Consider the following 144,179-nt stretch of genomic DNA (forward strand, 5'->3'; position numbering starts at 1 on the left):
TTTATTGGTTCTATCCAAACATGTGATGCAAAAAAAAAAAAATTATTTCAGGTAGCTAGAACCAGACTTATGGATATATTATTGTTCCCATCAACTCTAACTAGGTAGCATTACAGTTTTCACAAGGACACAATGTAGATCTCATTGTGTCCTTGAGATCTGTCCTGTTGCATGTGCAACAGCAATTTAAAAATCATACAAAATATTTAAGGCGTAGGGATTGTTTACTAACTGAAGGCATCTGTGTTTGTAGTATACATTTCAAAGAAACAGTCAATCTCAAGCCAAATCTTTTATTTTAAGTTTTGGTTACTGTAGGGAATAATAGGAACCCCTGTTGGATTTTTTGCTGTCATTGTCCCTTAGTGTGGAACGATCCTTCACTTCCTGTTGAAGAGACACATCAAGTGAATTAAATGTCTTCAAAATGAGTAGTAATCCTTCTTAGACAGTCTTCTCCATTGAAAGATTTCTCCTCACCTTGTGTTCTAGTGAGAGCTGTAAGATGTTGGATTCCTCATCCCTCTATTTTTTGGTGAGAGCAGTTACCAGGACAAATGGAGGATGAGTCTCTCTCTCCAGACGTCCTATTTATGGTCTACCACTAAAAATGTTTTTGGCTACAGGGACACTTTAAAGCTGAACTGTATTTTTTGAGAACTCACAGTTTATTTTTTGGCGTACAACCCAGAGATAAAGGAAGCACCATTCCCTGCACCAGATATACACTCACCAACCAATTTATTATATACTATAACATGCACACCTGTGCAATTTGCTTGGTAACACAAATTGCTAATCAGCCAATCACATGGCAGCAACTCAATGCATTTGGGAATCTAGACATGGCAAAGACAGCTTGCTGAAGTTCAAACTGAGCATCCGAATGGGGAAGAAAGGGCATTTAAGTGACTTTGAACATGGCATGGTTGTTGGCGCCAGACGAGCTGGTCTGTGTATTTTAAAAACTGCTGATCTACTAGGATTTTCACACACAACCATCTCTAGGGTTTACAGAGAATGGTCCAAAAAAGACAAAGTATCCAGTGAGCGGCAGTTGTGTGGACGAAAATGCCTTGTTGATGTCAGAGGTCAGAGGAGAATGGGCAGACTGGTTTGAGATGATAGAAGCAGTAACTCAAATAACCACTCGTTACAACCAAGGTATGCAGAATACCATTTCTGAATGCACAACACATCGAACTTTGAAGCAGATGGGCTACAGCAGCAGAAGACCACACTGGGTACCACTCCTGCTAAGAAGAGGACACTCACCAAACTCACCAAAATTGGACAATAGAAGATTGTAAAAACGTTGTCTGGTCTGATGAGTCTCTATTTCAGCTGCAACATTCAGATGGTAGGGTCAGAATTTGGCGTAAACAACATGAAAGCATGGATCCATCCTGCCTTGTGTCAATGGCTCAGGCTAGTGGTGGTGTAATGATGTGGGGGATATTTTCTTGGCAGACTTTGGGCCCCTTAGTACCAATTGAGCATCGTTTAAATGCCACAGCCTACCTGAGTATTGTTGCTGACCATGTCCATCCCTTTATGACTACAGTGTACCCATCTTCTGATGGCTGCTTTCAGCAGGATAATGCACCATGTCACAAAGCTCAAATCATCTCACACTGGTTTCATTAACATGACAATGAGTTCACTGTACTCCAATGGCCCCTACAGTCACCAGATCTCAACCCAATAAAGCACCTTTGGGATGTGGTGGAAAGGGAGATTCACATCATGGATGTGCAGCCGACAAATCTGCAGAAACTGCCTGATGCTATCATGTCAATATAGACCAAAATCTCTGAGGAATGCTTCCAACACCTTGTTGAATCTATGCCACGAAGAATTAAGGCAATTCTGAAGACAAAAGGGAGTCCAACCGATACAAGCAAGGTTTACCTAATACAGTGGCCAGTGAGTGTATATGCAAATGAACAGCTCGCAGAACACTTTGGATCCCGTGAGTGAAATCTTCATCCTACTGGCCAGGCAGTGCAGTCAACCTCCATATACTTCAATAAGGCTGTATCCCTTTACAGGAGACACTTAGAAGACAACCCTATACAATTCTAAAGAAATTGAAAGCTCTAATGCAACAAGCACAAAGGAAGGCTTTGAAGATTCGTCTGATTCAGGTAAGTCAATGACTCATAAAGTATCAAAATCAGAAAATCAGAATAGCAGACTGATAACTAGCATTTTCAGAAATCAGCATGTCAGCAATGGCAGCCCTCATGAGTTTTTTTTTAAAGCTGAAACTCCAGATTTTATTATACGTTACATAGTTCATTTAGGCCAAGATGGCCCAAACAAATTATGTCCCTCACTGTCTCAGCCAATGAAGAGGCAGAGACCCAGGAGAGCAGCTGCTCTCGTGCACATCGCTTGATTGGAATTGGGCTCAGGTAAGTATTATGGGGGCTGCGGGGGGGGGGGGGCGGAGCTGCGTACTAACATTGTTTTTACCTCCATGCATAAAATACATGAGCAAAAAAGACCCTTTAGCCTTTAGAACCACTTTAACCCTGCACAAAACAGAGCTAAAAATGTAATGCCACGTACACACGAGTGGACTTTCCGACAGAAAGAGTCCAATGGGAGCTTCTCACCGTATATTCTGTGTATGCCCCATCTGACTTTTTCTGTCGAAAATTCAGACGGACTTAGATAGAGAACATGTTCTATATTTTCCCGACGGAACAAATTACTATCGGAAAAAACGCTTGTTTGTATGCTGTTCTGAAGCACCAAAAACGACGCATGCTCTGAAGCAAGTACCAGATGGAAGCTATTGGCTACTGGCTATTGAACTTCCGTTTTCTAGTCCCGTCATACGTGTTGTATGTCACCGCGTTCTGGATGGTCGAAATTTGGTGTGACCGTGTGTATGCAAGACAGCTTGAGCAGAATTCCATCGGATAAACCTTCAAAGTTTATTCCGACGGCAAAACCGGTAGTGTGTACAGGGCATTAGATATACTGAGTGAATATTTTGAACAGCTACAATGGTAACTTGAAGGTAAGGTCACTGTTGGATTTATGGTTGATCTCTAACACTGGTAATATAACTGGAAATATTATCCATTGTTTTTATATTCTTGTGATTAGAGGTAGAATAAAGTAAATCTTATGCTGTGCTTTCCAAAATGTATCTTTGCATCTTTTAACTCTAAATAACTTAAGGCAAATACTTTTTATGTGAAATTAGGGTTTATAGCTAGTGAATGCCAATAAACACTCAAACAGTGGAGATGAAAAAAAGTAACACAAATAAGGGAATGGAGCTATTGTGAGTTAGATTAGGCAAAGGCAACAGCCATATGGCAGACAATCTGCAAATTATTTCTAAGAATAGAATTTGACTGGCATAATTTTTCATCACAAACCAGTTTATTAAAATTGCAACATTTTATTAAATTCTATATGAGTAAAAAAGCCCCTAACTTAAGTTTTTGAATGAGTCTTCAGGAATGTAATGTTTATGTTGCACTTGCACGCATAGACAAAAAGCTTCTTTTTTTCAAATTATTATATTGTGTAAGTAATCAGTTCAGCAGTTTATGTGCATCTATAATTTACTGCTTTTATTTATTATTTGGTCATTGAACACGATTATTTGCTTTCTTCATGCATATGTACAGCTAACAATTGGAGCACATTTGTCCAAATACTTGTCTAAATGTGCTGTCTGAAGAAAAGCAGCTTGACACAACATGCTTTGACCATATAAAATTCTGAAATAAACTATACGTGTACACGTTTTATAGTTCATCTCCCGGAGAGCCAACAAAGAAAAGATCTGCTAAATAGTTTATAATAAAAGAGAAAAAACATTTAAGGAACTTGGAATGCTCGTAAGCATCTGTAAAGTTTTTTTTAAAGAAGGGTTTTTTTTTGTAGGTTGAATCGAGACATATTACGCAATACGGTCAGGTGCAAATGTGTGTTTTTTAAAGAGTGTGGTGGTTTTTCTTTGTCTGTGATGTGTTTGTGTAAAAACACACTATACCCATGGTACCCATTATGACATGTGTTTTATTGGCCATTAGGGAATTACAATAAAATTAATTTGGTTCTAGTAATGTTTCAGGATGTGCTCTGCTTATATTATCTTGGAGTAAATGGCAACAGAAGAAGAACTTGGAACCCACAGCTGTGTATTTTTGGATCTGCCCTTTAATTTCATTTAACAGGTTTAAGGGGAAAAAGAAACTACCCCAGTGACTGAATGAAATTAAGTACAAACTTTGATTAATGATGTGAACTACATGTTTACTATTAAATCATTAACCTTAGACCTATTTAATGTTAGTCTGCCCCAAAGAGGTATTTCACGGTTTGTTCGCTTCCGAAAAGTTAAACTATGTTTTTTGGTAAAAACTATTTTTCAATAAATGATATTATTTAATTTTATATGTGTCTGATTGTTGGTACAGTGCCCTGAAAGTCCCATATTTTCTTTTTTTTTCTCTTCAATGACATACAGGGATGAGGCACAGGATATCATTTTACGTCCTTGGTAGCCACTCCGGGTTGACATAGATAACTTATTTATATGTATAGTTAAACCACCTAGGAGTTTCTATCTCTTATAGATTCTGGTGGTGAGATGTCTGCATATAAGTTCTTCAGTCCAATTTTCCTGTTGGACATTACATAAATGTCATACTAAGGACTGTTATACATCTCTGTGAAGCAAGATGAGACATTAAGGTTGCTAGGAATAGGACTCAGAATTGGTATTTGAGTGATTTTGCTACTAAAGATCACTTTATTACTAGAGGTTTTAAAAGAAATAGACAGAATAAATTCCTCTTGTTTGGACACAACAAAAATGTACTGCACTGCAATCCAAATAAATCAATATAATATGTGACAAAAAAACAATTAGATAATATATAACAAAAATCAAATGAATACATAAAAAGTCCCAAACAGTCCAAAAAATAAAATAGTGTGAAGAAATGACAATCCTCCAAAGACACATCTCATAAAGTGCTTCACCGCCACCACACAGAGACTCAATCCAGCTTACTGGAACGATATGACTCTAATATCGAGTCACATCTCGCTTGTGTAAGTTATTCCTTCCATCAAGTAAACTGGTCTTCACAGAATGTTTTCATTCACTTCAGACAGAACACCAAACAACTACATCAGCTCTCCAACCAATGTCAACAGATATGTACCCAAAAAAGGAGATTCCCAACCTCCACATAGTGTGAAATGCAACTAAAATGCTTTAGTAATGACTATAATGGACTCACAAGAAATGTAAAACAATCACCGCTGTATAAAATCCATCAAACTGCAGTAAGTATCATGATATCACCACACTTCAGGAAAATGTGATGTTGTCACAGGCTCCACCCTATGCGTTTTGTCATAACTGACATCATCTGGTCAGAGTTGAATAGTTGAATTTCATGCTATGTGGAGCTTGCGATTCTCCTTTTTTTGTCACATATTATATTGATTCATGCTTTGCTGGGGTTTTTCACCTTCCTCTGGATCAACTGTGGGATTAGGATTGTGTATATGGGATTGTACAATATTATTTTTATTAATTTTTATGGTTGAACTGGATGGACTTTCGTCTTTTTTTCAACCTGATTAACTATGTAACTATGCAACTATGATTCATTTGGATTGCAGAGCAGCACATTTTTTGTCATTTACTTATTGCTGTGAAAAATAACTCATGAAGTGCTGGCAGCTCTTATAATCACTGTTCATGATTTGTTGTCTTTTACCACTAGCATGGTTTTATTTAACATATTTATCCTGTTTGGACTCATACTTCAGCTGAAGTCCTGTGAGTGCCTCTACTACTTTCTATTTATCTACTGACAGTGTGCACTGACTTCCAATGGATTTTATATATGGATTTAAATGTGAATTTATATATGAGAAATTTATACTTTGTCTCCCCGTGGATACCCTTGTTCAGGAAAGGTATTTTTTTTTTTTTGTGTAATACATGTGTAAATAATTGTGGCTTATCCTACTTGGAACATCCAGAAAAAAAGAATCTGTGATTTGCAAATGCTACAGTGCCTTGAAAAAGTATTCACGCCCATTGACATTTTCCACATTTTGTCATGTTACAACTAGGGATGGGCGAACGGTTCGGCCCGAGCATAAGTTCTTTTGAAGTTCGGGTGTTCTGCCCCGGGAAAGCCATGGGGAAGTCCTCGTGCGTCAGAGGGGGCAGGGTCACCCAGGAACATCACCCTTTGGCCTCGCCCTCAGTTATAAAAGTACTATCATCGGCAGAGCGAGAGAAGAAGATGAATGGACTTCGTGGGACTTTTTTTTTTTTAAAGGACTTGTCCCAAGTTGTGTCTTGTCTTTTGTATCATTTTACACTTTTTTCTGAAATAGTAGGGGTACATTTGTACCCCATTACCATTTCACACAGGGGAGGAGGCTGGGATCTGGGAGTCCCCTTGTTAAAGGGGGCTTCCAGATTCCGATAAGCCCCCCTGCCCACAGACCCCCACAACTACCGGGCAAGTGTTGTGGGGATGAGGCCCTTGTCCCCATCAACATGGGGACAAGGTGCTTTGGGGGCTACCCATGCCATTTTTTTCAATGATTTTTATCTGTATTGCCAGGACCGACAATTCATTATAGCCGCGAGTACTTTTAAATGACTTTTTTTGCATTGATACATGTCTCCTGGGGCAGGACCCAGGTCCCCAAACACTTTTTATGACAATAACTTGCATATAAGCCTTTAAAATGAACACTTTTGATTTTTCATGTTAATGTCCCATAGACTTTAACGGTGTTCCGGCGGCTTTCAAATTTTTTGCCTGTTCAGTATGTTCTGGTGCGAACCGAACCAGGGGGTGTTCGGCCCATCCCTAGTTACAACCAAAAAGGTAAATTTATTGTATTGGGATTTTATGTGATAGACCAACACAAAGTGGCACATAATTGGGAAGTGGAAGGAAAATGATGAATGGTTTTTAATTTTTTTTTTACAAATAAATATCTGAAAAGTGTGGCGTGCATTTATATTCAGCCCCCCTGAGTCAATACATTGTAGAACCACCTTTCACTGCAATTACAGGTGCAAGTCTTTTTGGGTATGTCTCTACCAGCTTTGCACATCTAGAGTGAAATTTTTGCTCATTATTCTTTGCAAAATAGCTCAACCACTGTCAGATTGGATAGAAAGCATTTGTTAACAGCAGTTTTCAAGTCTTGCCACATATTCTTAATTGGATTTAGGTCTGAACTTTGACTGGGCCATTCTAACACATGAATATGCTTTGATCTAAATCATTCTATTGTAGCTCTGGCTGTATTTTTAGGGTTGTTTTCCTGCTGGAAGGTGAACCTCCACCCCAGTCTCAAGTCTTTTGCAGACTCTAACAGGTTTTCTTCTAAGATTGCCTTGTATTTTGCTCCAACCATCTTCCCATCAACTCTGACCAGCTTCCCTGTCCCTGCTGAAGAAAAGCATCCCCACAACAGGATGCTACCATCACCATGTTTCATGGTGGGATGGTGCATTTGGGGTGATGTGCAGTGTTAGTTTTCCGCCACACATAGCATTTTGCTTTTAGGTCAAAAAGTTCAATTTTGGTCTCATCTGACCAGAGCACCTTCTTCCACATGTTTGCTGTGTCCCCTACATGGCTTCTCGCAAATTGCAAATGGGACTTCTTATGGCTTTCTTTCAACAATGCTTTCTTCTTGCCACTCTTCCATAAAGGCTAGATTTGTGGAGTGCATGACTAATAGTTGACCTGTGGACAGATTCTCCCACCTGAGCTGAGCTGTGGATCTTTGCAGCTCCTCTAGAGTTACCATGGGCCTCTTGGCTGCTACTCTGATTAATGCTCTCCTTGCCTGGCCTGTCAGTTTAGGTGAACGGCCATGTCTTGGTAGGTTTGCAGTTGTGCCATACTCTTTCCATTTTCTGATGATGGATTGAACAGTGCTCCATGAGATGTTCAAAGCTTGGGATATATTATATTTTTATAACTTAACCCTGCCTTAAACTTCTCCACAACGTTATCCTTGTCCTGTCTTGTATGTTCCTTGGCCTTCATGATGCTGTTTGTTCACTAAGATTCTCTAACAAACCTCTGGGGGCTTTACAGAACAGCTGTATTTATACTGAGATTAAATTACACATATGTGGACTCTATTTATTAATTAGGTGACTTGTGAAGGCATTTGGTTCCAATAGATTTTAGTTAGGGGTATCAGAGTAAAGAGGGCTGAAAACAAATGCACGTCACACTTTTCAGATATTTATTTGTAAAAAATTTGGAAAAACATTTATAATTTTCCTTCAACTTCATAATTATGTGCCACTTTGTGTTGGTCTATTACATAAAACGCCAATAAAATACATTTATGTTTTTGGTTGTAACTTGACAAAAGGTGGAATCTTTTAGGGGTGTGAATACTTTTTCAAGGCACTATCTAGGAAACATAGCAATTTGTTAGACATTATGTGCATGTATCTTTTATTCAATTACATTTTTAATGGCTTCAGATAGGACATCTGGGTCAGCTTACAGCAGATGCACTGCCTCTTGATTTACAGATACATTACCAAGCTTAGAAAAATTGATGCCAAAAGTGAATTGTGGGGCAGCAAAAAATAAATTGGGTCCTACCTTGAATTTTCTGAACACACTACTGAACTTGGCAAAGATATGAAATACCCACCCCCACACTTTTGAATCTAGCAAACAATGGTGTTCCCAGAATTCTAAAAGAATGGCATTGTTTAGCAGTTTAGTGGCCTAGAGCAGTGGTCATCAACCCTGTCCTCAGGGCCCACTAACAGGCCAGGTTTGCAAGTTAACTGAAATACATCACAGGTGATGTCATTTGTTGCTCAGTGATTTCAGTATTTTAGTCTGCATCTCACCAAGGTAATACTTAAAACCTGGCCTATTAGTGGGCCCTGAGGACAGGGTTGATGACCACTGGCCTAGAGAACTACAGCTTGTTTTGGTTTAAATGATCAGTGTCTTTAACCTAAAAAATAAAAAAATGTTACTAATGCAGATTTTTTCAACCAGTGTGCCCAGGCACCTTGGGGTGCCTCCATGATTCTCCGGGGGTGCCTTGGCAAAATTCCTAAAAATTGCCTATAAACTGTATACAAGCCAGCGGATGGATTCAGCCTGTCTTTTAGTTACACAAAGTCACAGGCTTTCCCCGTGCACCATTACAACCTTCTAGTCACCTGCATTGTAACAACCAATGAAGTCATTAGTTGACAAGGAGAACACCAGACACCTGCATAGCATCCTTGTTTGTCCCTTCCCTGCCCCTTTCCTTCAGCACTGGGCTCACATTATTCACATTAATGCCCTGTACACACGGTCGGACTTTCCAATGGAAAATGTGCGATTGGAGCTTGTTGTCGGAAATTCCGACCGTGTGTGGGCTCCATCGGACATTTTGCACCGGATTTCCCGACCCACAAAGTTTGAGAGCAGGCTATAAAATTTTCCGACAACAAAATCCGATCGCGTCAATTCCGACCGTGTGTGGCCAATTCCGACGCACAAAGTGCCACGCATGCTCAGAAGAAATTCAGAGACGGAACAGCTCGGTCTGGTAAAATTAGCGTTCGGAATGGATAGAGCACTTTCGTCAGTCTGCAATGTTTAAAATAGTTTAATACAGCGCACTCTCTTCTTCTTTATAATGTTAGAAGAATGAAGTAGTTTTGCTGCTCATATTCACACAGACTTCTCACAAACTTCTTTCTTTATTATTTATCGTGATTCCCTCAATATATTTTGATTTGTCACATCTGACAAAAAATATATATATTATTATTTTTTTGGTTTGTATTTTTTTCAAGGCTGATCTTTTTTTATTTATTTATTTTTTTTACTCCAGAATATTTTTGTGTGTGTTTTGTGTGTCAAGTTACCACAACACCGTTGTTATCTTGTATTATTTAATCTAAAGGAGATTGCTTGGTGTTGGTGTCCCTTGTTAATTTCACATTGTATTTCACATTGTATTTTTGAAATGTACCTGAATCCTCACAAACAAACTGTCCTTTTTGAAGAAAAACACACATAGGCGAGTATAATTGAAACAAAAATTCCTTTATTAAGGGCTCAGAACCAAACAAAGAGGGAGGCAACGCTGGAGAAACATCATAAATTGGCGAAGCCTTTGACCCCTAGGGCAGACATCAATTATTTTACAGCAAAATTGGTGGCCTGAGGAGTCCATATGTAAGGGAGTGCAGTCTGGTCCAGAAGTCCCAGAGATCATGAAAGCAGCAGATGACATGTATGTTCCCAGGCTGAGACTTCCCTGTATATGAAAAAGGGACATGGTTTTAGTTTTTGCTTCATCAATCACAATCATAAATTAGTACTCCAAACTAACATATATTTAACATCATTGATTGGACAACCAGCAATATTTAGAAGAATGCTATACCTGGCTCAAGCTGGGCTCCTCCACATGTTGCTGCCTGGAAGGCCCAGGTTGGGCGTCAGAAGCCTCAGCTGGGGGGGAGGAAGCATGGAAGGAAGAGTGGAGAGTACTGGCCTGGGTTCAGTCTGACCTGCCAGAAAATGCAGTCTGTCATAGTACCACAGCCTGGGGACATAAATGTCATCTGCAGCTCCTGATCTCTGGGAATCCTGGACCTTCTTGTGCTTCCTTAGATAAGTGCTCCTCATGCTACCAATTAGAAACTTCAAATAGGTGATGTCTGCTGTGGGGATCACCGACTTCACAAATTGCAGCAAATTATCCAGCGCTGCCTTCCTCTTTGTTTGGTTCTTATAATCAGGGTGGTTTATTTGCCACAGACAGGGCAGCTCCCTGAACATATCTATGAAGATTGGCATAAAGTCATGATCCTTCAAGATATCCATTTTAACTGCAAGACACAACACAAGACAAACCCTAATGTCAGCCTAAAGTCTTCTAAACTTGTCCAAATACAGGCTTCAATCTAGAAGCAGTATAGGCCCAATTTTAAATCTTACCTTCGTTATCACGATCGGCGCCTCTGTTACTCCTTCCTCCACTCACAGAACGTACGTACTACGCACGCGTGTTACGCTTTATAGACACTACGCATGTGTGAAACTCCGCCCGCCCCTGACATTCTTTCTAGTCTATTCCCCACCCCTTCTCGTTCGTCGCAGTGGGGAAGAGCACAAGAGACAGAGCAGGTGTCTGATAATTACACCAACAAGGAGGAGGAGGAGGAGGAGGAAAGCCCGGAGCCTGAAACATCCCGATCCAGAAGGCATCAAATATGTCCTTTGTGGAGATGGTGGAGATGGTCGACATCCTAAAGAAGGCCGACTATGATGGGAAGTATGGACCTTACCCCAACCCCAATGTCAGAAAGGCCAAGATAATGGTGAAAGTAGTCAAGAGTCTGCACTGGAATTTTGGGGTACGACGATCCAAGGATCAGCTCAGGAAGCGGTGGTCGGACCTCAAATCAGGGAGCACGAGCAGTACAGAAGGATCAGGAGAGTGCTGCAAAAAAGTAAGTAGTTGTGCTGTGTTCCTATTCTTTATTATTATTATGTTCGTGCTGCTCCATGTGCTTTTCTTAACTGTTGTACAGTTTAAAATGGCAACTTTCATGTTCATGGGCACATTGTTCATTCGTATGAAACATTGTTCGTTCGGCCTAGAAAGCACCATTGTTTTGGCCATATGCATTTGAATACATTTTTTATGGCCTACTTCTCTTAAAATAATTTGGTTGTGTAGATGGGTTTGTAACTAGAATGTAATGCAAACTAGATTAAGGAGAGGACACTCAGCAGCAGTTTTCACATCTGGATGCTGGAGCACTAGTGTGGGACACAAGAAAACCCTTTTTATTAGGGGGTCCCACACAGGTGCTCCAGTGTATACTATAGGGGTGACTCCATCTGTGAAGCTTGTACAAAACAGGTAAGTATTCAAGCTTGACAAAGGTCAAAATTTTTTCTTTATCTTGGAACTCTGCCAAAAGAGGCAATTGTACCCCACTTCCAAGCAATGTTTCATATTCTTATTACTGCCATCAAATATCTGTGTGCTAAGTATACCTATTTTTTTTTACATAGGGGAGAAAAGACTCGGAGGACACCCCTCATCCAAGGAGACAACAGACCCCCCACCTCAAGAAGAAGTGGAGACCCACCAAAGACAACATGAGGAGGAGGAGGAAGGAGATGTGGTGCAAATTGTCACCACAACAGGTGATTGTCTGCGACCACAGGCTCAGGTAAGAGATGGATGCCGGCATATTTATAATACTTGGTGTGTTTTTGATTCTATCTTTTTAGGTGATCGTGATGTTGTGGATCCAGGGCATTTCACCAGTGAAAGTGCACAGATTCTGATCGGGGAGATCATGGGGTGTAATAGGGACTTGCAAAACATCCAGAAAAACATCAATGATGTTCAAAAAAAGTGAAGAACATCATTGATGTTTTAGGGCGAGTTTGAAACACCTCTAAATCACTTCCCTCTTTGGTGCTTTTTGTAATCTCAAAATTTCTCTTCTTTTTTTGACAGATTTGAGAAAAGCCAGATTTTGAAGATGCACACAGTGTGTCAACATGTGCTATCTGCCATCACGGGAGATCAATGTATGCGTTTTGGGGGTGCAACCCCTTCCTCAATAATAAAGTAGCTGGGAGGAAGGGGCTGCACCCTCAAAACACATCCCTTGATCCCCCGTGATGGCAGGTAGCACATTGACATTTGGCAATTTGTGTGCATCTTCAAAATTTGGCTTTTCCAGGGATGACTTCACCCCATCTGAACGCAATATCAAACACAGTTTATAAATACTCATGTCTGATATTGCCTTCAATTTCTTTAAAAGTTGAACTTTGTAAGTTCAAGATTTGTGTCTTTCTTGTTGGTTTTAACCGGTTCAATACAGGACATTTTCACCCCCTTCCTTCCCAGACCAATTTTTAGTTTTCAGCGCTGTTGCACTTTAAACGACAATTGCGCGGTTGTGCGACGTTGTACCCAAACAAAACTGACGTCCTTTTTTCCCCATAAATAGAGCTTTCTTTTGGTGGTATTTGATCACCTCTGCGGTTTTTATTTTTTGCGCTATAAACAAAAGAAAAGTGACAATTTTGAAAAAAACACAATATGTTTTACTTTTTGCTATAATAAATATCCCAATTTAAAAAAAAAAAAAAAAAAAATTTTTCCTCAGTTTTGGCCGATACGTATTCTTCTACATATTTTTGGTAAAAAAAATCGCAATAAGCGTATATTGATTGGTTTGCGCAAAAGTTATAGCGTCTACAAAATACGGGATAGATTTATGGCATTTAAAAAAAAAAAATATTTATTTTTTTTTTTACTAGTAATAGCGGCGATCGCGATTTTTTTTCGTGACTGCGACATTATGGCAGACACATCTGACACTTTTGACACATTTTTGGGACCATTCACATTTAGCAACGCGGCGGGCGCGCGCACACCCCCGGCGGTGCGCGCGCGCCCCCTAGGCGGCCGGGAACCCGAGGCCGTCATATGACGTCCACCCAGGATGGGAGATCCCATCTGTGGACGTCATATGACTATAAGTGGGTAGGGAAGTGGTTAAACATGCCTGTTTTACCTTAAATGGACATTTCTACTTTTAGTAATGTGACCCAAAAAATTGTTATACAACAAACATGTTGGTTTGTTTTAAAAACCTTTTCTAAATGCACATGTGATTGTGCTGGTATTAAAAAGATTGATAATCAAGAATGTGTGGATTATTGTTTCAACGCTCCAAAACTTTTGTTGTGCTCAAATTGGTGTTTTCTGTGACAATGGGGGTTATTTCCTAAGGGAAAATCCACTTTGCACTACAAGTGCAGTTTCAACTGCACTTGTAGTGCAAAGTGTCTTCGCCTTTAGTAAATAACACCCAACAGTGCTTTGTAATGTTACACAATCACGCCATTTTCAGGACTCACCAAATTTCTGTCAGGGTCAGTTAAAAGAAACACAAGCAGTAAATGTCACCAAAGATTTTAGTAGTTAAAATGATTTTTTTATTTTAAAAATGTTTCAGACATTGTCTGGCATATTGATGGCCCCCCTACCCACAAAGTAATCAAGGTATCTAAGATGGACCTCACGGCACTCAGGGGGGGCAAGCCAGGACGGCCACTTTCAAGCGCCGTCAGGGTTGGTTCATTATTAATTCCGGCCTCAGGCCCAACTGAGGCAACATAGTTGGCAGAATTTTGCCTTAAAAAGTTGTGTAGAACACAGCACGCCAGGATGATATGATTCAGTTTGTACTCCGCCATGTGTATGGGTGTAAGAAATAGGCGGAACCGGCTGGCCATGATTCCAAATGTGTTCTCCATTACTCTTCTGGCTCTGGCCAGCCGGTAATTAAAAACCTTCTGGTCCGGGGTGAGGGTCTTCATAGGGAATGGCCGCATAAGATGGTCCCCCAGCGCAAACGCTTCATCCACAACGAAGACGAATGGGAGTCCTTCAACATCGTCTTCTGGAGGTGGCATGTCCAAGCTGCCATTCTGGAGATGCCTGTAGAACTCCGTCTGGGCGATGACTACACCATCGGACATCCGACCATTCTTCCCCACGTCCACATACAGGAACTCATATGTAGCCGACACCACCGCCAACATCACAATACTATTGAACCCCTTATAGTTGTAATAGTATGACCCGGAGTTGGGTGGTGGGACGATGTGGACGTGTTTCCCATCAATTGCCCCTCCGCAGTTAGGAAAGTCCCACCGCTGGGCAAAGTGGGAGGCCACAGTCTGCCATTCCTGTGGGTTGGAAGGAAACTGTGGAGTCAAACGAGAAAAAAAAATTAATCATTTTGCACCTAAACAGGGAAAGCAGATTAGACGCAAACATTCTTGGCCAACATCAGTATAACATTTATTTTAGGGAGTTTTGAAAGACCAAGGTATAAGGTCCACCTATCAGATTCCCCCCCCCCATGGGCCATTTCTAACATTTTAGGGGGGAGATGTTTTGGACAGGTAACCCTCTCCACTTCATTGAGAGATGAATGCCTAAATAATGTGTATTACTTTGGCCAGCCCCTCCTTACTTACACTATTGACAGCCCACTGGACAGGTAAGAAGTGTCATAATACAAAGATATAAATACACATTGTACACTTTTTTGCACATTTGGACATTCTGCTATTACCTATCAAGAATATAATAGTATACAAAAACTTTAAACAGTACCGTTTGAAAGTATACAGGCAGGCCTTTGCATTACATGCTTTGGGGAATTCATCCATACATCTGACCACAAAAGAGATGGGTATAGTGTGTATGGGTTTGGCAAAGTCAGCAGATAGATGATTGAGTATAGATAGAGAATTGGTATCAGCTGACTTAGCAGTTGGGGGGAGGGAGGGTTCCAAATGATTTGGGGACCCCCCAAAAAAAGCCTCTGGCACTCTGCCTGAATTTAAAGCACAAATCACATTTTTACACATTTTAGGGGTTTTTAGGGTAAAGCACTACTATGGAGCTGACAAAATACATTGTTAAGTGACTACATGAGGTGAATATTGGGCCAGGAGACCATGCTGGGGAGGTAAGTGAAGGCAAATATGTATGAAGGACAAAAAAAATACATAAAAGTACATAAAAATCCAACATGCATGAGGACAAAGGGGACATTCACAGCATATTACAATCATGGTAATTAGGGAATGAGGAAAGAAATACAATATATTATCAAACATTAAATGCAATAAAATGTGATATTAAAGGATACAAATCTTACCTTAATATAATCCTTCTGTAGGACCTGGACGATGGCAGAACAGGTCTCTGGGATAATGATCCCCAGAGCCTGGGGGGAGATGCCTGTCGAGAACTTCAAGTCCTGCAGGCTTCTCCCCGTCACCAAGTACCGCAGGGTGGCGATGAGCCTCTGATGGCTTGCCTCATGCAGGTATCCTGCCTGCTAATATAAGGGGTCAGCAAAGCCAACAAACGGTGAAATACGGGGTCCGTCATCTGTAGAAAGTTCCTGAAATCATCAGGATTATTCTCACGGATCTCATGGAGCAAAGGCATGTGACAGAACTGGTCACGCTGGAGCAACCAATTCTTGGTCCATGAACTCCTCCCCACCCTGTTCATGGACTGGACTTGTGTCAACGTAAGGACCCCAACACCAAGCCCCCGCACAGCACGAACTCTACGAGGAGTACGTATACGCAACATTACTGTGTGTCTTTTTGAGCTCTGTGAAATAGATGTGATTTATGCATATTTTTATCCTAACTTAAAAAATTTAAAAATTTCACTACTTTAAGAGCCCTTTCACACTGGGGCGGTTTGCAGGCGCTATTGCGCTAATAATAGCGCCTGCAAACCGACCCAAAAGTGCCGCTGCTTGCATTCCAGTGTGAAAGCCCCGAGGGCTTTCATACTGGAGCGATGCGCTGGCAGGACGGTAAAAAAAGTCCTGCCAGCAGCATCTTCGGAGCGGTGAAGGAGCGGTGTGTATACCGCTCCTTTACCGCTCCTGCCCATTGAAATCAATGGGACGGCGCGGCTATACCGCCGGCAAAGCGCCTCTGCAGAGGCGCTTTGCGGTGGTTTTAACCCTTTCTCGGCCGCTAGCAGGGGGGTAAAACCGCCCCGCTAGCGGCCGCATACCGACGGTAAAACGCCGCTAATAATAGCGGCGTTTTACCGCCGACGCCGCCCCCGCCCCAGTGTGAAAGGTCTCTAAATGTAAAATTGAGGATACATTTTCAATGAATGGCGTCAAGCCAGAATGTCAAACTTGTGGGCGTTGGTAAAGCAGTACTCTTGTTATTTAGAATAAAATACTGTTAATGAAAACTGTGTGTTTCTGATTGTTTATTTGCATCTTACCTTTAGGATCTATCTGCTTTCATCTACAGTTTTTTTTTAAAAAAACCTTTACATGACGTCAAAAGTTGTAAAAGGAATTTCCTTACTGAGAAGTAAGGAAATGTTTTTTTGTAATTGAATTTTAAATACTTTTAGCTCAGATGTTAATGAAGTAGTATCCTGAACGCTGATCTTTCTGAAAGTTAAAAACACAATTTATATCTAAAGTTTGCCTATTAGATATGTCAGCTTTGTGAGTTGTATTTGAAAATACAGTTTAATTGGTCTCAGCATTGGTGGAGATTTACTAAAACTGGAAAGTGCAAACCCTTGTGCAGATTGCATTGAAACCTTCAGTTTTTTTTTGCCAAAGCTTAATTGAACAAGCTAAAGTTAGAAGCTGATTGGTTTCTATGGCATGGTGCACCAGATTTTGCACTCTCCGGTTTTAGTAAATCAATCCCATTGTGTCAGCATGGACTATAAGGATATAAAGAATGGTAAAAGGAACATTAGATTGATTTCCTAACTCTACATAATACTTTGTTTATCTGAATAGTGATCATCATTTAAAGTGTATGTCCAGGTGAAAACGTTTTTCTTAGTTTTGAATAGAGTGGGAAACCCCTGCCAGGTTTTTTTCTTCTATTTGGAGTTCAGTTGAAGAGATTTCACCTCATGTTTGTTGTTCTGAGACCCAGATATCAATAAAAACAGAACAGGAATTTTATTCCACCCACATTATAGCCAAAACAAAAAAGGTTTTTGGCTTTTTATATACTTTAATGCATTTAAATCATTTTAATTTGTTTTGGAAGGCTTATGCTTTTTAAATATAAGAGATAATGATAAAGATGCACAAAGAGAGGCATACAGGAATACATTTGAAAAATTACAGTCAAACTAATCATATGATAGCTACATTTAAAACTTTATATTTTAAAATCAGGATTATAGAGAAATTGACAAGCCTGTTTGTTTTTTCTTATCTGTAGAATGAGGAAAGATTAAAAGTAGCAAGTTTTTTTTAAGGCTTGATGTATTGGTCCCCTTGGGGGAGATTTTCTTTCATTTCCTTTCCAGAAAGTTAGTGGAACGGAAGATTTAGCCTCCCCTCCATACTCTTTTAGCATAAATCACCAATAAGGATGCCCAGATGCAGATGATGGGACAAGGTGGAGGCAAACAGAGTTTTAAAAAGTTGAGATTTTTCAATTTATTTATCTATTACATGTTTCTGGCTTTGAATCTCCTATTTTAACATTTTTTTCCTTGTCAAAAGAAGTTTATTGAGTATACAATGTTATAAAGATACATAAAGTAAGTTTACAAGGATCTATAAAGTAAGCTCATTGTTTTACAGTAGGGTTTCTATAGGTAAATATAATGACATTTCAAATATTAAACATTGGGTTTACGTAAACCTAAATTAAAGATATATATAATTTCCTTAGTTACTTTTGTAGGTATTTAAATGATTTATACCTACTATACATATTGTTTACAAGTAGAGTGTATATAGGTCAAATAAATTCTGATAATGAGCTTTAATCGTAAGGTGGAGAAAAGGAAAGAAAAAGAAGAAAAAGGGTTGAAAGGTAGAGGTATGGTCCACAAGGTTGTCCCGCTCGTCAGTTTATTATTCTTTTTAGTTCTCTTTGAAGCCTTAGAATGGGTGTCTCTGTAAGTCATTTAATCTGTTACCATGGCAACAGGACAGAGTCATTGAAGTTTGACAGGAACTGTTGTTTTATCCAAGGATGCCAAAGTTTTTCAAATTTTGGAATTTGATTTTGATCGATGGCTACCATCTTAGCATGGGACATTGTATTATTCATTCTGTGAATTGTTTCTGCTAGTACCAATGTAGGAGATTTCCATGCCTTGGCCACTGTTTGTTTTGCAGCCGTTATTAGTTGGATCATAAGTTTGAATTGAGAGAGTGTTAACCATTCCGGTTTTAGATTAAGTAAAGTTAAATATGGATCTGGTTGTATTATTTTTTTAAATATTTTAGATGCAATCACGAAGACTTCCTTCCAGAAGGTTTGGATTACTGGGCACGTCCACCATATGTGTAAATATGTGCCTATTTCTGGGCATCCTCGAAAACAAAGAGCTGAGGTATTAGGTGAATATTTTGCCACTCTAGCGGGTACAAGGTACCAGCGAGTTAGGACTTTATAATTTGTCTCCAGTGCTAAGAAGTTGGGTGAAGATGACTTAGATGTGAGCCATATGTTAGACCAGTCCGTGTCTTCTAAAGTTCGTCCCAGGTCCTCCTCCCACCTCTGAACGTAAGAGGGTCTATTAAGATTTGCTACTCCATATAATTGATTATAAAGTGATGAAATTGTACCTTTAGCAAATGGATCTTTTGTACAGATTGATTCAAAAATGGATAATTGGGATAATGGTGTATCCCCCTTTAGGAATGGTGTATAGAAATTTTTGATTTGGAGATATCTAAATATCTCAGAGTTTAGTAGATCATATTTTTCTCTAAGCGATGGGAATGAAAGGAATGATTTAGATGCTATGAAGTCATTTAGTGTCTGAATGCCTGATGTTGTCCAAGCTTTAAAAGAATTTGGGTAGATCCATGCCGGATAAAAGGCCGGATTTCTGATAAAAGAAAGGAGAGGATTGTGTGGAGATTGTAACTGATATTTGTTTTTTAGTTTATCCCAGAGAGATAAGAAGTGTTTAGTTATGGGATTATGAATTTTAAAGCGGTCTTTAGGATCAAGCCATAATAAATTTGATATTAATAGTGGGTCATTTTCTGAAGCCTCTATAAATACCCATAATGGGATTTCCTGTTTTGCATGGTATTTGGACAGACTGGCCAAATGTGCTGCTCTGTAGTAGTTAGTAAAATTAGGGTATCCCAGGCCTCCTTTATTTTTGGGAAGATGTAGTGTGTGTATAGGTATACGTGGTTTAGAAGAGCCCCATATAAACGAAGTTGCTCTTTTTTGTACTATTCTCAAAAAATAGGAAGAAATTGGAATAGGGAGGACTCTGAATAGATAAAGCAATTTGGGTAGAATAGTCATTTTGATTGCATTAATCTTCCCTATCCAGGATAAAGGAAGTTGCGACCATTGTTTTATTAGATTTGTGATCTGTCTTAATACAGGAGGATAATTGGTTGAGAATAAGTCAGAATGAGATGCTGTTAAATGAATTCCAAGATATGGGATTGATTTTTCTGCCCATGTGAATGGGAGTGCAGCCCTAGCCGGGATCAATTCCATGTTTGTGAGTGAAATATTAAGCATTAGGCATTTCTTAGGATTAATCATAAGGCCGGATAGGGCTGCAAATCCATCAAGAGCTGGTATTAAGTTAGGACCAGAGACCTGTGGTGATGATAGAAAAAGTAATATATCGTCTGCAAATATACATAATTTGTGTGTAATACCTCCTACTTCAATGCCAGTTATAGTTTGGTTTGTTCTGATGTATTGGGCCATGGGTTCGAGTATAAGGGAAAATAATAAGGGAGATAATGGGCAACCCTGTCGGGTACCTCTTTCGATATTAAAGGCTTCAGATTTGTATCCAGCATATTTTATATAGGCTTTGGGTTTATTATATAATGCTTTGATCCATGTTAAAAAGTGGGGTCCAAAACCCCATTTTTGTAATGAATATTGCATATATTGCCAGGATACTGTGTCAAATGCCCTCTTAATATCGAGAGATAGAAAACATAAAGGGATTTTCCGTTTTTTAGCAATATGTGCCAATAACACTGCCCTGCGTATATTATCGCCTGCCTGTCTATTTGGCATGAAGCCTACTTGATCTCTATGTATTAATTTTCCTATAATGCTATTAAGGCGTTTTGCTATTATTTTTGCTAATAATTTAATATCGAGGTTTAACAGAGAGATAGGCCGATAATTCACACAGGAAGTATCATCAGAAAGGGGTTTTGGGATCATAAAAACAATTGCCATTAGTGTTTCTTGCCGAAAAGAATGTCCATCTAGAAGTTTGTTAAACGTTTCAGTGAGAATGGGAGAGAGTATTTCTGAGAATGTTTTATAGTATAAAGCCGAGTAGCCGTCTGGGCCTGGTCTTTTGTTAAGTTTTAGGTCTTTTATGGCGTTAGCAACTTCATCTATAGTTATAGGCTCATCCAAACTGCTTTTTTGATTCTGAGATAACTCAGGTAAGGTTATTTTTGAGAAGAATGATTCAGCCTCTGTAGGATTAAATTCATTGTTTGTCTTATATAAAGTTGCGAGATGTGAGTGAAATTTATGGACTATTTTAACTGGATTACAAGTGTAAACATTTTTTGATAATTTCAAACGTATTGGTTTGAAAGATTTGTTAGTTGAATTTAATGCCCGAGACAAATATGTACCTGGTTTGTTTGTATTCATGTAGAAATTGTGTTTGGAGCGTTTGAGGGATTTATCAACTGACTCAGTGAGAAATAGATCGTATTCCGATCTAGATTTTTCCAGATGAGATTTTGTACTCTGAGATGGATTATCTTGAAATGATATGTAGGCTGCATTAAAATTGAGTTCTAGTTTTTTTGCTAGATTTTTGCGTTCCCGTTTAAATAGTGCCATTTGTCTTTGTATTGTACCACGCAAGACAGGCTTATGAGCTTCCCACAGTGTTATTGGGGAGATGTCTGTTGTATTATTAATTGATATGTATTCCTTTAAAGCTTGTTCAATGGCCATCTGATGTAGTGGGTGTTTGAGCATTATGTCCGGTAAGTACCACGTTGGGTCACGCGCTTTTGGTATGGCTGAGGCTATAGTAGTGTATACTGCATTATGGTCAGACCACGGAATCGGAATTATATCTGATGCAATAATTTCTGGTATCATTCCTATTGTTAGAAAAATATGATCTATTCTGGTGAAGGTTTGATGAGGGTGCGAGAAATAAGTGAATTTCTTTTTCATTGGGTTACTTTCTCTCCACGAATCTACCAGATTGTATTTGGAAAGAAGTTGAGAAAAAGGTAATCTAGAGGTTATTTTGGATGGTGTAAAAGGTGATTTATCTAGAAATGGGAGGAGGACCTGGTTCGAATCCCCACACATTATCACTGTTCCTATTTTGTGTGTATTAATCACTTGTAATATATGTGAGAGGAATGGTGTAGGTTGTTTGTTAGGAGCGTAGTAGGAAATCACCGTGATTGCTGTATCCATTATATAACCCATGAGTATCAGGTATCTACCTTCTGGGTCTTTAATTTCTGATGATAAGGTGAATGGTGTGGATCGGTGAAATGCAATTAGAGTTCCCCTTTGCTTGGTACAGGCAGAAGCCGTGTAAATTTGTTGATAAAAAGGAGAAATATATTTTGGAGTAGAATCTTTGGTGAAGTGTGTTTCTTGGAGGCATACTATGTGAGCCTTCTTGTTATGGAAAGTACGGAAGGCTTTGGTCCTTTTTTGAGGGACATTTATTCCCTGAACATTCAGGGAAAGTATATTCAGTGTTGCCAAATAGTTTTGACTTACTTTTTGTTATGCAGAGCTGACTGCGCAGATCAACCTGTGTGGACTGAAGAGATGAATAGATAGAAAAGAAACCAGTGAATTCTGGAGTAAAGAGTAAACAAAAAACATATGAGATTAGTTGATACATTGTATAAATAATTTTTTGCAAGTAATCACAATTTACCCGTGAAAGAGAATAAATATCTCTCTCAGGGGAATAAGTGCCTTCGTCACACTCCCACATAATATGGTTGGGAGAATGAGGAGGGCTAATGGGGGTACACGGATCTTCCGCTTACAGGAGAGAAGTGCTATGTCAAAAGACATCAAAATGATGTTTCATTAATTGGAGTGCAGAATATAGTTTTTGTTGAAATTATTTATTCCAGGGTGGTTGTATATGGTTAGTCTTGCCCTAGGCTAAATAATTCAGTTAGAAAGGTACTGTTAATAACTTTGGTATTGATGAAGATAGTTTGAATTATTTTGGGATTTTAACCCTTTTAGAGTAAACAATTACATATTTTATTCATATGTAACTGTTTAGATATGTTAACTCATAAAATTGAGGTTGTATTGCTTCAGATTAGAATAAACAAAAACATAATTCTAGGAACTAGTTAGGTAATAATATATTTGTTTTAAGAAAAGAAAGAAAAAGCTTCCATTACTTCTGGATTATTGAACATATTTGTCCTAAAAAGTAATAAATCTATTGTTATTACCTGATAATATATAACTGAACAAGAATTTCCTTATTTCACTTATATATTCTAAGGCTATATGAATCAGAAGTAATAAGAAATATAACTGGAATGTAACATGATCCCACACAGTGTGTGACTATCAGAATGCAGTTACATTCAGTTATAAATATAGGTTTTTTATAGAGAACCATCTCTTAGTATAATAAATGAAGAGATATCAGGAATTAGGATGTCAGTCCATTGAATCTTCTTGGTCCATGGATGATGTGGCATAACGGCCTCTTTTGTGAGAATGATGATTCCCATTTTGTTCTGAAATTTTCTGGGTGCTGCCTGAAGGTGAAGATGATGCCATTCTTCTGCGTGTGGGAGTGTTGCTGCTTGTGGGTTCTGTCAGATTTAATTTTAAAAGGGTTTGTTGTAGTTCATCTGCTGATCTGCTTCTGTAAATTGTACCTTGGTAGTTAAATCTGACTTAAAAGGTTAAGCCCCATTGATACATAATGTTGTGGCGTTGCAGTTCCATTAGTTGGGGTTTCATGGATCGTCTTTTAGTAATAGTAAGTTGGGATAGGTCAGCAAAAATTTGATAATTGTGTCCTTGAAAATTAAGTTCTTTTTTTTCTCTTGCAGCAATTAGTATTTGTTCTTTCGTTCTGTAATAATGAAATTTTGTGATTATATCACGTGGGGGTCCATCTTTCTTTTTGGCTGTGAGGGCTCTGTGTACTCTGTCCAGTTCTAAATGTTCAATAGGGATATCTGGCTTTAGTTCTTGTAATAGAGCAGTAATAGTAGCTTGCAGGTCTGTCACAGTTTCAGGTATTCCCCTTATGCGCAAGTTTGAACGTCTGGCTCTATTTTCGTAATCTTCGAGCTTAGTTTGAAGTATTAAATTCTCTTTTTTTAATTGTTCCAATTCTGTTATATTTTCTTGGGTTGTAATTTCAATTTCATCCATTTTTATTTCTAGGGCTGCGGTGCGGTTTCCCAGCTCTCTTATTTCTTTGGTTAGGCTTTTTGTTATTTGGTCTGAGGTTTGTTTTAAAGGCTTATGAAGCATCTTTTCAAATTGTAATAATATTACTGGGGATGCTGAGGAGGCTTGTGGAGAAGTTTGTGAGAGGATTTGTTCTGTATCTGACTCAAATGGAGAGTCTTGCTGTGACATTTTCTGTCTGTGAGAGCGCCCTGATGCTGTATCTTGTGAGGTGACTGGAGCTGCTTCAGCTGCAGTGAGTGCCTGTGAGCTCTTTGTGAGGTGATTTTTATTTCTGCCACGGTTTCCTCCCAGTACCATATTTCCTGCCCAAACTTTCACAGTTTGTTCCCAGGGGCAAAAAGGTTCAAATGGATACCTTTTGAGCCTGCAGGCTCCGCTTTGTCCTTCTCTTCTCTCCTCAGCGGTGTGGAGCTCTAACAATGCATGTCTGCTCCGCTAGGCTCCGCCTCCTGCCCCCCATTTTAACATTTTTTTTTTCCAGGTTTGAAACAAGGCTACTTTATCCCCTTCCTGCCACTACCTCCTGGCCCTTTAAGAGGTTCTAAATGCCGGGAAGTGAAGGCAGGCTTTCCAATCATATGAGTACTGTGATTGGCTGTCACAGCGGTCACATGATTGGAACTCTCCTGATCGCAAGTAAACATCGGAAGCTTTCCGGTACCTGCCGATAACTGTGTGGGGAGCATGCAGGGCATGCGCTCTCAGCACAGAAATGTTTACATTTGGGATGCATATATGCAGCCTCTTGGCATTGAAGCCCACCCTTCGAGCAGACGCATATATGTGTATGGCCAGTGGGAAGAGGTTAACACTTATTAGTAAAATTATTTATATAAAAAAATCTTGAAAGTCTGTGGGTCCTCTTAAGGACCTGTACCCCATGGGGAAAACTGGGCTGTTTGTAATCAAAATAACATGGGCTATTCTATTGAATCACAGCACTAGAAAAAAATAATATCACTTTTTCCTCTTTATTATTGGAGACTCACATTGGATGGCTAAAACCCTAGATAAAGACATTTATTTGATCTCATACACTGCAGTTTAGGACTATGTCTATCTAATTCTTCTGAGTTTTCCTGCTTGCTGTACATCTGCTTATTATACAAGACAGAGCCTGTCTTATATTGCTTATACACGTTCTTACAGTTTACCAAACAAATGTTGTGAAAAATGTATTATGACTTATACATAATTGTTAATTTTCCAATTGTCAAGACATATTTTCAGTAGGAAGCAGAGAGCCCTACATGTCCCTTAAGCTAACACAAACTTTTACAAATGTTTTGAAAGTGTTAATAAACACAAGCCTAGACCGTGATGAAACTGGTTTTAGATGCCTTTTTTCCTAACATGGAATTTATGTTAAAGTGGTAGTAAACCCATTTTTTCAAATTGTACTTACAGGTAAGCCTATAATAATGCTTACCTATAGGTACTGTGAATATCTCCTAAACTTGCACAGCTTAGGAGGTACTCACACTGCATGCAGCCAGTGGTGTCAACAGCGCATGCACTCTGAAGGTCTGGCATACCATGCCGGACCTTCAGAGCCCATGCTGTAGCCTAGGGCTCCCACATGCATGCACGGGAGTGACTTCATGATGGCCCGGGCCCCTCATGTAGCTGGAGGCCACAAACCCAGAAGGAAGACCAGGTGAAGATATAAGCCCTGTCAGCGGTGACAGCGAGACGCTGGATAGGCTTCGTTTTAAAGTAAGTTTCACATAATGTGCTAGTATGTGATGCATACTAGCACATTATGCATTTTTCTTACAGGGGCCAGTTCTTTTTTTCCGGCAGTGGTTTACTACTGCTTTAATAGCCCATATGTAGTTTAGCTATTGAATCTTAATAATCAAATATCATTTTCCTGACAGACTCCATGGCATCCTACGTGTGGGTTAACCCCGACTCCTTTCCAATGCTATAGGACCCCATACCCATAAATTTTAAATCACCACTCGAGACTGCGTTCCTTTTTTGTCCTCCTCCATGGACCTACACTTCGTTTGTTTCTGCTTGGCATCCAGTCGGGATATTTTCTGGATTACGACATACCATCTATGCGGTGCAAGCTCAGAGCCCAGCCATGCGGGCGAGTGGCTGTTTTCAGGCACAAGATACCCCAGTGGTGGAGGGGAGGCTGTCTGTGTATGCCTGGGATTGATATCTGACAAGCGACTTGGCTGGCAAGGTCTGCTGTTTCTACTTTTTTTCTCCATGGCAGCTGTTTGTGTCTCTCTGTATTGTGTCTCTTCTACACCTCCCCTTGCTAGTTTTTTCTTTTGCCTTGTAAAAGAGCTCTCATGGCGTCTAGAGCACTTCTGCGTTCCAGGACGCCGCAGTACATCCTGGTTGCGGCCGCCGCTGACTTCCGCGCATGGGCGAGGCCTCCATGACATTGAGACTTGGCTCGCGCATGTGCAGAGCGGTGGTGTGCCCGGCTGTTGCACAGGCACCGTTCGGTGGCTCTCTACAGTGCAGGTGTGAGGTGGGGGGCGGTGGTGACGTCATTCGGACGGGGGATTTAAAGAGCTGTCAGCCTCTGCCAAGTGGGGATACCTAGAGGCAGTGAGCAGCAGCCTCCCTGAAGTCCAGTTTTTTGCATGGGACATGTTAAGCCACTGTGGGGGTGTTTGCGGTGTCTTAAAGGAGAAGTGTATAAAAAAAAGGGAAAACACAAATATATAATCTGTTCTTTTTAGCTACTTTTTTTTTAGCTTGGCAGCTTGTCCTAGAGATATCTGCATATCAACACAATCCTGTGCGATTCCTTCCTTTGGTTTGGACGTTCTGTCCAGGAGTCATGGACAGGTCACCACCTTCCTGAAGCCAGCCCTCACGCACAAAGTATGTGCAGATGAGGGGGAGGGACTGAAATTCTTTTCCGTTAGTTGGGAATGCATTTAACATCAGATCTCGTTCCCCCTTCCCCCCCTCTGTTTTTATCTTCCTTCAGCCCTTCCAGATCAGACTGCCAAATTGTGGTTCAGGACAACAGAGACCTTGCCAGGCCGCAGCATCACCACTCATCATTCAGGTCCCAACGTGATTCTCTGTCCAGGACCCAACAGCAGAGGAGATGTTCCCATTCCTCCTCCAACCAGAGGAGATGTCCGCATTCCTCCTTCAATCAGAGGAGATGTTCCCATTCCTCCTCCAGTCACCAGACCCACTGCCATGACAGCCACTCTGATCGCAGTGCCTGCTGGAGATGTGGAACATGATTTCCATAGGGCAAGTCACTATGTGACCCATGTTTTGCCCGGGTGGTTGGAGAAAAGAGACAGAAAACCAACAGATGGAGTCTCTTGTCAAGCATGTGGTCCAGCAGTTCCTAAAAGAGTGGAGTACAACCCGCATGCAGAGCCAGTCCACCACACTATCTGGCCCCCTGGCTGACGAGGCCCAGGAGGATCCAGGCCCATCTCAGCCCTACGATGCTTCTCCCAGATCTTCGGACACCGAGTAAGAAGGAGACGAGTTTGCCGGGTGTTTCGACTTTGCTCTTGTTTCTCCACTAGTCAAAGATGCCCTGAAGTGGGAAGACCCTTCTACTCCGCCGGCTAAACAAAGGAAGTTATTTAAAAACTTGGCAAAAGAATGTTCTAACATTCCACTCCTTTTGGAATTGAAGGATATCATTGACGAGGAGTGGAGCAAGATAGACAAGAAAGCTCCAGATTATATCTCTTCAAGGCAGAGGAAGTGAAACATCTGGAAAACGCTCCCCTCGTGGATGCAGCATTGATGCGTCTGGCAAAACATGACACTCTTCCCTTGGAGGATACGGTATCCTTCAAGGTCTTGAGAGAAGAATAGTCCAAGACCTCAGGAGAATGTACGGGCTAGCTGGTATGGCTTGCAAACCCGCTCTGGCCTTAGCGGCTATGTCCAAGACTATCGAAACCTGGACAGAGAATGTGGACTCTGTACTCACAGGGGTTTTAGAAGAATTAGCCAGAGGCGCAGCAGTCCAGGAACTGAAATTGGCAGCTGCCTTCCTGGGGGAAGCTTCTATTGATCTTAACCATTTGCTGGCCTGGACTATGCTGTCTTTGGTCACAGCCAAGCGGGCTTTGTGGTTACGGCCCTAGGTTGCCGATCCGGCATCCAAACAAGCCTGGTTTAGGATCCCCTTTGAGGGCTCCTCACTATTCGGTAACAGGATGGACAGCACTATAGCCCGGGCCACCAGTGGGAAGTCGGGTTTCCTACCTCAGGATCGGTCAGAAGAGACCCCAGCTTAGAAGACGCATTACCGAGCGTTCGAGGGAAGCACGCTCTTACAGGCCCAGTCAGGACTTCAGAAGAAATTGGAACAGAGGGCAGGCTCCCTTCTGGAAGACCACTAAAAGCCAGGCGCCCAGTGGACGTGAGCCGGATAAATCGTTTTGAGATTGGGCCCGCCCAGGCGGGTCGGGTAGGAGCTCGGTTGCTTCTCTTCCGGCACATCTGGGTGGCCTCAATCTCAGATTACTGGATAATAAAGATGGTATCCTCAGGCCACACATGGTCCTTCACCAGTGTTCCTCCCCCCAGATTTATTTCCACCCTGCTACCACGGTCAGAAGTAAAGTAACAGGTGTTACTGTCCTACGTGGATTCGCTGAGAACACAGGGAGCGGTGGTACCTTTCCCAAAGGACGAAGAGTTCCAGGGGTGTACTCCCCTCTCTTAGTTCAGAAAAAAAATGGTTCATGGCGTCCAGTGATAGATCGAACTTACCTCAACAAAACCATAAAGTACGAAAAGTTCAAAATGGAGACCCTGACTACTATTCAACAATAGTGAAAATGGAAAAAGCTGCGCTAACCAGTGAACCAAACCAAAAACAAAAGCTGCTAGCACACAACAAACCAAGTCGCAAATAGTGTCAAAATAAGAAAGTGCAGCGCTGATCTATAAGTGAAGATAAATGAATAAAACTCAAAATGATATGTGGTAAACACCCAAAAAAAATATAATGACATAACAGAAATATGCAAATAAATGTCTCTAGAAAAAATGGCAATCCCAAAAGTCTATATTTAATAAACCAGAAGATCCTCTCCCAAGCAGGGGAGTAACAGTGTCTTGAAGGGGCTGTGGATACTTGGAAGGAGGCGACCACAAATTAAATTGACACCCAATCTTCAAGAAACAAGGTGGGTACTCTTACCGGATCAGTAGGACGCATCTACCGTATATCAGTGCGTCAGTAAGGCAAAAAGGGGATGGTCATCCAGGATGTCCAACCAGGTAGTATCCTCCGGGTCCCGACCACCAATGGAGGGGTGGTGTCCTAGGCAAGCTGTGGATCTCCAATGCACCCGATCACCGATAACAGAGGCAGATGATTCATAATAGACCCATGGAGGAAAAGAAAAAGGGACTCCACATAGTGCAGATCAATGCGATTTAATACTCCAAAAGGTTGTACAAAAAATAAGTGATCACAAACAGATAAAAGGCATAAAAATGGCAATGTGGGAAGCTGAGGTAGCTGGCCCTACGCGTTTCGACCACACAGTCATCAACAGGGGCATAAAACAGCCTCCCCACATTGCACTCATATATATACTGTATCTAGTTTACAAATTCAACAAGCACCGCCCCCGTCATGGCGGAACCGCAAGTAGATGTGATAGGATAACATTAACAAGTCTAATGAATATACTTATCAAAAAAATACTATTGCATATATAAAAGAAGTTCTAACTTAATCCATAAGGCAAGGAAATGGGGCAGTGAAAACGCCGTATCCCACAGGGAACTGTAGGCATCGGCATCTCCGCTTCCCTGCGTCTCAACGTCGGAATAGCTTGCGTTCCAAGCCTCATAGGAATCTCACTGTGGGGGGATGACAGCCGCCGGCCAATCAGCAACCGGCATCACATCTCGCCTGAGTCCGGAGCATGCGCTCCACAACTCCTACATGCTAGAGGACGTGAACAGCCCCCTGACGTCATCGCAGCCGCTGACGGAAAGAGAACCAATCAGCGGCTGGTATCAAAACAGCTCGCAGAGCGGGAGCTTGTGCTCCAAACCTTCACAACGAGGGGGGCGGAAGACGGCCGAGATAACGGCTCAGTGATTGGCTGCTTGTGTTCATAAGGCAGAACCTACACTCCCTAGTCTGCGAAGGCAAAATCCGGGATCTGTAGTGTGCTGAGCTGTCATCAAAGGAAAATAAAGTCAATACTTCAAGAAACCTGGGGGGAAAGAAACACCCCAGTATAATATTCAATTTTAAATGCCAGATCCCATTCTGTCTCTCTGGTACGGCAAAGTCATACCTGTCCAGACCCCCCAGAGGGAAAGTAGGGCAATGCCACAATGCCGGCCAAGAGGGACAAGGGGACCGGAGAACCCAAATAATTCAAAAAGAACAACTAAAACCGATACTGGAGGTGTTTGAAAAATAAAATCACCTACCTGGCCACACCCCAACAGAATAACAAACTGTCAGGAGATATCTTAGTATTCTCTAAGAGTACCCATGGTGCCACATCAATATGGGTCGGCAGAGTCAAACGTTCCCCCCGCCTCATCAAAGAATGCTGAGCGACGCCACAACGCCAATCCCAAAGGACAGACACACAGGGGAAAAAATCAGAAATGCATAATCAGACTAGAAAGTTAAAATTGAATAATTAACTAGGGCATTTTCAACTAGAGTCAATGAGCATATTACAAAAATTAAAAAGGGCTGTATCAAGCACAGTGTGCCCCGGCACTATCGAGAATGTCATAATAGGGATCCTACAGGTACCTCTTTTTTGATTATCGACAAGTTTGTCCCTCACTGGAGGGGTGAATCTCGCCTAAGGGGTGTGTCACGGCTTGAAACTTATTGGATATACGAGCTGAGATGTTACTCACCGCACGGTATGAACGTGGAATGGGACATTAATTGTTTCATCAACCGTGCGTGAGATACACCTCCTCGTTATATCCGTGGCACACCCCTGCTTCTATAAACTTCTAAAACATCTTGGTTTGGGTAGAGGGGCTTAGTCCCATACTTGTTTGGGAGATCAGACTATTGATTATTGGTTTAGCTTTATTATGGGGTTTTATAATTATTTAATTTTAACTTTCTAGTCTGATTATGCATTTCTGATTTTTTCCCCTGTGTGTCTGTCCTTTGGGATTGGCGTTGTGGCGTCGCTCAGCATTCTTTGATGAGGCGGGTGCACGTTTGACTCTGCCGACCCATATTGATGTGGCACCATGGGTACTCTTAGAGAATACTAAGATATCTCCTGACAGTTTGTTATTCTGTTGGGGTTTGGCCAGGTAGGTGATTTTATTTTTCAAACACCTCCAGTATCGGTTTTAGTTGTTCTTTTTGAATTATTTGGGTTCTCTGGTCCCCTTGTCCCTCTTGGCCGGCATTGTGGCATTGCCCTACTTTCCCTCTGGGGGGTCTGGACAGGTATGACTTTGCCGTACCAGACTGACAGAATGGGATCTGGCATTTAAAATTGAATATTATACTGGGGTGTTTCTTTCCCCCCAGGTTTCTTGAAGTATTGACTTTATTTTCCTTTGATGACAGCTCAGCACACTACAGATCCCGGATTTTGCCCTCGCAGACTAGGGAGTGTAGGTTCTGCCTTATGAACACAAGCAGCCAATCACTGAGCCGTTATCTCAGCCGTCTTCCGCCCCCCTCGTTGTGAAGGTTTGGAGCGCAAGCTCCCGCTCTGCGAGCTGTTTTGATACCAGCCGCTGATTGGTTCTCTTTCCGTCAGTGGCTGCGATGACGTCAGGGGGCTGTTCACGTCCTCTGGCATGTAGGAGTTGTGGAGCGCATGCTCCAGACTCAGGCGAGATGTGATGCCGGTTGCTGATTGGCCGGCGGCTGTCATCCCCCCACAGTGAGATTCCTATGAGGCTTGGAACGCAAGCTATTCCGACGTTGAGACACAGGGAAGCGGAGATGCCGATGCCTACAGTTCCCTGTGGGATACGGCGTTTTCACTGCCCCATTTCCTTGCCTTATGGATTAAGTTAGAACTTCTTTTATATATGCAATAGTATTTTTATGATAAGTATATTCATTAGACTTGTTAATGTTATCCTATCACATCTACTTGCGGTTCCGCCATGACGGGGGCGGTGCTTGTTGAATTTGTAAACTAGATACAGTATATATATGAGTGCAATGTGGGGAGGCTGTTTTATGCCCTTGTTGATGACTGTGTGGTCGAAACGCGTAGGGCCAGCTACCTCAGCTTCCCACATTGCCATTTTTATGCCTTTTATCTGTTTGTGATCACTTATTTTTTGTACAACCTTTTGGAGTATTAAATCGCATTGATCTGCACTATGTGGAGTCCCTTTTTCTTTTCCTCCATGGGTCTATTATGAATCATCTGCCTCCGTTATCGGTGATCGGGTGCATTGGAGATCCACAGCTTGCCTAGGACACCACCCCTCCATTGGTGGTCGGGACCCGGAGGATACTACCTGGTTGGACATCCTGGATGACCATCCCCTTTTTGCCTTACTGATGCACTGCTATATGGTAGATGCGTCCTACTGATCTGGTAAGAGTACCCACCTTGTTTCTTGAAGATTGGAGTGTCAATTTAATTTGTGGTCGCCTCCTTCCAAGTGTCCACAGCCCCTTCAAGACACTGTTACTCCCTTACTATTCAACAAGCCATGCAGACAGGCGATTGCCTGATCTCAATTGACCTAAAAGATGCTTACTTCCATGTGCCTGTGACAGAGGAATTCCACAAATACCTACGGTTCCAAGTTGGGCAAGAACATCTGCAGTTTACCTTCCTCCCTTTCGGCTGACAACCTCACCCCGAGTCTTTTCAAAGGTTCTACTGGCCGTGGTGGCCCTCATCAGAACAGGAGTGATACGCTTGTACCATTACCGTGACAAACTCCTGTTGCTATCCCAGGACAAGAAGCAATTGTTGATCCACAAGGAGCAGGTTATCTCCACACTGATTGACTTTGGGTGGCTCCTAAACCTGGAGTAAAGCCGTCTAGTACCAGTCCAGCTCCTGATATACTTGGGGGCCCAGTTCGACACAGTGGAAAACATCATCTCTCTTCCTGTGGAGAAAATCCCAGTTATCCGAGAGAGAATTTCTCGGGCTCTGAACTCCTCACGCCTGAGGGCCTCACAGTGACTAAGGATTATCAGCACAATGGTCTCTACGACCCCCATGGTCAAGTGATCTCTGTGGAGGTTACGCCCCTTTCAGACAGGGTTTCTTCGGCAATGGAATTTGGGGGACATCAATCAGTCCATTCACATAACATCTGTGATGAGGAACAGCCTCTTCTGGTGGCTTCAGCGCAGAAATCTGCTCACTTGCCACTCCATTGGCCCGTCTCATGGGTCACAGTTACGACCGATGCCAGCCGTGCTGGATGGGGAGCCCTCTGCAGGTCGGAACTTGCACAAAGTGGGGTGCTCGTCTTCACAATCTGGGCTCAAACATCCTGGAACTTCAGGCAGCCCAATGTGCCTTTCAAACCTTCTCTCATCTCCTGAAAGGGGAGTCAGTGAAACTAAGGATAGACAACATCACAGTGGTCTCCTATGTGAGGGGGAAAGGGTGCACTCAGAACTCTGCCATCTCTGCAGCCTGAATAGTTCTCCTGAAGAAGTGGTCATCCGCGAAACTAGTAGAGAACCCAATCAATTTCGAGAATTGTTTCAATAGCAGATACTTTCTAGGAGTACCCTGAGTATTTGCTCTTTAAAAATCAATTTTTTCCTAATTGTTGGTTTAATATACCCTGTATGTTGTTTTTTTATGTAATAAATATTTTTTTATATTATTCATTTGTTTGTTATTAGTACCGAGATAGTCCATCACAATTTCTTGAGTTTTGGGTTTAGATTTATGGTCAGCCTCAGCAACTGCCCCATCTTCCCATTCTCATCCCCTTTTTTCTATATATCAATTTGGATGATGGTACTGTGCTAACTTTTGTATTAAAAATATCCTATATGAGGCTATACTCTCAATTTAATATAAGTTATGGGGATTATTCACTTAAAAAGTGCAAGTTCCCTTGTAAAGTGCCTTTAATAAATCAATCCCAATAGATTTTGCTTCAAACTTTTACCACTTTAGCCCCGGAAGAATGTACCCCCTTCCTGACCAGAGCACATTTTGCGATTCGGCACTGTGTTGCTTTAACTGACAATTGCGCAGTCGCGCGACGTGGCTCCCAAACAAAATTGACGTCCTTTTTTTCCCACAAATAGAGCTTTCTTTTGGTGGTATTTGATCACCCCTGCGCTTTTTATTTTTTGCGCTATAAACAAAAAAAGAGTGACAATTTTGAAAAAAACGCATTATTTTTTACTTTTTGCTATAATAAATATCCCCCAAAAATATATAAAAAAACAATTTTTTTCCTCAGTTTAGGCCAATACGTATTCTTCTACATATTTTTGGTAAAAAAAAAATCGCAATAAGCGTTTATTGATTGGTTTGTGCAAAAGTTATAGCGTTTACAAAATAGGGGATAGTTTTATGGCATTTTCATTAATAATTTTTTTTTTTAAATGGCGGCGATCAGCGATTTTTATTGTGACTGCGACATTATGGCAGACACATCAAACATTTTTGACACATTTTTGGGACCATTGTCATTTATACTGCAATCAGTGCTATACAAATGCACTGATTCCTGTGTAAATGACACTGGCAGTGAAGGGGTTAACCACTAGGTGGCAGTGTAGGGGTTAAGTGTGTCCTAGGGGCGTGTTTCTAACTGTGAGGGGCATGGCTGTGTGTGACATGTGACTGATCTCTGCTCCGATAACAGGGAGCAGAGATCCAATGACACTGTCACTAGGCAGAATGGGGAGATGCTTGTTTACATTAGCATCTCCCCGTTCTTCCTCCCCGTGAGGTGATCGCGGGTATCCCAGCGGCGATCGAGTCCGCAGGACCCGCGACCCGACTCACGGAGCTTGCCGCGGGCGTGTGAGTGCCCACTGGCTGCCTCTTAAAGGGGAACGTACAGGTATGTGGTTTTGCCTGTACGAGCCCTTCTGCTGCAGTATATCTGCGTGAGGCGGTCGGCAAGCGGTTAAAGTATGACAGAGCTGAATGATTTCATAAAAAGTGTCTTTATTCTTTACTATATTTTGTTCAGATCTGGCCTGAAAAGGGAGGTGATTAAATACTAAAAAAGTATTATTTCAATTGTTTGAAAATGTACTGGTAATTTGAAGTTGTTTTGTAGTGCCTATTGTCATTTTTTATTTGACCTTAAGGTTAATATGGTAATAGGCCAGATGGTTCAGATCCATGAGTGTGTTTGAAGTGTTTCTATGATTTAGATTTCTTCTATTTCAGCATCAGCTAAAATACATTCAGCTTTTATTCTATATGAAATGCATTTATTCAGCACACTGTTTAATGTTACTATTCAGATTACAAATCAATATCCAACGATTACTCTGGTCATTCTTCTGAAAAGGTCAAAAATCTATTTAAAAAGCAAAATATTTCAGGGAATACCAAAATGCCTGATTTGCGCCTTTCCATTTTATGTCACAGATAGCCCTTTGCATAAACCTCTGAAAATCTTTTATTTGGCAATTCAGGTACACTTAACCCCATAGGCAACCATCTTAAACTTGTTTTTCTAAAAGATATCTTCCGAATGTTAGTTTAGGCAACATATGGCTAAAAAATGAGAAAATAGGAGTATTAAGGTATTAAAACTACTTTTTTACAAAGTTTACAAAATTCTCTTTTAAATGATCAGGTAAGGGCCAGTATCTGCCAACATTTTGAGTACAGATTTTGTGTAATAATCTATGCTGTCTGACCACATTAAACTTGATTGCCTAGCTTAAACATGTCAACTGTGTTTATGTATGTTACACAAACCCTGCAAATGAAGTCTAGAAATTAAAACATATGGCAAGATAAACACTAACAAAATGGGTTAAAAAAGTTGCATAAAAATCTAATCTTACCTCTTGCAAACTCGTACATTTTTGGTCAGAAAAAGAAAAATATTTCCTAATTAGCCTTCCTAACAAGACAAGTTTAATTTCCTAATTATAATTATGGACACCATTAGTTTCATCTTTTTTATTTTAAACTTGATTATTTTTTGCCATTACTACATGATAAAAAAAGGCCATTGTACAGTGCACAGTGTTGAAAGGAATATATATACTGTATATGTTTTTGGTTAATTTAGCACAAGGGTAATATCTGGGCCAGGTGCTTCATCTAACTCAATGTTACTCAATTTCAAATGAATATTTTTTAACTGGTTATGGGATATAACAAATTGATCATTTGAGGATTCATGAGCTAGATGCGGAAAGATTTCCAAACTTTTTTTGAAGGTTCGGTATTATTAATGCTTGTGCCTTTCTTTCTTCTTGTTGTGATCTCCTCTAAATGTTAAGGTAGCCCACATCTTGTTCAGTCTACATTATGAGACCATGAAAAATGTAATAAACACTAAGCAAATGTTAACAAAAAATATGCAAACAACTATGCATTCTCTTTACACAGTTAGGTAGGGAGGATGGGATGCAGGCTCTATCAAGAAGCAAAACCTCAAAAGTCATGTAAAGCTGGATACACACTATACAACGTTTGTTCGATTTCCTTTAGATTTACTGTCAACTATGTAGTGCAAGGGCCTGCATGATTGCATAAAATTGAAAGTGTTTAGGTATGACCTCATATTATATAGTTTTGGTGAAACTAAAGGAAAAAATCTAAAGAAAATTGTATAGTGTGTATCCAGCTTTAGACACAAAAAGGTAGCAAAACTAAACAAGCTAAATAATTCCATATAGTACATATGGTACCTTAATCATTTTTTTTCTATTTCTGTGTCCCCAGTACCAATTACCAAATCTGTTATTTATTAGACACTGCTGTATTTATTAAGATCACTTGCTTCATAATTAGAAAAAAAAATAAATTTATAAAATGATTTATCTTATTTTTATACCCTTAGACAAATATCTGTTTTATCATACATAATACAACAAGACAAATGTTTGAGCCAAATTCAGTTTGTTTAGCAGCCATGCCATGGTGTTCCCACTGTCGGCTTGCTTTTGTTTTGAGTAAAGCATTAATTGTTTCCTTTCCCATAATTAAAAGTTCTAATGTGACTCTAAGGATAAGGAAGTGAAGCTAAGGATATTATTGTGCTTTTTGTCATTGACACTTAAATCACAGTGTTATTTTTGTAACATATAAACAATATCTGCATGTTCAATAGATTACTTTTGGCAACAATTTTTTTAATGAATTGTGTTGGAATTCTACCTATTTACAGATACAGTTATACGTGTACATTTCATTTCAGAGCTACATGACTACATGTTTCAATTCCTGCATATACTTCTCTGTCGTTTGATATATAAAAACATATTAAAGTAAATTAAAGTGGATATATTAAGGATCAGTATGTGAAACTGTTGAAACTGGCTAGCTAATGCTAAATTCAAAAAAGCAACCTGCCCATTTGAATGTACTGCCAATGCACCACAATACAAAAATGGAAATGCAGCCTTTTTCCAAAGCAGCTCACCACAATGGTATGTGCATTGGGGTGCATTGCAGTGCGGGCATGTTTTGCAAACGCACTTTACTGTAAGTTGTGGTTATAGCGGTTTTGCCATGTGTTACTCAAAGTATAGATCTGAATGATTTACTATCACTTTAGAGAGATTTCTTCCCTCTCAATATACAGTAGACCTGAAAGGAACCCCTAAACCTTTCTTTTGATCTGCCCCATCCCCTAATCCCCCTGCTAAACCTAAATTTACCTCTAAGTAAATAAATAGGGTTCATGCACATGGACATTATCTGAACTGATTTTCCCTGTGAAATAAAGGCCATTTTGCCTTCCCCATCCCCTAGTCTCTGTTTATAAACAGAACCAATTTGAAATTTTTATGCCAGCACGGGGTGGCTACCATGGACACAAATAGGTAAACTGTGCCACATCCCTAACAGACATGTAGAAAAAATAAAGGACCAAAAATGTAGGACTTTATAGGCACCATACTAATACTCAGATATATTAAAATATATAAAGTTTATTAATCGTTACATTGAAATCATTATATAAAACCATTACACGCCAAAGCTCCAAAAGACACTGATTTGCTGGTGGTATCACCACCACTCAGTATTAAGGTAGGGAGCCCCCAAAATACTACATAGAATTTTTCAAGAATACTATGGAACCACACACACTTCCAAGGCCACGACCAAATATTCAACAAATCTGTCTTTTGCAATGTGGGTAGTGGCAGGTAAGCATGATCACATGGCAGGTCATAATGGTGTTCGGACAACATGATTGATGAAGATGTACTTTGCTGGACAATGTAATTGATATTGGATATATGTTAGAGGACAGTTCTTCCTAATAAAGTACTTTTTTAATGGTATTTATCTTTCTCTTTACTGTTTACATTTTTTGGAGAATGACTAAGAAGGTGTACTCATGTACCCTGTAGTCATTGCCCTGTAGGAAGTAGATATCTGGGGACCTCCTGATTATTAAGGTAGCTTCAAGATCACCATCAAGTCCTCACCCTGTGAACGCCCACATCCTCTTGGGAACTGGATTTGAGGAAGAAGCCCTTGTCCCTTCATGGGGACACTTTTCCTCTATGGTTCAGGAGGGGTGATGTATGCTCACTTCCCTCCATTTACTGGATATCCAGACTACATGCCTGTGCAAGTCTGGTATGGATTTTAAGGGGGACCTCCTGCCTTTTTTTTTATAGGGAAAGTACGCATGAAAAAAATGGAAAAATACGGCCTGGGTGGCCCAAAAAGTGAAGGCAGGAAGCATGAATCCCTGCCCTCCTGAGCCATACCAGTTCACATGCTTTCAACACCAGGATGGGTACAATGCAAGCAGGAGCAACAAAGCCTTTAAATGCTTCATGACTAGGGATGAGCCGAACACCCCCCGGTTCGGTTCGAACTAGAACATAACGAACAGGCAAAAAATTTGGCAGAACACACAAACACCGTTAAAGTCTATAGTACATGAACATGAAAAATCAAAAGTGATAATTTTGAAGTCTTATATGCAGGTTATTGGCATAAAAAGTGTTTGGGGACCTGGGAACTGCCCCAGGGGACATGTATTATTTTTTTAAAATTTTTTTTAAAAAGGCTGTTTCTTCGGGAGCAGTGATTTTTATAATGCTTAAAGTGAAACAATAAAAATGAAATATTCCTTTAAATATAGTGCCTGGGGGTGTCTATAGTATGCCTGTAAAGTGGCGTGGCCTCTTTTCCTGCGGCCTGCCAGGTTGCATGTTCGGATAAGTGTCTGTTATGGTTTTTGGGGGATCCCTACACCATTTTTTTAAAATTTTGGTTCGGGGTTCCCCTTAATATTCATACCAGTCCCAAAGGGCCTGGTAATTGACTGGGGGGGACCCATGCTCTTTTTTTCAATGAGTTTTATATATTTTGCCAAGACCTGACAATTCATTACAACCGCGATCAGTTTTAAATGACAATGTTTCCTTTAGAAATTTCATTTTGCTGTCGTTCTGTTCTAAACACGGGAAAATTCACCACTTTACAGGCATACTGTAGACACCCCCCATGCACAATATTTAAAGGAATATTTCATTTTTATTGTTTCACTTTAAGCATTAAAAAAAATCACTGCTCCTGAAAAAACGACCTTTTTAAAAAAAGTTTTTTGCATTGATACATGTCCCCTGGGGCAGGACCCAGGTCCCCAAACACTTGCATATAAGCCTTTAAAATGAGCACTTTTGTTAGTGTCCCATAGACTTTAATGGTGTTTCGGCGGCTTTCGAATTTGCTGCGAACACTGCATATTGTTCGCTGTTCGGCGAACAGGTGAACATCGGGCTCATCCCTAATCATGACGTTACGACTCAGGTGGTGGGGATGACAGTTGACTTTACGCTGAGCCAATTTCTACTCGAGCCTTTTCCTGCTATGCTCCAAAATGCTGTAATTCACTTCCAAAGAACATCAGAGAGTCATCTTCTATAAGCTAATTCAAATCAAACCTAAGTCAAATCAAACCTAAAAAAAAAAAATTCTTTAGGAGAAGCTTACACATAATTGTCCGTTTTTCCTTAATTTTATTATGTGTATTTCTTGTGTTTTCTTTGTGAAGCACTTTGAGAAGCTACCTTTAAAGGCACTATATAAAATAAAGTTTATTATTATTATTTGCTTAAGTTTTGCTTATCCAAGCTGCAAAGTTGTGCGTCCGATACGTTGGATGGACACATCACCTCGTAGCGTGAAGGAATGGTTCATTTGTGTGAAAAGGCTGGAGTAGCTGCCCAGGACAGCCCAGCCCAGGACAGAATCACATCATTTACTTTGACTTGAGCATGCTGGCTACATTATAAAACTGCAGTCGCGTATAAATAAATTATGTCACTGACTTAAGTGGTCTTTGGAGCCATGAACCAGACTGGGATTGACCCATGGTCTCAATACTAGGCCCTTTTGTCAAACCTGTTGTTATTGTCCAGCTTTTGCACAGCATTGGTGGGTTAAAGCACTACTAGTGGTTGGGCCTGGCAGACGTGGTGGTTTCCATCTGTGAAGCACTGCAACCCGGCTGAATATGGCAGACACTTCTACTTGCTCTCTGCTATTTAGTTTACCCACTTTTTTCTCCCCTTTATCCCCCTCGACCCTTTTTTTCTCTTTTGCTTTGAGATTGCAGGAGTTTCCTCTGGCTTTTCAACATGTCTGCTGTTCTTGCTGACATCAAGGCTTTTGGTGTATCCTTCTGGGATTATGATACTACCGCCACCCAGTGGGGGCTCCGGGAACTTATCTTCGATTGTTTATTCACTTTATGTTCCCAAGGTGGTTTCCGTTTATACCTTTCTTTTGTTAAGTTATTTTGATTTTACACTGTATTATCATATATATGTTTTGGTTTGGATCCTTCCATAATGACTAGACTCACTTGGCCGCTGACAACCCATTGACTGTCTTGAGGGCTCTAACATCTGTGATAGTTTCCTGGAGGGGTTTCATTTTGTTCTTATGTTTGTAACTTTTATTTTTGGACTTATTTTCTAATAAAAGTATTATGGGAAAAAAAATCTCAAAGGAGTTCTAGGCCCTCCCCTCTTTATCCAGAACAATAAATAAAAGCTTTGTCTGGAGCTGTGTTTAGACAAGGCAGGAATAATGTGTCCCATATCCCATATTTTCATAGTAAATCAAATATTATAATTTTCCACACTGCTTACTCCAGGTTGGATAATTACATCCTTATATTTAGTGTGGCTATCTACATCTAAAATAAATATGAAATGATTTTTAATGTATTTTTGTCTTTTATTTTACATTGCAATCACCCAGTACATTTCAATAGTAACACCTTAAGATAACTCTTGCTATGTTTCAAACAAAGGTAAGAAATCCCTTTTTGGTAATCTAATTATATGTCATTTATCCTATCATATCTAAACATATTACATGTGTCTGTGCTATTGACTAGACCCCTGTTATACACAGAAATAATTTAATAGTATTAACTGAGAGGCCTATGTAAGACCTCCTACAGAGTTATTGCTGGCTAAAAGACAATTTTAACTTCACTGGTAAATAACATAATGACAAATCCTTGAGATACATATTAAATATGCCATCAAAAACATACAGAGTATGTCTTCTGCAACAAATTTAGTCTTTCAATTGGGCAGGACATAGGCTGGAAATGCACAAGTTATTTTGCCCCTATGATATTTTCAGCTGCTACCTCATCCGAGTGGGAAGAAATAGGTGATGACCACGGTCTAGAAGTAAAAATGTATTTTTCCTTAGTTCTGTACAACCCCCTGTGCAATAATCATGGAACTACTTGCCAAACATACAGTACTATGAAAAGGTTTTAGGCAAGTGTGAAGAAATGCTGTAAAGTAAGAATGCTTTCAGAAATATATATTGTAATTGTTTATTTTTATCAAGGTACAAAATGCAATGTGAGGGAACAGAAGAACAATCTAAATCAAATCAATATTTGGTGTGACTACCCTTTGGCTTCAAACAAGCATAAATTCTTCATTGCACACACACAGTTTTTTAAGGAACTCAGCAGGTAAGTTGTTCCAAACTTCTTGGAGAATGAACCACTGATCTTCTGTGGATGTAGGCTGCCTCAAATCCTTCTGTTTCTTCATGTAATCCCAGACAGACTCGATGATATCGAGATCAGGGCTCTAAACCATCACTTCCAGAACTCCTTGTTCTCCTTTATGCTGAAGATAGTTCTAAATTACATTAGCTGTATGTTTAGGGTCATTGTCCTGCTGTAAAATACATTTAGGGCCAATTGCATGCCTCCCTGATGGTATGATATGATGGATTACATGAAGAGACAGAGGATTTTGAGGCATCCTATATCCACAGAAGATCTCCAAGATATTTGAAACAACTTACTGTACCTGCTTAGTTCCTTCAAAAACTGTGTGAACAAACACTGTGTGTACCTAGAAGAATTGATGCTGGTTTGAAGCCACCAAATATTGATTTGATTTTGATTTTCTTCTGTTCATTTTCTTTCCATTTTGTTAATTGATAAAAATAAACTATTGATACTTCTGTTTATGAAATAATTCTTAATTTACAGCATTTCTTCACACCTGCCTAAACCTTTTGCACAATACTGTATTAAATTGAATCCCAATATATCTAGAATACCCCTGAAAGGAAAGTCCCACAACATTAGTCTATTTGCGAACAATGTCATCCTGGTGCATACCAACCCTTATGAATCCCTATGTGCTATACAAGATGTTCAATCTAAATTTAGCAAGGCCTCCTATTACAAACTCAATGCAACTATGTCACAGGTGTTAGGTCTGTATATATGGACTATATGTCTGTTCTAGCGAAGCTATTATGTTCTTTGGTATAAAACTCCTGTCCTCAGCTTTGTGGCTATTTGATATTAACTACAAAAATAATTCTATCCTCTCTACTCCAAGAACTTCATAGTCTACAATATTGTGAACTGAGCTGGCAGAGTAGCAACTTTCAAAAGGATCATGTTCACCAGATTGCTCTATTTAATAAGAACAATTATCATTCCTTTACCAGCCTTACTTTTCTCCTCATTACAAATAACAATCAACTCATTTGTTGGCAACCAACCTAGGTGTCTCTTTTCCACCATGACACCACAAATATAATGGAGGGATGGGACTCTTTAACCACCTCAATACAGTGCGCTTACACCCCCTTCCTGCCCAGACCATTTTTCAGCTTTCAGCCCTCTCACACTTTGAATGACAATTACTCAGTCATGTAACACTGTACCCATATGAAATTTGCGTCCTTATTTTCACACAGTGGGTGGTATTTAATCACTAGTGGGTTTTTTATTTTTTGTGCTATAAATAAAAAAGAATGCTTTATTCTTTGTTTCTGTCATAAAATTTTGCTAAATAGTAATTTTTCTTCATAAATTTTGGCCAAAATTTATACTACTACATATCTTTGGTAAAAAATAACCCAAATTACTGTATATAATTAGGTCTTTGTGAAAGTTATAGAGTCCACAAACTATGGTGCCAATCACTGAAAATTGGTCACATCTGATCAGGCCTTCAGTACATCAGGTGTATCTAATTTCTTGAGACACTAACAAGTCAGGAAAGTACAAATACCTCCATATGACCCCTTTTTAGAAAGTAGACATTCCAAGGTATTAAGTAAGTAGCATGGTGAGTTTTTTGAAGTAATTTTTTCCCACAATTCTTTGCAAAATAAAGATTTTTTTTCTTCTTACAAAACTGTCATATTATCAGGTTACTTCTCACACACAGCATATGCATACAACAAATTACACCCCAAAATACATTCTACTACTCTTTCCGAGTATGGCGATACCACATGTGTGAGACTTTTACATAGCATGGCCACATACAAAGGACCAACATTGAAGTAGCACCTTCAGGCATTCTATGAGCATAAATGACACATCTCATTTCTCAACCACCTATTACACTTTTGAAGGGCCTGGAGTACCAGGACAATGGAATTGCCCACAAAATGACCCCATTTTGGAAAGCAAACACCCCAACATATATTCTATGAGGCATAATGAGTCTTTTGAATGGTTCATTTTTTTCCAGAAGTTTTTGGAAAATGTGGAAAAAAAAAGAAAATGCATTTTTTTTTACACAAAGTTGTCAATTTATAAGATATTTCTAACACATAGCATGTATATAGCAAAAATTACACCCCAAAATATATTCTGATACTCTTCCCGAGTATGGCGATACCACATGTGTGAGACTTTTACACAGCCTGGCCACATACAGAGGTCCAACATTGAAGTCATCTCATTTCATTCCTACCTATCACATTTTTGAAGCTCCTTGAGCACCAGGACAATGGAATTACCCACAAAATGACCCCATTTTGGAAAGCAAACACCCCAACGTATATTCTATGAGGCATGGGCTGCAAATAGGTACTCGGGTACTCTGATGGGTGCAGATAGGTACTCGGGTACTCTGATGGGCTGGAGACAGGTACTTGGGTAACTTGATTAGCTGCAGACAGGTACCCGTGTACTCTGATGGGCTGGTGACAGGTACTCGGTTACTCTGATGGGCTGGTGACAGGTACTCGGGTACTCTGATGGGCTGGTGACAGGTACTCGGGTACTCTGATGGGCTGGTGACAGGTACCCAAGCAAACACCCCAATGTATATTCTATGAGGCATGGGCCGCAAATAGGTACTCGGGTACTCTGATGGGTTACAGATAGGTACTCGGGTACTCTGATGGGCTGGTGACTGGTATTCTGGTACTCTGAAGGTGGTGACAGGTACTCAGGTACTCGGTACTCATATGAACTCTGACAGGTACTCATATGGACTGTGACAGGTACTCAGGTACTCAGATGAGCTGTGACAGGTACTCAGGTACTCAGATAGACTGTGACAGGTACTCGGGTACTCAGATGGACTGTGACAGGTACTCGGGTACTCAGATGGACTGTGACAGGTATTGGGGTACTTTGATGGGTGGTGACAGGTCCTCTTTATTGGAGGAGGCAATCAGTGTGTGTTGGTGTACACTGTAAGTGGCAATGAGATGTTACCGCAATCTCCTTCTCACACACGAGCAGTGTGTGAGGAGAGAAGAGTCGATAACATCTCGTTACCGCTCTGTATTTACATTTAGTGATCAGCTGTGAAAGGATCACAGCCAATCACATGGTTAACAGCCGCTAGCCAATGGCTGTTTACCAGCATCAGTGACGAGCTGTGTTCCCGGGAACACGCTGGCACTGACGTGCATGCGCCGTGCAAAGTGGGGCGATGCCATCTGTGATCGGTTGTGACTTCATCACGGCCGATCACGTGGTATACAGCCATACCCAATGGCTGTTCATCCCCCTCGGTGGCGAGCAGTGTCTTCGTGACACTCCGCCACTGAAGGAACAGGGATGCGAGCACACGTTCGCACACATTCCCTGTTTAAATGGACGGATGTCATATGACGCCCGCCCAGAACAAGAGCCGCGCCGCCTGGCCGTCATATGATGGCCGGCGGGCGGCAAGCGGTTAATATATGTTTCTACTATATAACATTGGATTAAATACAATACATCACAGTGGAACCCTTCTAGTGACAAAATCTGGTCACTTATGGAATCCTCCTTCTTTCCTGAACATGATCTTTAAATTGATACTAAATGCACACTGTTTAATTTACATTATTCCTTCTCTTTCTGTATGTAAATGATGGCACTGTAATTATTTTATGTAATATTTATGGTTTCCTGTCTGTGGGGAACCATAAGCAGGAGGAGCTTCTAGTCATCTGCTGCTGGTCACATGTTCAAAAAAAAAACTGCCTTTGAAATAAAGGGTAGAAATAAATAATTTATATCAATAAACTGCTTTAATGTGTTATACAAATATATATTTGAAATCAAATCATTATTATTTTTTTGCAATAACAAAAAATGTGGGTGGATTTCTACCAGTAGCAGGCTATGTCATGCCCCTCCAGCCTTTGTCTTAGAATAAGAGGGAGATGAAGCACCCATCAATCTACATGTAATTCCCACCCCAATTGCGTTTAGCTGGTTAGTGGGCATGGAGGAGGAGGGGGGTAGAATGTAATTTACCATTATGTATTATTTATCATGGCTGCTCAGATGTGTTAGGGAGGAAATGCTCAGCATAGAAACTCACTGAGCATGTGCACAGCTGTCAACACTGCTCTGCAAGATCCCTAGCTGCATTGGGGACTTGGACAGCAGGAAGAGACAGAGAACAGAAGGATCAACCAGGTTTTTTGCAGAATACCAAAAATGAATCTCATAGTGACAGAGTGAGTAAGAACAGCATGTAACACAAATGCATTCATAGTTTTTTAGGATGTGGGTTTAGTGACCCTTTAACTACTTCTTGTGGCCATTAAACAACTGGTTCCCCTCCCACTTCACAATTTCCGTCTATCAGAGCTACCCTCAAAATGTGAGTCCACACTCACCACACTGGAACTACCATTCCAACCCAATTATGTATCGTCTATTACCAGTTGACCTCCTCAAGTTCTTTAACCACTTGCTTACTGGGCACTTAAACCCCCCTCCTGCCCAGACCAATTTCAGCTTTCAGCGCTCTCACTCTATAATTTTATAATAATAATTTTTTCCCCACAAATAGAGCTTTATTTTGGTGGTATTTGATCACCTCTGGGTTTTTTATTTTTTGTTTTCAAAATTTTCTGTCTTTTTTCATTTTTTTAACAAAACGGTTTATATTTTGTTATAAAATTTTGCAAACAGGTAATTTTTCTCCTTCATTGATGTACGCTGATGAGGCTGCACTGATGGCCACTAATATGAGGCACTGATGGGCACTGATAAGGCAGCACTGAGAGGCCGCACTGGTGGGCACTGATGAGGTGGCAATGAGAGGTGGCACTGGTGGGCACTGAGAGGCGGCACTGGTGGGCACTGAGAGGTGGCACAGTTGAGTGGCACGGATGGGTGGCACTGATGGGCGGCACTGAAGGGCATTGATAGGTGGCACTCAAGGGCACGGATGGGTGGCACTGATAGCTGCCACTGATGGATGGCACTGATGGGCACTGATGGGTGGCAGTAATGGGCACTGGTAGGTGTCACTGATAGGCAGCACTGCTAGATGGCATTGATAAGGCACTGATTGGCATCACTGGTGGGCATTGATAGGTGGCACTCTTGGGCATTGATAGGTGGCACTGATTGGTGGCACTGATATTCACTGGTGGGCACTGATTGATGGCACTGTGGGCACTGGAAGACGGTACTGGTTGGCATAGATGAGGCGGCTATGCCTCTTCTTCTTTGGGACCGATGTTCCTTCAACAGAAGACGGTGAACGGCTTTTTTTTCTCCTCACGCTGTCAGCATGAGGAGAAAAAAAAAGATTACCGAGCTTCTGTTTACATCACGTGATCAGCTGTCATTGGCTGACAGCTGATCATGTGGTAAGGGGCCAGGACCAGCCCCTTACACCGATCTGTGATCACTCAAGTCTAATTGACTCGGTGATCACAAAGTGCACCACGCACGACCCGCAGGGGGCGCGCAGGGAGCGTGCAAAGGGGAGGACATCTATTGACAGCCTCCTGGCAATGTAGGTCCATGCTGTAGCCATCATTCGGCTATAGTGAGGATGGGAAGAGGTTAACTTCATAGAAACTGCATGATATCATCATGATAAAACAACCATGGTACTGGAATAAGGTAATAGGGCAGGAGAGATTGCAAAAGTTGATAATAGTGGCAGTCCAGAAGAGGTTGCAGTAGCTGGTAATGGTGGTAGGCCAGCACAGGTGGCATGAACTCTTAAGTATGACAGTTCAAGAGAGCTGACAAGAGGTGGGAATGGTGTTAATCCAGTAGAAGTGGCAATAGCTAGTAATGGTGGTAGGCCTTGAGTGATGGCAGAGCTGGTGATGACGGCAGTTTAGGAGGAGGGGCTAGAAATGAGCTAGTTATGGTGGCAGGCAAGAAAAGGGGGCAAAAATTGGTGATTATGGCATGCCAGGAGAAGGGACAGTAGCTAGTAATGATGGTAGTGGTCAGAAGAAGTGGAAGGAGCTGATAATGGTGTGGCAGGCCAGGAAAGCAGGGGAGGAGAGAGCACCCCCCTTCTGCACCATACCAGGCTACATGCCCTCAACATGGTGGGTGCTTTGGGGTGGGGGCTTGCCCCCCCACCCCAAAGCACCATGTCCCCATGTTGATGGGGGCAAGGGCCTCTTCCCAACAACCCAGGGCAGTGGTTGTGGGGGTCTGTGGGCAAGGGGCCCCCTGATCCTACCCCCCTATGTGAATGAGCATGGGGTACATTGTACTCCTACTCATTCATCAAAAAAAAAATGTCCCCTGATGTAGATCCACTGCCCACAGCCACCGCTGGACCCGAAAATACCCTCTCTGCCCGTGAGGAAGGCTGACCGCCGAATGCCTGCTCCGCTGGGTAATAGTTCTTAAATAGGTAAGGGGTGGGGCTGGCAGGGGCATTGGCATCATGATTGACAATAGATCTACATTGGGGGACAACATTTATTTTTTATTTTTTTTAAAAGAATTGTCAAAAATGGTTTGTGTTTTTTTCCTATTGACACTTTTTTTCGTGAATGAGTAGGGGTACAATGTTAAATGGGTTTCCAGATTCCAATAAGCCCCCGCCTGTAGACCCCTACAACCACCGGCCAGGGTTGTGGGGAAGAGGCCCTTGTCCCCATCAACATGGCAGAGCCCCCGCAATGTTGAGGGCATCTGACCTAGTACGGTTCAGCGGGGGGCGCTCGCTCATCCCCCTTTTCCTGGCCTGCCAGGCTGCATGCTCGGATAAGGGTCTGATATGGATTTTTGGGGAATTTTTATTTTTAAAAAAATAATTGGCATTGGGTTCCCCTTAAAACCCATACCAGACCTGTTTTTTTTTTTTTTTTACTTTGTCATATTGCTGGCAATGTTTTTTTTTGTTCAGCTATCAGTGGGCAAGCCCATTGACAGCTGATGACTCATCGGTTGTTCAGGATGCAGCGACTAACTTCCTGGCCCCGCTCCATAACAACCAGCTTTTACTGCACCTTGATTGGGCAAAGCTTTGCCTGATCAGGGCTTGGCATACACTGTGCAGCACGCAGTGTATTGTGGTGCACCCAGCGGGAAAAATCCCGCAGAGTGCCCCACAAATTTGGGTGTTCGCTAAATGGGAAAACAGGCGATGTTCAGACCGAACTTTTGATTGGCCTGAACCATTCGCCCAACACTAATGGCAGTCCAGCAGAGGTGGAAATAAATGGTAAGGATAACAGGTAAGAGAGGTGGCGGAAGCTGGTAATGGTGCCAGCCCAGCAGAGGTGGCAACAGCTGTTAATTCCAGGAGAGGGGGCAAGAACTGGTATTGGTGGAAGCAACAGGCCAGGAGATGCTGCTAATTGTGACAGCTCAGTAGAGGTGTCAGGAGCTTGCATTGGTTGCCGGCCAGAGGAGGATTAGCTGGTTATAGTGGAAATGGAAGGCCAATAAAGTTTGCAGCATCTGAAAATGAAGGCAAGTCAGGAAAGGGGTAGAAGCTGGTAATGGTTGCACTTAAGGAGAGGTAGCAGGAGAAGGTAATGGTGGCAGTTCAGGAAAAGTGGCAGGAGTTTGTAATGGTATCAGCCCAGCGGAGCTGACAGGAGTTGGGGATGGTGGCAGGCCAGAAAAGGTGACAGGAGCTTGTAATGATAACATGCCAAGAGAGGTGACAGGATTTGGTAATGGTGGCAGTTAAGGAGAGATGGCAGGAGCTTGTAATGATGACCATTAAGTAGAGGTGGCAGGAGCTGGTAATGGTAACTGTCTGGGAGAAATGGCATTAGCTGGTAATGGTATCAGCCCAGCAGAGCTGACAGGAGTTGGGAATGGTGTCAGACCAGGAAAGATGGCAAGAGCTTGTAATGATAACTGGCCAAGAGAGTTGGCAGAATATGGTAATGGTGGCATGCCAGGAAAGATGGCAGGAGCTTGTAATGATAACAGGCCAAGAGAGGTGGTAGAAGCTGGCAATGGTGTCAATCCAAAAGAAGAGGCAAGCGTTGATAATGGTGATAGGGTACTATGAGAGGGGGCAGGGGCTGGTAATGGTGTCAGTCTAGCAGGGGTGGCATGAGAATGTAATGGTGGCACTTCAAGAATGATTGGTGACAAATGATGGTAATATGATGGTAAAATGATGGTAATAGTGAGGTAGAAAGAGCTGGTAATGGTGACAGTGACAGGACAGGAGAGGTGGTGGAAGCTGGTAATGGTGGCAGGCAAGGATTGGTGGCAGAAGCTGATAAGCTAAGTAATCCAAAAAAGGAGGCAGGAGCTGGGGATGCTGACAGTTCAGGAGAGGTGGCAGGAGTTGGTTATATTGGCAGTCTAGTCTGCAATCATATGGTTCAGGCACTGCTTATGACTGCTGTCTGCAGCTGGGACTGTCCACTGTAGTTGTAACAAATGACTTAATTGCTGGAGCAGTCACCGCCACCACTAATTCTCCTTTCAGCACTCAAGGATCAAGGAACATTGGCCATGAGAGGGAATCCTGCCACTATGTGAAAAGGTGGTAAAGAGTTTCTTCTGCAGCACTACTTCTAAGTAGCACATTGTTAACCTTTCTGGCATGGTAGCATGAGATCTGCTATTTTCCACAAATTGCATGCAGCAGAGTCCCCAGGCGCTAAGGATAAGAATGTCATCAATTATCTCACCCATCCCATGTACAACTCCTGGGGTTTGGCAGAGGTGCACATCCCCCTGAAACTCTATACCCAATTTCCTCCTTCTTACCACTATAACCTCAAGAAGGCAGTAAGCAAAGGATTCTGTTGGCTCTGAAAAAAGGCCTTGCTCTTCCTATACCTTCAATGCTTGGTTTATTACACTAAACATTATCACTACACATTACACTACACAGTAAATTATTTGTAATATAGCACAATAGGTTATCTGTAATGTTGCACATTACAGTGATGTGTATAGCACTGTCAATACAAAATTACTGGACTGTAAATGGTTAGAGCAATTGCAAAGGCATTTTTAAAAATAAAATAATAAACATGTAATATTTACCTGCCCTGTACAATGATAATGCACAGAGTAGTTCCTCCTTTTCTGGGGTCCCCCGCCAGCACTCTCCACTCCTCCTCTCCAGTGACCCAGAGGAGTCTGCTTCTCATGCCTCCGAAGTGGTGCATGGGCTCCCACATTCTTCAAAGCCTGTGAAAGGACACGAGAATATGTGACATCAAGAAGGAGGAAAGGGGAAAGTCTCAGAACTCATCCCGTCCCCGCTGAGGGAGCAGAAGATGAAATCTCTTGAGGACACCTTAAAGAGGAGTTTAAAGATGCATTTATGTAACGCCTTTCCCGACTCTGGTAGGTTACAGTCTGATGGAAAACATAGTATTGAGGCCTCTGTTGGTCAAGAGAGGAGCAGTGCAGAAGGGAGCCACCTCAGTGATGCCTTTTTTTTAGTCCTCGGCACCCAGTGCTGTTGGCTTCCACATCCTATCAGCAGTGTCTGCATCATATGGTGGGAGATTGTCTAGGGGCGAAAACAGATATGGATAGCTTTCCAATTGACGATCCGATGGGTTACTGAGTCATGAGAATAGACCACTGACAAGAACTTGCCCAATATGTAATTGAGCTGCTGGGCTGCCCTGCATTCAGTGCTGCTGGAGGTTTTGTGACAGATAAGAGCCCATCTGTCCACAGACTATGTGGACTGGCGGACATGTATTACAATAAATCAGTCTTGGATTAACAGAGACCAAAGACCGATTTTTCCACCACTGTTTGACCGGGGCATATCATTTCAATTTTTGACAGCAAGGCCAATTCTTGCTTTCATCAAGAGAACCTCTATAGGGTTAGAGTGTGAAGGCACTACAAAAACCCAAGGCCCAATTTTTCTGCAACTGTTACTTCTATCCAAAATCTGCAAAAGAGACACCATAATTTATTAAAAAATCTCTAATCTTGTTCCAAGTGCACAAAATTGTGTCCTCATCATACAGACTGGCTCCCCAAGCCGCTATTTATAAAATAAAGTTTGAATAGAAAATGTTATTTTTTTTAAATAAATGTCAATATTGCTGCAGCAGGCTCTATACATGGTGATGCATCTATACATGGTACAGATGTGCCACATTACAGGCAGACTAAGGGGACCTCACAGGCACTATAGTTAAAGGAATTTTTCCTTGTCAAAAGAAGTTTATTGAGTATATAATGTTATAAAGATACATAAAGTAAGTTTACAAGGATCTATAAAGTAAGCTCATTGTTTTACAGTAGGGTTTATATAGGTAAATATCATGAAATTTCAAATATTAAACATTGGGTTCACGTAAACCTAAATTAAATATATATATCATTTCCTTAGTTACTTTTGTAGGTATTTAAATGATTTATACCTACTATACATATTGTTTACAAGTAGAGTGTATATAGGTCAAATAAATTCTGATAATGAGCTTTAATCATAAGGTGGAGAAAAGGAAAGAGAAAGAAGAAAAAGGGTTGAAAGGTAGAGGTATGGTCCACAAGGTTGTTCCGCTCGTCAGTTTATTATTCTTTTTAGTTCTCTTTGAAGCCTTAGAATGGGTGTCTCTGTAAGTCATTTAATCTGTTACCATGGCAACAGGACAGAGTCATTGAAGTTTGACAGGAACTGTTGTTTTATCCAAGGATGCCAAAGTTTTTCAAATTTTGGAATTTGATTTTGATCGATGGCTACCATCTTAGCATGGGACATTGTATTATTCATTCTGTGAATTGTTTCTGCTAGTACCAATGTAGGAGATTTCCATGCCTTGGCCACTGTTTGTTTTGCAGCCGTTATTAGTTGGATCATAAGTTTGAATTGAGAGAGTGTTAACCATTCCGGTTTTAGATTAAGTAAAGTTAAATATGGATCTGGTTGTATTATTTTTTTAAATATTTTAGATGCAATCACGAAGACTTCCTTCCAGAAGGTTTGGATTACTGGGCACGTCCACCATATGTGTAAATATGTGCCTATTTCTGGGCATCCTCGAAAACAAAGAGTTGAGGTATTAGGTGAATATTTTGCCACTCTAGCGGGTACAAGGTACCAGCGAGTTAGGACTTTATAATTTGTCTCCAGTGCTAAGATGTTGGGTGAAGATGACTTAGATGTGAGCCATACGTTAGACCAGTCCGTGTCTTCTAAAGTTCGTCCCAGGTCCTCCTCCCACCTCTGAACGTAAGAGGGTCTATTAAGATTTGCTACTCCATATAATTGATTATAAAGTGATGAAATTGTACCTTTAGCAAATGGATCTTTTGTACAGATTGATTCAAAAATGGATAATTGGGATAATGGTGTATCCCCCTTTAGGAATGGTGTATAGAAATTTTTGATTTGGAGATATCTAAATATCTCAGAGTTTGGTAGATCATATTTTTCTCTAAGCGATGGGAATGAAAGGAATGATTTAGATGCTATGAAGTCATTTAGTGTCTGAATGCCTGATGTTGTCCAAGCTTTAAAAGAATTTGGGTAGATCCATGCCGGATAAAAGGCCGGATTTCTGATAAAAGAAAGGAGAGGATTGTGTGGAGATTGTAACTGATATTTGGTTTTTAGTTTATCCCAGAGAGATAAGAAGTGTTTAGTTATGGGATTATGAATTTTAAAGCGGTCTTTAGGATCAAGCCATAATAAATTTGATATTAATAGAGGGTCATTTTCTGAAGCCTCTATAAATACCCATAATGGGATTTCCTGTTTTGCATGGTATTTGGACAGACTGGCCAAATGTGCTGCTCTGTAGTAGTTAGTAAAATTAGGGTATCCCAGGCCTCCTTTATTTTTGGGAAGATGTAGTGTGTGTATAGGTATACGTGGTTTAGAAGAGCCCCATATAAACGAAGTTGCTCTTTTTTGTACTATTCTCAAAAAATAGGAAGGAATTGGAATAGGGAGGACTCTGAATAGATAAAGCAATTTGGGTAGAATAGTCATTTTGATTGCATTAATCTTCCCTATCCAGGATAAAGGAAGTTGCGACCATTGATTTATTAGATTTGTGATCTGTCTTAATACAGGAGGATAATTGGTTGAGAATAAGTCAGAATGAGATGCTGTTAAATGAATTCCAAGATATGGGATTGATTTTTCTGCCCATGTGAATGGGAGGGCAGCCCTAGCCGGGATCAATTCCATGTTTGTGAGTGAAATATTAAGCACTAGGCATTTCTTAGGATTAATCATAAGGCCGGATAGGGCTGCAAATCCATCAAGAGCTGGTATTAAGTTAAGACAAGAGACCTGTGGTGATGATAGAAAAAGTAATATATCATCTGCAAATATACATAATTTGTGTGTAATACCTCCTACTTCAATGCCAGTTATAGTTTGGTTTGTTCTGATGTATTGGGCCATGGGTTCGAGTATAAGGGCAAATAATAAGGGAGATAATGGGCAACCCTGTCGGGTACCTCTTTCGATATTAAAGGCTTCAGATTTGTATCCAGCATATTTTATATAGGCTTTGGGTTTATTATATAATGCTTTGATCCATGTTAAAAAGTGGGGTCCAAAACCCCATTTTTGTAATGAATATTGCATATATTGCCAGGATACTGTGTCAAATGCCCTCTTAATATCGAGAGATAGAAAACATAAAGGGATTTTCCGTTTTTTAGCAATATGTGCCAATAACACTGCCCTGCGTATATTATCGCCTGCCTGTCTATTTGGCATGAATCCTACTTGATCTCTATGTATTAATTTTCCTATAATGCTATTGAGGCGTTTTGCTATTATTTTTGCTAATAATTTAATATCGAGGTTTAACAGAGAGATAGGCCGATAATTCACACAGGAAGTATCATCAGAAAGGGGTTTTGGGATCATACAAACAATTGCCATTAGTGTTTCTTGCCGAAAAGAATGTCCATCTAGAAGTTTGTTAAACGTTTCAGTGAGAATGGGAGAGAGTATTTCTGAGAATGTTTTATAGTATAAAGCCGAGTAGCCATCTGGGCCTGGTCTTTTGTCAAGTTTTAGGTCTTTTATGGCGTTAGCAACTTCATCTATAGTTATAGGCTCATCCAAACTGCTTTTTTGATTCTGAGATAACTCAGGTAAGGTTATTTTTGAGAAGAAGGATTCAGCTTCTGTAGGATTAAATTCATTGTTTGTCTTGTATAAAGTTGCGAGATGTGAGTGAAATTTATGGACTATTTTAACTGGATTACAAGTGTAAACATTTTTTGATAATTTCAAACGTATTGGTTTGAAAGATTTGTTAGTTGAATTTAATGCCCGAGCCAAATATGTACCTGGTTTGTTTGTATTCATGTAGAAATTGTGTTTGGAGCGTTTGAGGGATTTATCAACTGACTCAGTGAGAAATAGATCGTATTCCAATCTAGATTTTTCCAGATGAGATTTTGTACTCTGAGATGGATTATCTTGAAATGATATGTAGGCTGCATTAAAATTGAGTTCTAGTTTTTTTGCTAGATTTTTGCGTTCCCATTTAAATAGTGCCATTTGTCTTTGTATTGTACCACGCAAGACAGGCTTATGAGCTTCCCACAGTGTTATTGGGGAGATGTCTGTTGTATTATTAATTGATATGTATTCCTTTAAAGCTTGTTCAATGGCCATCTGATGTAGTGGGTGTTTTAGCATTATGTCCGGTAAGTACCACGTTGGGTCATGCGCTTTTGGTATGGCTGAGGCTATAGTAGTGTATACTGCATTATGGTCAGACCACGGAATCGGGATTATATCTGATGCAATAATTTCTGGTATTATTCCTATTGTTAGAAAAATATGATCTATTGTGGTGAAGGTTTGATGAGGGTGCGAGAAATAAGTGAATTTCTTTTTCATTGGGTTACTTTCTCTCCATGAATCTACCAGATTGTATTTGGAAAGAAGTTGAGAAAAAGGTAATCTAGAGGTTATTTTGGATGGTGTAAAAGGTGATTTATCTAGAAATGGGAGGAGGACCTGGTTCGAATCCCCACACATTATCACTGTTCCTATTTTGTGTGTATTAATCATTTGTAATATATGTGAGAGGAATGGTGTAGGTTGTTTGTTAGGAGCGTAGTAGGAAATCACCGTGATTGCTGTATCCATTATATAACCCATGAGTATCAGGTATCTACCTTCTGGGTCTTTAATTTCTGATGATAAGGTGAATGGTGTGGATCGGTGAAATGCAATTAGAGTTCCCCTTTGCTTGGTACAGGCAGAAGCCGTGTAAATTTGTTGATAAAAAGGAGAAATATATTTTGGAGTAGAATCTTTGGTGAAGTGTGTTTCTTGGAGGCATACTATGTGAGCCTTCTTGTTATGGAAAGTACGGAAAGCTTTGGTCCTTTTTTGAGGGACATTTATTCCCTGAACATTCAGGGAAAGTATATTCAGTGGTGCCATGGCAATAGATCAAATAGTTTTGACTTACTTTTTGTTATGCAGAGCTGACTGCGCAGATCAACCTGTGTGGACTGAAGAGATGAATAGATAGAAAAGAAACCAGTGAATTCTGGAGTAAAGAGTAAACAAAAAACATATGAGATTAGATGATACATTGTATAAATTATTTTTTGCAAGTAATCACAATTTACCCGTGAAAGAGAATAAATAACTCTCTCAGGGGAATAAGTGCCTTCGTCACACTCCCACATAATATGGTTGGGAGAATGAGGAGGGCTAATGGGGGTACATGGATCTTCCGCTTACAGGAGAGAAGTGCTATGTCAAAAGACATCAAAATGATGTTTCATTAATTGGAGTGCAGAATATAGTTTTTGTTGAAATTATTTATTCCAGGGTGGTTGTATATGGTTAGTCTTGCCCTAGGCTAAATAATTCAGTTAGAAAGGTACTGTTAATAACTTTGGTATTGATGAAGATAGTTTGAATTATTTTGGGATTTTAACCCTTTTAGAGTAAACAATTACATATTTTATTCATATGTAACTGTTTAGATATGTTAACTCATAAAATTGAGGTTGTATTGCTTCAGATTAGAATAAACAAAAACATAACTCTAGGAACTAGTTAGGTAATAATATATTTGTTTTAAGAAAAGAAAGAAAAAGCTTCCATTACTTCTGGATTATTGAACATATTTGTCCTAAAAAGTAATAAATCTATTGTTATTACCTGATAATATATAACTGAACAAGAATTTCCTTATTTCACTTATATATTCTAAGGCTATATGAATCAGAAGTAATAAGAAATATAACTGGAATGTAACATGATCCCACACAGTGTGTGACTATCAGAATGCAGTTACATTCAGTTATAAATATAGGTTTTTTATAGAGAACCATCTCTTAGTATAATAAATGAAGAGATATCAGGAATTAGGATGTCAGTCCATTGAATCTTCTTGGTCCATGGATGATGTGGCATAACAGCCTCTTTTGTGAGAATGATGATTCCCATTTTGTTCTGAAATTTTCTGGGTGCTGCCTGAAGGTGAAGATGACGTCATTCTTCTGCGTGTGGGAGTGTTGCTGCTTGTGGGTTCTGTCAGATTTAATTTTAAAAGGGTTTGTTGTAGTTCATCTGCTGATCTGCTTCTGTAAATTGTACCTTGGTAGTTAAATCTGACTGAAAAGGGGAAGCCCCATTGATACATAATGTTGTGGCGTTGCAGTTCCATTAGTTGGGGTTTCATGGATCGTCTTTTAGTAATAGTAAGTTGGGATAGGTCAGCAAAAATTTGATAATTGTGTCCTTGAAAATTAAGTTCCTTTTTTTCTCTTGCAGCAATTAGTATTTGTTCTTTCGTTCTGTAATAATGAAATTTTGTGATTATATCACGTGGGGGTCCATCTTTCTTTTTGGCTGTGAGGGCTCTGTGTACTCTGTCCAGTTCTAAACGTTCAATAGGGATATCTGGCTTTAGTTCTTGTAATAGAGCAGTAATAGTAGATTGCAGGTCTGTCACAGTTTCAGGTATTCCCCTTATGCGCAAGTTTGAACGTCTGGCTCCATTTTCGTAATCTTCGAGCTTAGTTTGAAGTATTAAATTCTCTTTTTTTAATTGTTCCAATTCTGTTATATTTTCTTGGGTTGTAATTTCAATTTCATCCATTTTTATTTCTAAGGCTGCGGTGCGGTTTCCCAGCTCTCTTATTTCTTTGGTTAGGCTTTTTGTTATTTGGTCTGAGGTTTGTTTTAAAGCCTTATGAAGCATCTTTTCAAATTGTAATAATATTACTGGGGATGCTGAGGAGGCTTGTGGAGAAGTTTGTGAGAGGATTTGTTCTGTATCTGACTCAAATGGAAAGTCTTGCTGTGACATTTTCTGTCTGTGAGAGCGCCCTGATGCTGTATCTTGTGAGGTGACTGGAGCTGCTTCAGCTGCAGTGAGTGCCTGTGAGCTCTTTGTGAGGTGATTTTTATTTCTGCCACGGTTTCCACCCAGTACCATATTTCCTGCCCAAACTTTCACAGTTTGTTCCCTGGGGCAAAAAGGTTCAAATGGATACCTTTTGAGCCTGCAGGCTCCGCTTTGTCCTTCTCTTCTCTCCTCAGCGGTGCAGAGCTCTAACAATGCATGTCTGCTCCGCTAGGCTCCGCCTCCTGCCCCCTCGTTAAAGGAATTTTTAATTTGTATTGTTATTTCTCATTTGTATGGTTTCACTTTAAGCATCAGTAAATCACTGCTCATTTAAAAATTATGTTTTTTTACAAACTTTTTTTATTGATACATACTCCCCCAGGGCAGTACCCAGACACCCATAACCATTGTATGCCCAAATACTTGATTATAGGCCTTCAAAATGGGCACTTTTCTTTTTTTCAGTTCGGTCCCATAGACTTTAATGGGTTTCGGTATTCAGTTCCAAAAGTTTGCGATGTTTGACAGTACTGGTGCAAACCGAGCAGAGGGTCATTCGGCCCATCTATTTCACATCCCTTTTCCCACAAGTCCCTGGTTTCCTGGACATGTCTAGGGAAGATATGTTTCTCTGCTTTACTCCTTCAGCAGCTCAAAGTGCCCACACCTTGTGGGGCAGAAGTATCTGGGCAGATGATCAGAAGCCAGATGAGAGGGCTTCCACTGTCAAAATTGGTGTGTAGGAAGCCAGGCACCTGGTTTCTCCAAATGATCCAGCTACTGTTGGGAGCTCTATCCAATTGCTATCAGAGTACCGCAATTACTGTGGGGTAGGACTTTATTCTCAGCCCTTAATCCCTGTGGATCCAGTAGTGCAGTTGTCTGCAGTGGATGACTGGGACTGGTGTCTCACAGGACCATAGTTAGTCAGACATGCAGATGGATCAGTTCGGGACACAGACAGAAATGTGGTCAATAAACAGGCCAGGGTTAGTACAGGCAACAAGCAGAGGCAACACTGAACTAGTGTGGTGGTGATCAGGAGCACAGTTGTTTGCTGTACTGGTCTGGTGACACTGGGACTTGTGTAGCAGTGATCATGAACACTGTTGCTGGCTTACACTGGTCTTGTGACACTGGGGACTAGTGTGGCAGCAATCAAGAACACTGCTGCTGACTTACACTGGTCTGGTGAAACTGGGACTGGTGTTGTAACAATCAGGGACATCATTGGTGTGATGGTGATAAGGAACACTGTTGCTGGCATACACTGTTCTGCTGACACTAGGACTGGTGTGGTTGTGATCAGGAAAATTATAGCTGGCTTCACTGGTCTGGTGTGGTGGCAGTAAGGAACACTGGGGTTGATTTACTAACACTGAAGAGTAGACAATCTGGTACAGCTGTGCATAGTAGCCAACCAGCTTCTAACTGCTGCTTGGCTAATTAGGCTTTGCCAAAAGAACCTGGAAGCTGATTGGTTTCTATGCAGAGCTGCACCTGATTTTGCACTCCACAGTTTTAGTAAATCCCCCACTGATCCTAACTACACTGGTCTTGCAACACTGTGACTGGTGTTGAAGTAATTGGGGACATTGATTGGCTGCACATGAGGTTGTGGATGGTAAAACACCACGGTCAAGCTGTGGTTTTACCATCCCTGAACCGCTACCCACTTTATCTGGTGTGCAGGGTATGTACACATGCTGTGCTTCACAGCTGTTAGAGGAGTTCCCTGTAAATTCAAGTGAATAGAGGTGCTTGGGAGGGGTCCAAGGGGTTAAATCAGGTCAGATCAGATTTTTTTTTAATGAAAATAAATAAATGCAGCGTTTGAGTATTAAACATAAGTGAAGTCCATAACAATCGAAGATGGAATGTTCATAGGTAAGGATCCAGTGAGCATAGTTTCACATTACAAGTGCTGATGAAAATCCGCCACCAATAGCAGGGACACACACTGACCCTTACCCTAAATGATGGACTGCTTAGCCAAAAGCAGTCAAACAAACGTTTATGTAGTGTCCAACTTCAAATTGCCACATTCATAGGATCTCCTGATAACCATATCCCTTGGGCTGTAATGCACTCCATCAAGGACAGGACCTCAGATCACAAATGTAATGGAGACAAGCAAAACGAACACCTCATTGCGCAGTATTACTGACCAAAGCATTTATTATAAAAAGATCCATAATACTCACAAACATCGTAGGTAAAATTGCATGTAAAATCATGTATCAATCCATAAGACGAACAGGAATATTTCCAACCAACAAAACGGCCGACTACCAGATGTGGCGACATCACATAACCAAACTCCTCCCGATGCATTTCATCATAATAGACATCATCAGGGGTTTGATCTCCTATGTGTTAGTCGCCATTTATATATAGAAGAGGCCAGAAATGTGGGTAATCAGAGAAAACTGCGTTTCAGAATAAAACCGGAAATTATGCGGTTGTGTTCCAAAAACCAGAAGTCAGTATCAAACCTCCGGAACCAACAGGACAGAGGGAACCGGAAGTGAAGCAAATGCATTCCAAAGGCAGGAAATAACTTAATCACCAAAGCCAAATGTAATATCAAAATGAGCTAATCTTAACTTCCTATTGATACTGTGATTGATCATGATGACTGTATAAGCAATCATTTTTACACTGGCTTCATTCATGTAGCCAATGAATACTATTGTGATCACTGTGGTTGGCCACAGTGATCACATGGTACAGGGCACTGTGATTGGCCGTGTATCATGTGATCACTGTGACCAATCACGGAGATCACAGTAGTAAACAATGGAATCAATTTTTGAAAGCAATGAATGAAAGCCATTGTTTAATACTGTTAATGTGGTCGTTGTGATCAGGCACATCGATCACATGGTACAGGACCAATCTCAATGTACCCCGATCTGTGATCCGCTGTGTCTAGTGGACACAACAATTAGGGATCATGCTGCTGTGCAGCCCCCATGCTGCACAAGATCGGCCAAAACAAGAGGACATACAGGAATGGTGCTAGTCCCATCTAGCTATTTATAAATAGTGGCCTGGCGGGAAGTTGTTGAAAGGCTAAGTCCACCTTTTTTGCAAAAAAAAAAAATAATAATGATAATAAAAAATGCGCTGTAAGATATCGGGGTCATTAAATTCAAGTGGTGCATGCAGTTTCAGGAAAATGTGTTAGTCCAGGCTGCATTTTAGGTTGCCCACTTTTATTTAAAGGAAACAAAGTTCAAAGAAAATAACAACAATTTCCCTCGCAGGGGGTTCCACCATTACTGTATAGTTCAACATTCAGCCTCCTGGCTTACTCACTTGCAGCACCGCTGCTTCAGACCTTGCTCCTAGGCCTTTGGGTTGCTCTTCAGAGCGTATGCTCACGCTGCCAGCTGCAGCCTCCCTCTCCTAGGAAAAAATGGGTGTCCTCCTGACACTCATACACAGACGTCATGTCTGTAGGGCAGATTCCTCCTGACTCCTCTGCCAGACTTCCTGTCTGCCGGTGGAGCTGTCTTCAAGTGGGAGCTCTGAGCTGTTATCCGGGAAGAATATAAACCAAGCCCACAGGTGTGCAATCAGCATGCCTATCTTTGTAAAAACCCGGCTGAAAATGCTAATATACACAGTGAAATTTGGTCGCCTCTCCAAAGCACATAGATTTGAAGTAAAAATATGAATGTGTTTATTTATTGTTAATATTTTTTTTTTTCAAATGACCCTGCAAAATATTGCAACCTTGCTCAGTGAATCTCTGGTGCAATACCAGGCTCATGCAGACTCTTCTGTCAGCTTCCTGTCCAGAGGTATGGGCTTTCAGTTAGAGGGCTGCAGTAAAGGTCAATGAATTATGAAAATGGTGATCACCGCACTCACACCAATTATAAATCTGACCACTACTGCGGGGAAGAAGAACTCACACATGCTGTCAAAGGGGGAATTTTTTTGGGTGGGGGAGGCTCTTGGCACCATGTTACACCCTAAATATGAGTGTAACATGTAACATGGTCTTAAAGGTAGACTTAGGCTTTAAAGAAATACACAACTGCAGAAAATGTGTTTTTATTTTTTTATTTGCCTGCAATTCAGGTTTAGGATAAATCAGTGTTCACTCATGCTCTCAGTGCCCTAATAAAGAGGACGTTGAATTATGCAAATCCTAAATATATTCCTGAAGTTCACTACTATGGACAACTTCACTGGCTGACATGGAGTTGTGGTTAGAGGGGATATTACAGAGTTTTGAAATTGCTATTGGCATAACTGGTGGTCTAATATCGAGCCCTGGACCTAGAGTAGGCATTCATTTTCAGTAGGTCCTTTAGTCCTCTTACCCAGTGTGTTTCTGCAAAAACAGCAGCTGACGCTCTTTAATATTACTCTGGATCTTCAGCCTAACCAGGCTGAAAACATATACCATTATCTCCTCTTAAATGTCTTTTTCTACATGCCATACACTGAAATTCTGGACTGCACATATGAAATAGGCTTAGCTGTTAACTGGCTGTTTTATAGGTGACTTGAGACACTCAGATTACTCCCTCTAGGCAGGTAATAGGAGAATGATCTTCACAAATAATAGTTCCATTCATTTAGGCATGTGAACATCTAAACTACAGGGAGTGCAAGTTCCCTTAGTCAATGAACTGTTGTTTGATAAGGATATATCTTTCAGTGAAAGATGATTATAAGATATGCCCCTCAGAACACCCGTTTTGCATTAAATTTCAAGATTACTGCAAAATGAGTGCCTTGCTAACACATTTTTATTTTTGATAGAGACCTTAATTCTTACACATAAAAGGAGTTTTCATCTGACTGTATAATGCTCTAGAGTTCAATTTTAAATTATTTAACTAGGTAATTAAATATTGTTGCATAATGTAAATATACATCTCCAACCATATAAAGAAGACAAATACAAAATCTAATTTAGTTTAATGTAAGCAAGAAATAATAAGAAATACAGTAAATACATTGATTTGCCTGATTTGAGATTAATCAGGATCAGTTCCATTCCCTGAATGAAATCTGAAAATTTTGATGTGTTAAGCCAAAAGTAGATAATGGACAAGAACATATGCTAGTAAACACATTACTATGTTTTAAGAAAGGTTCTCCTACAAAATTTAAAGCATTCTGTTCCATCACGCATGTTCATTTGCAGTGAAAAACAATCATCCTTGCATTGTCTCAGGCAAATTCAGCTTTCTTTGTTCTATTTATTAAAAAAGAATTAACCACTTCCCACCCGGCTGTCATTTTGCTATAGGTGGTTCAGTTATCCTGAGGATAAGAGCCGGCGTGCGCCCGTGGGTCTGACACACCGCAACACCAATCTGACGGAGGCTCTTTACCACGTGATCAGCCGTGTCCAATCACGGCTGACCACAGTGTAAACAGGAAAAGCCATTCATCTGCTTTTCCTCACTTGCGTCTGACAGACATGAGTAGAGGAGAGCCAATCAGCTGCTCTCCTGACAGGGGGGGTCTGCGCCGATTGATTGTCAGCACAGCCCCCCCCCCCGCGGATGTCCATAGAGGACCAACAGGGATGCTGCCAGGACCACCAGGGATGCTGATCATGGATGGCCACCAGGTATGCCACCCTGGACCACCAGGGATGCCAGTCAGTGCCCAGACATGATGCCAATCAGTGCCCAGACATGATGCCAATCAGTGCCCATCAGCAATGCCTGCCAGTGCCATCAGTGATACCTATCAGTGCTATCCATCAGTGCCAACTATCAGTGCCCATCAGTGCGGCCTATCAGTGCCCATCAGTGCAGCCTATCAGTGCCACCCATAAGTACCCATCAGTGCAGCCTTTCAGTGCCCATCAGTGCCACCTATGAGTGCCCATTAGTGCCATCTATCAATGCCCATCAGTGCTGTATATCAGTGCCACCTATCAGTGCCCATCAGTGCCACCTCATCAGTGCCCATCAAGGAGAAAACTTAACTATTTACAACATTTTATAACAGAAAAAAAAGAAATTTTTTTTTTTCAAAATTTTAGGTCTTTTTTTATTTGTTTAGCAAAAAAAAACAAAAAACAAACAATCACTAGGGCATGGAAAAGCAAAAAATGTTACCAAGGTTCAAAAGAGATTAACTTAAGCCATAAAACATGAAAACATTTGAAGCTACCCTGGCAGACAGAGTACCAACAGACTTTGACACAAGTCTTTTGAAACCATTTTTTTCTGATACGACAGGCACTTTGGACCACAAACTATTACAAGAGATAATCCCTCTCATATTGCCCACACCAGTGTTCCCAGCACCCACGGTAGAAAAATGGTTCCCTTTCTCCTGAGCAAGGAAAAGGAAGTGTTAACTTGGTATGCATTACTTCACCTGCTAACAAACACAGTTAAAGTGTTTGTTACCTCAACATTTAAATAGTACTTATATGTGCTTGCTGTACCATATGCTTGTATGAAAAAAAGTATTCTGTTCTCTTTGTATTGCTTCCTTTGTGTGAACTGGTGTTCCTGTCAGTCACCCTGCTTTCCTATTTCAAACTGACTACACCAGGCATAGAAACACATCCTTTCGAGCATGGTCAGCTCTCTAACTATTCTGGGAACTCAGCCTGCTCTCTTCTAATGAGATTTGTCCTGACATGCCCCCCCCCCACATAGCCATTCACTGGGAAGCTCTGTGTGCTGCTGCTTCTCCTCCCCCAGCTCTTATGCAGCTGAGAACAGAGGGAAGGTGATCACTTATAAAAAAGGGAAAATAGGTGTTTATAATGTTTTTTTTTTTTTAATATCTATACACAAATGTTTTGCCTTTCAATTCTATTTCAAACTAAATGGGTTGTTTCACAAGGTTATTGTTTAAAATCACTTTAACTACTTCAGCCCCGGAAGGATTTACCCACTTCCTGACCAGGCCATTTTTTGTGATTTTGTTCATAGCCAAAATCCCATTATCTTGAGAAAGGAGCATGCATTGTGCACATACTTCCAGTGCACATGCTCCGAAACACGTCGTGAGCACGCCGGTGACACCATCTTGCCCAGCGCTGCATTCCAGCCTTCTCCATCGGACCTCAGCTGCGCTCCAACCCTCGATTTGGATCTCGCTCAAACGCCACAGTATCTTGCTGGACAGGACATCCAATTTCACCTGAATATGGGAGACACAGGCACAGCATAGGCGGTTGATAGCACGGCTCACCGGACCCAAATGTGCTTACACACAGTAACCTCAATTTGAGTTTTTAATGCACCTTCTTTATTAAATATTGCAGTCCATATTCAGAGGCTCATGTTTCTCTTTCTCTATCTCTCTCTGCATGTCTGGAGTTTGCTTCCACTTCCCCTGCAAGGCTTGCCCTGACTAAGGATGAGCTCAGGCGTGTTCGCACAGCCCACGTGCAGAGCCCGCCAGGAAGTCGGCACTGCGCTGCGCTGATCACAGGCAGCGAGACGTTTCCCGATCTCTGCAGCGGGAAATGTCTCACTGCCTGTGATTAGCGCAGCGCAGTGCTGACTTCCTGGTGGGATCTGCACATGGGGTGTGCGAACATGCCAGAGCTCATCCTTAGCCCTGACACATTGGACCGATCTATTACATAGAGCTGTTAAGCTCAAAGGACTTTCTATGGACTGAGTTATATATATTTTTACACCCATTAGGCTACGCCACTACCCCATGTATTTAGCATTTTTTGCCATACGGCGATATACGGCACTGTGTCGCTTTAACCAACAATTGTGCAGTCGTGGAACATTGTACCCAAACAAAATTGATTTCTTTTTTTCCCACAAATAGAGCTTTCTTTTGGTGGTATTTGATCACCTCTGCAGTTTTTATTTTTTTGCGCTATAAACAAAAAAAGAGCGACAATATTGAAAAAAAAAAACTATATTTTTTACTTTTTGCTATAATAAATATTCCCCCCAAAAAATGTAAAAAAAAAATAAATGTCTTCCTCAGTTTAGGCCAATATGTATTCTCCTACATATTTTTGGTAAAAAAAATCCCAAATAGTGTGTATTGATTGGTTTGTGCAAAAGTTATTGCTTCTAGAAAATAGGGGATAGATTTATGGCATTTTTATTATATTATTTTTTTTACTAGTAATGGTGGGGATCTGTGATTTTTAGCAGGACTGCAACATTACTTTTGTGGGACCATTTATACAGCGATTAGTGCTATAAAAATGCACTTATTACAATATAAATTACACTGGCAGGGAAGGGATTAACACCAGGGGGTGATCAAAGGGTTTAATGTTCCCTAGGGAGGTGCTTTCTAACTGTGGAGGGAGTGGACTAACAGGGAGTAGAGAGAGATTACTGTTTCTAATCACTAGGTACAGACAATCTCACTCTACTCCTCTGACAGAACGGGGATCTGCTTTGTTACACTGGCAGATCCCTATTCTGCCTCTCTGTGGAGCGATCACGGGTGGCCGGCGAACATCAAATCCGCGGCCCCTGCTAATTGGCTCCCCCGCTAGGGAATGGGCACGCACGAAGTACAATGACAGCGCTTCATGCAGCTGAGCCAACCTGCCGCAGTATAACTGCGGCGACTGGTCGGCAAGTGGTTAATGGTCTTAAAACTAGAAGATGTTCAGTATTACTGCTTCACTGCTTAAGCATTCTGCCTACATGGGCAATCTGATAAGTTACATCACACATGAAATGATCAATTCATACACTTATTTATACCCACTACAGATTCCTCCGCTAATATAATTTTGACTAGTTTACACTAACATAATAAGCTTTGTTATGCTATGAAACATAACATGATTAGTGACTCCATTTATATTCTAGTCAATAGATTTTAAACATCATTTCCTTCCTTTAAAATCAGAAGTATAGGTATAATTTACCACTGCCATATCTTAATACGCACATAAATAGGCAAAATACATCCTACTACAAGTAGATGTACTGTTTGTGTGAAGAGCATAAGAATTTGGCATATAATGTATACAAGTGGGGGAAATTATTATAAATTGAGTTGCAGCTCAGTGAGTAAAATAAATATTTGATCCCCTACCAACCAACAATAATTCTGGCTCCCAAGGACTGGCTACAGTATGTGCTCATGTGGTATGATGAAGAAAAGGGTGGCGGCACTTCCAGCATAAAATTATTATTTTATTGAAATTCCATTAAAAAGGAGGACATGAAATGACATGCAGCCAGCTCAAAAAGTTCAGGAAAAGCGTTTCACACACCTGTGCTTAGTCATTGCTCATGTGGTACACAGATTAGTCCTGTAAATTTAAGAAAGTGCTCCTAATGATAACTCGTTATGTGTATAAAAGACACCTGTCCACAGAATCTCTTTCTTCCATTCAACCCCACCATCATGGGCAAGACTAAAAAGCTGTCAAAGGACATTAGGGACAAGATTGTAGACCTGTACAAGGCTGGAATGGGCTACAAGACCATCAGCAAGAAGCTTGGTGAGAAGGAGACAACTGTAATGCCTCGGACATTCCGACAACAAAACCGTGGATTTTTTTTTCCGACGGATGTTGGCTCAAACTTGTCTTGCATACACACGGTCACACAAATGTTGTTGGAAATTCCAATTGTGAAGAACACGGTGACGTACAACACGTACTACGGCACTATAAAAAGGAAGTCCAATAGCCAGTGCACCACCCTTTGGGCTCCTTCTGCTAATCTCGTGTTCATCTCGTGTTAGAAGAAGTTTGGTGAGAGATGATTCACGCTTTTCAGCCTCGTGCTTTTCAGTTCATTACTGCTCTTCAGTTTGTGCTTGTGGGTTCGTATATGTTCTTCAGTGCGTGTTGTCAGTTCCTTACTGTCTTTCAGTGCATTCTATTTAATAGTTTGTATCTATTTTTCAGTGCATTCTTGTCCGCTTGTTTCTGATTTTCAGCTCGCTCTTCTCAGGCCTTTCTGATTTTCAGTGCGTTCTGTTAGTTCGTTGTGACCAGCCGACCGTTTTCTAGCCATGTTGCGGGTACGTACTCGTCGTAGAGTTCGTGCTGTGCAAGGGCTTGGTGTTGGAGTTCTTGCTTTGGCCCAAGTCCAGTCCATGAACATGGCGAGGAGGAGTTCATGGACGAAGAATTGGTTGCTCCAGCGTGACCAATTTTCTCACGTGCCTTTGCTGCGGGAGATCTGGGAGAATAATCCTAATGATTTCAGGAATTATCTCCGGATTATGATGGACCCCGCTTTTCACAGTCTGTTGGCTTTGCTGTCCCCTTATATTATGAAGCAGGACACCTGCATGCGGCAAGCCATCACTCCTGAGCAAAGGCTCGTCGCCATATTGCGGTACTTGGTGACCGGGAGAAGTCTGAAGAACATCAAGTTCTCGACTGGCATCTCCCCCCAGGCTCTGGGAATCATTATTCTAGAGACCTGTGCTGCCATCATTCAGGTCCTGCCAAAGGACTATATTAAGGTAAGTTTTCTCCTTTAACATCACATTCTATGTATTTAATGTTTGCTAATGTATTGTATTTATTTCATCATTCCATAATTACCATGACTGTAATATGCTGTGAATGTCCTCTTTGTCTTCATGCATGCTGGAAGCTTTTAAAGTTCCTTTTTTGTCCTTCATGCCTATTTGCCTTCAATAACCTCCCCAGCATGCTATCCTGGGCCCATACATACCTAGCCTAGTCACTTAACAATGTATTTTGTCAGCTCCATTGTAGTGCTTACACCCCCTAATATGTGTCAAAATGTTATTTTTGTCCTTAAATTCATGCATAGTGCCAGAGGGTTCCAAAACTCATTTGGAACCCTCCCTCCCCCCCAACCGCTAAGTCAACCGATACCAATCTGATGACTTTGCCAAACCCATACACACTATACCTACCTCTTTTGTGTTCATATTTATGGATGAATTCACCAAAGCATGTGGTGCAAGGGCCTACCTGAATACTTTCAAATGGTACTGTTTAAAGTTTTGTTCTCCTATTATCTTGAAAGGTAATTGCAGAATGTAAAAATGTGCTTCAATTTGTACAGTGTGTATTCATATTTTTGTATTATGACACTTCTTACCCATCCAGTGGGCTGCCAATAGTGTAAGTAAGGAGGGGCTGGCCAAAGTAAAACACATTATTTATGCAATCAGCTCTCAATGAAGTGGAGAGGGTTACCTGTCCAAAACATCTCCCCCCCACCCTAAAATTTTTATAATGGGCCATCAGAGGGGGTGAGGAATCTGATAAGTGGACCTTATACTTTTTCTTGAAATATTAATTTCAATAAAAGTTATACCTATGTTGGTCAAGAATATTTGTGTCTAATCTGCTTGCAAAGTTATGTGCAAAAGTACAATTTTTTTATTTTTCTTGTTTGACTCCACAGTTTCCTTCAAACACACAGGAATGAGGAATGGCAGACAGTGTCTTCCCAGTTTGCCCAGCAGTGGGACTTTCCCAACTGCGGAGGGGCAATAGATGGGAAGCATGTGAATATAGTCCCATCCCCTAACACAGGGTCATACTATTACAACTATAAGGGGTTTAATAGTATTGTGATGTTGGCGGTGGTGTCGGCGACATACGAGTTCCTGTATGTGGACGTGGGTAAAAATGTCCGGATTTTGGATGGTGGAGTCATCACCCAGATGGAGTTCTTCAGACGTCTCCAGAATGGTGGCTTGGGTTTGCTACCTCCGGAAGACAATGTGGCTGGTCACCCGTTTGTGTTCGTCAATGATGAAGCAATGGGCTATGTGACCATCTGATGTGGCCGTTCCCCATGAGAACCCTCACCCCGGACCAGAGGGTTTTTAATTACCGGCTGGCCAGTGCCAGAAGAGTGGTGGAGAATGCGTTTGGAATAATGGCCAGCCAGTTCCACCTATTTCTCACAGCGATCAACATGGCAGAATATAAACTGAATCATATTGTCCTTGCATGCTGCATACTCCATAATTTCCTAAGGAAAAATGCAACAAACTATGTGACCTCAGTTGGGACTGAGGCCGGCTTTCAAAATACAACAACTTTGACGGCTCTTGAAGCTGGCCATCCTGGCTTGCCCCCTCAAAGCACCCGCGAACTAAGATAAAAGTACATAGAGTACTTTGCGGGTAGGATGCCAGACAATGTGTAAAACACTTTTTAAATACATTTTTTTGGTATAAACTGAACTAATATTTAATTTGATTTACTGCTTGTGTTTCTTTTAGCTGTCTCCTAGGTTATCCAATGGCCTTTTATTTTTGGCCATTTTCTTCAATAGTGCAAACGTAATTTATTTGATACATGAGGTGACAATCTCTTCTTCAGTTAACTATTATGTTGTGGGTCTGCTACACACACACATTGTTTTTGTTGTTAATGTATGTAGTGCATTAATGATAAAAATAATCATCCTTTTCAGCTCCATGAATTAATTGCTTTGAGTCCCTAAAATGGCCTGATTGGGGCAATTTTTAGAGCACTAAAGTGCACTTGTAATGCAAGGTGGATTTGCCTATATTTAATACCCCCATTGTCACTGTAACTACAACAACTTACTCCAAAAACTGGTATTGAGCATTGAAAGAAGAAACCACACATTGTTGAGTATAAAACATTTTACTCTGTGCACATTCACATGTGCGTTAGAAAAGGGTTTTTTAACAAACCAACATCTTTGGTGTATAATATTTATGTGTGACAGTATATAGCCTTTTTTTGGTTAAACAGGCATGTTTAAAACCATAAAACATACACAACTCAGGAACTTACAAAGTTTAACTTTGATAAATTGAAGGCTATATGTGACATTGGTATGTCTCCCCTGTAAAAGCTAAATTTTGAGGATGCACACAAATTGGGAGTCAAAATGTGGATTTCCCTCCTAAACCCATGCCTAATGTCAACATGTGCTAGCTCCCATCATGGGGGATCAATGGACGTGTTTCGGGGGTGCAACCTCATCCTCTCATATACTTTAGTTGCGAGGGGTTGCACCCACAAAATGCGTACATTGATATCCCGTGATGGCAGATAACACATGTTGACACACTGTGTGCATCTTCAAAATTTGGCTTTCAAATTACTTTAAAACTTTAGTAAAAATAAAAAATATAACGACAATCTGTTAAATTTTTTGGGTGTGTTAGATTCTGTCTAAAACATCAATGATGTTGTTGAGTCTTTTTTCAAAATCATTGATGTTTTCCTTGACCTTCTCTAATTCCCGATTGCACACCATTATCTGCCTGATGAGGATCTGTGCACTTGCACTGTTGAAATAAGTTTCTTCTTCCACAACATCCACATCACCTAAAATTAAAAAAACACACCATGTATTATAAATATGCATGCATACATCTATTACCTGAAGCTGTGGTCTCAGACACTGACCTGTTGTGGTCACTATTTTGCCCAATTCATGAACCACTCCTTCCTCCACATCTTCTTCAGGGTGTGTGGGGATTTCCCCTTCTTCTGGAGTAGTGGGGTTCCTGGTGTCCTCATATGTCCCGATTCTTTTCTCCCCTATGTGAATTTAAAAAAAGATATACTTAGAACACAGATATTTGAGGCAAGAAATAGTAATATGAAACATTGCTTGGAAGTGTTGTACAATTGTCTGTTTTGGCAGTTGCAAGCTGAAGACATGATTTTTTTCCCCTTTCTTAAAGCTGGAATACTTACCTTTTTTGGAAATGTATCACACATGGAGATACTCCTAGAATTCACTAAAGCACCTGTGTGGGACACCCTAAAAAGGGTGTTCTGGTGTCCCACACTAGTGCTCCTGCATCCAGATGTGTAAACAGCTGCTGAGTGTCCTCTCCTTAGGCTGAATCAAGTTTGCATTTCATTCTATTTACAAACCCATCTAGACAACAATGTACTAAACTTAAAACTAGAAAATGTCCTTCGCGCTGGTGGATATAAATAGTGGGGTAGCTAAACAATATGTAATAAACAGGTAAGTGATAATATTGCAGCAAAATGGGGGTGTTCACACCAACACTTAGTAGAATAGATGTTAAATAAATTTTGCGCAATATTAAAATATCATGTGACTAGGTGTACAAAATTTGTACTAAAAATGTGGAAATATAAAATAATGGTGACTGCAGCTATTAGTATTAGGATCAATGATCTCTAATTGCATATAGTAATGGTCGCTGCTATTTACTAGTGGGGTGTTAAAAATATACATACACAACTGCAATGCTATTAAAGTTCCACTCTAAAATTAACGTGAATAAAATAACGTGTATAAAAGATATTTTAGTGAATAAATCTACGTGAATAAGAAACAGTGAATTCTGCTGAATCATTACTTAAATGTGCAATCATTCATGAATATAATCATAAAGCAATGAGCATATAAAAAAAAAAAATGGTGACCATAAAAGTGTATGGTAATAGTCCACTTCAGTGCTAAAGTAAAGTGCTAGTGGTTAAATAGTGATAAAAAATATTTGAAGGAGGTAGATGGATAGTAGCTTATGAACAGTCTGTAATTATTTCTTCTATTTTAATCTTGATCTATGTGATATAATGAATATGTTTTCTTCTGCTGCTGGTGTCTCCTAATGTGGTCTCACAGAACCCTCACCTTCAGTTTATGGTATTCAGTCATTCAATGCTGTAGCTTTAAGATGTGGGAGTAGTCTCTGGGAACCTCTCTTTCTTTATTATTTTTTCTCCATCATTTCCTCTAGGTGGCTCCGCTCTGGTATACTCAGCAAAGGGGAGATAAATAAGGAGGGAGAGGGGAGAGAGAAAAGAGGCTCCACTAGTGTAATATAGTTTTAAAATCAAAGGGGGGTGTATTTATTTAGGTGTGCTCTTACATTTAAAATGATAAAAACAGGCAGAGTAAATGTCAAAAACGAACTGGCGTTCTCAGCGCCCTCTCACTTGTGCTTCAGGATAGTGTGTACCGCTCCAGCCAAGGGATTGTCTGGAGCGGTACACACTATCCTGAAGCACAAGTGAGAGGGCGCTGAGAACGCCAGTTCATTTTTGACATTTACTCTGCCTGTTTTTATCATTTTAAATGTAAGAGCACACCTAAATAAATACACCCCCCTTTGATTTTAAAACTATATTACACTAGTGGAGCCTTATTTCTTATATTTAATGTACTAAACTTCTTTTAATACAAATAGGCATGAACAAATGTAGTTAACCTGCATCTGCCAAAAATATCGTATTAGTGGTTGAACGAACGATGTTTACTGCAAATGATTACTGCCCCCATGAATCTGAAACTTGCCATTTTAAATGCCATTTTAAACTGTACAACAGTAAAGAAAAGCACATGGAGCAGCATGCAAGTAATAATAATAATAGGAACACAGGAACACTTACTTTTTAGAAGCAGTTTCCTGATCCTTCTGTACTGATCGTACTCTCTCAATTTCAGGTCTGACCAGCATTTCCTCAATTGCTTTGGATCATCGTACCCCAAAATTCCTGTGCAGACTTCTCACAACTTTAGTCATGATCTTGGCCTTTCTCACATTTGGGTTTGGGTACGGTCCATACTTCCCATCATAGTCGGCCCTCTTCAAGATGTCCACCATCTCCACCATCGCTACAAAGGACATATTTGAGGCCTTAAATCTCGTCCTGGATTGGGACATTTCTGGCTCTGGGCTTTCCTCGTCATTGCTGCTATTATCACGCACCTGTTGTCTCTCTGCCATGTGCTTTCCCACTGCACCAAAAGAGAAGGGGCAGGGAATACACTAGAAAAAAGGTCAGGGGTGGAGTTTCACGCATGCATAGTGTAGATAAAGCATAACATGCGTGCATCGTATGTACGATCTGTGAGCGGAGGACTGAGTAGCGTAAGCGCCGATCGTGCAAACAAAGGTACAATTTTAACTTGGGGCATCAGTGGTTAGTGGCCTATACTGCTTATAGATTGAGGCCTATATTGGGACAAGATTAGGAGAGTTTAGCCTGACATTAGGGTTTGTCTTGTGTTGTGTCTTGCAGAGAAAATGGATACATTTAATAACCATGACTTCCTCCCCAACTTCATTGATAAGTACAGGGAACTGCCCTGTCTGTGGTAAGTGAAACACCAATTTTATAACAACAAACTAAAGAGGAAGGCAGCGCTGGATCAAATGTAGGAATTGGTGAAGTTGTGATTCCCACGGCAGACATCACCTATCTGAAGTGCAAAATTGGTGGCCTGAGGAGAACATATAATAGGGAGCGCAAAAAGGTCCTGGATTCCATGAGATCAGGAGCAGCAGCAGATGACATTTATGTCCCTAGGCTCTGGTACTATGACAGACTGCGGTTTTTATCAGACCAGAGTGAACCCAGGCCATCACTCTCAACCCTTCCTTCCACACTTCCTTCCACTCTTCCTTCCACATCAGATGAGGCTTCCAACCTGGGCCTTCCACCCAGGAAGATGTGGAGGAGCCCAGCTTGAGCCAGGTATACCATTGTTCAACATATATCTTGTCAAAAAATTAATGATGTTAACTAGATGTTATTTTTGATCACTAATTTCTGATTTAACAAAGTGGTTTACATATCAAAAGACAATAGTAGCCAAAAATGATTGGAACAAGAATGAAAAATGCTGGGGTCAGAAGGATAGTCTTTTCGATTTGCAACAGTCATGAGCTCAAAATTGTGTGTGATTGTTGACCAAAAATATAAAACAATGCCCCATTTTCATACACAGGAAAGTCTCAGGGCCATGGAAAGTGGCAGCCAGGAGGTGGCCGTGGAAAGTGGCAGCCAGGAGGTGGCCGTGGAAAGTGGCTTCCAGGAGGTGGCCATGCCCAGTAGCCTGACCAAATCCCAGGTCCCCCCCTCCACCTTCCAACAAAAAGAACCAGGAAGGTGAGGAACCTGGAGGAGTCAGCAACTAATTTGATTCGGCAGGCTACTGCAGACCTCGCAACCACCCCTAGTGTCCAGGAGTCCTTTGCGTGTATGACGGCCAGTAGTATGCAAGTAATGGAGGAGGGCCCATGCCCCATCTGTGAGGAGGTCATATTTCAGGCCCTAAATAAAGGGGTGAGGGGCCAACTCAATAAAAGCCACATCTGTGAGTTGGACCATATGACTCCTCCACTACCTCCAGCAACACCTCCAACACCACAGCCACAGCCTGGAAGGAAGCATGCAAGGAAGTGTTGAGAGTGATGGCCTGGGTTTGGTGTGGTCTGGTAAAAGACGCAGGCTGTTAGACCACAGCCTCGGGACATACATACATACATGTCATCTGCTGCTGCTCCCAATCTCTCAGAGTCCTGGACCGTATTGTGCTCCCTATTAAATGGACTCCTCGGGCTACCAATTTTGCCGGTCAAATAATTGATTTCTGCCCTGGGGTACAAAGGCTTCACCAATTCCAACTGTTTCTCCAGCATTGCCTTCCTCTTTATTTTGTTGGGACCCCTAATAAATTTTAAATTTTTGTTTGGACAAATAATTGGCTATGTGTTTTACTTCAAAAAGGACAGTTTGTTTGTGAGTAGGCAGGTACATTTCAAAAATACAATGTCAAATTAACAAGGGACACCAACACCAACCAACCTCTTTGAGGTTAATAAATACAAGATAATATTGGTGTTGTGGTAACGTGACACACAAAACGACAAAAAATATTATGGAGATCACTATAAAAAAAAAAAAGTTTTTCAGGAGGTCTTGAGAAAATAAAAAGTAGATCACTATAAAACAAAAACAAAGATTATTCATGAGATCACAAGAAATAATAAGAAATCCGTTTGTCAGAACTGAACTGTGTGAATATCAGCAGCAAAGCAACTTCATTATTCTAGCATTATAAAGAAGAAGAGAATGCACTGCATTGAAAGATTTCAAAATTTGCAGCGTGATGAATGTGCCATCTCCATTACGAATGCTAGTTTTACAAGACCGAGCGCTTCCGTCTCGTACTTGAATTCGAGCATGCATGGAATTCGATTCGTCGGACTTGTGTACACACACTCGGAAAAAAAACAAAGTTTTTTGTCTGAAAATTTGAGAACCTGCTCTCAAACATTTGTGAGCAGAAATTCCGACAGCAAATGTCCTATGGAGCATACACACGATCGGACTTTCCGACAACAAGCTCACATCGAACATTTCCCATCGGAAATTCCGACCGTGTGTACGCGGCATTAGAGTGGTTATTTGCAAATGGAAGTAATACAAAATATGGATGGCTCTTTCAGCACAACAATGACCCAAAACATACCGCATCAAAGAAGTGGCTCAAGAAGAAGCACATTAAGGTCATGAAGTGGCCTAGCCAGTCTCCAGACCTTAATCCTATAGAAAAAGTATGGAGGGAGTTGAAACTTTGAGTTGCCAATCGACAGCCAAGAAACCTTAAGGATTTATAGAAGATCTGTAAAGAAAAGTGGACCAAAATCCCTCCTGAGGTGTGTGCAAACCTAGTAACCAACTAAAAGAAACATCTTACCTCTGTGCTTGCCAACAAGGTTTTCTCCACCAAGTACTAAGTCATGTGTTGCTTGGGGATCAAATACTTATTTTACTCAATGAACTTCAATTCAATTTTTAACATTTGTATCATGTTTTTTCTGGATTTTTTATTGATATTCTGTCTCTATCATTTAAAATACACATATGATAAGAATTATAGACCCTTCATTTCTTTGTGAGTGGGCAAACTTACAAAATCTGCAGGGATGAAATAATTATTTTCACCACGGTATATCACAATGCTTCTCCTAAAAAATAAATATTGAAAAACAAACTAGTACATGTCTTGTCTCCTGAACCTTCTTACGTTACAGGATTATTACTAGCAGGGCCCATAGTGGTCACAGTTCGTTCTTTGCTTCCTTCTTTGCCTCCTGATTAATCCCATTACAGCAGCAGAGATTAAATTGTTGCTTACTGCGGGTCTCTCATGGGAAGTCGAGGTTATGCTGAACATTTCATAAATCACTCAGACAACAGCAGCAGATTTCAAAGTGGGGATATAAAAAACATTTATTGATTATCCCATAAATCAATGGCTTCTTAAATATTACTAGATAACAAATTAATTTGTTTTATATTGCTTTACTCTGTGATACAGTATACAGGGAGAAAAATAATCATTGTGTCCAAGTAGGATTAGGAGTACATATAATCTCCACCAGCAATCCTTCGCTATATTTAAAAATGAAAATAGGTACTTTACAACAGTGGTCATCAACCCTATCCTCAGGGCCCACTAACTGGCTAACTGGCCAGGTGTTATGTATTACCCTGGGGAGATGCATACTAGAATACTGCAATCACTGAGCACCAAATGATATCACCTGTGATGTATATCAGTTATCTTGCAAACCTGGCCTGTTAGTGGGCCCTGAGGACAGGGTTGATGACCACTACCTTATAACATGGCAGCTCCTCTAAACACTTAGTCACATGACATTAACCCCTTGCCGACCGTGTTGCGTACATTTACTGCGGCACAATGGCAACGCTGCGCAAAATCCAGGACCTGTACGGGGCACACGCTTGCTGCCAGGGGGTGTGCCCGCGCGCCCCTGCAGCAATCGCGACCATCGGATTCGACCCAGAACCAATCAATCTTTAGGTCCAGGCCAAAAATGTGTGGCCTGGACCTGCTGATAAGTTCTGGCGAATGAAATCCTTCCACTGTAAGTGTAAACATAGGCAGGGAAAGTAATGTCATCTCCCCTCATGGAATCCTTTTCATTCCAGAGAGAGGAGAGGAGACATCTCACAGTAAGTTGCACCAACACAACACTAACACCAGCACACGTAGGTACACTTGTCACCCCCCGTTCACCCCCGATCGCCCCTCCCAGTTAACCCCTTCACTCCCTGTCACAGTGTCACCCAGTGCAGTGTTTATATTTTTCTTTGATCATTGTACTGGTGTAATTTGAGACACTAATCAGCATTAGGGCAGTTAGTGGTAGACCCAGGTAGCTTTAGGGTACCTCCCTAACCCCCCCTACTAAAGGGTTAACCCCCTGGTCACCCCCTGTCACCAGTGATTACCGTATTAGTGTTACAGGAGACACTGGTTAGTTAGTTATTTTTTTATAGCGTCAGGGTACCCGCCTATTACCTAAATAAAGGTTTACCCCCTGATCACCCGACGGGTGATATCAGTTAGATTTTAGCAACAGTTAGGGTCTGTATCACCCCAGGAAGCGTCAGATTAGTGCCAGTAGCGTTAACACCCACACACGCACCATACACCTCCCTTAGTAGTATAGTGTCTGAACAGATCAAAATCTGATCTGATCAGATCTATACTAGTGTCCCCAGTAGTGTAGGGTTCCCAAAAATGCAGTGTTAGCGGGATCAGCCCAGATACCTGCTAACACCTGCATTTAGCCCCTCCGTCCAGCCCACCCAAGTGCAATATCAATCACTGTCACTTACAAAACACTAAACACATAACTGCAGCATTTGCAAAGTCAGGCCTGATCCCTGTGAACGTTAACCGTTTTTTTGGTTGCGTTTGAAGCAGTCGCTGACAGTCAGGTGCTCTTTTTTCCTGTGAGTCTCACTAGTTGTACCAGTAAATTTAGAGGCCAAAATGTCCAATCGAAGGTACACTAGTGAAGAGGCCTAAATGTTTCTGAGCATGACAGATGAGAGTGAAGAGGAAGTCACCCATCTGTCAGATTTAGGCTCAGAATACGATCCTGTAGTCAGCAGCGGCACCCTGACAGATAGCTCTGATGACGGAGTAGTGGTCCCTGCCAAGGTCAGACATACTCGACCCCATTTTTCTGCTGTTGTTGAGGTGCAAGAACTGCAGGGCTCTCGTATGGAGCAGTATGGAGCCAGTACTAGTGTGGCTCATCCTTCTGGTGAACTGGCAAGCACCAGCGGTCATACATCCAGCACTGCAGTAACACTTGGTGACATGGTGAGTCCCATAAGTGCAGTTCAAACTGGTGAGGTGGCAAGCACAAGTAGTGTCCCGCAGCCACCAAGAAGACAAAGACAGGCCCGTCGAGCCAATAGTGCCCGTCCTGCTGCATTTGCCAATCAAAATTGGGAGCCCACCACTTCTGCAGCACCTGTACTTCCCCCATTCAATGGCCAACCTGTAATTCAGTTGATTTTATGTCACTTGTTTTTTTTTTTTCGCTGTTTTTCACGGAAGATCTCTATAGATCTATTGTGGAACAAAGCAATTTGTATGCTGGTCAATTCATCATCGCTAATCCCCAGTTGACCCTTGCCAGAGATTGGAGACCTATTACGGTCTCCGAATTTAAGACCTTCCTGGGCCTATCCTTCCTCATGGGTATAACTAAAAAAAGTGAGTTGAGGTCATATTGGTCCACTGATCCAATTCACCACATGCCCTTGTTATCTGCTTGCGTGACCAGGACACGATATGAGCAGATCTTGCGGTTCATGCATTTCAATGACAATGAACTCTATCATCCTCGGGGTGACCCTGGATACGATCGTCTCTACAAAATTCGGCCCCTCGTAAACCACATCAAACAACAGTTTGCAGCCTTGTTCACTCCCGATCAAGTTGTCTGCATTGATGAGTCCCTGATTAAGTTTTCTGGCCGCTTGTCATTCAAACAGTATCTTCCGAGCAAGCGTACCAGATATGGGGTCAACATGTATAAGCTTTGTGACAGGGACGACAGACTATACATATAGTTTTATGGTATACAAGGGAAGAGATAGTTACATAGAGCCAGATAACTGCCCGGACTACATAGGGAGCGCTGATAAGATTGTGTGGGACTTGGCGTCACCCTTATTTGAAAAGGGGTACCACTTGTATGTGGACAATTATTACGCAAGGGATAACAATAGACCTGCGCCGTGGAGAAAATGAATAAAATTGTAAGTAAATTACAAATAAATTATCAAATAAATACAAAATGTGCATATACGTGTGCATTTACACACGGTGACACGTTGATGTAATCTTGGTGACTTCCTGTGCTACCCTCTTGGATCCCCACTCACCAGATAAAGATGATAATTATGCCCGTGTATATCAGGATGGTGTCTCCTGTCCAGCAGATATGTAGATAGATTGTGCCTTAGAGAATGGAATTTCCTCTCCTCCACCACTTGATGTAGATCCTACATACTTTACTTGGTCAAAGACGTTCCGGGTAGTAAAGTTTGGACCAGTGAAGAGAAGAGGGCATATAGTGTAATACTGCAAGGTTTATTAAAAAGTTTAAAATCATTACACTTACATCAGAATCTTTAAAATGTGCAAAAATTGCCACCTTGGCATCCAAACAGCCTTCACAGATTATACTTAGCTTGACATGTTTCACCCCTCCCACTGGGCGTCATCAAAAGCTTATAGAGTCTGTGATTGGCTGTCTTATATACTTTAAGTACCGCCTACTACACCCAATGACTCCCACTACTCTCATTGATGGCGCAGTATGAAATTAGCCTCACTTCCAGTTTCCGCCGGTACTGTCGTTTCCACCAAAACCGGAAGTGATCATTGGCACAGGAAATGATGTAATCCTTGTTGACAAAAGGTAAACACCAACATCCTACTTCCTGGATTAACAGGGAGTGATCAGAGGCCATTTAGTGTTGGTAATTCGGTATGACATTAAAAACAGAACAAAGTATATTACATTATGTGAACCATTATGACAATGACAGTATACTCCCTCTTGAGGAAAATGTATGGATAGTTCAATAGTTGGAAATAACATAATGAGGACCTGGTTTAACAAATAATAAAGTAAAAAAAGTAAATAAGAAAAAATGAAATAAAATAAAATAATAATAATAATAATAATAATAAAAATAAAAATAAAAATAAAGATAAAAATAAAAATAAAATTACAATTAAAAATAAAATAAAAATAAAAAGATAAAAATAAAAATTATAAATAAAATAAAAATAAAAATAAAATTAAAATAAATAGTCAAACATTACTAATAAAACAATTATTGTCCAGGTCCACATTTAACCCTTTCGGCGTTAAGGACTGTAATTTGTATATCCATTGGGTCTCGTTTTGGGAGATTGCCTGTTTAAGATTAGTACCTCTCCAATGTTTCTCCACCCTATCTATGCCACAAAATGTGAGTTTAGATGGATCTCTGTTGTGGAATCTCCTAAAATTATATGATAAACTGTGTTTCCGGAATCCCTTTTTAATGTTATTAATATGTTCCCTCAGTCTAACTTTAAGTATTGAAGGACAAAATTGTTAAAAGCATCCCTGACCCCCCCTAAGAAGCTGGTAACCCTCCTTGACCAAACAGGTTTCTTTAAATATGGCAGATGTCTAATCTGCAGAACATGCAAGGGTGGAAAGAAAAAGACTACACATTTGAAATCTAGGGGTTGTCCTGATACCACTTTTTTAGGACCGAGTACAAGTACCAATACTTTTTTTCAAGTACTCGCCGATACCGATACTTTTTTTTTAATGTCACGTGACAGTTTTTTTTTTGCTATTTTTTTTGGGGGGGGTGAACGTTGTATGTGTGTGTGTTTTTTTTGTTTTTTTTTTTTACAATTTTTATTTTTTACAATAATATTTTTTTATTCTTTATTGGTTTTTTTTTTTTTTTTTAATCAGCCCTTTTGGTGAGATATCAGGGGTCTTAACAGACCTCTGATATCGCCCCCTTGAGACAAAGAAAGAGACAGAGGATAGATTCCCCAGTCCCTTTCTCTGCAGCCTCAGCTGCACTGAGAATGAATGGAGAGAAGACAGCGGCTCCTCTCCATTCATAAACTGACACATTGTAATCACAGGAGATTACAATGTTTCAGTTATGTGAATGGACAGAGTCAGCTGACTCTATCCATACACAAAGGAAGGAGGAGGGGGACGGAGGAACTGAGGGGGAGAACGGAGGGGACAGATAAGGTGAGAGGAACGGAGGGGACAGATAATAAGAGAAGAACGGAGGGGACAGATAAGAAGAGAGGAACGGAGGGGACAGATAAGGAGAGAGGAACGGAGGGGGAGAACGGAGGGGGACAGATAAGGAGAGAGGAATGCAGGGGACAGCGGAGAGGCACAGAGGAACGGAGGGGGCATGGAGGAGGATGCAGTGACAGTCAGCTGTGAGATCACCGCTGTATGTCACTAAAGCTGGTGAAAGCCGCTGGGGGAGAATCTTGTTACTCCCCCACGCGCCGATCACAGCTGTCTTCCAGGTATCGGGGGAAGCATCGGGAGCATTTGCCCGAGTACAAGTACTTGGGCAAATGCTCGGTATCGGTGCCGATACCGATACTAGTATCGGTATCGGGACAACCCTAGTAACAGGACAAACATTTGAAATCCCCAAATTCATAACCTGTGGGATCACACATATCACATACCTTTTGAAATGTGAATGTGGTCTCCAATATGTGGGAAGAACCACAAGAGAACTTAAAGTTAGACTGAGGGTACGTATTAATAACATTAAAAAGGGTTTCCGGAAACACAGTTTATCATATCATTTTAGAAGATTCCACAATAGAGATCCATCTAAACTCACATTTTTTGGCATAGATAGGGTGGAGAAACATTAGAAGGGTACTAATCTTAAACAGGCAATCTCCCAAAATGAGACCCAATGGATATACAAATTACAGTCCTTAATGCCGAAAGGGTTAAATGTGGACCTGGACATTAATTGTTTTATTAGTAATTTTTGACTATTTATTTTAATTTTATTTTTATTTTAATTTAAATTTTATTTTAATTTTTATTTTTAATTTTATTTTTATTTTTATTTTTATCTTTATTTTTATCTTTATTTTTATCTTTAGTTTTATTATTTTTTTCTTCATTTTTATTTATTTTTTTCTTATTTACTTTATTTATTTTATTATTTGTTAGACCAGGTTCTAATTATGTTATTTCCAACTATTGAACTATCCATACATTTTCCTCCAGATGGAGTATACTGTCATTGTCATAATGGTTCACATAATGTAATATACTTTGTTCTGTTTTTAATGTCATACCGAATTACCAACACTAGATGGGCTCTGATCATTCCCTGTTAATCCAGGAAGTAAGATGTTGGTGTTTGCCTTTTGTCAACAAGGATTACTGTCAATGTCATTACTGGCATCACTTCCTGTGCCGATGATAACTTCCGGTTTTGGCGGAAACGCCACTTCTGGTTCCGGCGGAAACCGGAAGTGAGGCTAATTTCATACTGCGCCATGAATGAGAGTAGTGGGAGTCATTGGGTGTAGTAGGCGACACTTAAAGTATATAAGACAGCCAATCACAGACTCCATAAGCTTCTGATGACGCCCAGTGGGAGGGGCAAAACATGTCAAGCTAAGTATAATCTGTGAAGGCTGTTTGGATGCCAAGGCTGCAATTTTTGCACATTTTAAAGATTCTGATGTAAGTGTAATGATTTCCACTTTTTAATAAACCTTGCAGTATTACACTATATGCCCTCTTCTCTTCACTTGTCCAAACTTTACTACCTGGACCATCTTTGACCAAGTAAAGTATGTAGGATCTAAATCAAGTGGTGGAGGAGAGGAAATTCCATTCTCTGAGGCACAATCTATCTACATATCTGCTGGACAGGAGACACCATCTTGATATACACAGGCATATTTATCATCTTTATCTAGTGAGTGGGGATCCAAGAGGGTAGCACAGAAATTCACCAAGATTACATCAATGTGTCATCAGCCCTGCACCTCACACTTGATGAACTTTATTGATTGCACCTTATTTGTATTTTTGAACTTCATTGAATGCATTTTTGCACTATATTGGCACTTTGTTACACATGTTGTCACATGACATATATTTGATGCGAGTATATGTACATTTATGATTTAGAGAGGTAGCGCTGAGTATACATTTTCTGTTATCAATTATTACACAAGCATGCCACATTTTAATCACTTGTTTGATGGAATTGGAGCATGTGGCACTGTGCGATCTAATCACCGGGGCTTACCCCAGCAGCTTGTAGATTCCCGTCTTAGGCTGGGGGGAGAGAGCCTGCTTGAGATGTAATAATTTGCTCGCTGTGAAGTGGAGGGATAATAAGAATGTTTTTGTTCTGTCCTCCCTTCACGAAGACAAGACGGTCCAAATTCAAACGGTGACTGGTGTTGTGGAGAAACCCCTCTGCGTCCATGAATACAACCTTAATATGGGAGGGGTGGACCTCAACGACCACTTGATGACGCCATACTTAATTGCCCATAAGGCCAGACGCTGGTACAAAAAAGTGTCTGTAAACTTATTCCAATTGCCTCTGCTGAACGCTTATGTGCTATACAAAGCTTCAGGACGAACTGGATCCTTCCTTAAATTCCACGAAGAGATCATCACAGCCCTTCTGTTTCCAGATGGTGCTGTGGCCCAACTTCCCATCGCAAATGCAGTGAGCCGGATGCATGAGAGGCATTTTCCGTATGTCCTCCCTGGCACCCCTACCAATCAAGCACCCCAAAGAAGATGTCATGTCTGTAGCAAGCACAGATTTAGGCGTTATACCTGCTATTGTTGTCCCTCCTGTCCTGACCAACCTGGCGTAGGGTACAGCACTGCACAGACTAGGACACACTTTCACAAGGTCTCCAAAGATGCCATCGCATTTTTAGAGACCCAAACCTGGAACCGTTACAGTTACAGTTACAAATACAAGTGTAAAATAAAATAGAAAATAGAAAAGTTTAAAAAAAAAAATGAAAAAATATAAAGTTAAAAAACAAAAAATAGTTATAATTTTATTCTTTCTCTATTCTCTCTCTATTGTTCGCTCTCTATTGTTCTGCCCTGTTTTACTGTATTTTTTAACTGCAATGTTTTATTGTTACTATGTTTTATCATGTTTGCTTTTTAGGTATGTAATTATTTTATACTTTACTGTTTACTGTGTTTTATTGTTAACCATTATTTTATTTTCAGGTATGCCATTCAGCTGCAGCACTGATTTATTTATCTTGACAGCAACAGCATTTGCTCTCACGATACATAAATCAGCGACTCCAGCGATGTAGGAGGTGATTTCACCACTACAATGAACAAAATAAAAAAAAGAACATATATGCCAAGGCATGGGGGCAGGGGTGGAGGGGCGATTTGCCCCTAAAATTAGGGGCGGATTGCCCCCATTCTTCGGCATATATTTTTTACTCTTTTTTTGGTACAGATTGTTGTTGTTTTATTGAGTTAATGTTTTATTGTTACCATTGTTTGCTTTTCAGGTAGGCCATTCAGCTGCAGCACTGATTTATTTATCTTGACAGCAACAGCATTTGCCTCACGATATGTAAATCAGTGACTCCAGTGCTGTAGGAGGTGATTTCACCACCACAGTTAAAAAAAAAAAACGGTGCATGTATGAGCATCATTAGAAGTGGGTGGATGCAGGGCGGTATTCTAATGGTGGGCATAACCATCAATCAATCTCTTTTTTCATGCAGCCCACAGGCTGCATGAAAAAAAGGAACATTACAATATATGCCCAACAAGGACCAGCCACGTACTGATATGTTGCTGGACTTTGAGTGGTTATACCAGAGTGATGCCTGCAGGTTTAGGTATCATCTTGGTATTGTTCTTTTCAGCCAGCAGTCAGCTTTCATGTAAAAGCAATCTTAGCGGCTAATTAGCCACTAGACTGCTTTTACAAGCAGTGGGAGGGAATGCCCCCCTACCATCTTCCATGGTTTTCTCGGGCTCTCCTGTCCCACTGGGGAACCTGAGAATGCAGCCGGGGGTTCCACCAGCTGACCATAGATCTGATCAAAGACCAGAATGGCTCCAATCATCTCTATGGCCTAAGAAACTGGAAGCTACGAGCATTTCATGACTTTGGTTTCGCCGGATATAAACATAAAAACATAAACTGGGAAATTGGTAAAGCATCTTATCACACCGATCTTGGTGTGGTCAGATGATTTGAGGGCAGAGGAGAGATCTAGAGTCTAATAGCCCCCTATTTTTTAAAAAAAAGAGTACCTGTCACTACCTATTGCCATTATAGGGGATATTTACATTCCCTGTGATAACAATAAAAATGATAAAAAAGAAAATAAAATGAAAAGAACAGCATAAAAAAAAAATAAAAAGGAAAATAAATAATAAAAAAAATCACCACTGCCCCCCCGGTGCTTGCGCACAATGGCGAACACAAGCGTCGGTCTCGTGTTGTATGTAAACAGCAATTGCACCATGCATGTGAGGTATCACCGTGAAGGTCAGATTGAGGGCAATAATTTTAGCAGTAGACCTCCTCTGTAAATCTAAAGTGGTAAAAGTGGTAACCTGTAAAGGCTTTTAAAAATGTATGTAGTTTGTCGCCGCTGCACGGTTATGCGCAATTTTAAAGCATGTTGTGTTTGGTATCTATGTACTCAGCATAAGATAAGCTTTTATATTTTACCAAACATTTGGACAATATAGTGTGTTTTAGCGCATTAAAATTCAAAGTAATTGAGTTTGAAAAATTGCTGCGCAAATACTGTGTGAAAAAAAATTGCAACACCCACCATTTTAATTGGTAGGGCCTTTGCTTTAAAAAAATATATAATGTTTGGGGGTTCAAAGTAATTTTCTAGCAAAAGAAGAGTATTTTTTTATGTAAACAAAAAGTGTCAGAAAGGGTTTTTTTAGAAGAAAAGAATGTGGTTGGAAGAGTGGGTGATGTGTGGCATAGGCTTCTAATGTTGTGCATAAAATACCAGGACAGTTACAAACCCCCCAAATGACCCCTTTTTGGAAAGTAGACACCCCAAGCTATTTGCTGATAAGCATGTTGAGTCCATGGAATATTTCATATTTTGAAACAAGTGTCAGGAAAATGACAATACAGTTTTTCACAAAGTTGTCAATAAATGATATATTGCTCAAACATGCCATAGGCATATGTGAAATTGCACCCCAAAATACATTCTACTGCTTCTCCTGATTACAGGGATACCACATGTGTGAGGCTTTTTGGGAGCCTAGCCACGTACAGGACCCCAAAAACCAATCACCGCCTTCAGGCTTTCTAAGGGTGTACATTTTTGATTTCACTCTTCACTACTTTACACAGTTTCGGAGGCCATGAAATGCCCAGATAGCAAATAACCCCCCCAAATGACCCCATTTTAGAAAGTAGATACCCCAAGCTATTTGCCGAGAGGCATGTTGAGTCCATGGAATATTTTATATTTTGCCACAAGTTTCGGGAAAATAACAATCCTTTTTTTTTTACAAACTTGTCACTAAATGATATATTGCTCAAACATGCCATGGGATATGGCATATGACCCCATTTTGGAAAGTACACACCCCAAGGTATTTACTAAGAGGCATGGTGAGTATTTTGCAGCTCTCATTTGTTTTTGAAAAGGAAGAAAGAATAGGAAAATTTTTTTTTTTTCATTTTTTAATTTTCAAAACTTTGTGACAAAAAGCGAGATCTGCAAAATACTCAACATGCCTCTCAGCAAATAGCTTGGGGTGTCTACTTTTTAAAATGGGGTCATTTGAGGGGGGTTGTGCTGTCTAGGCATTTCATGTCCTTGGAAACTGTGATAGGTAGTGAGGAGTGAAATCAATAATTTACACCCTTAGAAAGCCTGAAGACAGTGCTTGGTTTTCGAGGTCCTGTACGCGGCTAGACTGTCAAAAAGTCCCACACATGTGGTATTGGTATTCCTGTACTCAAGAGAAGCAGCAGAATGTATTTTGGGGTGTAATTTCACATATGCCCATGGCATGTTTCAGCAATATATCATTTAGTGACAGCTTTGCGAAAAAAAAAGTAATTTTCCCCTTTTTTACTTGTGGCAAAATATAAAATATTCCATTGACTCAGCATGCTTATCAGCAAATAACTTTATGTAAAATTTATTCTTTTTGTAATTTTTCAATCACTTATGACAAAAAAAAATTCAATGTGCTCAACAAGCCTCTCAGTAATTTCCTTGGGGTGTCTACTTTTCAAAATGGGGTCATGGGGGGGGGGGGGTTGTACAGCCCTGCCATTTTAGCACCTCAAGAAATGAGATAGGCAGCCATAAACTAAAAGCTGCATAAATTCCAGAAAATATACCGTAGTTTGTACATGCTATAACTTTTGCGCAAACCAATAAATATACGTTTTTTGAATTTTTGTATACCCGAGACATGTGTCTGAATGCTGTTTGGCCTAATTGTATGACTAAAATTGAGTTTATTGTATTTTTTTATAACAAAAAGTAGAAAATATATTTTTATTTAAAATTTTTCGTTATTTTTTCCATTATATTGCAAAAAATTAAATCCACAGAGGTGATCAAATACCACCAAAAGAAAGCTCTATTTGTGGGAAAAAAAAGACGCAAATTTCGTTTGGGTTCATGCAATGCTGACCGTGCAATTACCAGTTAAAGCAGCACAGTGCCAAATTGTAAAAAGTGCTCTGGTCAGGAAGGGGGAAAAACCTTCCCTGGCTGAAGTGGTTAAGTAAGCAGTAAGCTAATGTAAGCAGTATGTCTTTTCTCAAGCACTGCTGAACTCTTGCTATCAAGATAATTAACAAATCACCACTTAATCTTTGCCTCCAAAATGAGGACAGCCTATCTCTCAAAGTATACCAGTGTTGTAAACAGTAGATTAAAGAAATTGAAACATCTGTGCCCTTACACATGTTTAAATTACTGTATCTTTGCAGTAGCGCTGCTATTTAATTCCTCCTCTAATAAGCTAAGTGAGCCTAGAAGATTGGTAAAGCATTTTTCATTGATAGATGTAAAGCTGAAATCTACAGAGCATTCTAAACTACCCTTGCAAAGGGGCTGCTACCTGTACTGAAGGGTTAAATGTTCGTTTTTCTCTAGTGTGCCATTAAAATAGATTATTACTTACCTTATCCTTTGCCCCTGCACACTTCCTCTTCTTCCCCTTCTTTTTGACACTCCATTCATTGATTGCACTCTGATATCATCAAGTACAGTGCAGAACCAGCACTTTTCTGGTACCCTAGACAAAACAAACATTTAAAGCTGTAGCAAAGCCCACTTTTTTTATTTATACCTACAGGTAAACCTATAATAATATAATTTAAGCCTATAATAAGGCTTAACTGTAGGTATAGTAAAAAACTTGCACCAATTAGAAGATATTTACTTTAGTAGCAGCCGGTGACATGACCGATGCATGCGCACTGCGCTCTTAATGGAGGGCATGTGCAGGAGTAACATCATCACGGCTCAGCCATTCAAACGGCTGGAGCCTGCAAACCTGGAAGGAAGACTGGTGGAAGTGAAGATGGAAGCCCTGTCAGCAGTGACAGCATGCCACTATAGGGCTACATTTTAAGGTAAGTCTGTCATAATGTGCTAATATAAAAAGCATAGTGTATTTTCTTTAAATGCATACTTTTAAGTTGTTCTAACGATACAAGCCTTTTTTTTACCTTAATGCATTCTTTGGTAACAAACCTTTCACAATCTGTGCCTTCCCATCTCCCTAAACACTTACCTGACACCACTCTCGATTCAGCGCTGTCCCGGCTGGCAGTCCCACTCTCCTCTCTCTTCCTGCATTCATAGACTTGGCTTAGTGCAGCAGAAGCCATTGGCTCCTACTGCTCCCAGTCAAATCTTGTGAGGAGTGTGTGTGTGTGTGTGTGGGGGGGGGGGGTGGTTGGGGCACACAGCCTGGCTTGGAATTGAACCTGCATGAATGCCCCTATAGCAAGCTCCTTGGGACTCGTCGAAGGGGGACCCCAGTAGTGGAGGTTTGGGTTCACTCTGTGAAATATTCTTATACAGAGAGAGTAAGTATAACATGTTTGTTATTTTATTTTAAAAAATCTTTCTAGTCACTTTACATTATTTAAATGTTTATCTTCTAGTAATTTTTCATTTTTTTATTTTTTTTTTAGACTTTTTTGATCTTTTTTTGGAGATTTTAAAACTAGCCACCTGTGAGAGCTCTCAATGGTGCAATGCAATTACTTTGCACCTCAAAAACTATTGAGATTAAATATTAGTCACAAAGGGAGGTCATGGTTTTTGGTTTTTGATGTATTGGTCGACTCATGGTTTTTGATGTATTGGTCGACTCACTCAGAGCCTTACATTTTATATAAGTAGCAATAATGACATCCTTAGCATATCTGATACCTGGGGCAAATCGTTTTTCAACACCACCCCACAGACAAAAGAATTGTGGATGTGGCTAAATTTCACTAACAGTGGGAGGGGCTTAAAGGGTCATTAAATATAATATGAGCCTACTTACTGCATATACATGTCACACTTACCCCTAACGCAGGTGGTCAGACACTATAGCTGGCTTCTGTGTTCTTCACCTATTGCAACCAACCTTTCCCATAAGGCAAGCAGGCCTACCAGTATTCTGTTGCCCCCAGGACTTATACAGAATGCTATAGTGCCTTCCCACCATGCCGGGGCAGGCGTGAACTGAGCAAAGCAAGCAGGTACTTGCAGTTGGCAGACAGGCAGAGTGGTTCAATAACAGTCCAGGGACAAGGCAGGGAGAGTTCAGAGAATAATTGATATCGAGATGGTCAATAAGGGGAATCCAAACAGCAGAGCATGGCAGACAGACAGAGCAATTGAAGCAAGAATTACACACGCTGTCACAAGCATGAGACTGCAGGCTTGGCTGACTTAAATCAGGGTCTCTGTCACAGAACCCTGTCACACTCCGCTTGAGTGCTTCAGTCAGTAAACTGCTTCCTCCAGTCTGGACCTTCAGATATCAGATATTACAGCCAAATGTACAGCACTAGCCGACACTAGCTTGTAGGAACATGGAATGTTTATTGGAACAAACTACCACAAATATATACACCAGGAGGACATTCACCCCCCTTCTGATCATATTACCCTAGCAATACAAACTGTAACCAGAAACAGAATTAACATAGCTAATTAACTAGTCACTTAAAGCAGCCAAGGTGACTCCAAGGTTTGACCTTTTAGGTCAGCCTTGTCGTCTTCTAGCTCAGAATACACAATCCACATTATCATAAGTATAAACACAGGATGCTTTATTAAACATACAATAGCAGGAGTCCCCAGTAGCAGACTGTCCAGAGGCCAAGGTGACCAGCTGTTTCAATTAACATGTATAGTTCAGAATCAAACAAACCAGGAATAGTCTTTGTATATTTCCTGGGAGATATTGTGGATAAAGATTACTGTTCCATTTTAAGTAATCCAAGCCACATTCTTAATGTCCATTATTTTCTTGGCCACCCTGTGCCCTTAATAGACACAGGGTAACTTGGACATAGGAGGTGCATGGGGAGCTGAAGCAAGGGTTTCCCAACCACTCCAAAGGATTCTGGGTTCAACCAGCCCCCCCCCCCCCCCCCACTCAAAGTGACTCCCGTCACAGTCTCCACCCAGAGACCTACATAAATCACCCTGCAGATGGATAAACAGACAAGGAGAATGCCACAGCCAAAACCAGGATGCTAGAATAAGGAGCGTTATACGCTCCTGACAACACAGCATATATATATATATATATATACGTACACTCTCAAGAATTCATAGCACACAAAGTGCAGGGCTCAAGAATGCATAAGGCACAGGCCACTGCACAAAATACAACCAAAAATTACCCACTGCTGTCAGTACAAATCCACCCTCCACAGAGTACAAATCTCAACCAACAGACCCAATATGGACAGATCTTTCCTGAGAAATCTGAACATTCAGAACAGACCCTCCCCTCCCCAGAATAGATCCCTTCAGTACAGCTCTTTTCCCAGTGCAGACCCTTCCCCTAGCCCCCCCCGTAACCTTTAATACAAAGCACCATAGTCCAGACCCCCCTGTACAGATTGCCCCTTCCCAGCCTAACTCTTCTGTACAGACCTCCCCAGTCCCCAGTACAGACCCCCCTCCCAGCTTAACCTCCCAGTACAGGCTCCCCTTCAGTACAGATGTCCTTACCAGATGCCACAGCAGTTCAGAGTGAGGGAGGTCCTACTTTCAGCTGTGTCATGTGACCAGGGCTGAGGAGAAGCTTCCCCATGGCTCTCATCAATTGCTCTCAGGCAGGCAGAAGTGCCACAGCAGTGCCTATGATACGAATGCTATATCACCTTGTCTACCTTTCTGACAGCAACACAAAATAAATGTTGGATAGCTTGCTGGCGCTATCAGAGTGTCCAGTGTGGACCACACTCCCCTAAGTGTGCCACCGAGCAGCAATTAAGTGCAACTATTTTGCAAAAGCCCACATACAGTATGTAGTGTGCAAATATGGTTGTGCTGATCTACGTATATAGTTGCAAACTATACAAAAAAATTAGGATTTTAAAACTCTAAAATGCAATGTGAGATTATTTTAAGTACATTGATGATTTATATATGTATGTACGTAAAGCACTGAAACAACTACACATTCCCTTTAAATTACTTTAGTTACAACCTTAGGCTATATTTGCATGCGCAATTAGAAACATACAATGAATTCCAGTGGCAAGAATCAGCAGGTTCTTGTGACTGGGTTTACAGGTAAATGTAAACAGCTGTGTCCGGGAAGCCAATACAAAGCAATGAAAGGCTGACAGGTTGTACGTATGTATCCACACATCCAGAGGTTACCTGTGGTTAGAGATGGATGAGCAACCCTGGACATGGAAAGATTGCCTCCAAGGTCTGGCATCTTTCCATAACTAGAATTTAAATTAAAGTATGGCAGATGGAAAGTGAAAGCATACTACTTTCCTACTAGGGCATTTTGCCCACTTCAAACGTATTTTGCCTTCCAATAGTCTATGGGGTGCAAAACCTACAGTACTTGAAGCAAGTCAAATGCAGGCCAAAACGTGGTCAACTGCAGCTGTCAATTAAAATTTGTTGTTATCTTTGTAAGGTGACCTTGGGTGTTCTGAAAGGCGCCTATAAATAAAATGCATTATTATTATTATTAATGCTACTATAATTATAATGCTACTTGGATTTTTTTCATGTCTTTTTAAAAGGAAATAGTGTACATGATATTTTCAAGCAATGCTCTCTCTGTGTATGTGGCTAATATCTTTTCAAATCTAGTGCTAGTGGATGCAGTGGTTAATCTACCAAAAGTTAGTGTACAAATCAATATGCTGTTTTTATTGTAGCAACAGAAACACAGAATAATAAGCATATTAAAAATACAATAGGCATCATCAATTACTTTAAAGCTGAACTCCAGGCTGGTAGAAAAGACAGAAATAGTGCAGCTCTATATTCATTTATACATCTCTAAATTCATACAGTAAATGCAAGTAGTATAACTACCTGAATTAAACGTGTTATCTGTACAGCAGAACTAGTTAGGATAGTTACATGGTTAGTCGGGTTGAAAAAAGACACACGTCCATCTAGTTCAACCAATGGAAAAAAATAAACAATAAATAGAAAACCTCCATATACCTAATCCTATATCCACAGTTGATCCAGAGGAAGGCAAAAAACCCATATGAAGCATTAACCAATTTGTTCCAGTGGGGGGAAATCCTTCCTGGTCCCTCAGGAGGCAATTGGACATTCCATGGATCAACAATCTCTGGTGTTATTACCTACAAATATTAATATTCAGTTATATTTTGTGTATTAAGAGTGAATCTAGCTCTTTTTTTCCTTGTCAAAAGAAGTTTATTGAGTATACAATATTATAAAGATACATAAAGTAAGTTTACAAGGATCTATAAAGTAAGCTCATTGTTTTACAGTAGGGTTTATATAGGTAAATATCATGAAATTTCAAATATTAAACATTGGGTTCACGTAAACCTAAATTAAAGATATATATCATTTCCTTAGTTACTTTTGTAGGTATTTAAATGATTTATACCTACTATACATATTGTTTACAAGTAGAGTGTATATAGGTCAAATAAATTCTGATAATGAGCTTTAATCGTAAGGTGGAGAAAAGGAAAGAGAAAGAAGAAAAAGGGTTGAAAGGTAGAGGTATGGTCCACAAGGTTGTCCCGCTTGTCAGTTTATTATTCTTTTTAGTTCTCTTTGAAGCCTTAGAATGGGTGTCTCTGTAAGTCATTTAATCTGTTACCATGGCAACAGGACAGAGTCATTGAAGTTTGACAGGAACTGTTGTTTTATCCAAGGGTGCCAAAGTTTTTCAAATTTTGGAATTTGATTTTGATCGATGGCTACCATCTTAGCATGGGACATTGTATTATTCATTCTGTGAATTGTTTCTGCTAGTACCAATGTAGGAGATTTCCATGCCTTGGCCACTGTTTGTTTTGCAGCCGTTATTAGTTGGATCATAAGTTTGAATTGAGAGAGTGTTAACCATTCCGGTTTTAGATTAAGTAAGGTTAAATATGGATCTGGTTGTATTATTTTTTTAAATATTTTAGATGCAATCACGAAGACTTCCTTCCAGAAGGTTTGGATTACTGGGCACGTCCACCATATGTGTAAATATGTGCCTATTTCTGGGCATCCTCGAAAACAAAGAGCTGAGGTATTAGGTGAATATTTTGCCACTCTAGCGGGTACAAGGTACCAGCGAGTTAGGACTTTATAATTTGTCTCCAGTGCTAAGATGTTGGGTGAAGATGACCTAGATGTGAGCCATATGTTAGACCAGTCCGTGTCTTCTAAAGTTCGTCCCAGGTCCTCCTCCCACCTCTGAACGTAAGAGGGTCTATTAAGATTTGCTACTCCATATAATTGATTATAAAGTGATGAAATTGTACCTTTAGCAAATGGATCTTTTGTACAGATTGATTCAAAAATGGATAATTGGGATAATGGTGTATCCCCCTTTAGGAATGGTGTATAGAAATTTTTGATTTGGAGATATCTAAATATCTCAGAGTTTGGTAGATCATATTTTTCTCTAAGCGATGGGAATGAAAGGAATGATTTAGATGCTATGAAGTCATTTAGTGTCTGAATACCTGATGTTGTCCAAGCTTTAAAAGAATTTGGGTAGATCCATGCCGGATAAAAGGCCGGATTTCTGATAAAAGAAAGGAGAGGATTGTGGGGAGATTGTAACTGATATTTGGTTTTTAGTTTATCCCAGAGAGATAAGAAGTGTTTAGTTATGGGATTATGAATTTTAAAGCGGTCTTTAGGATCAAGCCATAATAAATTTGATATTAATAGAGGGTCATTTTCTGAAGCCTCTATAAATACCCATAATGGGATTTCCTGTTTTGCATGGTATTTGGACAGACTGGCCAAATGTGCTGCTCTGTAGTAGTTAGTAAAATTAGGGTATCCCAGGCCTCCTTTATTTTTGGGAAGATGTAGTGTGTGTATAGGTATACGTGGTTTAGAAGAGCCCCATACAGTACCTGACCGCGAGATTGTGTTTCCAGCGCGATACCATCGCGCTGGTTCTCGGCGACAGGGTACTGTGAATGTCGCGCTGGCTCGCTCATCGGGAAAGGAAAACTTTGTTTTCCTTCCGCGATGAGTGACAGGCAGCGCTGACAGCTGTCTGGTATGAATCCTGAGGCGGGAACACCGCGCCAAATTTTAAATGAAAAAACCGGCGTGGGTTCCCCCCTCGGAGGCATACCAGGCCCTTAGGTCTGGCATGGATTGTAAGGGGAACCCCCTATGCCGAAAAATCGGCGTGGGGGTCCCCCCCAAATCCATACCAGACCCTTATCCGAGCATGCAGCCCGGCCGGCCAGGAAAGGGGGTGGGGACGAGCGAGCGGCCCCCCCCCTCCTGAGCCGTACCAGGCCGCATGCCCTCAACATGGGGGGGTGGGTGCCTTGGGGGAGGGGGGCGCCCTGCGGCCCCCCCACCCCAAAGCACCTTGTCCCCATGTTGATGAGGACAAGGGCCTCTTCCCGACAACCCTGGCCGTTGGTTGTCGGGGTCTGCGGGCGGGGGGCTTATCGGAATCCGGGAGCCCCCCTTAATAAGGGGGCCCCCAGATCCCGGCCCCCCACCCTGTGTGAATGAGTTTGGGGTACATGGTACCCCTACCCATTCACCTAGGGAAAAGTGTCAATGTAAAAAAAAACACACTACACAGGTTTTAAGAATAATTTATTAGTCAGCTCCGGGGGTCTTCTTCCGACTTCGGGGGGTCCCCTTCCGACTTCTCCCGGTGTTCGGCCTCTTCTCCCGGTGTTCGGCCTCTTCTCCCGGGCCCCACCGCTATCTTCTTCCAGCTCTATTGCCAGCGAGGGGCCCGGTCTGCTGCCGCTGTCTTGTCGCCGCTGTCTCGCCGCCGCTGTCTTGTCGCCGCTGTCTTGTCGCCGCTGTCTCGCCGCCGCTGTCTTGCCGCTTCTTCTCTTCTTTTCTTCTTCCCCGATGTTGACACGACGCTCTCTCCGACTCGAATGCTGTGTGCGAGCTGCGGAGCCATTTATATAGGCGGTAACCCCGCCCCCTTACGACGTCATGGTCCCAGCATGCGCAGGGACTCTGGCGTCATAAGGGGGCGTGACCCCAGAGTCCCTGCGCATGCTGGGACCATGACGTCGTAAGGGGGCGGGGTTACCGCCTATATAAATGGCTCCGCAGCTCGCACACAGCATTCGAGTCGGAGAGAGCGTCATGTCAACATCGGGGAAGAAGAAAAGAAGAGAAGAAGCGGCAAGACAGCGGCGGCGAGACAGCGGCGACAAGACAGCGGCGACAAGACAGCGGCGACAAGACAGCGGCGGCGAGACAGCGGCGGCGAGACAGCGGCGACAAGACAGCGGCAGCAGACCGGGCCCCTCGCTGGCAATAGAGCTGGAAGAAGATAGCGGTGGGGCCCGGGAGAAGAGGCCGAACACCGGGAGAAGAGGCCGAACACCGGGAGAAGTCGGAAGGGGACCCCCCGAAGTCGGAAGAAGACCCCCGGAGCTGACTAATAAATTATTCTTAAAACCTGTGTAGTGTGTTTTTTTTTACATTGACACTTTTCCCTAGGTGAATGGGTAGGGGTACCATGTACCCCAAACTCATTCACACAGGGTGGGGGGCCGGGATCTGGGGGCCCCCTTATTAAGGGGGGCTCCCGGATTCCGATAAGCCCCCCGCCCGCAGACCCCGACAACCAACGGCCAGGGTTGTCGGGAAGAGGCCCTTGTCCTCATCAACATGGGGACAAGGTGCTTTGGGGTGGGGGGGCCGCAGGGCGCCCCCCTCCCCCAAGGCACCCACCCCCCCATGTTGAGGGCATGCGGCCTGGTACGGCTCAGGAGGGGGGGGGCCGCTCGCTCGTCCCCACCCCCTTTCCTGGCCGGCCGGGCTGCATGCTCGGATAAGGGTCTGGTATGGATTTGGGGGGACCCCCACGCCGATTTTTCGGCATAGGGGGTTCCCCTTACAATCCATGCCAGACCAAAGGGCCTGGTATGCCCCCGAGGGGGGAACCCACGCCGGTTTTTTCATTTAAAATTTGGCGCGGTGTTCCCGCCTCAGGATTCATACCAGACAGCTGTCAGCACTGCCTGTCACTCATCGCGGAAGGAAAACAAAGTTTTCCTTTCGCGATGAGTGAGCCATCTCGGCGCTGGCCCCTGCGACGGGGCTCGTAGGTGTCAAATCTCGCCGAGAAGTGCGGTGAGATTGACACAATATCGCGGTCACCTACTGTATAAACGAAGTTGCTCTTTTTTGTACTATTCTCAAAAAATAGGAAGGAATTGGAATAGGGAGGACTCTGAATAGATAAAGCAATTTGGGTAGAATAGTCATTTTGATTGCATTAATCTTCCCTATCCAGGATAAAGGAAGTTGCGACCATTGTTTTATTAGATTTGTGATCTGTCTTAATACAGGAGGATAATTGGTTGAGAATAAGTCAGAATGAGATGCTGTTAAATGAATTCCAAGATATGGGATTGATTTTTCTGCCCATGTGAATGGGAGTGCAGCCCTAGCCGGGATCAATTCCATGTTTGTGAGCGAAATATTAAGCACTAGGCATTTCTTAGGATTAATCATAAGGCCGGATAGGGCTGCAAATCCATCAAGAGCTGGTATTAAGTTAGGACCAGAGACCTGTGGTGATGATAGAAAAAGTAATATATCGTCTGCAAATATACATAATTTGTGTGTAATACCTCCTACTTCAATGCCAGTTATAGTTTGGTTTGTTCTGATGTATTGGGCCATGGGTTTGAGTATAAGGACAAATAATAAGGGAGATAATGGGCAACCCTGTCGGGTACCTCTTTCGATATTAAAGGCTTCAGATTTGTATCCAGCATATTTTATATAGGCTTTGGGTTTATTATATAATGCTTTGATCCATGTTAAAAAGTGGGGTCCAAAACCCCATTTTTGTAATGAATATTGCATATATTGCCAGGATACTGTGTCAAATGCCCTCTTAATATCGAGAGATAGAAAACATAAAGGGATTTTCCGTTTTTTAGCAATATGTGCCAATAACACTGCCCTGCGTATATTATCGCCTGCCTGTCTATTTGGCATGAAGCCTACTTGATCTCTATGTATTAATTTTCCTATAATGCTATTGAGGCGTTTTGCTATTATTTTTGCTAATAATTTAATATCGAGGTTTAACAGAGAAATAGGCCGATAATTCACACAGGAAGTATCATCAGAAAGGGGTTTTGGGATCATACAAACAATTGCCATTAGTGTTTCTTGCCGAAAAGAATGTCCATCTAGAAGTTTGTTAAAAGATTCAGTGAGAATGGGAGAGAGTATTTCTGAGAATGTTTTATAGTATAAAGCCGAGTAGCCGTCTGGGCCTGGTCTTTTGTTAAGTTTTAGGTCTTTTATGGCGTTAGCAACTTCATCTATAGTTATAGGCTCATCCAAACTGCTTTTTTGATTCTGAGATAACTCAGGTAAGGTTATTTTTGAGAAGAAGGATTCAGCCTCTGTAGGATTAAATTCATTGTTTTTCTTGTATAAAGTTGCGAGATGTGAGTGAAATTTATGGACTATTTTACCTGGATTACAAGTGTAAACATTTTTTGATAATTTCAAACGTATTGGTTTGAAAGATTTGTTAGTTGAATTTAATGCCCGAGCCAAATATGTACCTGGTTTGTTTGTATTCATGTAGAAATTGTGTTTGGAGCGTTTGAGGGATTTATCAACTGACTCAGTGAGAAATAGATCGTATTCCAATCTAGATTTTTCCAGATGAGATTTTGTACTCTGAGATGGATTATCTTGAAATGATATGTAGGCTGCATTAAAATTGAGTTCTAGTTTTTTTGCTAGATTTTTGCGTTCCCGTTTAAATAGTGCCATTTGTCTTTGTATTGTACCACGCAAGACAGGCTTATGAGCTTCCCACAGTGTTATTGGGGAGATGTCTGTTGTATTAATAATTGATATGTATTCCTTTAAAGCTTGTTCAATGGCCATCTGATGTAGTGAGTGTTTGAGCATTATGTCCGGTAAATACCACGTTGGGTCATGCGCTTTTGGTATGGCTGAGGCTATAGTAGTGTATACTGCATTATGGTCAGACCACGGAATCAGAATTATATCTGATGCAATAATTTCTGGTATCATTCCTATTGTTAGAAAAATATGATCTATTCTGGTGAAGGTTTGATGAGGGTGCGAGAAATAAGTGAATTTCTTTTTCATTGGGTTACTTTCTCTCCACGAATCTACCAGATTGTATTTGGAAAGAAGTTGAGAAAAAGGTAATCTAGAGGTTATTTTGGATGGTGTAAAAGGTGATTTATCTAGAAATGGGAGGAGGACCTGGTTCGAATCCCCACACATTATCACTGTTCCTATTTTGTGTGTATTAATCACTTGTAATATATGTGAGAGGAATGGTGTAGGTTGTTTGTTAGGAGCGTAGTAGGAAATCACCGTAATTGCTGTATCCATTATATAACCCATGAGTATCAGGTATCTACCTTCTGGGTCTTTAATTTCTGATGATAAGGTGAATGGTGTGGATCGGTGAAATGCAATTAGAGTTCCCCTTTGCTTGGTACAGGCAGAAGCCGTGTAAATTTGTTGATAAAAAGGAGAAATATATTTTGGAGTAGAATCTTTGGTGAAGTGTGTTTCTTGGAGGCATACTATGTGAGCCTTCTTGTTATGAAAAGTACGGAAGGCTTTGGTCCTTTTTTGAGGGACATTTATTCCCTGAACATTCAGGGAAAGTATATTCAGTGGTGCCATGTCAACAGATCAAATAGTTTTGACTTACTTTTTGTTATGCAGAGCTGACTGCGCAGATCAACCTGTGTGGACTGAAGAGATGAATAGATAGAAAAGAAACCAGTGAATTCTGGAGTAAAGAGTAAACAAAAAACATATGAGATTAGTTGATACATTGTATAAATTATTTTTTGCAAGTAATCACAATTTACCCGTGAAAGAGAGTAAATATCTCTCTCAGGGGAATAAGTGCCTTCGTCACACTCCCACATAATATGGTTGGGAGAATGAGGAGGGCTAATGGGGGTACACGGATCTTCCGCTTACAGGAGAGAAGTGCTATGTCAAAAGACATCAAAATGATGTTTCATTAATTGGAGTGCAGAATATAGTTTTTGTTGAAATTATTTATTCCAGGGTGGTTGTATATGGTTAGTCTTGCCCTAGGCTAAATAATTCAGTTTGAAAGGTACTGTTAATAACTTTGGTATTGATGTAGATAGTTTGAATTATTTTGGGATTTTAACCCTTTTAGAGTAAACAATTACATATTTTATTCATATGTAACTGTTTAGATATGTTAACTCATAAAATTGAGGTTGTATTGCTTCAGATTAGAATAAACAAAAACATAATTCTAGGAACTAGTTAGGAAAAGAAAGAAAAAGCTTCCGATACTTCTGGATTATTGAACATATTTGTCCTAAAAAGTAATAAATCTATTGTTATTACCTGATAATATATAACTGAACAAGAATTTCCTTATTTCACTTATATATTCTAAGGCTATATGAATCAGAAGTAATAAGAAATATAACTGGAATGTAACATGATCCCACACAGTGTGTGACTATCAGAATGCAGTTACATTCAGTTATAAATATAGGATTTTTATAGAGAACCATCTCTTAGTATAATAAATGAGGAGATATCAGGAATTAGGATGTCAGTCCATTGAATCTTCTTGATCCATGGATGATGTGGCATAACGGCCTCTTTTGTGAGAATGATGATTCCCATTTTGTTCTGAAATTTTCTGGGTGCTGCCTGAAGGTGAAGATGATGTCATTCTTCTGCGTGTGGGAGAGTTGCTGCTTGTGAGTTCTGTCAGATTTAATTTTAAAAGGGTTTGTTGTAGTTCATCTGCTGATCTGCTTCTGTAAATTGTACCTTGGTAGTTAAATCTGACTGAAAAGGGGAAGCCCCATTGATACATAATGTTGTGGCGTTGCAGTTCCATTAGTTGGGGTTTCATGGATCGTCTTTTAGTAATAGTAAGTTGGGATAGGTCAGCAAAAATTTGATAATTGTGTCCTTGAAAATTAAGTTCCTTTTTTTCTCTTGCAGCAATTAGTATTTGTTCTTTCGTTCTGTAATAATGAAATTTTGTGATTATATCACGTGGGGGTCCATCTTTCTTTTTGGCTGTGAGGGCTCTGTGTACTCTGTCCAGTTCTAAACATTCAATAGGGATATCTGGCTTTAGTTCTTGTAATAGAGCAGTAATAGTAGATTGCAGGTCTGTCACGGTTTCAGGTATTCCCCTTATGCGCAAGTTTGAACGTCTGGCTCTATTTTCGTAATCTTCAAGCTTAGTTTGAAGTATTAAATTCTCTTCTTTTAATTGTTCCAATTCTGTTATATTTACTTGGGTTGTAATTTCAATTTCATCCATTTTTATTTCTAAGGCTGCGGTGCGGTTTCCCAGCTCTCTTATTTCTTTGGTTAGGCTTTTTGTTATTTGGTCTGAGGTTTGTTTTTAAGGTTTATGAAGCATCTTTTCAAATTGTAATAATATTACTGGGGATGCTGAGGAGGCTTGTGGAGAAGTTTGTGAGAGGATTTGTTCTGTATCTGACTCAAATGGAGAGTCTTGCTGTGACATTTTCTGTCTGTGAGAGCGCCCTGATGCTGTATCTTGTGAGGTGACTGGAGCTGCTTCAGCTGCAGTGAGTGCCTGTGAGCTCTTTGTGAGGTGATTTTTATTTCTGCCACGGTTTCCTCCCAGTACCATATTTCCTGCCCAAACTTTCACAGTTTGTTCCCTGGGGCAAAAAGGTTCAAATGGATACCTTTTGAGCCTGCAGGCTCCGCTTTGTCCTTCTCTTCTCTCCTCAGCGGTGCAGAGCTCTAACAATGCATGTCTGCTCCGTTAGGCTCCGCCCATCTCCCTTCTAGCTCTTTTTTTAAACAATCTACTGAGGTGGCCAGAAACTAGTCAGAACTAGTTCTTGAGGGAGTCTATTCCACACTTTCACAGCTCTTACTGTGAAGAAGCCTTTGAATATGTGGAGGATAAACCTCTTTTCCTCCAGATGTAAAGAGTGCCCCCTTGTCCTTTGTAATAACCTAAAAGTAAATAATTGTACACCAAGTTCACTATGTGAATCACCTATGTGTTTATACATGGTGATCATACCCCCCTTTATTCAACTCTTCTTGAGCACTTCCTCCAGTTCTTATCTTTTTTTGTGAAATGGTGTCCAAAACTTAAGCAGATCTAGAAATAGCTAATGCGCACAACCACAATGATCAAATAGGCTGAGAAGGAGCTGCCTACATAAGAAAGTGTACTCGCATAACTCAAAAAAATGAAAAATGTATATATGTGGCGCTCACTAACCCTATCAAAAACCTTCAGAAATCATAAAACTGCAATAAATATATCACAAAGCACAGTGAAAAGGTATTGAAAAGCAATAAAGATCATTAAGGGTGTAATAAAGTGCACTAAAATGTAGAAATCCTGAGCACAATGTGAGGTGAAAAAAAACTACTCATCGAGTGTAATATTGATTTCCAAATTGCAATACAGTAAGAGATATAGCTGATGAAGTGCAAAGAATAATATAAAGTGACAATGTGCAAAAAAAGAGAACTTGACCCACTAACACACTAGTGTGTGTAATGGGTATCCCAAAAAAACAATGGTGATCATAAAATAATATAATAATACTAGAAAAGCTACAATTTCTGGGGAAATTGTGAAAAGTGTTCTTGCCTCTACAACTGGAGTGGGCGGAGTAACTGGGTGGGGTGGAGTGGCTTGAGTAACTGTGAAAAGTGTTAAAAAGCTTAATATTTTAAAAAGTATAAATAGTAGTAAAACAGTTGAAGTCCCATCATTAGCTGAAAGAGCTGAACATTTTTTTCAAAAGGATTTTTTTTTCAAAAATGATTTTTTTTTTTTCAAAAATGATTTTTTTTTTTCAAAAATGATTTTTTTTTTTTTCAAAAATGATTTTTTTTTCAAAAATGAATTTTTTTTTTTCAAAAATGTTTTTTTTTTTCAAAAATGATTTTTTTTTCAAAAATTATTTTTTTTTTCAAAAATTATTTTTTTTTTTCAAAAATTTTTTTCATGGGGCGGTCATAATGTTTTGGCTGATCATGGGGTGGTCATAATGTTTTGGCTGATCATGGGGTTGTCAGCTTTTGTCACCCCCCACTCTAGTTTTGAACAATTCGCCATTCATTCCTATGGGACCAATTTCGCCGCAAAAACAACGATATTTCGTGAACCATTCGGCGAAACGTTCCACAAAGTAATAGCACACCATTCGGGAACAATCCGCACGTTTCAGTATATTACTTGTTTACGTAGTGTAAAAACTGTGGGAGGAGTTAGGTGGTAAATTTGGCTATAATAAGAATAATAATATATATGTGAGATAACAGTAAATGGTCTTGCTATGCAAGAACACTTAATTAATAATGAATTATCCAATAATTAGTGCAAGTCCAATAAATGATAACTAGAAAAGGTACAATTTCTGGGGAAATTGTGAAAAGTGTTCTTGCCTCTACAACTGGAGTGGGCGGAGTAACTGGGTGGAGTGGGCGGAGTAACTGTTGTGTGGTTGGAGTGGCTGGAGTAACTGTGAAAAGTGTTAAAAAGCTTAATATTTTAAAAAGTATAAATAGTAGTAAAAAAGTTGAAGTCTCATCATTAGCTGAAAGAGCTGAACATTTTTTTCAAAAATTATGATTTTTTTTTCAAACATTATGATTTTTTTTTTCAAAAATATTTTTTTTTTTCAAAAATATTTTTTTTTTCAAAAATGATTTTATTTTTTCAAAAATATATTTTTTTTTACATGGGGCGGTCATAAATGTTTTGGCTGATCATGGGGTGGTCATAATGTTTTGGCTGATCATGGGGTTGTCAGCTTTTGTCACCTCCCACTCTAGTTTTGAACATTTCGCCATTCATTCCTATGGGACCAATTTCGCCGCAAAAACAACATTTCGTGGACCATTCGGCGAAACGTTCCACAAAGTAATAGCACACCAATCGGGAACAATCCGCTCGTTTCGGTATATTACTTGTCTCTGTAGTGTAAAAACTGTGGGAGGAGTCTACAAGCATTATCAAGTCTAGCAGATGAAGTCACATGCATTTGGGGTGTCTCAGCATCTTGTGTTTACAACCACTGTTTCCTAGCAACGCTCATGCCCTGTTTATGCTTCCCAAATACTACTTCATCAAAACTGCCCCATCAGAATTACCCCATCAAAACTGCCCCATCATATTCCTCTATTATAAATCAGTACATGGTGTGTCTGTCCCCTCCCCCGGGCTCTGTAATCAGAGCTGAGATGCTCCAGCCACCTCCCCCCCTGTGTATAACAGAAGCTTTGGTAACCATGGCAACAAAACAAACACAGCACACTCTGATTAATGGCTAAAATTTCCTGAAATGACCTCTAAACAAATGGCCATATTTTAAAAACTATACATCCTACAGCGAAGATATTTATATTGTGAGAATCACAAGACCCAGACCTAGATTTTGATACATAGTATGTCTCTGAAATATTAAAAATGGAGGCACGGTCGCAGTTTAGAAATTGCCCTTCAAATTTGAAGGGGCTAGAGTGTAGTTTCAATGAATGTCAATGTACGGCGTGAGTTGCAAACAAATGGTCATATTGTGAAAACTATCAGGACTATGGCTTAGCCGTGGACATGTTTAGTGGCAGCAGGGATAGCTGAACATTTTGATATAAGATTTGTGTAGGTGGGCTTGAAAATGAGGGAGTGGCGGCAGTTTAGAAATCATGTTCTGATTTTTCAGCTTTTGTCACCTCCCACTCTAGCTTCCCCATTCATTCCTATGGGACCAATTTCGCCGCAAAAACAACGATATTTCGTGAACCATTCGGTGAAACGTTCCGCAAAATAATAGCACACCATTCGGGAACAATCCGCACGTTTCGGTATATTACTTGTCTATGTAGTGTAAAAACTGTGGGAGGAGTTAGGGTGGTAAATTTGGCTATAATATTGTGAAAAGTGTTCTTGCCTCTACATCTGGAGTGAGCGGAGTAACTGGGGGGAGTGCCTGGAGTAACTGTTGTGTGGTTGGAGTAACTGTGGAAAGGTTGAACTGGGCAGATGGGCAGAGTAACTGTGTGGAGTGTTTGTAGTGAGTAAAGATAGTAAACATTACACTAACCAATTGATTGATCAAATTTAAAAAGTGCACAAGTGCTAATGATGTAGAAGGTAGAAATATCAGTAAATGACTTTGTCGGACACAGACTTAAGGGTTACCAGGATTTATTCCGCCCCAGCCAAAGCATAGCACCTGACGGACTCGCGTCCCAAAATCAAGTGTGTCAAAAACAGTTTACACAGTGTACATATAATTTCAATATATTGCATCACAAGCGAACTGGCGGTATATTTCCGTTATACATTAACATTAACATTTTGAACAGTCAACTTTTTGAACTTTTTGGATACAAGGCAATTCATTAAAGCATATACTTTAAACCCTTACAAATTTTCAGTTTCTCTGCAGTTTTGCTCCTTGCTGTTTCTTTGTCTTACTAATCAGCAAGCAGGCTATAGCACAGGAAGGAGAGGGTGAGTGTGATGAGGACAGTGTGATAGGGCGAGCTGACGTGCTGCATCTACCGTCTGTAGGACGGGTGATCGTTTTAGCCAGCCGGCTTCTTATGCTTATTTGAATCTGCTACACTGTAAGTGTTATTTTAATTCTTTTAATAAACCTCAAAACCAGGATTACGCTATGTTGTTTCCCTCTCTTTTCCCGGGGTACCCCTAAATGAGAACAACCCCCCAGCTAGGAGTCTTTTATTAATCTCCATGATAAGAGTGATTTCCTGTGACTTGGTGGACTAGTGGTATCATCACCCTTTGGCTGTATGAAGTGGCATGTCGTTTCCTAGAAGCCCATCCAATGAAAGGCCCTGACCGGGTTAAGGTCGCAAGCCCCCTTGTGCTTGCCGTTTGGTAAGCGCGCATTTTATTTTCAGCTACCACCGTGGTGCGGTGGAGGAATTTTTTCTATTTTACATTTCCTGCTTTAAAAAAATGGGGTCTGAGCCTATGTATTTTCACAACATTTATTTGGACTTTATTCACTGTGTTAGGACTGTCCAGTGAACACTTATTGATTTAGGTTTCAAGAACTATGTTAGTTATTTAATTTGGGTTCTAACCAATTAGTCCTATTCAACACTGGTACTAGTATTTACTCCTATTTACAGTGCTGCTAGATTTGTTATATTGTTGTATTAGTGTGTGTATCTCACATAGAGTGGCTGCTTTTGTTATTATGTAGTTTTTTTTAATTTTTTTTCACTAATTAATTTTCATCACTATTTTGGTTATCCCCTATTTGGTCATTCACAATATTTCACGAACAGGTACCCTTTTTGGGTGCACTACAGCGCGGTATTCCTCTTACTATATGATGAGGACAGATGTCTGTGATGGATGGGAGGGAGTAAGTGAGTTCAGTGTCTAACAAGTACACCGAACATGAAATATAGAGAATGATGTTTAGCTAATTGTAAATGGTCCCACATAACTATGGCCACGTAAACTGACCCTCATTGCCACTTTATCTGTTTGATGACCACTGTCTCACAACCACTGTTTCCTGGCAACACTCATGCCCTGTTTATGCAGGCTCTAAGCGTGTTCACAACCACTGCTCAAAACACAATACACAGGATAATGGTAGCTGTAATAACTGTGCAGTACTCCTGACTGGAGACACTGCTGCACCCTGGAGATGTAAATGTGATCCAACAGTGTGTTTTTTTCTGTGGTGGCTGCCCAGACCAGTTGAGTATATCCTCTTGAGTGAAGAAGGTCAGATATTGGCTTCTTTTCTCTGCACAGAAAATCTTCATTGAAATCTCCACAGAGTATTATAGGTTGGCAATCCATTATTTCCAAAGATTCCAAGAGGCCCAGCAGGTTAGTAAGGAATTGGCCAATACTGTAATCCGGTGGCCTGTAAATGACAGCGATCAAAGCTTGTACAGGGGACTCCAGTTTGACAACCAAGAACTCCAAGTCAGTCACATTGTGATGATACTGCTTTTCATAGGCCTTGAAATGGTTTCTGACATACAAGGCGACACCTCCGCCACTTTTACTTGCAATGTCAGGAAGGTTTGTGTACGAGAGGTGTCTGTTGCGTTTGAACAGGTTGTAGCCCTCCAGCTGGAGACTTTCAGCAACAGAAGAGCCTGAGAGATGAGTTTCAGTGAAACATAAAACATCTCCAAGTGTCAACTCATGGTGAGATTTGATATCTTCAATGTGAGCTGGTAATCCTTCCGTGTTGTGATGGATAATTGTTAATGTTTGCTGTTTGTCTGTTGTCTGTAGAAACTTTAAGAGGGGCATAACACTTTCCAGTGATGCTTTCTTCATTGAATCCAGGGAAGCTGTGATTTCAGGATCAGCAAAGATCTTCTTCTCATCAAAGTCGGTTATGTACAGTCCTTGTAGTGTAGTCGTTCTACTCAGAGCAACATAGGCCATTCCCGGTTGGAAGACCCGTTTCAATGAGACCACTGCCGACTGTATCGACATCCCCTGACACTTATGAATCGTACATCCAAAAGCCAACTTCAGGGGGAACTGCCTGCGAACAACTCCTTTCTGTCTCAGGTTTTCCTCTACCCTTTCTATGTACACCAAGTTGTCAGCATCACAAGACGACTTGTTACGGTATCTCTGTCCTGCATTTGGATTGTCCAGCACAAGCCCAAGCTTGTTTACCGTAGTAGCACCATTCTCAGTCTGGATGATTATTCTTGCAATCTTGCCAAATGTCCCGTTAACAAGCCCGTCTTCTACATCAATGTTTCTTGTGATCATGATACGGGCACCTTCAGCTGCTTGCAGTGTGTCAATCAGATTGTCTTTGTGTCCTTTGAAAGGTTGGTGTTGCCTCAGCATCACTCCTGTCTTAGGGTCTTTTCTGTAATCGTCGGCATCTATGTTGGTGTTGTTTGAATGGAGAACAGACACAGTTGCAGCATTATGTTTGTGAACCTCTTTGTTGGTGGCAAATATGTGTAGCACGTCATTAGGGCAGTGGGTGGGATCTGTAAAAGCCTGAGCAAGCAGAGCTTTGTCATCATTGCTTAAGGTGACAGTCTTCTGCTTGACTCTGATTCTATTCAAAAGCTCAGCAAATGAAATGTCATCCTTCTGTCGCATGATCTCTGTCAGCGTGATCATCTGAAAGTTGTCTTTCCAGACGTCATTGGTATTTTCCTCAAACACGCAGAGTGGCTTACTTTTTCCCAGCGGGGGGACCTGGTAAAAGTCTCCTACTGCTAGTACTGACATACCACCAAAAGGTTTCTTACTGCCTTTGATTTGCTGTAATCTCCAGTTGATGTAGGCAAACAGAGGCTTTGAAATCATTGACACCTCGTCAATAACAATGATCTCCGCATTTGACAGCTGTGCCCTCACTTCATCTATTAGATTTCCAAGTCCTTGGTAGGGTGGCTTCAAGCTTCTTGGCAACTTCAGCAGAGAATGCAAAGTGTTGCCTGAAATGTTGAAAGCTGCTGTTCCTGTAAATGCAGTTAGTAAAACGCTGGGCATGGATATGTCTGCTTCCTCACGTAGTCTGGTAAGTTTACAGAGTATCTTTGTCGCCTCAGCATAGATGCACTTTATCAGGTGTGATTTGCCTGTCCCTGCACCACCAGTGACAAAGTAATAGAATGGGTCAGGATTTAGGCCACGCACACGGTTAGTGCACCAGTCACAAACTGAGTAGAATGTCTGAGCTTGTGTCCGGTTAAGGTTTCTGTACATTTTCCGAAGGAAATCAGGGCACATTTGTGGGGCCTTCACAGTAAGCGCAATTCCACCTGTTTGTTTGTGACGTGTATACTCCGGAACATCATCTTGTTCATTCTCATGAAGTGGCTCCCCTTCTTTGCGTTCCTCTATACATTCCAACCTATCCAACTCAGCTTCTGGGGCAAAGGTGTTCCAAGCATCTTCAACAGGGCCGTTTTTTACAAAGTCATCCAAGACTTGTTCCACAATTTTGTTGTGTTGTTCGAACTTCTTTTGGTTGCTGGTAACAATTGCAGACACTGCTCGGATTGCTTCTTCTCCTGGTAAGCTCACACAGGCGCCTTTGTAAAAATCCTGGTGTGTTGGGAACCTTACAGTTTTCAGTGATGACTCTGAACGGTGGGGGAGGTAGAGTTTAAGCAGTCTGCCGTAGTAGTTCTCAGGGTCCTTCTTCTCTGAGAAGCGTGCATACCTGATGATTGCAGGCTTCCCTCTCGTGCGTTTTTGAATCATTCCCATTTCATTCAATAGGCTGACACGCTTGCTGTCTTCCTTTTGCTTGCCATCTTCCTTCTGCTTGCCATAGACAACCCTGTAATGGGATGCAAAGTCTGCCAGACACATGGACTCAAACTCTGGTGTTTCGGGTCTGGCTCTGTATTTGTCGACAAAACTCGTCATCCACACATTAAGAGAATCGGCTGGTTTGTTCTGCAATGCACTGAGCGGGAGACTCATTTTCAGTGCGTTGTCCCCAGTTGGCAGAAAAACAACCTCACATGAGCAAGACTTCATTTTCAAGCTGCACGTACGGGCCACAGACTCCTGGGCGCTGACCTCTCTGTGTTTTGAATAAGCCTGAAGAACCTCTTTCATTTCTTCTCGTTCTGTCGCTGTTTCTGGGCTCATTTCTTTGACTATTGTTTTGAGATAGTCACTCAGCTCCCGTTCTGGCTTGGATATGTAGGACAACATGTACATGATGCAACCATACTCATCAAGAATGTACTGGATGTCCATGTTGGCGTTCCAGGCCGTCAGTAAATGTGGATTGTAGTTGTTCACCCAGCAGTCCTTGACATCACGCTTCATTAGAATCACGCTTGAGGAGGTCAATGCCTGAATGTACGAGTTGTACTGATTCAAAGTCATATCACACTGTGCCAGTAGCTGTGACATGTCTTCAAGCTGCACTTTTGGGTTATTAAGCAAATCCCAGACTGGTTTCAGTTTGTTTTTGGCTGCTTGTGGTTTCATTGCACAATCTCCTTGTTCTTCTGGCATCGGGTAAGTTATCCTCGTTTTTCTAATAGGTGGCTTTGGAAATCCAAATCTGCATACTCTGTTACCTTTCTTGCATGATTTTGAATGAGATCTGCTGTGCATTTGAAGTTCTGTTACAAATCTGTGAAGTAAGGCCTGTTTGGCTTCATCAGGCAGCTGGCATGAGATGTTATGATCTATAAAGGCACACACCTTGTCATCACTGTCTTGTCCAAATATAGGAGCTCCTGCTACCCAACAGAGACAATGTATATGAGGGCTCCCTCTCGCCTGAAATTCAACCCGGTAAAAGTAATCGATAACTTCACCAATTGGCTGTGCAGGACCCAACAGCAGCTCTCGCATCAGAGCATCAACCCATTTGTCAAACATGCGCATGGTGGTCACTGGGTTGCCTCGAAGAATGTCACACTTTTCAGCCCAGTCTAGCCCCGCAAAATCCACCTTTTGACCTTGTTGTGCCTTTATTGCCGTTATTACCTCTGGCCATCTGAATTCTGCAGCAGAGAAGGTAAGAAAAAATGTTGGCTTACCCAATTGTCTGACCATGGCTAGCAAATTCTTCAGATTTTTATCCCAGTAAGCTGGACTCCCTCTCAGTGGTTGCATGAACCTTGTGGCATCTCGGTTTCGCACCAACCTCTCAACCTCACACTTGTCCTGTAGCAGCTTGTTGGATATTTTCCATCCATCCCTGGTATTGGGTTTTCCTTTCCTTAACTGGATGGACATGCTGCTTTTGGCCATGTGTGTTTCTGTGACAAACTGCGCAAAGAAGAGGTAGCTTGTGTCTCTTGCAAAACGAGTATCAACACAAAAAAGCCTTGCATTGAAATACATGCTCGGGGACAGTTTGACTTGTCTTGCCTGGTCCAATGTATTCTGTCCAGTAGGGAACTGAACAGGGAAAGCCATTGCCTCAAGCCTAGGAACTTTAAAGAAGCTGACAGGTGTGTTTCCTTGTGCAGGTGCAATGCTGAATATTCCATCACCGTGTGTCAGTGCTTCCTCTCCAAGGTCAGATGGCTGCAAACAACTGTCTAGGCCAATTCCAGGTCTTAGTGTATCCTTCTCATCCTCTGCATTGGGAGGTTGTTGGTCATGGCCTTCCTGTTGCTCAGAAGCAGCCGGTAAACATGCAGACTGTACCTCTGATGGATCACAATTTTCAATGCGTTCAAGTATCTCCATCATTTCAGTTTCGTCACAACTGTCGAGTTCCATCCCATCATCATTATCATCATCATCAGCGATTGTCTCATCCACTCTAATTGAAATGTCACTGTAGTCGGGGTGTGTGTCAATGAGTTTTGACAGACCTGCTACTACATTTCCCATGTTGACATAATGAAACAGCTGGTGGCCTTTGTAAGTCAGACGTCTTTTCAGCTTGACTCTGTGTAACTGGGATTTGCTGTGCGATCTTGGTAGAGTATTGACCGTGGTTTCCACCTCGGATGGCACACACACTACAGCGCCATGTATAGCTGCCTGTCGACCTTTGGGAAGTGTGATGATCTTGGCAAATGGCAGTATTTTGGCCAAAAGTTGTCTTTCCAGCACATTCAAATCGCAGAGCTCTGGGGGAATGGGCGCCAGCTCCATGTTGTTAGCTACAGCGATGGATGATTTGTGTCCTGCTTTTAAATGTAAATCACAGTTGTGACAAATCCATTCTTTGGTCCTTTCATCTGGTACGGTGCATTGTTCAGGTCCTTGACAGTGATTGTTGCACACATGGACATATTTCCCTGTCAAACAGGCAGCAACAATGTGTAGATTCTTCTTGTAATTGCTGTGAATGCAATGTTTCACTTGGTTAGGGAAAAGGGTGCGATGACACATCGTGCACACAAATGTTGGCCCAGCTTTAATGCATTCATGGAAAGTGGATATAGCTGTCTGCATTAGGCTGTTGTCCACTGGTTGACTGCATTCCCGCATGACACGAGTCCATCGTCTGTATTTCATTCTTATTTTGAAGGCACATTGCATCTTATGGGTTATGCGAAAATCTGCTTGAGTTTGACGCTTCATTTTCATGTAACTCATGCAATGTTGCAAGTGACGTTTTCTGAAAGCAGGATCATTATGATATTTTCTGGTGATGTATTGCTTCTGCTTCAACTTGAAATCGACATTTGTGGCATATTTTCTGGTGATGTATTGCTTCTTCTTCAAGTTGTAATCTGCATTTGTCGCATATTTTCTGGTGGTGTACTGCTTCTGTTTCAAGTTGAAATCTGCATTTGTCGCATATTTTCTGGTGATGTATTGCTTCTGCTTCAAGTTGAAATTGGCATCTGTTGCATATTTGCGAATGATATATTGCTTCTGCTTCAACTTAAAATCAGCATCTGCTCTGTATCGGCTGGTGATGTATGTCCTTTTCTTATTGGTGACAGACATCTTTGTAGCCTTGAAATCACGCCTTCTTTCATTTCTGCGTCTTGTCTTCAGTTTTTGTCGTCTCTGTGCATTTAATTTGGACAATGCCTTACTGTCCTTCCATATGCCCTGTGAGGATTTCGCATCAACTGACCGTGGAGAATGCTTGCTGGCTGGGAATCCAGTGTGTGTTACATCTTTGGTCATCTGTGTCACTTTGTTCTCCACATGCTTTGCATTATGTGGTTTGTCAGATTGCACCAGTGGGGACAGCAAACCATCTGACAGACGTCTTGCACGATGAAATGAGACTGGCATGAAGTCATACTGCAGTCCATCAATAGGGCCTCTGGTGTCTGTAAGGAGCAATTCATACAACTTATAAATCCTTGCCCCCATATCACTCAAATGTGTAAAAGTGATCATAACAGCTTTTCCTTTTCCAGTGGCAGGAAGTCCATCCTTATTTCGACTATGATAATCAAACAGTCCATATCTCCCAGACTTGTCTCTGAACAATGCAATGCAATATGGCACTACTATAAAAAGTGCATGTGTAACATCTGCATTGAGGCACTGAAGTCTTGTGGAGAGGTCAACAAACCAACCTTGGTTGTCACCGTCTACAGTGTCTCTCATACATCCCGATAACACTGGAGATTTAACAACGTTATACTCATATTTGTCAGTGTTGACTCTGAGGGGCACTTCTTCCATTGTCAAGTGTTGATGCTGATAGACATTTCTTTGTTTTAGCTGTTTTATTGTTGAGCCATACAAGCTGTTGCCCTTCTTCAGTATTTGATCAAGATCACCCTTTCTCACATCATCAAGCTCACTGTGGTATGCCAAAAATGTCAGAGCCATGCATGTACACTGTTTGTTCCTTAACCTTCCATAGCCATGATGACCCTGATGAAATGATGCCTGCACAGAAATCTCACTTGGTACACATGGTTCTTGCATGCCATGGTTTTCAGAAGTGCCCATCACACTGTCACTGTGCTCTTGAACTTGACACTGAGTTGAACATGAAAATGACACCACAGGTTCACTATGTACCTCCTGGGCACATTCACTGTCACAAACCTCCATATCCACTATGCTGCTGTGGGGCTCCGGATCCAGTTTAGTCCAGCGTATCTTTGCAGCTTTAGATCTCTTTCCTTTAGATGGCATGATGATATTTGTGGAAGGAGCTATAATTCTCCTCAGAGCTTTGTTCGAAGAGCTATAATTCCCCTCAGAGTTGTGTTGGAGGAGGAGCTATAATTCGCCTCAGAGCTGTGTGGGAGGAGCTATAACTCCCCTCTGAGCTGTGTGGGAGGAGCAATAATGCTATAATTCCCCTCAGAGCTGTGTGGGAGGAGATACAATTCCCCTTAGTGTTGTGTGGGAGGAGCTATAATTCCCCTTAGAGCTGTGTGGGAGAAGCTATATTTCCCCTCAGAGCTGTGTGGGAGAAGCTACATTTCCCATCAGAGTTGTGTGGGAGAAGCTATAATTCCCCTCAGAGCTGTTTAAAAGGAGCTATAATTCCCCTCACAGCGGTGTGGAAGAAACTATAATTCCTCTCAGAGTTGTGTGGGAGGAGCTCTAATTCTCCTCAGCTGTGTGGGAGGAGCTATAATGCTAAGCTGTAATTCCCCTCAGAGCTGTGTAGGAGGAGCTATAATTCCCCTCACAGCGGTGTGGGAGAAACTATAATTCCCCTCAGAGTTGTGTGGGAGGAGCTATAATGCTAAGCTATAATGCTATAATTCCCCTTTGAGCTGTGTGGGAGGAGCTATAATTCCCCTCAAAGCTGTATTGGAGGAGCTATAACTTCCCTCCAAGCTGTGTGGGAGGAGCTATAATGCTATAATTGTCCTTAGAGCTGTGTGAGAGGAGCTATAATTCCCCTCAGAGCTTTGTGATTTTTTTTTTTCAAAAATGATTTTGTTTTTTTGTTTTTTCAAAAATGATTTTGTTTTTTTGTTTTTTCAAAAATGATTTTTTTAAATGATTTTTTTTTTCAAAAATGAATTTTTTTTTTTCAAAAATGAATTTTGTTTTTTTCAAAAATGATTTTTTTTTTAATTTTTTTTTTTCAAAAGTAATTTTTTTTTCAAAAATATATTTTTTTTTCAAAAATATTTTTTTTTTCAAAAATATTTTTTTTTTCAAAAATTAATTTTTATTTTTTTCAAAAATATTTTTTTTTTTTACATGGGGCGGTCATAATGTTTTGGCTGATCATGGGGTGGTCATAATGTTTTGGCTGATCATGGGGTTGTCAGCTTTTGTCACCTCCCACTCTAGTTTTGAACATTTCGCCATTCATTCCTATGGGACCAATTTTGCCGCAAAAACGACGATATTTCGTGGACCATTCGGCGAAACATTCCACAAAGTAATAGCACACCAATCGGGAAAAATCCGCACATTTCGGTATATTACTTGTCTCTGTAGTGTGGAAAATGTGGGAGGAGTCTACAAGCATTATCAAGTCTAGCAGATGAAGTCACATGCATTTGGGGTGTCTCAGCATCTTGTGTTTACAACCACTGTTTCCTAGCAACATTTCCTTTTGAACATTTTGCCATTCATTCCTATGGGACCAATTTCGCCGCAAAAACGACGATATTTCGTGGACCATTCGGTGAAACGTTCCACAAAGTGATAGCACACCAATCGGGAACAATCCGCACGTTTCGGTATATTACTTGTCTCTGTAGTGCAAAAACTGTGGGAGGAGTCTACAAGCATTATCAAGTCTAGCAGATGAAGTCACATGCATTTGGGGTGTCTCAGCATCTTGTGTTTACAACCATTGTTTCCTAGCAACGCTCATGCCCTGTTTATGCTTCCCAAATACTACTTCATCAAAACTGCCCCATCAGAATTACCCCATCAAAACTGCCCCATCATATTCCTCTATTATAAATCAGTACATGGTGTGTCTGTCCCCTCCCCCGGGCTCTGTAATCAGCTGAGATGCTCCAGCCACCTTCCCCCCCCTGTGTATAACAGAAGCTTTGGTAACCATGGCAACAAAACAAACACTAACAGTACACTCTGATTAATGGCTAAAATTTCCTGAAATGACCTCTAAACAAATGGCCGTATTTTAAAAACTATACATCCTACAGCGAAGATCTTTATATTGTGAGAATCACAAGACCCAGACCTAGATTTTGATGTATAGTATGTCTGTGAAATATTAAAAATGAAGGCACGGTCGCAGTTTAGAAATTGCCCTTCAAATTTGGAGGGGGCTAGAGTGTAGTTTCAATGAATGTCAATGGACGGCGTGAGTTACAAACAAATGGTCATATTGTGAAAACTATCAGGACTATGGCTTAGCCGTGGACATGTTTAGTGGCAGCAGGGATAGCTGAACGTTTTGATATAAGATTTGTGTAGGTGGGCTTGAAAATGAGGGAGTGGCGGCAGTTTAGAAATCATGTTCTGATTTTTCAGCTTTTGTCATCTCCCACTCTAGTTTCCCCATTCATTCCTATGGGACCAATTTCGCCGCAAAAACGACGATATTTCGTGAACCATTCGGCGAAACGTTCCACAAAGTAATAGCACACCATTCGGGAACAATCCGCACGTTTCGGTATATTACTTGTCTATGTAGTGTAAAAACTGTGGGAGGAGTTAGGGTGGTAAATTTGGCTATAATAATAAGAATAATATATATGTGAGATAACAGTAAGTGGTCTTGCTATGCAAGAACACTTAATAATGTAACTCCCAATAGCAGCAAAATCTGATCTTCTAGAAATGATGGCAGATAGAAGTGGAAGTGCAACAGGCAGTCTCTGTAACGAAATGAGTCCCGGATAGAAAGAAAAAGTCAAATAAATACTCCGGAGTGTGACGTCTGTTTCCCCCAGCCTCTCACCTGCAGTAGCGGCCCCCATTGGGCCGAATCAAGCATGAGCCAACGGGTGAGGCAATCCACAGAGGATCCGGTGGTGGTTGCAGTGCATGGGGACACTCGATCTATAGTTCCCAATTAGACTCTTCCACTCTCAGTATAAGCTAAACCCTAATGTGAGAAAGGCCAAGATCGTGGCTAAAGTTGTGAAGTGTCTGCGTCGGAATTTTGGGGTACGACGATCCAAGGAGCAATTGAGGAAACGCTGGTTAGACCTCCTTGCTTCTCTACCCTGATTCCTTTCCCATGTGTGGTTTGGCTGTGCTCACCTAGGTGAATCAGGGTAGAGATCAAGGAATCAGGGTAGAGAAGCATTGTTCTCCACCTATAATGCCTGATGCCTGCATGTTTTTATCCCCCAAGTACATAACATTCTATTTATCAATATTAAACCTAATTTAACACATAGTTGTCCGATGAAATAGTGGATTGAGGTTGGCTTGTAAGTTGGAGACATACTGAAAGGACATTATTTTACTCCATAGCTTGTTGTCATCTGCAAACACTAAAATGGTACTTTTAACCCCAAAGGATATGTCATGTATTAAAATGTTAAAGAAAAAAAAGCATCCTGACACTAAACCTTGGAGTACATAACTGGTAATGATTAGGCACAATCGTACTGTGTGAAACGCATCTACAAGACTGTATTTTGGTGTCCTTTGATGTCACTTTGGTGATTCAATAAACAGATAATTGAACTTTCATCGATGTGCAGCCATTTCTTCTTTTTTTCATATACCCATGGAGGCGGGCCGGGGCTAGCACTCGATTGAAGCGCTTATCAGGCACAGCCTATTCACCCGCATCACCCGCATCAGTGATTTCATTTCTATTATTTTACTCCATAGCTTGGTGTCATCTGCAAACACTAAAATGGTACTTTTAACCCCAAACGATATATCATGTATTAACATGTTTAAGAAAAAAAAAGCGTCTTGACACTAAACATTGGAGTACATAACTTATAACCCTAATCATTAAAGCCTCTAAAAAATTGGAAGAATCGCTTTAAAATAACAGCGTTTAATTCTTTTAGGATGTGTGGGTGTAATCCATCTGGTCTAGGTGCTTTGTTCACCTTTAAGTGGGAGAGACAGAAGCAGCATAAGGATCCATTCTGTTCCTATGTCCCTTTTTGAGCGCTGTTCTCTTTGTAACCAATTGCTTTATATAAGTTGTTTTGACAGAACTCTTAAAATCATTATTTCAGACTACTACTCTGCATACATTTTACCTCTATAGATGATATTTATAATTAAATGATACTAATTCACATTGTATAAATTAACAGCTAGATAGAAGTGTGAAAGTGGAAGAAGTCTCAGCACCCATCTGATACACATCCAATAAAAATCAACTTTAGAACTGCACAGTCTCTGCAGACAGAGATGGTTGAAATACAGGTAGGAAAAAAAATATACGGACAAACAGAGGTAGGTAGAGACACGAGGTACACAAAAGCAGAACAGCTAGGAACTAGGGATAGGATTTAGGTTCACTGCTACCATGGGTTCATGGTGAATCCCCATGGTTTGAAAATCACCAACTTTCGGCTTAAAAGTTTGCAGGTTCCCCTCCAGAAATAAGGAAAATCACTGATGCACTGCATAGTTTTTGCCTCTTGTCATCTGAATAACAAAAGCCAAGGAATAGATAGTCAAGCCCCCTACTTATAAAAAAAGGTGAACTCAATGTGATCCACACCATCTGTGTGTTGAGGCTGAGTTAGAAAGAATACTGTGAAGCAAGAGATGCTGTTTCTTTTCAATTGTTCTTTTTTTGGGGGTGGGTGGGCGGGACTTGGTACACTGTGGAAGTTCTCAGTTTCCCATTCCTTTTGTTTGATAGTAACTTGCTTGCTAGCCCTATAATTAGTCAGAAATTATAAAAGCATACCCCCATAGGCACTAGTGGGATCGTGTGTAGGCAAGTCAGTTTCATCGGAACTCAGTCTGAACTTCATTGAAAAGTCCTTCGGAGTTCAGTCCGACGAGAGGTCCGCTCGTGTGTACGCGGCATAAGTGTTGTCAGCATCCAGAAAGGTTTTTGCAATTCCTCTCTTAAACCCCTTCGCGCTGACAGTACGCATATGTGCGTACTCATCTTTCCGGGGTTATACCGGGATGATGCCCGCAGCTGCAGGCATCATCCCGGTACCGTTGTTTCGAGCGGGCGATCGGCTACCCATATATAACAATCGATGCAGCTAAAAGCCGCTCGGCTGTTATACCGGAGGAGCGGGAGGGGACATCCCCCCGCCACCTCCCGCCACTCTTACCGGGCCTCCCGTGCGATCGGGAGGCCCGGTGTCCAATCGGCTGCCTTCGGCGGCTGTGGGCGGGCTGGAACGAAGCTGTGGGTGGCTTCGTTCCAGCCTTCTCAATGTAAACGCGGAAGCGACGTCATGTGGTCACTTCCCATTTACGTGGCTGTCAATGGCGCTGAAAGAGTACCATAAAGAGTCCATAAAGAGTACCTGTCACCACCTATTATTGTCACAAGGGATGTTTACATTCCTTGTGACAGCAATAAAAGTAAAAAAAAAACATTTTTTTTTTAAAACACAATTTATAAGTCTAAAAATAAATAAAATAAAAAAAAAAAAAAAAAAAAATTTAAAGCGCCCCCATCCCCGCGAGCTCGGGCAGCGAAGGAAACGCATACAGAAGTCGGGCCCGCATATGTAAACGGTGTTCAAATCGCACGTGTGAGGTATCGCCGCAATTGTCAGAGCGAGAGCAATAATTCTAGCCCTAGACCTCCTCTGTAACTCTAACCTGGTAACGGTAAAAAAAATTTAAAGCGTCCCCTATGGAAATTCATAGCTACCATAGTTTGTCGCCATTCCACGAGTGCGTGCAATTATAAAGCGTGACATGTCTGGTATCTATTTACTCGGCGTGACATCATCTTTCACATTATACAAAAAAATTGGGGTAACTTTACTGTTTGAATTTTTTAAAATTCATGGAAGTGTCCCTTTTCCAAAAATTTGCGGTTAAAACACCGCTGCACAAATACCGTGTGATATAAAATATTGCAACAATCTCCATTTTATTCTCTGCTAAAAAATATATATAATGTTTGGGGGTTCTAAGTAATTTTCTAGCAAAAAATATGGATTTTAACTTGTAAAACAGCAAATTTCAAAAATAGGCTTAGTCATGAAAGGGTTAAAAGTGGTCTGCAATATTGTATTAAAAATAGATAAAGCTGAGGTAGAATTATGGGAGTACATATAATTTGTGCCGATGTGCAGCTGCACATGAGCTCTCTGGGATTTGGGGTGCAGTTATACATAATTGTGGTGGGGTGGCCTCTTACCATTTTCACATACAGTATACCTGCCACTACTCACTATAAGACTCGTGAGAAGCAGAAGCAATTGGTCACAATGGCCCTAGTTTGGATTATTCATGTGGTGCTGGGCAAAGAGCACCTTTTTTATTCTCTGCCCTATTATAGTAGATACAAGAAATGGGTGGGTGATATTTCTTACTGCCAACCTCCCTCTAATGTTTGTACCTATAGGTAAGCCTATAACAAGGCTTACCTATAGGTGCTGTAAAAATCTCCTAAACTTGCACTGTTTAGGACAGGGCCACCAGTTGCCCCACCCAACCCCTATCATGCCCTGCCCCTAAACATGCCCCCATAAATTAAATGTTTTATGCAGAATTAAGCTACAAAAAAATATTAACAGCATCAGTTATCAGTGCCCATCAGTGCAGCCTTACCAGTGCCCATCAATGCAGCCTGACCTGTGCCCATCAATGCAGAATATCCAGTGCCCATCAATGCAGCCTGACCTGTGCCCATCAATGCAGCCTGACCTGTGCCCATCAATGCAGCATAACCAGTGCCTATAAATGCAGCCTGACCTGTGCCTATAAATGCAGCATAACCTGTGCCCATCAATGCAGCATAACCAGTGCCCATCAATGCAGCCTGACCCATGCCCATCAATGCAGCGTAACCAGTGCCCATCAATGCAGCATGACCTGTGCCCATTAGGGATGAGCTTCGAGTTCGAGTCGAACTCATGTTCAACTCGAACATCGGCTGTTCGCCAGTTCGCCAAACAGCGAACAATTTGGGGTGTTCGCGGCAAATTCGAAAGCGGCGGAACACCCTTTAAAAGTCTATGGCAGAAATCAAAAGTGCTAATTTTAAAGGCTTATATGCATGGTATTGTCATAAAAAGTGTTTGGGGACCTGGGTCCTGCCCCAGGGGACATGTATCAATGCAAAAAGAAGTTTTAAAAATGGATGTTTTTTCAGGAACAGTGATTTTAATAATGCTTAAAGTGAAACAATAAAAGTGTAATATTCCTTTAAATTTCGTACCTGGGGCGTCTCTATAGTATGCCTGTAAAGGGGCGCATGTTTCCCATGTTTAGAACAGTCTGACAGCAAAATGACATTTCAAAGGAAAAAAAGTAATTTAAAACTACTCGCGGCTATTAATGAATTGTCGGTCCGACAATACACATAAAAGTTCATTGATAAAAACAGCATGGGATTTCCCCACAGGGGAACCCCGAACCAAAATTAAAAAAAAAAAAAATGGCATGGGGGTCCCCCTAAATTCCATACCAGATCCTTATCTGAGTACGCAACCTGGCAGGCCGCAGGAAAAGAGGGAGGAATTGATGGGGACTGGGGATGTTTTTTCGGGAACGGTGATTTTTAATAATGCTTAAAGTGAAACAATAAAAGTGTAATATTCCTTTAAATTTCATACCTGGGGGTGTCTATAGTATGCCTGTAAAGGGGCACATGTTTCCCATGTTTAGAACAGTCTGACAGCAAAATGACATTTCAAAGGAAAAAAGTAATTTAAAACTTCTCGCGGCTTTTAATGAATTGTCGGTCCGACTATACACATAAAAGTTTATTGATAAAAATGGCATGGGATTTCCCCACAGGGGAACCTCGAACCAAATTTTTTTTAAAAATGGGGTGGGGGTCCCCCTAAATTCCATACCAGGCCCTTCAGGTCTGGTATGGATATTAAGGGGAACCCCGTGCCAAAATTTAAAAGAAAATGGCGTTGGGTCCCCCCAAAAATCCATACCAGACCCTTATCTGAGTACGCAACCTGGCAGGCCGCAGGAAAAGAGGGGGGACTTGATGGGGACATCCCTATGGCTTTCCCCATGATGTCAGAGGGGGCGGGGACACCTGGTTACGTAACAGGTGACCCCGCCCCCTCTGACGTCACAGAGAAAGCCATAGGGAAGTCCCCGTCAAGTCCCATGCATCAGAGGGGGGTGGGGGCCCCGGGTGGCCCCGCCCTTGGTTATATAAGAAGTGTCAGAAGAAGAGAAGCATCACACAGTGGGAGCCTCCCATGGATGCAGAGTGGCCCAAGAACGAAGCGGGGAAGAAGATGCCATGGAGGAAGATGCCGGACAAGAACACCGGAACAAGAAGCAGAGGATTGGAGGAAAAAACAGAGGAAGAAGAAGATGGAGGAAGAAACCGAAGGAAGAGGGAAGGAAGAAGGAAGACGACCCGAAGAAGATGGAAAGAAGAAGACTTTAAATAAAGGAATTGTCAAAAACTGTCTCTTGTCATTTTTAACATTTTTGACACTTTTTTCGTGAAATGGTAGGGGTACTTTTATACCCCATTACCATTTCACATGGGGGGGCATGATCTGGGGGTCCCCTTGTTAACCGGGGCTTTCAGATTCCGATAAGCCCCCCGCCTGCAGACCCCCACATCCACCGGCCAAGGGTTGTGGGGATGAGGCCCTTGTCCTCATCAACATGGGGACAAGGTGCTTTGGGGGGCTACCTCAAAGCACCCTCCCAATGTTGAGGGCATGTGGCTTGGTATGGTTCAGGAGGGGGGGAGCTCTCTCCTCCCCACCTCTTTTCCTGCGGCCTGCCAGGTTGCGTGCTTGGATAAGGGTCTGGTATGGATTTTTGGGGGGACCCCACGCCATTTTTTAAAAACATTTTGGCGCGGGGTTCCCCTTAAAATCCATACCAAACCTGAAGGGTCTGGTATGGATTTTGAGGGGAACCCCCACATCATTTCTTTTTAAAATTTTGGTGCTGGGTTCCCCTTAATATCCATACCAGACCTGAAGGGCCTGGTATGGAATTTAGGGGGACCCCCACCCCATTTTGAAAAAAAAAATTGGTTTGAGGTTCCCCTGTGGGGAAATCACATGCCATTTTTATCAATGAACTTTTATGTGTATAGTCAGACCGACAATTCATTAAAAGCCGCGAGAAGTTTTAAATTACTTTTTTTCCTTTGAAATGTCATTTTGCTGTCAGACTGTTCTAAACACGGGAAACATGTGCCCCTTTACAGGCATACTATAGACACCCCCCATGTATGAAATTTAAAGGAATATTACACTTTTATTGTTTTGCTTTAAGTATTATTAAAATCACTGCTCCCGAAAAAACGTCCGTTTTTAAAACTGTCCCCTGGGGCAGGACCCAGGTCCCCAAACACTTTTTATGACAATAACTTGCATATAAGCCTTTAAAATGAGCACTTTTGATTATTCATGTTCGAGTCCCATAGACTTTAACAGTGTTCGCGTGTTCGAACAAATTTTTTGCCTGTTCGCATGTTCTGGTGCAAACCAAACAGGGGGGTGTTCGGCTCATCCCTAGTGCCCATCAATGCAGCGTGACCTGTGCCCATCAATACAGCATGACCTGTGCCCATCAATACAGCATGACCTGTGCCCATCAATACAGCGTGACCTATGCCCATCAATACAGTGTAACGTGTGCCCATCAATAAAGCATGACCTGTGCCCATCAATACAGCGTAACCTCTGCCCATCAATACATCATGACCTGTGCAGAGGAAGAGGCGAGCTGGCCAGATTATCAGAGAGTGTGGATTGCCTGCTGTAACAGCTTTCATTTGAATTGCCCCGTGTTCCTTGAACTTACCATCATACAGTCCCGCCCCCTGGCTCGGAGCCTTTGATGACATCACACGTCCAACCATTGGACCAGTGTGTTATCTATCAAAGACGCCTGGCCAGGAGGTGGGACTGTGTGACGGTGAGCTCCGGTAACAATGGGCAATTCAAATGAAAGCTGTTCCAGCAGGCAATCCCTGCTCACTGATGATCCGGCCAGCTCGCCTCTTCCTCTCCTCTCTCTTCCCCTGGCTGAGAGAACGGCGCCCATTCAGCCCTGCCTGCCGGCAGTGCTCGCCCCCCTCCAAGGTATCCCCACACTCACCAGCAATAATTTTCCAATCGCCAGTAGGTGAGTGGAAAATTTGAGGGCTGGTTTACTGTATACTGCGCCGATTAAATCATCGGTGCATGCACTCTGAAGGAACAGCCGCTGGTGTCTTCTTCAGAGCCCTGTGCCGTGACCAGCGGCTCCTGCGGTAGTGATGTCATGTGGCTCCGGCCAGTCACAGAGCTGGAGACCGCGGACCCAGAAAGGAAGACGGACAAAGAGGGTGCGGTCTGCAGCGGGGACAACGAGGGTTTTGTTTGCAGGTAAGTGTCACATGAGATGCATACTAGCACATTATACCTTTACTTTGCAGGTAAAAAAAACAAAACAGCAGAGTTACAGCAGAGTTTCTTCCTCTTTAACTAAAACAAACATACAAAACCACCTTTATGGGACTTTTAAGGCAGATATGACAACCATGTGCATTTCAATAAAAGGCTGGTGTGCCACATTTATTGCAAAAGATCCACAGAGTATATATATTCACACACACACACAAAATACTATATAAATGTTATTACATAAACACGGCTAAAAGTCTTAAAAACCCCATGTGTCCATAATATATAAAAACATTTATGTAGTATGCCTGTCGTGGCTTGAATTTTTGTAGAGATATTAGGACAAAACTCAACGCGTTTCGGAAAAACTCCTTCTTCAGGAATTAATGCAGGAGTATGCCATGTCTAGAAAGCAATCAAATTATTATGTATATCAATCACATTATCCAGTACCAATATAGTATAAACACGCACTGTCATATTACATAGTCCATGCTATGCTTACATAATAGATCAACAATAACAAAACATTTGGCTCCTGCCTTCCACCCAGAACTAGGCTGTCTCCTGATCGCCGCTCTACACACGACGGCAGACTTATTATGAGCCCTGAAAACCTGTGACCTTTCATGAAGTGATGTTAACAACAAGCTGCTGGCAAAGAGTTTTATTCTGAATGCTTTATTACTCCCCAATTTTGGTGAGTTTAACCCCCTAGGGGGAGAGTGTTTGCACCGGGTGGATTTCCTAGCGATCGGTGGAAGGTGCATGCGGAGGAATGTTTTCATGATCACCTGATTAATATTTGTGAACTACACCCTGAACTTTACATCACTGCCCTTTATAAGGGACTTTCTCCTAAGGGACTTTTCTGTTATAGGATTTTCCTTTGCATGTGTTGTTGGCCACATGTTTTAGTTGCTCAACATTAGCGCTGTCTAGTGTGATGATTTAGTCTAATTTTGGATTATTTTCTAACATAGTGTTCACATTTACGTATTTTGTTTGAGACAGCTGCTTTGCCTTATCCCGGGTCTCCTCTCTGCTTAACGGCAAAGTGGAGTCTAATTTAATTTTATTTATGTATTTATGAATGGTTTTGAATATTTATATAGCTGCAAATTGATGTTTATTCACATTTATGCAATCTTGAATATTTTTATACATCTGCATTTCGGATCAGCATAGTGACCTGGCGCTAAGTAGTGTTTCTGCAGGTCTGGTGAAACACTTTTAGTTTTTTAATAACAAAACATGGTTGAATATAGATGGTTGCAAGAAAAGGGCTGTCACTGAATTGCTAGTCCACCCCAGACCCGGATGAGGATACATCCCAAGGGCTGACGCACATCCACTGGGGCTGTCTGGTGTAGGACAGAGAGGGTGAGCTAACAGGGATCCAAATCAATCACATGTATGAAACTTGAAAGTACTTTGGGTGAGAAAGGGAAAATGAAGGATCCATTTACCCATAGAAGAGAAAAAAAAACAAAAAACCCGTAGACCATAATAGCTTTCTAGACATGGCATACCCCTGCTTTTAACCCTGAAGAAGGAGTTTTTCCAAAATGTGTTGAGTTCTTCCTAATAGCTCTACAAAAATTCAAGCCACGACAGGCATACTACATGAATGTTCTTATATATTATGGACACATGGGGTTTTAAGACTTTTAGCCATGTTTGTGTAATAACATTTATATAGTAGTTTGTGTGTATTTATATACTCTGTTGATCTTTTGAAATAAATTTGGCACACCAGCCTTTTATTGAAATGCACATGATTGTCATATCTGCCTTAAAATGGGGTTTTGTATGTTTGTTTCTACAGGGGCCTTTTGATGATTACATTATGTCCACTGTACACTGGTGATAAAAGTGACAGGGAAAGGTTAGAAAAGCACAGGTTGGGATAGTTACACAGGTACAAAAATTGTATTCTTCACCTGCAGAGATAAACTAGTGCTAAATGCCTTTTGGGGGCAAGGAGGTGCTCAGGAATATGCACACAGGCAAATGTACAAGACTATGAGTTTCCTTTCTGTTGGTGACTCACTAAGAACTCCGAGTCCTGAACCATGCAATGCCTGAGTTCTAGCGTCAGTACATAATTTCCCAGGAGATTGGAGGCCCCCAGATTGATGGGAGTGGGATAGATGTTCTGGACCTAGTAAGTGTGCAGGTGTCTAGAGCACACCCATACAATGCTTAATTGGGATTTCATCTACCTCACATCAAACAGGGTCATTTCATTCTAGTTCGCCTGCTAAATATGAAGCATCTTGATCACATTTCTGTAAAAATATTTAGGAAATCTAAGGAAAGCTCATTGTAATCAGAATACATTTGGGTAATTTAAAATACTGAGTTGTGCGCCTGTAGGTTCCTTAACAATGTATGCTTTTAATGCAGTGGGATTTTAGAAGACTTTGAGCTATTTGACAATGTGCTGAAATTTTACAGACCATGTTGGTGTTCCATCATGTTTCTCATTTATTCTTTGTAGAGCAACATTTTGCATTATAGTCTACAGCCTTCATGTGTTTTCAATAAGGACATTGGTTTGCAGCTGCAGTTATCTTTTGCAGTACATAAATTTCATGAAGAACATATTTTTTCTTTCTTAACAAAGACCTGTGAGACTTACCATGCATCAAGAACTTATGCTGAGTAATGACCTCTGACCTGTGTTGCAGCACCCAGAAGAAAGAAAGCTTCACTGCTTTTAGCAGATCAGAGAGCAGGTGATGGAAACATCTGCAAGAATGAAAGTATATTTAATTGGTCTCATTGAGATGCAATTGCAATACACCTTAAAATACTACAAAGGCATTTTTGAAGAACAATAATAAAAACAGTACAATGTACTCACTTGTAAAGTACAACACATTAAACAACTTATTAGGCTAGTTTGTGCATGCCACACAGAAAGAATTAAATAACCAAGCTTCCTCGATTTGTGTGCAATGACATCATTCTGGTATTTTTATTACACAAATCTCAAGTATGGATTTCCACGGTAGTCATCACAAAGGCTTAAAGGTTTTTCAAAAAAGGATGTTCAAGTAGACAATGTTTTGTCAGCTGTTGGCTAACATCAACAATGCAATGCCTATTTCTGTGCTAAGTCCAATTAAAATTTTAAAGGGGGAAGCCATTCAAAAATAGGTTTGGATTATGTCACTTTAAGTAAAGTCTAGACTCATCTGTCAGTAGTCTGTAGTCTGATGTATCCGGATCTAATACTATATCAACAGTTTGTATTTGTTTTTACTATTAATAAATAAAAGCAAATATTTATTTTAGAGCTTTTGTTTTAGTTTGCAACAAGCAAATACAACTTGCTTAAAGCCTCATTCACACTGACGTACTTAAGTGTGCACCCATGTGAGGGGCGTGTTTGCCGCACAAGATGCACAGGTGTTCTGTGCATCCGCACGCAGGCAGTACCATTCATGTCAATTGGGATGCAAGCCGCTACTCCCAATTTGACTGTATGCGTGCAGGCATGACATTCAGATTTTAGACAGATGTGGGTTTGAAGCAAACCCAACCTGTTAGCAGTTTGCCAACCCACCAAATGAATGTGGCAGTTTATCTGCTGAATTCTCACCTGCTGTAATGTAAAATTGTACTGGGGATCCAGAGTGCCTTCGATGACTACAATTGGTCATTGACCACATTGGGTCAATGATGTCATGACTGAGCTGTGATTTGGAGATGAAAGTGTTGCGATCATCATAGATTTGAAATATTGGACACCATGTCAATATGGATTACATCACTGGACATTGTGGTTAAGGTGTATCTACCTTGAGGGACATTAGTAACATTTTTTTTGTAATTATTTTATTGTTATTAAATGATTTTTTTAAGGATGATTACAGATTCTGCAATAAGTCCCACCCCCCCAGATTATTCCATCTTGGTAAATTGGAGGTGGGGAAGGGGACCTTGTCACTTACCATTAGAAAATGGGTGCTTTGCAAGGTAGGGGAGCTTTGGATTTACCAATAAGTTAATGTATGTTGTTGCCACACTAGTCATAAGTCTGTATGCAACGTTCACAGATTTGGACTTTATTGAACAGTTGGGTGTCAGAAAGGTAATATACAAAAAGGTTATTGTGGCAAAAAAGAATTGTAACAACAATTCTAAAGAATGTAATGATTAACATTATACATTTATACACTGTAACATTGTACATTGCAAAAATTGCATGTTAAAGGTATACTCAAAAGAAACAATAATTTGTTAAAAAGGATTAAAGAGCAGGTTTAATGCTTTCATCCGATGGTATTTTCAGCTGTAAAACAAAATTGAGTGGTTCAAGAGGTGTAAGACCCAGTCAGGGCCAGGTTGCTTTGTGGATGCTGATTTGGGGAATATTTGTTTCTTCTAATATCTAACATAGTAAGGAAAATGTGTGCACCTTGTCTGAAAAATATCAGCTCAGCAACCATGCATTATTTTTAATGTGCTTTCAGGTTGTACTAGCTCTTATACCACTCAGTAAGAGATGAGCCCTTTAACATAGCACATCAACATCAATCTACTCTTTACATTCTCCTGGGTCTTTTCTACCTTCAGTGCCCCATTTTACCTGTTCATGGTGGGAAGGTAAAATTTTACTTGAAGTGTTTTTTATGCTATAGAAAAAAGGAAAAAGGAAAGGTTAACCCTGTAAACAGGATAGCATAAGTAGATCTTGCACCCTAATGGCAGAGGGAAGTTTTTAAATTGTTATCAAGTGTAGTTATATTTAGTTGATGTTCTTCTTCAACTGTGTGTTACAGCTAGTTAGAGGTCATCAGCACGTTCTTTACATTTATTTTCAGGGTCACCATAGAAGGTAGTTGCCTTTAATTAGTCGTGTTATGTAATTATTACTAAATAAATAATAGTTTCTAATTTATATGCATCACAGTATGGTGCTCTCAGAGTGTCCTATATTCCTGTTTATCCCTGAAACCTGACACTAACTTCCGCATATCAAAATGCTACTCCTTACAAAATGTATCCTACTTTCTATGACTGCAAACTTTTTTAATCTGCAATATACCCCCCATGGAATTTGGTAACAGCACTTCATACGAAAATGAAACCACCAATTGAGTTGCCAAATACCTCAATATCTATTATGGATTTACTGCAGGTATCCTGTGTACTTAAAATTAGGAGCTGATGACATATTAATATTCTACCCTGTCTCTTGTTCTAAAGCAGAGGTTTTTAACCTGGGATATCCATAACACTTGGGCACTTGGGAAACAATTGACAAGGACATGGATCTCTAAATAGTTTAAAAATAAATTGAATATCCATTTTTTGCATTGTTGGACGTATAATCAAAATGGAGAAACTGACCTAATGGGGTTGGTTTAATAAAGGCAAATAGGCTGTTTATTTTGCAAAGGAATTTTTACTTTGCAAGAGAATTTCCCTTAGCTTTGTAAATAAGGCAAAGTTCTGATGACTTCCATCATCTAAGAACCCCTGTTATAAAGTAAGAGCATTGAAAAACCGAGCTGCACAACTGTTTAACCACTTCAACTCATGTATCTTTACATTCCCTCATGTGATGTGTAGTTTTTTACATATTAACTATGGGCCTGTTTATTTGGCAATACATTTGTAAAGTCTTCGGATAATAATACATTGAGGGGAATTTACTAAAAACTAGAGAAGTTTGCACAGTAACCAATCAGCTTCTAAGTTGAGCTCGTTCAGTTAAGCTTTGAAAACTAAAAGCTGATTGGTTACCATTGAAAGCTGTTCCAGATTTCAGCTGCTCCAGTTTTGGTAAATTCCTCTCACTGTTTTTAAAAATGTGACTGGTGTTAGTTTTTAAAAAGTAGTTTAAATTAAAAATATATACTTTTTTTTCTATAATTTTCCTATTTAACATGACACTTAAATTATATTTCTGATACAAAGCGTGACAAAGTTATTTGAAAATAAAAAAAAAAAATTTTTCAGTTTTGCACAGTTTTTCTTTCTTTCTACACTGCAACTAAAAACTAACAAAAAACATTTAACTATTAATGTTAACATCAATTAAAATAAAAAATAAACAGAAATATAATAGCCAAGTGGAAAAATTCGTGAAAAGTTAATTTGGATTAATTAAGGGTTAAAAACAGGTTAAATAGGGATACATTTTGGTAAATGTTTTTCACTTTGTTAACTGATGTTACAGTGGCTTAGTAGTTAGAACTCTTGCATTTTTGCTCCTGTATCCTTGGCTTAAATCCCAACCAGGACACCTTCTGCATGGAGTGTACATGTTCTACCTGTTCTTGCATGGGCTTCCTCCCACACTCCAAAAGAGATACAGTACTGCTCAACTGGCCCTAGAATGACTATTTATGCATGTGTGGTAGGGACCTTAGATTGCAACTTGAAGGCAGGACTGATATGAATATACATTTTGTAAAGCACTGCTTAAATTGATGGTTTAATATAAATACTTGAAATACATATTGACATATACAGATCAAAGGTCACAAATTTGATCTACAAATGCATTACAATTTTGATCTACAAATGAATTATACTTGCAAAATGAGCAAACAGTGGGGAAAGTGAATAGAATTCTAGGTTGCATCACTAGAGGGGTCACTGACAAGAGGAAGGAGGTCCTGATTAACCTAATTAGATCTTTAGTTATACCATAGGCGTGCACAGGGGGTGTGCCAGGTGTGCCTTATCACTACATGCGGTACCGATTCCCTCTACTGCCCAGGTTCCCCCCCAACGTGTTGTCATCACAGTGCTGCTGGCTTCCCTCCTCTCCTCTCCCCCCAGCTGCTGGGGGATGTTTCAAAATGGAGAGCGGAGGAAGGAGCTAGTAAATATGCAATTTAGCAGCCCCTTCCTTTTCTAAAGGAATGCGATGAACACACTCAATCACTGTGTTCATTCATAACTGAAGCATAGTAAAATGTATTTACTATGCTTAACACGTTTGTGAATGAACAGGAAGCCTTTCAGCACAGAGCACTTCCGATTCATTCACTGCCCCATGCAACTGAGGCTGCGTGTGTGTTTGAGCTTTGAGGTGCACATCTTAATGGAATAGGCTGCGCACACCTATGAGTTAGACCTTATTTAGAATACTGTGTCCAGTTCTGGAGACCTCACTTACACAAAGATATTGATAAGATAGAACGAGTCCAGAGATGGGTAACAAAAATGGTGAAAGATTAGGGGGATAAAACTTATCAAGAGCGACTTCAGGAACTTAATATGTACAATATGATGGAAAGAAGAGAAAGGGGAGACATTATTAAAACCTTTAAATACATCAAGGGGGTGAATAAGGTTCAGGAGGGCAGTATATTTTATAAGAAACCAAAATCAAGAACAGTGGGGCATGACTCAAACTTCCAGCAGAGGTAGTGAGATAGTCTTCAGTAAATGGCTTCAAGCATGCTTGGGACAAACATAGATCTATAATCAGACAAATAAGTTAACAGAAAAAAATACAAAACATGTATTAAAAAAAAACAAAAAATAAAACAGCATAGCAATTAACAGCTGTCATTTTGATGCTGGCAGGAAGAGAGGAGCTGAACATAGGAAATATGCTCTTGAAACTTTTTTTTTTTTATGACATAGCTCCTACGCTCAATGTCTTCAAGGGGTCAAAGGGCAGTTCCACCACCTAATTTTCGTATGTGTAATATCTGTTATTTTGTGCAGGAATAATCAAACAGCAGAATAGGAGAATAATAAAAAGTATTTGCAAAGAAGAACAATGTAGATCAAGTAAAACAAAAAAGTATTGTTAAATTGATTGTAAAGTCTTTTTTTAAAAATAGCAAACAGGTTTACACTTACTTGCATACCCGAATCTTATCTTCTTGGGTCCCCCACCAGCGCTCCTGGCTCCTTCTGTCATGTGAGTGCCCCCATAGCAAGTCGCTTGCCCTGTGGGCACTCATGTAGCCTCAATCCCAAGCCATGGTACCTGTGTCCATAGATAGACACAGCATGGCTCAGATCCACCCCTGACTCCCTCCTCACTGTATTTGGATGATAGCAGCAGGAGCAGAAGACTAGAGCTGGGCATAGTGCTGGATGGAATGTGGACTCAGGTAAGTATAAAGGGGGTGAGGGGAACAATATTGCTACCTAAAAAATGTTTACGTTAATGCAGGGAATAGTTTTCAGTGGAGAATGTCTCTCAGTTTAGGGACATTCTTTCTAAAGCCTCTTTTGCAGACCAGTTACGTTCTAGGATGCTTATGTCAGGTGCCAAACACGAGGTTCATTTACTAAAGGTGCTTAGGCTGTTCATCTACCAAAGTGAATGTTCACTTTGGAAAGTGAATGTTACTAATTAAGATGAGGATCTCCTTGGGCTCATCTTTTTTCTGTGGCTTGGGAAGGGTTGAGGTCTACTCCAGCACAGCCTTATTACGACAACATTTATGTCCTGGACCTTACTATTATTTAGATCCATGTACAATGTAGAAGTAACCCAGTCGCTTTTTCCTTGTGCCTTTCCTCATTATGCCATAAACGAATTGTGACCACTATACTGTGATGAATGGAATTGCATGAATGTCACAAAGTAGGGTGTCTAGGAAAGGCGTTGAGAGCAATCTGTTACCTGTGAAATAGGACACTCAGTATAATGCAAATATATTAATGGTCTTTGTAGAGTGTCAAACAAAAGATTATTGTATCGTGCACCATATGTGATTCTTTTAAACAGTTATATGCTATGATTAATACATTTGGATTTTATTTATTAAATAATTATGTGTTGAATGTATGTCTTTGAGTGCTGTCCTAGAAAGTCCCTAGTTTCTTTTTCTGCTGTAATATAATTGCTTGGGATGATGGCACTGCGTGGTTTTAGCCCAGTGTCATCTTGCCTCTATCGTCTCTTATTTGAAACTATTAAATAAGATAAAGCTGTGTTTGCTTTGCATATCCAATCATGTACAAGGGAAATTGTACATGATGGGGTGATTAGGTGAACACCCCAGCCGAAGTCTCTTCAGACGAAACGCGTCGGGTCTCCTTGCTGTACCCAGCCACCCACACCACGCTTATTTTTCTTCAATTTTTACCTGAATCGATTCTATTACTTTTAAACAAAATTTTTATGGATTGTTTTGATGATCTTGAATGATCTAATAAATGCCAATTGAGAAGCAATTTTTTGGATTTACACTATGTGGAGGCTCCTTGTCGTTTTTTTCTATATGGTCCATGTATGCTGACAAAAACGGTGATCGTGCAGACCTTCAGGACAGGTTCCGGGCCCCCCATCCAAGGAGGATACCTTCCGGTGCACAACCCATCTTTACACTGTCATTCATCGTGAGACAGTACAAGCTCTTTTGACTCACCGCCCACGGCTTGTGAGTCCATCGAAGTTGGTAAGAGTATTCTACCTTTCATTTTGATTTGGAGTCTCTTTACTGTGAGGATATCTTCCTTGGGTTCCATTCGTTTCAACTGCACTATGCAATATATGGACTAAATCATTAAGTCTTTATTATTCACTTGGGATTTACACTTCCCCACCATCATTGTGGACATTTTTTATATTTCTTCACTATCAAAAATGTGGACTTTTGAGATTAGTATTTGTTGATATATTTCACTTTATTTTCACTTTCATGTATATCTGCATCTTTCCTAAAAGAAAGAGCATTACACCTTTTTATTTAGGTGGTGATATTGTTTGTTTACACACCCATTTGGTTTTGGCCTGGATGGGGTTACGTGCCACTTCATATGTGGTTTGACCTCCCCCTGCTCTAAAACCCCCTTTTTTCCACAGCATATACTTTAGCGCTACACTTTTTTGTTTATTTATTCTACACAGTCCTAGTCGTTCTGTAGTGTTGGCTGCTGCTTTGATTTATTAGATTGGCGCGGTATTTTACCTATCCATTAGGTGAACACAGCTCCACCTCACCGACAGAGCAAAATTAACATTTATTTTGCAAATTCATCAGTCTCTACTCCGATGTCTTGTTGTCATTTAACTGCTCTTGGGCTTTATTATTTTTCATTTTTTCAGCTGAGAATGCCTGCTGTTGCCCTATTGTCTTATAAGGAGCCATGGAAAGTGCACAGGTATTAAAAGGTATAGCTCATTGTTCCATACCTTCTTCTTCTTAACTACTCAGTAGGCAAAGGAAGAGAACTTGTGATTAAGAACAAAGAAATACGCTTAGGCAAAGCCAAGATAGCCACCTGTGTTCCCAAAGCACCGTGTTTATTACGCAGCCTTATGGAACAAAGCACCACAAAGCCCCAAGGTTTAGACTACAAAAAACACAAAATGGATAGTTTTACAGGGGGGGGGGGGCCTGTAGCCACTTTAGAAAAACCTGCATGTAATGTGTGTTTTGATCATTTCCATATCTACAGTGAAATCTACCTTCATATGAAAAGAATTCAATAAAAAATTTACATGTGGCACTGAAAATGTCATATATTTTTGGTTAAGTTAGCTGTCATCAGATTTCTCATTGCAGATTTTTTAAGGACATCTAGCCTGCTAAAGGGAGTGTACAGACACTTTCATTAAAACTACTGCTTACAGTGAATGGACCTAATATGGACTATAAGAGCACAAAAATGCTAGAGATAATGAAGGATATCTCCATAACTATCCACATTTCTGCATTTGGATAGAATATAATTATTATAAAGGAGATTTTACTTCACTTCATGTCCCTGTGATACTAGTACATGAAATTTGGGTTACTGTTGTTACAAAAACAAATACATATACAGCAATATAAACATTGTCAGAATGTATAACCCTTCCCCATAGTACTAAAAGTGTGTTTTTGTTATTATCTGTGCACCCATCATGTCATGTCTTGATAGGAAGCAAGAGGAATTTCACCAGTAGGGCAGGAATAAAACATTGGCCAACCTATATTTAACAGATTCTAAAGCTGGCTACATACTATACAATTTTCTTTAGATTTTTTCCTTTAGGTTTACCAAAACCGTATAATATATGTTCAAACCTTAAGAGTTTCAATTTGTATGCAATCAGGCAGGCCCTTGTTCTACATTGTTTGGTAAATCTAAAGGAAATCAGACAACAAAAGTTGTATAATATGTAAATTTGCTGCCCCCTCAAAATAACTCAACACACAGCCATTAATGTCTAAACCGCTGGCAACAAAAGTGAGTACACCACTAAGTGAAAATTTCCAAATTGGGCCCAATTAGCCATTTTCCCTACCCGGTGTCATGTGACTCGTTAGTGTTACAAGGTCTCAGGTGTGAATGGGGAGGAGGTGTGTTAAATTTGGTGTTATCACTCTCACCCTCATGGCAAAGAACTCTCTGAGGATCTGAAAAAAAGAATTGATGCTCTACATAAAGATGGCCTAGGCTATAAGAAGATTGCCAAGACCCTGAAACTGAGCTTCAGCGCGGTGGCCAAGACCATACAGTGGTTTAACAGGACAGGTTCCACTCAGAACAGACCTTGCCATGGTTGACCAAAGAAGTTGAATATATGTGCTCAGGCTCATATCCAGAGGCTGTCTTTGGGAAATAGATGCCAGCATTTCTGCAGAGGTTGATGGGGTGGGGGGCCAGCCTGTAAGTGCTCAGACCATATGCCACAAACGGCATCAAATTGGTCTGCCTGGCTGTCGTCCCAGAAGGAAGCCTCTTATAAAGATGATGCACAAGAAAGCCTGCAAACAGTTTGCTGAAGACAAGTAGACCGAGGACATGAATTACTGGAACCATGGCCTGTGGTCTAATGAGACCAAGATAAAATTATTTGGTTCAGATAGTGTCAAGCGTGTGTGGCGGCAACCAGGTGAGGAGTACAAAAACAAGTGTATCTTGCCTACAGTCAAGCATGGTGGTGGGAGTGTCATGGTCTGGAGCTGCATGATTGCTGCCGACACTGGGGAGCTACAATTCATTGAGGGAACCATGAATTCCAACATGTACTGTGACATACTGAAGCAGAGCATGATCCCCTTCCTTTGGAGACTGGGCTGCAGGGCAGTATTCTAACATGATAATGACCCCAAACACACCTCCAAGATAACAACTGTCTTGCTAAAGAAGCTGAGGGTAAAGGTGATGGACTGGCCAAGCATGTCTCCAGACCTAAACCCTATTGAGCATCTGTGGGGCATCCTCAAACGGAAGGTGGAGGAGCGCAAAGCCTCTAACATCTACCAGTTCCGTGAGGAGTGGAAGAGGACTCCAGTGGCAACCTTTGAAGCTCTAGTGAACTCCATGGCCAAGAGGGTTAAGGCAGTGCTGGAAAATAATGGTAGCCACATAAAATATCGACTTTTTAGGCCCAATTTGGACATTTTCACTTAGGGGTGTACTCACTTTTGTTGCCAGTGGTTTAGACAATGGCTGTGTGTTGAGTTATTTTGAGGGGACAGCAAATTTACACTGTTATACAAGCTGCACACTCGCTACTTTACATTGTAGCAAAGTGTCATTTCTTCAGTGTTGTCACATGAAAGGATAGAATAAAATATTTATAAAAATGTGAGGGGTGTACTCACTTTTGTGAGATACTATAACTTTCCCTTTAACACTTAAACATAACCTTTAGCCCTTTAGCTAACCATGAAAATGAACACTTTAATCCACCCCAACACTTAACTCTTAACCCTAACATTAATACCCTACATAGGACTTTTAATACTTAACCCAAAGCTTAGACATGGACCTACAAAAACCCTTAACCCCAACCTAAACCTTGACTCTAATCTAACCTTAACCACAGTATTACTGCACTAAAGTCGACTACAGCTTCCAGGTTTTATTACCAAAGCTTAATCGAACAAGCTGGGGTTAGAAGCTCATTAGTTTCTATGCAGAAGTGACCCTGATTTTGCACTTTCCAGCTTTAGTAAATAAACCCCATTGTGTACTTAAAAGTGGGGTATGCCTGTACTATAGTTCTGGGAGGAAGACCATAGACGTCCCCCCAGAACCCTGCCCCCTGCTCGCCACCTGGGCTGCGCATCGGGCACATTCTGTGGCTGGCCTTCGGACACAGCTGATCACAGATTTGGATAAAGGGCCAATTACAGCAGCCCTTTACCATATGATCAGCTGTGTCCAATCACGGCTGATCACATGTAAACAGACTTGCCAGTTATTAGCAGTCCTTTTTTCATGCGCTGTATATGTGTGAGGAAAGGAGTGCTAATAACTGTCAAGGCTGTCAGCACACTGTTTACAGTGATAATGAGGGCACTGATGATTAGTGCCCTGATTATCAGTGCAGCCCCATCACTGCCAATCAGTGCCTATCGGTGCCAATCAGTGCCCAACAGTGCCTCTATTAGTGTCCATCAGCCTCGCCTATCTGTGCCAATCAGTGCCTCCTCACCAGTGCAGCCTCATCAGTGCCTCCTCATCAGTGCCCATCAGTGTCACTTCATTAGTTCTCATCAGTACACATCAGTCAAGCCTCATCACTGCAGCTTATCAGTACCCATCAGTGCAGCCTCATCAGTCCTGCCTCATCAGTGCAGCCTATCAGTGCAGCCCCATCAGCGAACATCAGTAAAGAAAACAAATACTTATTTGCAAAATTTTATAACAGAAACTAAGAAAAGGGTTTTTTTTTTAAAAATATTTGGTCTTTTTTTTGTTTGTTTAGTAAAAAAATAAAAATAAAACAGTGGTGATTAAATATGACCAAAAGAAAGTTCTATCTGTCTCAAACAAAAGATAAAAATGTCATATTGGCACAGTGCTGCATACCCGCACAATTGTCATTCAAAGTGTGACAGCTCTGAAAGCTGAATATTAGCCTGGGCCGGAAGGGGGTGAAAGTGCCCAGTATTGAAGTGGTTACTATTACTCCTAACTCAAATGCCCAATTCTAAATGAAAGCCTGAAAACCCCACACTGGAAGCATGTTCACACCATTTCAGCCATGATACAGTGTATTTAAAGTAGTTGTAAACCTTTCTGTGTCACTTGTTCCTATAGGTAAGCCTATAACAAGGCTTACCTATAGGTACTGTAAATATCTCCTAAGAGTGCGCTGTGCCATCCATGCCATTTCTTCACTGGCAAGTGCGCATGCCCAGGAGTGACGTCAAGCGACTCTGGCCAGCCACAGAGCCCCCAGAAGGAAGAGGGGCGAAGATGCAGCCACCAGCGGGGACAGCGTTGGCTTCGTTTGCAGGTAAGTGCCACATAATGGGCTAGTATGCAATGCATACTAGCCCATTGTGCTTTTACTTTGCAGGGGAAAAAATAGGAAGTAAAACCCATCAGGATTTACTTCCTCTTTAAAGCATATCAAAACCCCAAAACAAAATGTTTTTATTTGACAGTTTAACAGTCCTTAGATGTGGTGGCTGCATTAATTTTACAATCACTTCTCTACTATATAAATGGGGGCAGCAATAGCTGGAATACAGGCAGGAATTTAATATTTATCTTCATTACATTGTTGTTTATGGGATTGGTAGTTTACAAAACTTTTTTTTTCTGTCTTTTGAGCTAACAGAAAGTGGCAAGGACACTGCATTTATGGCAATATCATAAGATATTTTCTGTATTGTCTGAAAAAGTTCTTATCCCGAAAAAAGCACATGAATACAACCACTGAAACTAAGCTGGTAAGCTGCAATATATAATATTTTTGTTTTTGAGTTCAGATATGCTTTAAGCCAACTAAAGCTGGCCATAGATGATAGGGCTGATCAAAAAAAAAAAAAAAAACTAATTTCCCCATCCACACATTCAAGGTGGATGAAGGAATCCTTCCCACTACACCCTACAGTGGGGATTGCTCCACTGTCAGAATATACTGATAGCTGATTGGCTGCACGTGCTGATCAGACACAAATTTTCCAACATTCCTGTTCAAGAGGCATTCATCACTAGGTGCACTCCTCTTGAATGGGAAAGGCCATATAGATGGATCGAAATTTGGCCAGTCCTTGCTCAACAAGCTAAATTTCAATCCATCTATGGCCAGCTTAATTTATAATGAAAGATTTTTATGTTACTCCTTAATATTTTAGATCATATGTCCCTGGTTATCTTGTCCTACTGAGCTCTGGGATTATTGCAAATATTCAGCCCCATGGATGGCCACATGTACTAAAAAATTTAGGCAGAAATAACAAAATACATTATAATAAACATTTCCTTCAAGATTTAACATGTATACCTAAAAACGATCTATTAACTATTCTTTTACATTAATTGAAAATTGAAATGACAGTTATATTTCAAATTTCTTACACAGACACCATTGGAAAATTGAAAGAATGCACTAACATGGCTTTTGGATCAGTTGTTAGTAATCTATTGGTATAAAAATGGTTACTTTTCTTTATATAAAACATAGAATGTCTTGCTGTACAATTATTACTAAGTAGTACAAGTTAATTTCATATTACCAGCGTACAATTCTGATCTGACAATGTATACTTATTGAGTCTGCAAATTATAACTTGATAAATATAGCAGGTACTGTAAATTATGATGTATCAGGACAAGATTATCTATCTAGTGACATCAAAATTGTCCTATAAAATGTTTTTTTTTTTTACCTTTGTACCTGTTATGTAAGAGTACATCTGTCTTAATTACTGTATTCCCAGTTTCCTTTGTTCAGTTCATTGGTTTTCTGCATTTGTTGTTATATTAAATCATTTAATTAAAACATTCAAGGAATGAAACATAGCAGTATTGTATGATTTTTTAACCTTTTTGTGCCCAAATGTAATTTATGCCTGGATGTTCAGACCAAATTTAGCAGTGTCTTTATGCACTGAGTAATTTGACAATAAGGGTATGTTTATAAAGCAGTGAATGTGACATCCATTAAACATTCACTATAGGTAATTCTTCCTAGTGTATGTCTTATAAAACACAGTGGATTCAGTCACTTTCAGCAAATGTTTGGATAAATATTACATTTACTGTGTTTTATGACTAATATAGCTACCTAAATAAATGTCACTATATGTCATTAAAACACAAAGTACCATTTATTTAGGTAGCTATATTAGTCATAAAACACAGTAAATGTAATATTTTTCCAAACATTTTAATAGATGTTGTGCCTTAATTCATAATTATAAGCTGACAAGTAGACAATAATCAGATTTTTATTTTACTACTACTACTACTACTACCACTACTACTACTACTAATAATAATAATAATTTTTTATTATTATTATTATTATTATTATTATTATCTACTTAACCACTTCAGCCTCTGAAGATTTGCTTGCTTAATGACCAGGCCATTTTTTGAAATACAGCACTGAGTCGCTTTAACTGACAATTGCGCGGTCGCGCAACACTGTACCCAAACAAAATTTACTTCTTTTTTTCCCCACAAATAGAGATTTCTTTTGGTGGTATTTGATCACCTCCGTGGTTTTAATTTTTTTCGCTATAAACAAAAAAATAGCGACAATTTTGAAAAAAACACAATATTTTGTACGTTTCGCTATAATAAATATCCCCAATTTTTTTTAAAAAAGCAAATTTTTTCCTCAGTTTAGGCCGATTTGTATTCTTCTACATATTTTTGGTAATAAAAATCAAATAAGCGTATATTGATTGGTTTGTGCAAAAGTTATAGCATCTACAAACTATGGGAAAGATTTATGGCATTTTTATTATTATTTTTTTTTACTAGTAATGGTGGTGATCTGCGATTTTAATCAGGACTGCGACATTATGGTGGACAGATCGGACACTTTTGACACATTTTTGGGACCATTGACATAAAAATAAAAACGCACTGATTACTGTGTAAATGTCACTGGCAGGGAAGGGGTTACACTAAGGTGCGATCAAGGGTTTAACTGTGTTCTCTCATGTGTGTTCTAACTGTAGGGGGAGGGAACTGACTAGAGGAGATGACAGATCTTTTTTCCTAGCTAGTACGAACACATGATCTGTCTCTCCTCTCCTAGCAGAACAGGGATCTGTGTGTTTACACACAGATCCCTGTTTTGGCTCTCGTGCCTGCGGTTGCGTGTGGCCGGCGATCATCATGACCACTGGCCATGTGCATTGGTTCCCCCTTTTCCTGCTTAAAGGGCCGACGTACAGGTACGACGACTCACGGAACGTGCCAACCTGCCGTAGTATAATGACGGCGGCTGGTCGGCAAACGGTGAAAAAAAAACAATATTTTTCTTGGTTCATCTATAAAGAAACACATTGGCATCTATCATTGATATGGGTTTGTTTCTAAACATTGTTGACATGGTAAACGCATGATTGGGAACCATGCTGACTGGTTTACAATTGCTAGTAGAGACCTCTCAGTGACAGTGGATCCTCGCAGCTAGGAGGGCACAGAAAGGAGCATAAAGTAGGATTTCCTTTACAGGAGGCTTAGTGCAGGGTAAGGTTTTGTAGAATACTTTAGAATAAGCAGGACCCTAAATATCTCCTCCATATGAATGAATGCAGGGTACAAAATGCCCCTTGTTGCTAATTAACTACCTTGAAGACCAGGCACTATTCTGACACTTGCATGTGAAGATCAGTATTTTTTTGCTAGAAAGTTACTTAGAACCCCAAACATTATATATATTTTTAGCCCTAGAAAATAAAATAGTGGTTGTTGCACTTTTTTTATGCCACACAGTATTTGCGCAGCAGTTTTTCAAACACAATTATTTTGGAAAAAATACACTTTAATGAATTTCAATGCAAAAAATACAATATTTAACCCAATTTTTGGTAACATTTACAAGATAATGTTACGCTGAGTAAATAGAAACCTAACATGTCACACTGTAAAATTGAGCACACTTGTGGAACGATGTGTGGTGCATATGCCTTTGCCTTTGCCTCTGTGTGCAAGCATTGGGGGATGAGGAAGCTTTCATTTTTTTTTATTTAATATTTTTTTATATTTACACTATTTCCCTATTTTTTTAGCACTTTTATTGCTGTTACAAGGAATGTAAACATCCCTTGTGACAACAATAAAACAAGTAAAAAGGCGCAATGCACATGTACCTCAGAATGGAACCCAATATTCCAAACAGCAAAAAATGAATAGGATGCATGTATAAGTTCATCCATGCATACTGGGATAGATATAGCAGGGGTCAGTCAGGGCAGCCACCAAAGGAACCAAAAGCAGGGTCCAGTGAGCTAGAACAACAAGGAGAGGGGCACATCTGAGTATGTATCATAAAAACATTTTATTAAGACAACAATATCCACTCAGATAAAAGCTAGATGAGTTGCGTTCCGGTCTATTAGCTGGGCTGAAGAGATGCAGTAGGACAACAGGTCACAGCGGTTCCTGCAGGGCTGGTTCCACATTGAATCCAGAGGAGGAAGGGTGGGTGGGATGGCAAAGCACGGTGCAGTCTCCTTCAGCTTACAGTCTAATACATATCCTGCTCTAATGGGGACGGAAGGTGTCCAGAGTGCAGGGATAAGGGTTCCAAGGAAGGGGGTGGGACGCTCTGCACTGAGTGGTATAGCCTCGGTGATGGAACACGGCCGTGTATTGAATCAAAGCAAGGCTTGGGGAGCAAACACTGTGCAGCGCCTGGTAATGACGTCACATATATGCGATGCGTTTCAGAACAAGCTGGCCATTGGTGGACGAATGGCCGCATTCCTTTATCAAGCATGAGATGTGTAGGGCACAAAAGGCTTTTTATAGTCTAATGGGGGGCGGAGCCAGGACGTCCATGTTAAAAACAGGGGATCAACAGTAAATGACAAAAAGGACATTAAAGAGACATAGTAAGCTAAAAAAAACTTTTACAACACACAATGGCCTAGAGCAAAGTATAAACTGAGTACAAAATACAAAGGGTAACTAATGTAAAAACAGAATTTTTAAAGAACAAAACAAAAATGGCCACAGTAAATAATTAATGAATTATAATGGAGTAATAGACAGGAGGTAACTGTGGGGAGGCCAATAGACAGCGCCACTCATCAGCAATGAGATATAGATAAAACTCATCACTAAGGAAAGGCTACATTGATATCAAGGATACAATGATGAATTTCATGTAATACAAATTAAATAGAAGAAATACATGTGCAAATGGATGGAAAGCTGAGATAAATCAATAAATTAGATAGATAAATAAATAAAATGGGATACAACCAATTTGAGACAATGTATAGATAAAAAATTGGGTAAATTACTAAAGATATGACAACGATTGGTTGGATGAAAAATGATTAAGTGGAATAGTATCCAAGTAGTATTAACATAATAATAATGAGTCTCGAATTACATAAAGTGGGATCATATAGGATAAAAAAAAAAAAATTATATATATATATATATATATATATATATATATATATATATATATATATATATATTACCATATTATATCTGAGATAGGAATATGGATGTGACAATATATATATAGGGGGAAAAGGAGGGGGGGGGAATGAAAAGGTATAGGGTAGAGGGAGGGAGGGGGAAAAGGGGGAAAATAGATAGGAAGACAGAGGGATGGGGGGTGCTAAGATGTTATCTATAGGGTTACC

Source organism: Aquarana catesbeiana, linkage group LG02 (genome assembly GCF_042186555.1).
Source record: "Aquarana catesbeiana isolate 2022-GZ linkage group LG02, ASM4218655v1, whole genome shotgun sequence".
Classification (NCBI taxonomy): domain Eukaryota; kingdom Metazoa; phylum Chordata; class Amphibia; order Anura; family Ranidae; genus Aquarana; species Aquarana catesbeiana.